General features: G+C 38.7%; 3 protein-coding genes across 4 annotated transcripts; 1 reads left to right on the forward strand and 2 right to left on the reverse strand.

The window, feature by feature from the left end:
• Positions 1-9,256: 9,256 nt before the first annotated feature.
• Positions 9,257-44,338, forward strand: ptchd4 (patched domain containing 4). The gene is made up of 3 exons (XM_072681063.1): positions 9,257-10,089; positions 13,617-14,097; positions 32,383-44,338. The coding sequence occupies exons 1-3, from the start codon at positions 9,454-9,456 to the stop codon at positions 34,038-34,040; spliced, it is 2,775 nt and encodes a 924-aa protein (XP_072537164.1). The 5' UTR covers positions 9,257-9,453; the 3' UTR covers positions 34,041-44,338.
• Positions 44,339-52,245: 7,907 nt separating this feature from the next.
• On the reverse strand, positions 52,246-71,816 carry opn5 (opsin 5). The gene is made up of 6 exons (XM_072695976.1): positions 71,680-71,816; positions 63,727-63,846; positions 61,346-61,516; positions 59,899-60,233; positions 58,785-59,029; positions 52,246-54,863 (listed from the first exon to the last, which is right to left on the reverse strand). Exons 1-6 carry the CDS (start codon positions 71,801-71,803, stop codon positions 54,800-54,802), a joined length of 1,059 nt encoding a protein of 352 aa, XP_072552077.1. The 5' UTR covers positions 71,804-71,816; the 3' UTR covers positions 52,246-54,799.
• Positions 71,817-98,596: 26,780 nt separating this feature from the next.
• Positions 98,597-137,861, reverse strand: cd2ap (CD2-associated protein). Of its 2 annotated transcripts, XR_011979787.1 has the most exons (20): positions 137,537-137,861; positions 128,869-129,029; positions 125,583-125,790; positions 123,842-123,942; positions 122,903-123,023; positions 122,028-122,188; positions 119,348-119,441; positions 118,960-119,054; positions 116,630-116,728; positions 116,265-116,318; positions 113,289-113,325; positions 110,024-110,086; positions 106,816-106,969; positions 106,452-106,561; positions 103,857-103,969; positions 102,791-102,871; positions 101,631-101,803; positions 101,301-101,364; positions 98,854-100,595; positions 98,597-98,758 (listed from the first exon to the last, which is right to left on the reverse strand). XR_011979787.1 is itself a non-coding variant. In XM_072681076.1 (19 exons), exons 1-19 carry the CDS (start codon positions 137,538-137,540, stop codon positions 100,554-100,556), a joined length of 1,935 nt encoding a protein of 644 aa, XP_072537177.1. In that variant the 5' UTR covers positions 137,541-137,861; the 3' UTR covers positions 98,597-100,553. The 2 variants fall into 2 exon arrangements, 1 of the variants encoding a protein (XP_072537177.1); XM_072681076.1 differs by having other exon boundaries at positions 98,597-100,595.
• Between the last annotated feature and the right edge of the window lie 6,318 nt (positions 137,862-144,179).

Below are 144,179 nucleotides of genomic sequence, written 5' to 3' on the forward strand. Positions count from 1 at the left end.
AAGTTTTAGTGCGGTGTTACCGACTAGGGTAACCAAAGCTAACCACTACTGCTTACCTGACTTACCCACTGGCTGATTAATTAATTGTCTAGGGAAAAATAAGGCTAAGGAAGCTAAGGCTAGTCCGCATGTAAATCACTGTCCTTATGTGGAGCAACAGACGTGAGGGTCAATTCTAGACTCTATACTATGTGTGTGTTTGAGTTCAGCTTGGAGCCATTAATATATGTTAGCTTACCTGTGATATGCTGTGCTCCCTCTGCCAGGGCAGCTATTACTCCCAGTAGCCAACTTGGGCCAGCCCCAACATCGATGCTGCTGTTTCAGGCAGTTCAGTTAAGTATAATGTCGTTGGAGAAAAATATGATAAAAATTCACAAAAACACCATGTTGAATGTGGAACTCACAAAAATAGCACAGGCATGGTAATGCAAGTTACTAACCTTTTGGTAGTCATAGGTAAGTGACGTCATCTGAGCTCCCTTGGAAAACCAGTGTCTGTCCCTAACCATGTAATCTAGCTCTCCTAACATTCTAACATACAAACTATTTTACACTTTGCGACCGTGTCGACCTTGTGCAAGAGAGGAGATGCATAAGGACACTAAGAAAAGCAGGTTTTGTTAGCCTCTACATTGGTAGCCACAAGGGGGGCCACAGATTGCTCCACACCAAAAGTCACTTGCCAGTCAATTGTCCCTGCTGCTCTACCTTGCTTGGACTGGATTAGCTTACATCTGTCAGTCGCTGCAAAGTCAACATGGTTAACCGTCATTTGAAGTAAATAAGTTCTCTTTACACATGATTATTTTTATGCATCCTAATATTCAGTAACCAAACTAGCTCATATTGCCTTTTCAATATTACCTAATCAAATCGAATTATATAAGCAGGAAATGTGGCTAGAGAACTAAGCTTGTAACAGGAGCAGTAAGAGGAGGGCTAAGGAAATAAGGCAGTTAGATTGCTAGATTGCTAGATGTGATTAAACATGCAGCACTGAACAATGAGGAGTTCACTGACCTTGGACGTTATATTAGGGCAATTGCCCCTCCCCACTCCCCACTGTGTGTTACTGTCTGTTTTTAAGTGTCTTAGTGCCTGTAGCGATTGACTGTATGTTGCAGATGTGGCAGATAAAGCTAGTATAAAAATCCTTTAAGACCTTTCCCTCAGTAATTACTATGAATTGTTTAGTAACTGCTACAAAACTACTACAAAGGTCAGGTAGTTAACATGTGAGTGTCATCCTGTTTACAGACATCATTTCACCCAGTAAACATCAGGAACAGCACTTGAGTGACTTTGGTGGAAATTGCTCTGATGTGGAGTTAATGGCTCTCAATTTGGGTTGAATTAGCTTACCTAGAAAATGAGAACACACGCTTAGTAGGGGGGACCGAGAACAGGGGGCAGGTAAGGACAAGACACATTAATCACCAGAGTTTTCCATTGTATCCTCGTTAAGGCACGACTGTAGGGGGTGGGGGTGGGTGGTCTGACTGAAGGTTTCTGCTGTGTCACCTTTACATCTGTGCCATTCATAAAATCTATAGAGAGAACCTTCAGCGAGATTAGGTTTACTGTTATGAGGGGCCTATAACGATTTATTTCTACAAGGAATGCCACTCTACATGGGTTCCATCCATTTCATTTGCAGTCTGTCACAAGCTGCTTAATTGATGGGTCTTTTCACCAATCACAGAGCTCCTTCAGCTCTCCGCCTGTTATGGCCACGAGGGAGCCGTTTGGTTGTGTCGTAAAGAACACCACCTCGCCACAGCTCCAGCGGTTGTAAACACACCAGCACCCAGCCCTGCCGTGATGAATAGAGCTGATTAGTCAGTGTAGCTCTGGCTGAGCCATAGGAGCTGCCTTACCGGATTACACGCCATCACTAGGGTGGTATGAGATCAGCCGTGCAGAAAATTACTTTCATGAGGGGATTCTATTAAAATAATACACAAAGCACAAATAAAAAAAGATAAAAAACAGAACAAGAACGTGTCTTGGAGAGAAAAAGAGTCAATATCTTTCAGCTATAAAAGAAAAAACTGCATGCATTAAAAATGGATTTTCTGGAAGGATTTTGTTGAATTCTATACTCTCCCTTTAAATGTTCCCTAGAATGTAAGAACTGTCTTAATCTTGGCATGGTTAAATAATGAGACTTCCCTATTTCAAAGACATATTCTCAGGTTGTTTGTTTCACCTCAACCCTGCTCACACCTTTCTGTTCATTTCAGTATCAGTGTTGTAAAAATGTAAGGGGTGTTTTTCTTTTCATGTAAACACAACTGTATGAACTGTGATATTTTTATTTTTAAATTAAAACAAAATTCATTTCAAACCTAATAAACCACCATCTTCTACAATATTGTAATAAAGGTTTAGTGTTTTTAATTTTCCCCATGACAATTATTCTGGATGAGTAGAACAATAGAATTAAGCTCTAATTTGACATTATTTTACTTTCATTTAAGAACATTTTTGCCTTCTGTTGTAAAGTCACCATTTTGTAGATACATGTTTTTCATTGGACAGCGACATTAAACACACCCCTGAGGGTTTAAAAGATTAGAAGGTTCTTTATGGTAGTTTAATATAAGAAAAGATTCTGTACCAAGAGCCCCTTGAGATTCACATATGGCTGGGCTTGGCCCACCATCCCTCAAGACGTATGTAAGATAATCATCTAGACTTTTCTCTGTCCTGCCACTAAGATGGTGGAACAAACTTCCCTTGGGTGTCCTTAAAGCAGAACCCCTCACTGTCTTAAAACATCTACTGAAGACTTATCTCTTTCAAGAGCACTTAACTCAGCACTAATCTTCAATTATTATAGACTTGTGATTGCACTTGAATGCCGTACATAGTCTTTAACACGCTGGTGTAGTGTACTGCATGCACTGTATCTACTTGTTAAGTACTGTGCATCTTTTGTAGCTATGCATCCATACTGTCTTTCGTATTTGACTATATGTAAGCTTAGAGGTATCTTTGGACTCTAGCCTGTTCACACTAGCTAGGGACATTTTCTGAGTGGACAACTAAGCACTTTTGTAAGTCGCTCTGGATCAGAATGTCTGCTAAATGACCAGTGAACAAAGGTTACTGTTAAATACAATGGTTTCTAGGTTCGTCATCATCATTAACCCTGGTGGCAAATCCTTTATAATTTTCCCAAGAGATGCCAAATTTACTGCTGGTCCATTATAACTTAGTCAACCATTGCTCCCTTGAGAAATAACTAAATTCTAATGAAGGACAATGACACAAAGGTGTTCATGCAGCTAGGATTAGGGTTGAGGGAATTCTTTGATTCCATGTTCCATGCTGAACAAACCCATGACTGGTTTAACGAAATGCTTATGAGAATGCTTCCACCAACGTTGGTTCCCTATGCTGGATGAATGCTGGATTTAGCATTGCATTTGTTTTTCACACAGTTCACATACTGTTTACCAGCAATTGCATGGCAAACATAAGTGCATGCTTCCACGTATATATAGTCGCCATCTCCCAAACTGGCAACACTGTAGGAGATGAAAGTTTTCAATGAAACTTAATGTGAAAAAGTCATTTAGGACCTTTTCTATTGGGCCATTAATCGTAACTTTTGCAAATCTGTAAAGATTAAGATGTTTTTTGCATGACAGCAACAACATGCTGTTTGCAAGCTGCATTTGTGAATGACACAACGCCTGAAAATTGCTGGGATAATTGTGTTAATGTCCCTGGGTTTGAGTGTGAGCTATGGAGTAGCTTGATTTTATGGCTTGACAATTACTCCAAAAGAATGGATTTGTAGGCGGAGCATAGATAGGTCAATTGTTGTGGGAGCCCTCAGTCAAGAGGGCATAAGGCTCATTTTCATTCAAGCCCGGGATCTATCAGGGATTTTAACCTACATCTCTCTCTAGAATACATCTCTGCTACTCTTTCCTTTTATTGGGTGAGTTTGTATATGTTAGAGGCATGTTACTTACTGGCTGTAACTGAATAACAGTGGTCATCCTCCAATTACAATATCTCTGTAAAGTCAGGCCAATAACCGATTTATTCAGTAGTAACGTCACAAAAACTACTAACTTCAGGTCACAGTTGTAAAGTCATGTTGAAACATTTGATGCTAGACACCAAACATACACCAATATCTTCCTACAGAGTGGAATTCAGTTCAGTTTATTTCTGTAGGAGTTAATCTAACCCTGCAGATTTTGCTGTGTAGCAAGAATCAGTTATGCTAATTTACGGACACACTTTCTATGTAGTTTCAAATGAGAATGTAACGCCTCCTTGATTTTGGATACTGCCAGTGTAACTCAAGAGCTCATGATAGCATTTCCAAATTGAAGCACTGCCAAGGTGGTTAATATACTCATTAAAAACCAAATGATCCATTTACTTTTTTCCTCAGCTTATAGCTGTAGAGAAAGCATCTTTGGTGTGAGGGAATTCCCATTCATAAAAGCCTTGTAAGGAATAAAAAATCATCATAGCTGTTTTCTTAACTGTATGTTATAAAACAGACGCCAGTTACTAATTACTAGTAAAATGTCAGCTAAAGCTTTTATTTTTACACAAAGCAAAATATGACTGACCTGAGCCCTGACCTATGCCTGATATTGGGTATAAAAATTGACCCTAACCCACCCTCAAGTCAATATTATTTTCAGAGCCGGTCACACTAACCTAACAAACCTAGATTCCTAATAGATATACAACCCAAATACTGCCATTTCACTGCTTGGTTCTCTGCCCAGTTAATGGTTTATTTCAATTCCATCCATTAAAAAGTGGTTGTATCCAGCATGAAATAGTCAAAGAACCCCCTTTTTTTGCAACTGTATAGCTTTGTGGGCATATACCCTGCCCTGAGCTCACCATATCATGAACACTTCCATTTGTAGGCTAATCAAGTACCTTCTTCAGGACATGCCATTTTCCAGCCACTAGAACTCTCTCTAGCACCTCTTCTCTTTACAAGGCAGGTTCTTCATTGAGTTCTTAATCTAAGTGAAGAAAGGTCAGCTACAAAATTATGTATAAAGAATTTGTAATGTCTGAACCAAGTATTGTACGCTCCATGCAAGTGGAAAGATATACAGTCATAGGAAAAAGAAATGTACACCCTCTGTGATTCTATGGTTTTATGTATCGGGACATAAAATGAAGCCAAAATGGAAAAGCCTTGTCTATAAAAACTAAGTACACCCTTACTGCCTCCATAGGAATTAAGAGGGTAAGTAGCACCTGGGTGTGTATACAAGGTGCTGCTAATCAAATGCCTTTAAAAAACTGATAATCAGCAAGTGTGACCATCTCTAAAAAAGCAGAAGCAGAGAGAGACGCAATTGTTTTTGCCCATCAATCTGGCAAGTGTAATAAGGCCATTTCCAAAATCTGTCCATCATTCTACAGTGAGAAACATTATTCAGAAGATGCCAGCTGCCAATCTTCCCAGGAGTGGATGTCCCAGCAAATTCACCCCATGGTCAGATGGTGCAATGCTCCAAAAAAAAAATCCTTCTGAATTACATTTCAGACTTTACAGGCTTGTTAAATGTTCAAGCTCATGCCAGTACAGTTAGAAAATGACTGAACAAGTACTGTATGACTTGTTTGGAAGGGTTACCAGGAGAAAAAAAAGAACATGGGAGCATGGCTTAAGGTTGCAAAGTTGCAAACCACAAGACTTCTGGAAAATGTCCATTGGACAGAGAAGACCAAAGTAGAGATGACTGTCCATACCGTGCAGCACCAAACACAGCACCAAAAGCATATCAGCCTTATAATGCCTTATACCAACTGTCATATCCAGTGGTGGAGGGCTAATGACTTTTTGCAACCACACAAATCTACGACAGAATGGCTGAAAAAGAAAAAAAAATCAAGGTCTTGCAATGACCCAATCAAAGTCCAGACCTCAACCCTATTAAATTGCGGTGGCTGGACCTTAAGAGAGCTGTGCATAAACAAATGCCCACAAACCTCAATGAACTGGAGCAAGCATTGTAAAGAAGAGTGGGCCAAAGTTCTTCCAGACTGATGTGAAAGACTGATAAAGTCATACAGAAAACAATTGATTTAAGCTAAAGGTGCTTCTAGCTTCAAGCTTGTTATTGGGTGTGGCTTTTACATTTTGGCTTCATTTCTTTAAAGAATAATATCACAGTGGAATCTGTTGTGTGATGTTGTTCATCTGAGGTTGAATTTACCTCATTTTAAGGCCTTCTAAGGACCAGATGTTTTATTATGTTCTGATACATGAAAGAGGGTGTACTTCTTCTTCCCATGTAGTAGTCATACATGTATTCCATTAACTATGAACTATTTTCAGAGATTAACTGAATTCTACAGCCTCTTTAAAAATGATGATTTTTTTTTTTTTATTCTGGATGTGGCCATTTGAATATGTTCACATCCTGAATAGTTCCATAAGACATAGATGATTTAAAGAACCCAGCCAAGCCCAGACTATCATATAAAACATACCACAGTTAAAAGTACAAAGTACTACAAAGCATGATGACCTCAATTGCGCTAATTAACAAAGGCCATTGTTTTCAAATCTTAAAATAGGGGATCACATCTCCTATTGGACAAATCATTGTTACTTCACAGTAATAAAGAACTCTTTTTGGAGCACACCCTTAAAAAGAGTTATTCAGTGGTTCCTAAGAAAGCCACTGGCGCTGTGTATATAGAACCACTGAACTAAAGAACCATTTGAATGAAGAAATCATTTCTCATTAAGTGATCCTTCATAATGTATGAGGAAAACATCTTGTAGATGTATAGAACTATATCTTTTTTTAAAAAAGCTGGTTCTTTATGGGCTTCTTGATCTAACTGTGGATTTTGATAAAAGGTCAATAGTTCACATTTAAGAAAATAAATTCCGTCTTTGGGATCCTGTAAATCAGAACATACTGATTCCAGTCTTAGCCAGTGGTGATGAATGTCACTGTTAAAAGGTCCTTAAGGAACTTTTGGAAGTTCTTTCATTTGAAACAGTGGATGAAGCTCTTAAGGTTATTTGAGGAACCTTTAATAAAAGGTTCATTGAAGGTTCAACAGTTTAAAACTGAAGAACCTTCAAAGGTTTCTAAAGGATCTTGTGCTTTTAACCGTGTAAGAAAACTCAAAGAAGCCAGCTAACGCCTTGTCTAATAAAAGTATTTCATCAAATATAAAAAAATAACAGTCAGCCATAACATAACGGTTAGAGCACTGCGCTATCGATAACAGGGTTGTGGGTTCGATTTCCGGGCTTGGCAAGCTGCCACTGTTGGGCCCTTGAGCAAGGCCCTTTACCTTCTCTGCTCCCCGGGCACTGGAGTTGGCTGCCCACCGCTCTGGGTGTGTGTGTGTGTACTCACTGCCCCTATTCACTAGTGTGCGTGTGTATGTTCACTACCACAGATGGATTAAATGCGGAGGACACTTTTTGCTGTACAGTGTACAGTGACAAATACATGCACCTTTACCTTACCTTCCATTAAAACCACCTTCATCATTTTGTGTAGGTTCCTCCTTGTGCTACCAAAACAGTTCTGACTTTGAGACATGGACTCCACAAGACGTAGCCTGCATTAATTCTTAGCTCTTCTGTGTAATCAGACCAGATGGGATAGCTTTTGATCCTCAAGCACATCAATGAGCCTTGAGTGCCCATGATCCTGTCACCTGTTGTCCTTGTTTTAAGCACTTTTGGTAGTTACTGACCACTGTATACCAGAACCACCCCACAAAACCTGCCATTATGGAGATGTTCCGTTATCTAGTTATCATAACGGGTTACTACAGCACTACAACCCAGCTACACTTACAAAAAATGACTTAACGTACATACTTTTTACAGATGAGCCACCCCGGCTATCTCTCTAATAGGACTACATGATATTAAAAAAAAAACAAAATAAAAACATTGCAGTATTTTGTTGTTCTGCTATATATAATTGCAATTTATTATATATATTGAGTTTAAAAAATCAGTGCATCCAAGATTGGAGTAAAATAAAGGATGAATAAAACAAGTTGTAGCATGACGGGTTTACTTTAACTTGCCTTAGGTGACGTGTCACGTCCTGCGATGTGATTATTGAGCATGCACATACTGCATTGTTCATGCTAAAACGATGTATTGTGCGGCTCTACTCTCCTGGCAACCCCACACTATGCACAAGTTTGTGCTTCACCTTTAAATCAACTCATTATCTACAGCCTCTTTCACGCAGGCCCTTGTATTTACTGGTAATTACACAGCAAGGGGTTAAGTGTGAACAGGACCTGGCTCAGATTACCAGGGAATACAGTAACTTCTGAATCACAGGCGTCAAAACAGAACATGTTGTGTTTTTGTGTAGTTCGTACATGAGAGAAGCAGCAAAGATCTGTGCCTTGTCTGTATACGTAGACACTGTTGCCCAAAGTCACGCAGCAGAGGCAGCCAAGCAAAGCGCTTGCTTTTAAAGTAGGGGTTTATAGATCTTGTGAGAAAGAAGAAAGTTACGAGAGTGTATTTTTTGTACAAGATTCAGAAATGAAGAAGCTGTTGGCCGTTCCCCTGTGTAAAAGTACTGTATAAAAGTAACCTGATAATGTGCTGAATCGGGCGTGCTACATTACATTCTCTTTAAAAGGAGATTCTTCAACATTTGGGTCCTTCAGATAGGTGGAAAACATTTTGTTGGGGGGTTATTTAAAGAATCTTTTAGAAAATGGGTCCTTACAATTCTAATAACCTTTTTTTCTGCACAATACAGAAGGATGGGGCTGGGACTGGGCATCCCTGTGGTAGATGCTGGCCCACATTGCATTAGGTCTGGTGTGCATTCCCTAACACTCACTTCATCCATAAGTAATCAAGAGCCATCTTTAGAAAGCTCCATCTACCAGCTACCCTCTAGCACTTCTACAGTGCTTGTTCTTCAGGTCCCCCCTCACAACCCTAACCCATTCGGAAGACCACCTCCCTCACCCACCACCCCCCACCCCCATTCCTTCGTACTGCCTCTATCAACTCGACAGCCCAGCCTTGCTTGCAGTCCAGCTCCATTAGCTCGTTCGTGGAGTGCAGAACGAGGCACGCATGAACACGAGAAAGCATCGGGAGGTGTTCTGCTGCTCTTGCTCTTGCAGCAGAACGAGTCACACAAATCGCCGGTTTGAAACGTGGAGGGGGGCGCAATAAAGAGGGAAGGAAGGGGAGGGATGGCTCGAGATGAAACAAAACGGGGGCTGATCAATATCTGACCATCTCGTTGCGAAACGCTGCAGAGCTGTAACAGGGTAACAGGTACAGAGCTAAAGGGGGGCTGTTTATTTATTTATTTTTCTTTCTTCTCCCCCCCTCCAACACCCCCCCCCCCCTCACCCCCCGTTAACGGACGGAGCGAATCGAAAGGGGGGGGGAGAGAGAGAGAAAGCGGAGGAGCCACGTGTCACATGTGCTTCGCAGCGAGGCGCGGGGCATCTGCAAGCCGGATCCAGAGGAGGAGGAGGCGGAGGAGGAGGGAGAAGAGGAGGAGGATGCTGCGGCAGGCGATCCACCGCGGGCTCAAGGCGTCCTTCTACTGGCTCGGCCTGTTCGTCAGCCGCCACCCCGTGTTCTTCCTCACCGTCCCCGCCGTGCTCACCGTGGTGTTCGGCTGCGCGGCGCTCAGCCGCTTCCAGCCCGAGACGGAGCTCGAGGCGCTCGTGGCGCCCGCGCACAGCCTGGCCAAGATCGAGCGCAGCCTCGCCAACAGCCTGTTCCCCATCGAGCGCTCCAAGCACAAGCTCTACTCGGACCTGCACACGCCCGGCCGCTACGGCCGCCTCATCCTGCTGGCCAAGGCCGGCGGCGGCAACATCCTCGAGCTGGCCGAGCAGGTGCTGCACGTGCACCGCCAGGTGCTGGAGCTGCGCGTGAGCCACAAGGGCTTCAACTACACGTTCGCGCACCTCTGCGTGCTGCGCCACCGCGACAAGCGCTGCGTGCTCGACGACATCCTCGCCGTGTTCGAGGACATCCGCGCCGCCGTGCTCGCCAACACCACGCTGGCCAAGGTGCCCGTCAGCTACCCCAACACGACGCTAAAGGTAGAGGAAATCCCCTCCCCCTTACCCCCACCCCCCCTCTCCGCCCCAACACACTCACACGCCCCCCTTTTTTGAATGTTTTTCACCCCCTGTTCCTCACGCGCGGGGTTCTGTTGCTGCTGGGAAAGTACAGGTGGACCAAGTTGGTTATGTGGACCCGCAGCACCTCAGCAGCAATGGTCTCTCAGCAGCAGCTCAGAGTTTCTCAGAAGAACAAGCCTCAGCGACTTCCACTTCTACCGTAAAGCAGGCTCCTTGCTGTGGTGTATGCGGTAACGGTAACGGTGAGTGGCGACGCTAGCTACGTCTCGCTTTCCTTAGCTGTTTTTGTTGCTGCAGTTCTGTAACGGTCATCCCGCTCAGGACAGGGGGAAAACACACACACACACACACACACTCAAGTTCCTGGGAGCTGTTGAAACACACTTGGAATAATGCCGCATTGTCGCTGGAGTTCATGAAAGAGGCGGTGCTGTCCTCCGAGGACACGCTGAGGGGAGCCTACACCTGTTCATGCTAGCCTACATTCATAAAACCAGCCCCTCGCTGTCCCGCTGTGTGTAGCCCCGCTGCTAATCTAACAAGCACTAGCAACGGTCAGCTAAAGCGGCTGTGTTTGTGTGTGTGTGTGTGTGTATGTCTGTATGCATGGCAGGAAGTGCCCATCTTCCCCCTGTAGTAAGCCCTGATTATGAATAGACTCCACTGCTGTGTGTGTGTGTTTAGAGAGAGAGAGAGAGAGAGAGAGAGAGAGAGAGAGCTGCTGGTTATGAATCAGCTGCATAGAGCTGCACTGCACTCGGGGAATGCCGTGGAGCTGCTTGCGTTGGGGAGGCACTGCCGCTCTCACACTAGTGCTGCTGGACTGCTGTTGCTATACGCTGTTACTAACGGGCTTGTTCCGTTAGCAGTGAGGCTGGCTACACATGCACTTACACACAGGGGCTCTCCTTCCCTTCACCGCTAGAGCCTCCTCTCTGTGTAGGTGAGGGGTGTACAGATATGGGAATGCAGGTGGCAGGGCATTTCTTAAATACCTTTAAAATATTGGTTTCTTAACAGCTTAAAAAATGAGATTCTTCAAGTATTCCTTAGTAAATACAGCATTTCTCTATAGACAGTGAGCCTCTTCTCTTTAAGGGGAATGCATGGTTCCACTGCTGTTAATTACTGCATAGAGGCCTTTGGTAGTAAGAGTGTGAGGATACAAATGCAGGAAAGTGAACGAAATGCCTAATCTTTAATATGTCCTTATGACCAGATGTTATGTCGTGACCATGAATTAAAGCATCCCGTTATTACGGGAAAATACATCTGAGGTAACACATATTGTAGTTATGGCATAGAACATATTGTAAATATGAGAATGTATCTTGTTATTGAGATACTGTGTCGTAAAAATGACGTGTTGCTTTTATAAGGCTGCTTATGTAGGCTGTCAAATAGTTTGGACTGTCTGATTTGACTCAGTGACGCAGCTGAATTAGTCAAATTTTACTTCGTTCTTGGCCTAAGTCGCTTAGTTGGTATCTTGAAGGATTCCTAAATCTCAGCGTTTATAAGGACGTACAAATTGATTTGACCTCTCAGATCTGTCAGATTTCTATATTTCTTAAGTGACACAGGAAGCCTCTGCATAAATAATAGTCTGTGTCCTTTTCAAAAATATCTTATTTCAGATGTTTATTTAATAATTACAACACAACATCTCGCCATAACAGCATGTATGTATGCCCTCCAGGTCCTATCAGGTCCTCTACGATCTGCGCTCTTTTGCAGCACAATTTGAGGCCGTTCCATGTGTGTTTCAACAGCTCCCTTTTGCCTACGTTTTCTAAAATGGTTGTTATGGACAGAGTACTGCAGCAGTGAAGCCAGTGAAAGTGATACGTAGTTGTTGCTACTTTCCACCAAGGTATTACACAGTAGTGTTTTGTACAGATGCCTGCCTGAGAAACAAAAGTGGCAGCTATTTGTGCGTCCCGTGTCACCCTTCCGTACCACAACATCTCCAGGCTGTTTTGCTGCATTCGAGGTGTTCCTGAAGCTGATAGCAGCTGCCCATGTTCGTTTTAATTCAGTCCAGAGTGTCCCTTAGACACTAAACCTTTTGAGTCCCCTTCAGGTTTAACCACGTAAAGTGAACCACGTAAACACCTCTGACACCGCAGACTTTCTCTGTTTGTTGAAGATGCGACGTTGCTGTGACTGATGATCTGGCCGTGGGATTTTTCAGGCCTTCTACCACCGGGATGAAGCTTGAAGTTTGTCTTCAGGGCCTTGCTTGGCTTAGGTGGCTAAAATCTGCGGGGGCATGGATAAAAACCATGGTGGACACCAGCGTTTGATTAGCTGGCGTGTTTTTTTCGTGAAGATGTGACTGTTTGCTGGAGGCTTTGTCCCACTGATTTTATCAAGATGTATTACCTTTACCAGTAGCGTTACCATTACAATTGTTTAAATATGAAAAATAATAGAACTTGTGGTAATAGCAAATAAGTAAAAACACAAAAACTATCTTTTTTGCTCCTTATATTTGTTTGTGCTTGTTGCAATACAGGCCTCCCAATTCTTGCAATGTGCTATTTCCAGTAGTGCTATAGGGCAAAAGAGGGGGGCCAGTCATTTTGTTTCATTTCCATGATATGCCAAGAAACGGTTGCTTCATTTGTCCGAGGCATCCGTTTTTTACCTAAGGGCTGGCAACACACGTCATACATCTCAGCTTGAAATATCTGTCATCTATCTTTGGCATACCTCAGATGTGTCTTGTGCAAAAATCATTTAACCCTAAGCTAGCATCCGTCTTACATCCCACGTTTTACATACTTTACAAATATTACATTACATAGATTTACCATGTGCAAACATTCAGCAGGTCCGTACATCCACACCCCTCATGTACAATTCGCTTTCAGCTGATTGTGATGTGGACGATATCAAAAAGATATAACATCATGATACTTGGAGACATTTTTATAATAATTGATATGCAGATTTTGCCACATTAAAAAAACTTAAATAAAACTAACAGTATAAAGATTTTGAATGAACCTATCTGTGCTACAGTGACCCTGTGAGACATGAGTAATTATAATCTTTGTAGGTAGAAAATATAATATGACATAATTTATCACCATAATGACCAAATATCATTGGATGGCCCAACCCTAACTGATTGGATTGCTTTTAAACTTCTGGAGTAAGGATTGTTTTATAGTGTTTTTATTTTAGACTTATGTTTCAGTTTGATTAACCGATCTAGTGATCTTGACTACCAGCTCCTTTAACCCCTCCATGACTTTTTTACACCCTAATGATTACTAATCAGTAACTACATGCACAGTTAGAAGAGCAAGGAAAAAAGCCAGAAACCACCAATGGTTATGACAGAATTTCTCAGTTTGTGGGAGTAAGAAATAATAATGTTGGGCTACACCATGCTCTTCTTATCACCGGCATTATGCTATGGTAGTAACTCCCTGTCCATGCCCAGTGTATTTCACAGTGATCTGCTTTATCTCTAGGATGGGCGAGTGGCATTCATCGGCCACCAGCTGGGCAGCGTTGTCCTGGCCCCGCACAGCCGAGACCAGCAGGTCAAGTCGGCCCGCGCCATCCAGATCACCTACTACCTCCGCAACCTGCGGCCCATGGTGCAGGACGCCATCGCAGAGAAGTGGGAGAATGAATTCTGTAAGCTGGCGCATCGTCTGGCCACGGCCAGCCAGGACTTGTACATCCAGTCGCTCACCTCTTTCAGCCTGTGGCGGGACTTCCACAAGACAGGCGTGCTGGCCAAAAGCGAGGTACTGGTCAGTCTGGTGCTCGTGCTGCTGGCCGCCACCATCTCCAGCTCTATGCGCGACTGCCTGCGGGGCAAGCCCTTCTTGGGCCTGCTGGGTGTGCTCACTATCTGCATTGCCAACGTGACGGCTGCTGGCATCTTCTTCATCTCCGACGGCAAGTTCAACTCCACGCTGCTCGGAATCCCCTTCTTCGCCATGGGTAGGTGCACCTTTTGATTGTTGCCTTCGATTGTCGTGCAGGATTAGCTAATTACGACTCCTCAAAGGATGAGGGCGGGAGAGCATAATTGTTCTGCGCCTTTGTCGCCATGGACTTCTGTTTGTGTCTGGGAAGTAAACAAACAAACAAAAAAAAGTTGATGATGATTAGAGGCACATTTTTGCAGCAGGATAAATAAACATGTTTACTTCAAAACTCCATAATGATTATAATGGAGTGTACATATTCCTACACAATGAAACAGAGGAGAAAACTACAGTGTAACTTCATTGTTAGGGAGTAATTTTTTTTTACTGAAAAGTGTTAGGCTTTGGACACTACACAACTTTAAATTATAACAGATGAGTAAACTGGGTTTCTCACTTTCTGTTTTCTTTCTATTCATATAACAGTGGAGAAAATTGAGGATCACATACTAGGGCCCAACTGATGTGAAAATATTGTATCTGATACCTATACAGACTAGGCTAAATAATTCTGAGAACTGATAATATGGGTGCTTGGCCTGAAAGATATGATTAACAGCCGACCTTCTAATCTCAAGCAGCGGGAAAAAAACATGTATTTAATTAAAATATTAATATATAAGCACTGGGGTTAGATTACACATACTTCTCAAATCTCAAATTACCTCTTTTTGTCATTAGTGTGGTGGTATTTTGTGTTCAAATGCTCCAGTTCAGCTTGTATTTCTGTCATACAGTTCCGTAGTAACAACTAAGATTTTACCCTATCTATGAGAGCTGCCAAAAAAGTCAACAAATATAGACACTTTATCCCAGTATCTTTCCCGATGCCAGCAAAATGACAGATCACCAATATCAGCTGATAAAACCAGCCACCTGATATATTTGTCAGGTTCTACACTAACCTGATTATAACTAGTTGCTGAACTTTGGTGAGATTGCACTGAAAACATTATGTTATTAGAAGCAGATATACCAGACCAGCAGGCAGAATACAAGGTTATTGTTGTTGTTGTTTTCTTGCTACAGTTTATGCTGGGAAAAGAAATAAATGGATAGAAAACTGAATAAACATAAAGACTTGGAACGTGATCAGTATGTGGTAGTTTTTGTCATTTATGGAATATAGACACTCGATTGTAATCCTGGCCTGAACTCAACTAACTGAAAACACAACGCTATGTATGTGAATTCATGTTTGTCTATTTCTTCATTTTCTCAGTTGGCATTGTTTTTTTACATTTACATTTAAGGCATTTAACAGACACTCTTATCCAGAGCGACGTACAAAAGTGCTTTGCTATTTACTCAAGAATAACCTCAGCTAGTTTGAATAGACTAAAATTCAAAGATGCATCAAAGCTTAGATACTACTAAACACAAGTCAATAAGGAGCCCATGTTGGTTATTGTTGGGATCTATTCAGATTTAAGTCATTGAACTTCAACATACTCTGAAACTGGGGACGAAACATTAGAGCTTGTGCCCCTTGCACAGTTCTTTGTGTTCTCTTTCTACTTCCTTCAATACCCAAAAATCTGCAGACCAGGGCTGATAAGCAGAGATGAAACTCTGAGCTATAGGCTTAACTTGGTGAAATGTATTTTAATGTATCCCTGGTTTTACCCAGATCTTAGCAGTGTATCTTCTGATACCAATGTTTTTCTGATGTCACTGCGCATCAGCACAATTCATACGGATTTACATTCATGCCGTATAGAAGATACTGTACAGACTCTTATTGGTGTACTGTGGTGTGCTTTCCTGAGCAGGGAATCGAACCCCTGCCTGCCAGAATAACAACATTTTTCAATACACTATGCTCTGTGCACTGTACATGTTACAGAAGCATAGTACCTGAACAGTGGTACCGTGGGCTCTAAAATGTCTGTGAAGCTAACATGCAGAGCTACATAGGAACCAGAATCCTTCACATAATCATGATCAGTCCATTATCATGATTATACTCCAAAAACTGGAGTAACATAACTCTGATTTCACACGGATCTTAGCAGGGTGCAAGTGTGTATTACTGTCCAGTCTCACAGTTTGTTTTTTCACCACATTTACTGTGCTTTAAAGGCAGCTTGTTCTATTACATTTTGTGGTTATTGTAGAGTCACTCCATTGGCAACTATTATTGAAAACTATAGCACTAAGAGCATTAAGAGGGAACCAGTTCCCTAGCATAGCGCTGACGGACTGGTATGAAAACAGAACGTGTTTGACATTCTCTCCGGCCTAGCAGATGTCCACCAACATCCTGTCACGACAAGGTAGCAGGACAGTAAATCAAACATGAATCACAGCCCTCTCCTATCCCCTCTGTAGTGGTGTCTACTTGATTAGAGCCCTGTCAGCGCCTCCTTTAACAAGACTTATGCTACAAATGCAGATGCCACATGCTAGACCTGTGTTGTTTTTTGTGTGTAAATCAGCTACAGGAAAGGCCAAATTGAGAAGGAACTATAAATACTCCCTGTCTAATTAGACCCTGTTTGGTTACATGGGACCCCCCCCCTTCGGCATTACCCGTGTGAACTCTCAAATCCGGCGAGCCAATTAAGATCGAACTGAATGCCATTTTTTGTCCCTTTCCCACTTTGACATTTGTTTTAAAACATTGATTTCACCATCATAATATGTAGAAAGGCAAAAAGGACATTTAATGCACAGTTAATAGGCATTAAAAAGTTTGTGAACCTGAAATGAAACTACTACATAATTAGTTTGCAAGAGACAAGGCCAATGGTTTATGACTCATAAATGATTGATAATAAAATAATGATTTTGTAAAATCCAGGTTAAGGTTATAAACCTGGTCAAGGTTATACAGAATGCTCTGCTCTTTGTAGAATCTCTCACCTCAGTACCCACACCTATTGTGTCCCAAATGATCTGGGCTCCTTGGACGCTCAGTGTTAAAGCGAGGCTAGTCCAGCATGGAAGATTAATTGCAGTCTGACCAGTGGATTTTTTGAGCCCTTTGCCGAATGGCAGAAAGCCCTGATTTACTGGGTTTGGGCCATACAAGGGGGGGGACAATCGGGTGGGATAGATTTTGTCCCGCTGGACAAGATGAATGTTGACACTTTACACTGCTGGCCACAAGCGTCTTGTGACGTGGCAAGGCGTCCCTGGAGACCCAGCATGATTCTGATGGGCTATGGGACTGATGCAGGGACAGAAGTGGTGGAATACTGATGAGTGAAGTGCAGACATTCAAATATGTCTATCCAAATCATGTCTATACAATACTCTTTTAGTTGTTCACAGATTTTAACCCATAACTGCTTGATAATAATCATTCTTTTCACAAGCAATCTTTTTTTGCAAATAGTCTTAAACTATATAGAGTGTTTTATTGACATTGCAAAAATTGTATCTTGGCAATAGAAATCATAAATCTACTGAAAATAGCAATATATTTCACTATGTGAGTTTGTTGTAGAGGTTTTGACTGGTATTTCATGTAGTAAAAAGTTGTGTTCCTTGTCTTTTCCTAGTTTTTATTACATAGTTTGACTCTGACAGTTACATTCAGCAAAATTTCACAATGAATGGGAAAATAATATTTCCACATTGACATTTATTGAAGGTTTTTTCTTCTCCTGTATGAGTCATCATCAATTGGAAGCGATAATACACAGATGCATTCAAAAGTTTACATACACTCATTATGTCTATACAAATGAATGTCTAAGCCAAGCTTTCCAAAGAGCTTCCAGTGTTCCAAAATTATTAGCCATTTCTAAACAACTGCAGATTCCAAGATCATCCAGTCGGCCAACTGTGCTTAAGTACAAGTTAGTTGGAGGTAGGGCTGGGCGATATGGTAAAAATATTATATCACGATATGTAAAGACATTTTCACGATACACACTATTAATCACGATAGACGTGATTACAGAGAAAATGCATCAGTAGTGAGAGATTTTTAAAAACTACTATTCGGATACCATCATTTAGCACTGTTATTTTTATTCATATTGTGCTGCACTTCATCCAGTTAAACCAGTCTAATTACACTGTTTGTAATGAAACATGCAGTTGATCAGTCTTGTTTAAGCACTGGCAATATCCTCAATATTCTTAGAAAAGCCTTTTGTCTATCATGATAACAAAATTGATCACAATATGATAAAATATCATCATATTGCCCAGTTCTAGTTGGAGGTTCAGCCACTTCTTCCAACCAGGTCTGGAAGAAGTCCCGAACTTTCACCTTCCGCTCAGAGTACAACTTGTCAGAAACAACCCAAGAGCCATCAAGGCACAGGCCTGCCATGAACTGGAAGCTTCTTTTGATTACAGAAAACCCCCCAAAACTGATACTTGTGCGCCAAACTCTTGGTTTATAGAAATCACAGAAAGTCCAATATTGCCATGATGTGGTGAGCGTATGTAAATTTCTGACCACAACTGTCTGTAGTTTCATAAATAAATTGATGAACATGTATGATCAGGAATGTTTGTTTTTAGCCCTTTAGTGTTAGCTATGGTTCTAAAGTGCGTACAGTTATGTTGAGCAAACAAGATATGGAAGGTTTCTCTTAAAAGAACACTCTGGTGTTTTTTTTTAATCCCAACTTCTATCTACCACATCTGTAGCATACTGCTGATTATACATATAATAATTAAAACAAATTTAGCTGTGCTTATTAAAAAAAAAAAGAAAACCATCTGCTGCATCTGTAGGTACTGTGGATGGTAGGTAGTACTTAAAGCCTACTTACATGAGAAGCCAAGAAAGACTAGGGTGAATACAGGACATATAATTTAAAATAGCTAATTGCGATTAAAATGTATAATATATTTATATGCACACTTTTAATCAAAAGATGGGTATTCAAAAGTAGTTTTAGGAGTCTTACCCAAAAACTCTTATTGGTCAGGTCTCTTATTCACTCAGTTCCCTGCCTCCTCCCAGTCCCAGGTTTGTTTTGTTCGCCGTCTTGTTTGTCACGTTTTGGTTCTGTTCATGGTTTTGCCCTTGTTGTTGCACTTCATGTTTCTTATCCCTTTGTTTGGTGTTTGGTTTTGTTAATAAACCATCTTGCTTTAATTTCCATCTCTGTGAGTGTTCATCCCCTCAGGTCTGGCCGTACACGCCATGAAATTTGTGTGTTTGACAAAGTGAAACTACTTATTTTCAGTTTTGGCTGATACATTTGATTTATATAAATATATTATAAGAAACTTCTTTTTTTTTATTTGAATGCTGTGTCTTGCACCCACATGCTGAGGTGCATGGTTTATTAATTTGACAATGGTATCGGATCGGTATCGGGTATCGACCGACATGCAAAGTTTATCGGTATCGAAACTGAAAAAGCCAGATCGATGCATCCCTAGCTCTTACTGCAGGTATACTCATTACAACTGGGATTTTTTATTCCCACCTGTTCCCCATCTGCTTTCAGGTCACAACATTACCACTCAGTGAGAACATGCAGCACCCCCACTCTGTGGCTCTCTTAAATGCACATGGATGAGTGAGCTGATTTGGTCAAGTACTAGTAGACACAGAACAGAAATTTGACATACCAGGCATGTTGTAATTTTGAAATATCGTCACCATTATAAGATAGCATCAACATTTTTAAATACCATGGTATACCTCTACAGTTATATCACCCAACTGTACTGATATGCTATCTCGATTTTAAATGAATAGCTCTGAAGTTTCAGTGCAGAACTTTTTGTTGCCATTTTACTGTGTTGGAACAATATAGGAAACCTTTAATATAAATAGCGGTGTTCTTTCAGGGAATCATGTATAATTGGAAAACTTGCTGCTTAATTGTTACTTTGCCAGCTGTATGTCACTGCCAAATTAGTTCCTGCACAATATAGTTAATAAAAGGTTGAGAATTGGTTGCTGCTGTCTCTCAACATGAGGACCAAACAGGTGTTAATTGTGCAAGAAAACCATAATGAGGCCAAAAGTTCAATAAACACATTCACTCTTTGGTACATTATTAAGAAGCAAGTATAGACTAGTGAGCTTAGCAATAGCACACAACCTTACATGCAAAGCCAGTCCAGCTGTGTGAGACACGGTTTTCTGAGACAATGGATGAGGAGAGCTAGAGTAATACTGGAGTTATTTTCATTCAGATGCATGCAGTGTGCCTATTTTTAGATCCATTCGGAGGCTGTCTCCCTTTTTGGCAGCAGAAGCGTGTGTGTACTGCCTTGAATGGACAAATGACATGGTGGCGAATCAGTGACACATTACATATTCACCTCTTGATCCCAGTCTACACCAAATGTTTGGTAATATCCCCACATGTTAATTAGCATGAATCATTATCTGATGCTGTGGAAGGTAAGGGAGTAATCTTTCTTTATGTTGTGTATATGAGAGTTATTTTAATAGCATCAAAATAGCATATTCGGGGGTTTATAGAGCCAACCAAGTACAAGATCCACTATGTTTCATATTTTTGTAGGTTCTATTGTATATGCTGAGAAAGACCATTTTCAAACTAGGTCATCAGGCACTGCTAAAGCAAAACCGCATAGCTAATCATTCTGCCTCATTAGTGTGCAAGCATTGTGGTGTCACAGCAAGTCAATTCCCATCCTAAGCTGCCACCAACCAAGAGTCAATTTCCTCCATCAGGTCTATTGGTTAACAGCTAGTCACACACATTGTCTGTGCGTGTGTCTATTTGCATTTGTGTATTTGCTCATACAGCTTCACAATAATAGCTATAAGAGCTTCTTGAGGACATTTTGTTGCTCCCTGTAAGAAAACGTAATAGGTATTAAACTGATTTTAGGTTAAAAAAAAAAAAAGAGCTTTGGATTTTAACTAGAAAAAAACAACACGAAAACGAAAAACGTCTTCATTACATGGAAGCCTCTGTTGAAGAATTATTGAGTAAGCATTTTGAGTAAATCCGAGCTAAAAGCACAGTCAGCTGTCTTTAGTAAACAGTAAAAGCAGTACTAGCTGAAGTGACAAAATACATAGCTAAATGATCTGTTATCAAGGTAAAAGTCACAGTGAAAAAATAGCACATAAAGTGTTTCCAGGAAAAAATAGCAGAGTGTTCCCTCATCTCATTAAGAAATGTTAGTTAACAGGAATGGATGAGGTCAAGTTGAAGTCTGTGAGACATAGAACTATCAGAGAGAACTGCTGGTAGTATTGCCAGATAGACAACACAACAATTTGACTGCACAATTCTGGACAATAATGCAATCAATTGTAAAGGCTAGCGATATGTAAATAAACCTCAGAATATCCTGTGGACTGATGAATTTGAAGCTTTGTAAAAAAAAAAGGGTGCAGAATTTCATGAAAAGAACACCTCTCCAACAGTGTGGATCTATTATGCTTTTGGCTTGTGTTGCAGTCAGTGGCATGGAGAACATTTCATTGGTGGAGGGCAGAATGGATTCAGTGAAATACCAGTAGGTTCTGAAAGCAAACATCACACAGTCTGTACAAAAGGTGAAGATGGCAAGATGATAGCTTCTACAGATAATGATCCTAAACACACTTCAAAGTCCACAATGGACTATCTCAAAAAGCACAAGCTGAAGGATTCGCCATGTCCCTCACAAACTTGTTATCTATTTTGACCTTTGCATGGCACTGTATTATTGAAAACACTTATTTTGAAACTTGTGAATGGTATTATGTATATCTTTTTGCATACCAGACTTTCTGGTGTATTGTTTCGCAATATTTGAATGGTTTGTTAGGTCCTATTTGATTGTTTTTTGATAAACCTGACAATTAATTAGTTAATTACTCGATTAATAATATTTACCATCTAGCCTACGTCTTTTTTTCTCTTGCAGTTAAATGAATATCCTTTCAAAGTTCGCCAGAGTACACATCCCTAGTCTGTGTTTGTGTGTGCGCGTGTCCCTGCATGCATGTGTGTCCGTCGCAGTGGCTGTCTCTTCAGCCCAGCACGTCATTCTCATTGATCGAGCTCATTAAGGGCCCCAGACTGTGGAACAGCTTGTGCCCTCCACTCACGCACGCCCTGCTTTGCCATTCCCTCCACGTGTCGCACGAATGTGCCTGGTCATGGCTAACATGCTCAAGGTGCTCGGGAAAGCAGCCCGTCTCAGTCAAGGGCCAGCAAAAACAAACTAAGCACCAGCGTCCATGTCTCAGCCTGCAGCTGACCGCAAGGGATTCCACCCTGTACAACAGATGATGCAGAGTTAGCGAGTGGATTGAAAGCTCAGTGCCGAGAACCAATGCTATTATTGATCAGCCGCTGCGCTAGAAGGCCGGGATGGGAGGGCCTTGAGAAGAGATTAGGGTTGAGCTACTTAGCATAAATGTCGTCAAGCTTTAAATACTACATGCTATCAAGCCAGTGGTTATATAAATTGACTTTGTCGGGGTGAGGATCAAGCGGTGTTTAGGCCACAGAGCACAAATGCATTTGCAAGTTCAGTGATTCGAAAACTACTGAAGGAATACAGGCCAAAATAGACTAGTATTCTTTAGTATCTTTATTTGTAGATGCTGCACAGTATAATATGTATTGCAACATTGGTCGTCTCAATAATGCAATTGTAAAGGCTAGCGATATGTAAATAAGCTCCTGAACAGGTCTGGAAATGTCTTTATATGCTCTAAACCAGGGCTGCTCAATCCTGGTCCTGGAGATCTACCACCCTTATGAGTTAAGATCACAGCTGACTCTAATGTTCAGTTGCTCCTAAAGGCCTTTATTGTCTGAATCAAGTGTGCTAGATTCAGGGTGGAGCTAAACACTGCAGGGTGGTAGATCTCCAGGGCCAGGATTGAACAGCCCTGCTCTAAACACACTGACCAGTTCTCATTTGAGTTCATGTGGGTGTTTAATTAAATCAATATATTCATGTCATCTAGAACTAAATGGTTTTGAGCAGATCGGAGCCGACTTCTCTTGAGGTGTATGGACATGGAGAACCTTCAGCATTTAGTATGCTTCCTACTGTACAAACTGAAACCTTAGTGCCTGCTACCACCAAATCTTGCTTCAAATCTTATGCAGTAATTCAATAAGCTTTTGACCACCTGCCTCCCAACGGCATCAGGTGGCACCCAGTGGTAGCTTCCTCTTTCTGCCCCGTGTAGTGTAGTGTAGCCAGTGTTCTAATAAGTTTGAACTTGTAAACTCTGCTTCCAGCTGTCTTTGCTCTTTTTGTATCCTTATTTTTGAAGGACAGTGATCTGTTTACTGAACTTCGTGGACAACTCTCTTGACGTGTTTCTTACATGCAATCAAACGTCACAGTCAACAAACCCCTGATGTGCTTTATCTCAGACAAAGCCTTTGATTTGCCTACCTGATGTAAATGTGTGTCTGAGAGATTTTAGTGGGCCCCCAGTAAAGCAGTGCCCTGATATGCAACAAAGTATATCCACACATATGTTAATTAATTTACGGTTTACAAAGCTCACTGAATTTACTCGTTCCTTTGTTAGATCATTCATTAGTATTTAGCTTGAAACCATGTTTTGCCACACAATATCATGTTTTAGCATTTGACAAGAAGGTACTGTGTGTTTGGACTGTGTGCAAAATGTTCTTGAGTTGGTTAGATTTGTTTTGTTTCAACTGTGTTTAACCCACTTAGTTCTACAGCTGAGAATATAATTAATTTGGCAGCAAGCATTTATTTGCTTAGAATACGCTATCATCAGAATGAATACAAGTAACATTAATATGTATGTGTTCATAGCGTCTTAAAGCAGCTTTATGCTATTTTTCGCTACTGTGCTCCCCTAAAGGTGGAGTGGGAGGTGGAGTATATAATTCACTTATACACAACTGTTGTAAATATGAATCATGCTTTGAGCCCCATATGCCTCATCTGTACAAGTGCATTTGTTGAAGAGGGGAATAAAAACAAACGTGGACTTATGTGTTACTGTAAAATTATGGAATTTCACACAGATTCAAAAATCTGCCTGGCAGCATTGCAAAGATGGCCACAAAGTGAACAGACTTGTTTATAGGGACTTTGGTAACGCTGTGTTATATACCAAAGTCAAAATACCATTTCAAACATATTTTAAATCACTAATAAAATCTGACAAAAACCTCATGAATAGTTTATAGTGTCTTACTCAAAATAAATCAATAACACCTTTGTCCTTTATATTTTTACAGCATGATCATTTATATTCATATTCATATGTTTTTATTGTTCTGATGTTGTGCTGCTGAAATTAATAGTTAACAATTATTATTTTGTGTAAATAGTATTATTTTTCTTTAAAACATGGCTGTGTCTCAGTTCTGACAGCCAGTGTGATCTGATTAAAATCTATGACCTCTGTCTGAACATATATCTTTCTTTAAAAATTATCAAATATCAAATTATTTTTTAAATCCTGTCTGACCGAACTGACGTACAGTGACATCTTTAGTGTGTGAAGGAGAAACTGAGCTGAAAGGAGAGGCCTTGAACTCACTGCTGTGCACTGACAGTGGTGTGATATACACTGACATGAAACTTTATGACAGGCTAAAAGCAGCGCCTTGAATTTATGAGAATGAAAAAAAAAATCTAACAGAAAACATACACAAACTGTCAAGTGTGCTGTGGTTTGTTTGCTTTCAGCTACAATGGATGGCTGCAGTTGTGTTAATGCCTGGTAATGACCATTTGGGATCCTTTCAATTTTCTTAGGAAAAAAAAGGAATATATTGCGTCCCGGCCACTGCATGACACATTTCAATGTTGTGACCTCAACGTCTGATACTCCAGACAAATCTAGCTAAGCATTTCCTCTTTAAATAATATCTGACTTTATAATGCAAAGTGAAAAATATGGTCTTGAATAGATCTGAGTAATTTTAAACAGATGATTTTAGGAACACTTTCTTGTATCTTCATTGTTCTATCCAATGCTGACAAAATAAGTGTTGCATCACTCAGGATCTGCTGTCCTTGAATCATCTTAGCACAAAGATCACTCATGGAGAAGGAAATATCACTGTGAACGCTCACTGTAACAGTTTAGATGATCTTAACACTATGATGCTTTAGGGAAAATTGACCCAGGACAGCAACAAAAGCTGTCAAAACTAGACAATGGTACAAGCTTAAAGCGTTGCTTGGGTTCTCTTTTAGTTTTGCTTCACTTCTTTATTTTTTACCACTTTTGTACTTTCTTTTTTTTTTTTTTTTTTTACTGTTTTTATAGCTTTTTCTTTCACTTATTCTCTCTATTATCTCTCGCTCTCTGTCTATGCCTCTCGCCTTCAGTCTCACTTATTCTCTCAGGGCTTCTTTGAAACAAGTGAACTGCACACTGATGGATGAAGCTCAGAATGAACAAATCATGCTGGTGAAGCTCACTACATTCTCAGACCTAGTTCTTCTTTGCACCCAGTGGATTAGGAGAAAAAAGAAAGAAACTTGCTTTGGTGAAAACTGTTCAAACAATCCAGAGGCTTTTACAAACAGTTTTTAAAGGTCCCTAAATTGATATTGAACTACTGAATTATCAACCAATCTCTGCTTGAAATATAAACATATAAATTAAAAGAAGGCCAGTGTAGTGCATGGTAGAGTACTGGTACTGGTTTCACACAATACTACTTATCATACGTAATGCTATTTAGTGAGAGTCCATGAGATTAAAAGTACTTACGATAATGTGTAAACATGTTCCATGAATAAATGAAGCCCCAGTTTTCCATCCTAAATAATCTGATTTAATTTTAGACAATTATTATAGACAAAAATCTATAAGTAGAATTCACACGACCATGTTTCTAGATCTTGAGTCTGCTTTTTCTATACTGTACAAGATTTTCCTCTGTATAACTATAATGTAGTTTGATAGTTTGAGTTTTATTAGTTTCATGCCGGTTTCATTAGTTTTAATAATGTAAAATTAAATATTGACATATGTAGTGCCAAGATATTAAAACTACAACAGTTACCAGTTCAATACACAAATGTAGCCCTGGTTCAGATACAAATTTTAAATGTTTTTTTAAAGCAATACCTTCAGCAGACTACATTGATACAAGACATTACTTGAGACAATCATAAGTAAATCAACAAGCAGCAAACTAAAAGAGCAATAGTAAAATGGAAACCACAATTCCCCTCAGGACTCCCGTTTGATCCCATGACAAATAGATCATGAAAACTAGTCTTGTGTATGTCTAGCCCATGGTTTCCTCCCACTGGAGGTGCACCAGGTACAACCAACTAGGAGGAGACCCAGGGGACGAATCAGGGCACACTGGAGTTATTATTTCTCTCGGCTGGCCTGGGAGTGTCTGGGGATCACAGATAGGCTAATGATGATGATAGCGATGTTTTGCATATGTAAGCTGGTATAAGGACCCTTGGCAAGGTAGGGATATATCACAATGTGTCACAGATATCATAACTAAATTTCATAACAATACATAGTTCTATATCATGGGATTTTATATCAGCAAAATCATCAGTACATCAGTACAAGAGAGCCAACAACAACTAGTGTTTACTGTTTTTAGAGTCCTTTAAGTTTGGAATTACAGTGACTTCTGTGGTGAGCGTTTTACTGGGCCATCACCTTTTACTTTCCTGCTTAAATGTGTAGTGTGCCCTAGTGAAAAAAAGTACATTCTTAACTTTATTATGCTACACTAATGATCAATGCACACAAAGAGTGTTAAAATAAAAAAACAATGTTTGTACTTATTACACTTTAATTTCACTAAAATAGTATAAAAGCATGACTTTCTGGACCTGTGACCAACTGTATAGTCACACTGTACCCATCAAAGACCTTTCCCCACTCACAATCCACTTGAATTCACTTCTTTTCCTAAGTTAATGTTTATTTATTCTGTATTATTTTGTATATAGTAGTGTTTTTACTACTGTAAGGAACTATGCACAAGTTTCTTACTTACTTTTAAACCTATGTTAATGTGATATGACAGTAAACATAATTAGACTTTAATTGTGTTAACTTCACTTAACTGTGCCAAAATCTAACCATTTTTAAGTATTATAAAACACAAACTGCATTACTATTATACACTGATTGTATGATAATTGTTCCCACTGGAAGATAAGGGAATGATTTATTTGAAGATTTGAAGATTTTATCAGATTTGAGGATCTCCGTCAGACTACCTAACTAACATATTAACAATTACCATCTTCACACATGATTCTGCATTAGTGATCACTATAGCGTTCAGCCAACCTGAAGTCACACTCAGCAGCAGAGAAAGTAGTAACTTTCTCTTACAGTCTTGAACATCAAAGGTCAGGCAGTGACAACACTATATAGATTAGAATTGAACACATAGGAAAAAGTGCCCTGTGGGGAATACACACTGCTAGTAAAGAAAGGGGGAAAGACACACCCAGTATACAAATAGGGGGTGCCAGGAGCCAATGGGAAAGTTGTGGGTTTTACTCAAATATGTTGTATTCCACACTGTATATTATGGAACCTGCACAGCTGACTCAGTTAGTGGACTTAAGAAATGATAAAATCCAACACCACTGCAGTTTCAGCACACACAAAAGTGTGTACTGTTTTCAAATTTGCATTGGCCAATCACTGTCCATTTGCCAGTGGCGGCAGACCAAAAAAAGTTATAATAAAAGTAAAACAATTGAGTAGCATGTAGGATATATCCAGTTTTATGTACAGCAGACTTTTGGCATTACAAGAGACTAATTTAATCATTTTACTTGGTAAATTACTGTAGTACTTATTTTAATGCACTTACATTGCAAATACATTGAGTAACTATGTAACTAAAATTATACTTTTAAAAGTATGTTATTAGAAATATACTATTATAATTTTAAGTGTAAAGTTGAACATTTTTAAAAAGTACATACTTGCTAGTATTTTTACCACATTCTTTTAAAAAATTTCAGGATGTGTTAAATACAATTAATTATGGTAATTTGTACTATGTATAGAATCTAATCGTTAAACTTTTGCTCCAAATACCCAGTTGTGGGCTATTTTACCATGTCTTAATAAAAGTAAAGAACAGCTGCTCATAAAAAACAACGGAAACTGGAGATATCGTGTTTTCTGCGACAGCAATATGTATATATATCATGAAAATGTCTTCAGGCTTTGTAAATATTTTTGTACATATCGCCTAATTAATCCCCATAGTCATAAATCGACATCTATGACTACTGTGTTGTGGTGGGATTTTTAGTCTAGCTCTAGTCTATCTTTTAAGTGCTACATGGCTGTGTACTGTGGCTCTGTGTTTCGTTGTGTTGTGTTGAGGTACATTACAATACATTGTACTGTTGTGCTTTGCTGTTGTGTTGGGCTGCATTATGATGGGTTATACAGGGTTATACAGGGGTTCTTGTGCTGTGCATGTCATATAGTTTTGTGCTGGGTTTTATGCATACCGTTAACCTAATCCACCGCAGTGGGATTAACTGTAAGAGGCTGTGACATGTGCCACGTCGAGATAAGAGAACATTTACTGTAAGTATGACATACGTGCATATGGGTAACGCTGAACACGTTGTTGTTTCAGGGGATTTCTCTGAATCACTTTGTTCATTTGCTTTGTATGAACAAATTTTGTTTGCTCTGTTGTTGAAACGGACTGACACCAGCATGCACCATTTTTCCTCATCACCTGTCAGAAATAGATGCTTTATGAGCTATATATTAAGACCTCATCCAGGCATGTTTTCTCGCAGCTGATGGATGTGTTTGCCTCATGCACTGTGCTGAAGTTTCAAAGCAGTAATTCTGTTTAATGACTCACTGATGCTGGGGGACTGTGTGTATGTGTGTGTCGAAGGGTGTGTACGCTGCCTTTATTGGAGCCCGAATGTCGGAGCGCCCTTTCTCCAACACATCTCTTCTAGAGAGATTCACAGGAGGCCTTATGACAAACTGCCCCTCTAAAGCTCTGCCCCATTCTGTACCTGTCTAGCAGGCACACAGCGACATGAGCTACAGCCTTTCATTTGCCAGTCCTCTCCTGGAGAGACCTGGCACGACAAAGTTGCAGTCCAGGATCATGTCCCCGGGTGTCCTCTGACCAAAAAAATTAATAAATAAAAGAGTAGGAGGAAGAATATCAATGGTAGGCACGCGCAGGGTGTGCTAACCCATTTAGATAATGTCAGGGGGATGACAGCGCAAAGCGGCTTCCCTGGTGCTCTGTGTTTCTGTCTCTCTCTCTCTCTTCCCGCAAGCACAGCTGCATGTGCTAGGTCAGGATACCCACCGTGGCTGGGGGCACACCACTTCCCTGTGGTACCATTACGCAAACCACTAGACTGGGGAAACTAGTCAGTTGATACGGTTGAGTCATGTTACCATAAATTTTACAATTCACAATATTTATTTTCCATACTGTATACATAATTAAGCAGTTGATACATTAGATACATTAGCCTGAGTATACATTTTATAATGCTCATTTTTAAATGAGAACATAGAGCTTCACAATATATCGTTTCTGCATCGCCATCGCAGTGTGCACATGCACAATAGGACTAAAGGAACTGATTTAAAGGCTCTAGAAATTTCTGGACACTTTTCATGGATTTCAGTCATTTAATGTCTTATGGTTTCTATTGGTTTTCCAAAAAAAAAAAAATACAAAATGCAGTTGCTTAATGCTAACATAATACATTGTAAGTATATCACAAGCCTAATCCTACTTCAATCACCTTAAACTGTACTAACCCTAACACTAGCTGCAAGCCTTAAAGGTATCACAACTCTTACCTTAGCTCCAAACTCTAAGGCTAGACCAATCCTAACCCTAGATACAACTCTTAGGTCTATATTAGCCCTATCCCTATCTCCAAACCATAAGGCTCTCCCAATCCTAACAAAGGGAAAATGTAAATATAAAAGTAGACCCAAGTATACTAATCTCAATTGTTCTACAGTGCATTGAAGTGGGGTTGTTGCCAAAATAATGATCTTTGCACTTCAAGAATGCTAAAATAGAAAATCTGGTTTGGGACTAATATACTTTTTTGTATATAATTGTACAGAAATAGTGCAATAGCATCACTTTGTGTTAAGTGTACTTAACTATACTACAATGAAACTATTGTAAGTATAAGTAAGTAGACTTTGAATATACTACCACATGTGTCTGTGAACTAATACTGTACATACTTTAAACTTAAGTGAAATTAAAACAAATTTAAAATGCAGTATAACTGCTTGACAGTAAACACTGGGTGGAATTCCTGTGTTTACTGACAATATGGAAAGACAAGCATTTTATGAAAACCCAGATGTCGCTGTATCAACATTTCAGAAAATGCTTCAATGCAATAATTGTCCAAATTTCTTCCGCCAGGCCTTTATAAAGTTTTAATGTCACTGCTACAGTAATCTTCCTCCTAACCCTGTGGTTTAAAGGCTGCAGGAGGAGACCTCCTCTTGTTTAAGCTTATGGCCTTCCACACTTTAAATCCGGACAGTTTTGTGCTGCATTCCTGAGCGCAGACAGCAGTCGCAGGATCAGCATGCCTTGGTTTAGTGCTGTCATTTCTCCTGCTTTGTGGTATTAATAAAGATACACGCTCCGCCTGCGGTCCCTGATCTCATTTGCATTCTTGAAGGGAAGAAACGCTTTGACAGAGGTGGTTCGACGTGAAATCTCTGTCAGAAGCGCTATTTAAAGAACACACACTCGCTCTGATTTGCATATTGTTATTTTCTTCCCTTAATCTTTATTTCACCTCTAGCCTGCCTATCAGGGTCAATGACAGCTCTTTCTCTGTGTGAAGCTCTGATGTTGCATATTTTGGGTGTATTTAAATTGGATTGTGAAGAGAATAGAGAAGGAAGAAAAATAGTCAGAGATGAACAATTTCACAAAGTGGAATAACAAGCAAGGAAGACATTTTTATAGAACAAGAATAACGTCTTGGTCTGTGTTCATGTCCACTGTGATCCCACGGAGGGTCTTATGAATTAAGTAGACCTTCTGTTGCCTTTGACTAGTACGTGGCCAATGCATTAGCATTTATGAGTGACTCAGTCAGTTGTATAAGTTAGGCAGAACAAGAAGCCTTAAGCTTCGAGTTTGGCACATTAAAGATTCTGTTCGTGTTCTGCATCACAGTGCCACATATCCCCAACACTAGGAAGTCCCTTGTCCTCTCTGACTTAATGAATGCTACACTAAATTTGCATCTGAAGAGATGATGACATATTTCTCAAAGCTCACGACTGCCACAAGCGGAGTTTCAAAGTGAAACTGTCATCTTTGTGTTCCTCTGACACTCAATTATGTAGCCAAATCATTAATTTACCCGCGCTAAATAATGATGAACAAGCCTTTGAATGTAGTCTTGCAGTCTTGGCCGAAAATGGCAATTCAACCCATCGTTGCACAGGATAATGTGCTCCAGTTCTCCATGGACACTTTTCTGAACCTAAATGGAGCTTTATGCATTAGCTGGGCCCCTGAATGCCCTGCTGATATGGTGAACTGAATGAATTGGACATTGTTGGTCATTTACCCTGGAGAAGACTGGTTCTGAATGGTTAGTTGGCATAATGATTGCTGTGAAGTGTTAGCATGAAAGAGATTATACAGGTGTGCTGCTAAATGCACTGCTCATAGCTTCGGCTAATATCTTGCCAGGCAAAGTTTGACAGTTATGGTCTCAGAAGACTGTAATTAATAAAACAATGTGCAACTGAAGTAATAACTTTTTTGTGACTCCTTGCAATTGCATATAGCTTTAATAATCAAATCAAAATCTAGATTTGTGTTATAATGCAAATAATGGTTCCTGTCCCCTTTGTCCTTTGAAATGCACAAACCTATCAACTGACACAGCCGCTTAATAAAACTAAAAGCAAGCAAAGTCAATCTGACTCATTACATTGGCATAATCCTTTATGGTTAATAAGCTGTTTTCCCATCAGAGTCAGGATGGGAGAGCTGTACGATGTTGTACAGAAAGGTAACAGGGTAGACTTCATGACATATTCTCGGAGCAACATGGAGATGTGCTGAGCCCTGAGCACCCAGAGTAATATTTAGTAGAGGCATGGGTGTTAAATTTATTCAAATGTTCAAAGGTAATGATATTCACTGTGTCTCAGAAGCGCTACTGCTGTCCATCACAGATTCATGGAACTGTGTCAGCTTTGGTGCACATAGTAGCATTCATTGGTGGTATTGGGTGGTATTAATGTGAGTGATGAATGTGTCTATATCTATGTTCTCTTTTGCAATTATTTGTTCATTTACTTTAGATAAGTATGTATTTCTCTGTAATATTAATAAAATTCATGACGCCATTCTTTCTTGGCATCTCTTTTCAGGGCATGGAACTAAAGGGGTGTTCGAGCTCCTGGCCGGCTGGAGAAGAACCCGGGAGAACTTGCCATTCAAAGAACGAGTGGCAGATGCCTTTGCTGATGTGATGGTGTGCTACACCATGACCAGCTCACTGTACATCATCACGTTTGGCATGGGCGCCAGTCCTTTCACCAACATTGAGTCCGTGAAGGTGTTCTGCCAGAGCATGTGTGTAGCCATCCTGGTGAATTACTTCTACGTCTTCTCCTTCTACGGCTCCTGTCTGGTGTTTGCTGGTCAGCTGGAGCAGAACCGATATCACAGCGTGTTCTGCTGCAAGATCCCCTCTGTAGAGTATCTTGACCGCCAGCCCACATGGTTCAAGACCATGATGAGCGATGGTCATGATCTCTCCACGCACCACGACAGCGTGCCCTACCAGAACCACTTCATTCAGCACTTTCTGAGGGAGCATTACACAGAGTGGATTACCAACACATATGTCAAACCCTTTGTGGTGATCCTCTACTTGATTTATGCCTCTTTTTCTTTTATGGGATGTTTACAAATCAGTGATGGCTACAATATAGTGAACCTATTAGCCAGCAATTCACCCAGTGTGTCATTTGCCCTGACCCAGCAGAAACTGTTCAGCAACTACAGCCCTGTGATAGGGTTTTACATTTACGAACCCATTGAATACTGGAACTCTACAGTGCAGGAGCACCTCAAGACTCTAGGCCAGGGCTTCAATAAGATATCATGGATTGATAATTACTTCAACTATCTGAAGGTTGCCAACGTCAGTGCATCAACCAAAAGTGATTTTATAAACATTCTCAAGAATTCCTTTTTGAAGAGCCCAGAGTATCAGCACTTCACGGAGGACATCATTTTCTCGAAAAATGGAGACGAGTATGACATCATCGCATCTAGGATGTACTTGGTTGCCAGAACCACAGAGAAGACCAGGGAGGAGGTGGTGGAACTGCTGGAGAGACTCAGACCGCTGTCCCTCATTAACAGCATCAAGTTCATCGTCTTCAACCCTACCTTTGTGTTCATGGATCGCTACAGTTCCTCAGTCGTCTCACCGATCCTCACGTCAGGATTCAGCGTACTGACCATCCTCATCCTGACTTTCTTCCTCGTCATCAACCCCCTGGGGAACTTCTGGTTGATCTTGACCGTCACCTCTGTGGAGCTGGGCGTCTTAGGCCTCATGACGCTCTGGAATGTAGACATGGACAGCATCTCTATCCTGTGCCTTATTTATACTCTCAACTTTGCCATGGATCACTGTGCCCCCCACCTTTACACATTTGTACTGGCCACTGAGCACACGAGGACTCAGTGCATCAAGATCTCGCTCGAGGAGCACGGGGCGGCAATCTTGCAGAACACTTCGTGCTTTGTTATCGGGATAATGCCCCTGCTTTTTGTGCCTTCCAACCTGACCTACACACTGTTCAAGTGCTCGCTCCTAACCACTGGCTGCACAGTGTTGCACTGTTTCGTCATCCTCCCGGTCTTTTTGACTTTCTTCCCTCCCTCCAAAAAGAGGCACAAGAAAAAGAAACGGGCAAAGAGGAAAGAGCGGGAGAGGGAGCGGGAGAGGGAGAGGGAGGAGATTGAGTGCATCGAGGTCAGGGAGAACCCTGACCATGTAACCAGCGTCTGAGACGGGGGGGCGTGTCTGGGCGTGTGGTTCAAACAGGGAGAGCATGTCCTGTCCAGTGGGGGGCGATGTCACGTAGCACTTCACAGGTCCAGGAGGGTCAGAGTGGAGCCGCCCTCTCGAGCGGGATGACCTTCAACAGCTCCAGCAATCAGCAGCCTTGATGTCTAGAGTAGAGCGTATTTTTAACGTGCACCCTTCATCCAGAGCAGTGTATAGCATCTGTAGCTGCCGGCCTCTGTTGCCAATTCACCTGAGAAGCTGCCAAAGCCTTTTGGGTAAAAATACAATTGGAAATATATCAAATGCTCCAGGAAGCCTGTAGTATATTTCAATAATTGTCAACTGTAGCATGAAGCAACTGGTTATTTTGTTTTTTTTACAGGTTTTTTTTTTTCCAGCAGTGTGTTAGATTCCCATGGATGCAATATTTAGGGTGTAACTAATCTTTTACTTCTAGATATTATTAGATATTCTTAACATATATTCCAGACTACTCTTTACGGACAAAGCGAATAGATTTAGATTCCAGCAATCATGATTGTTAAATCGAAAAACAAATGTGCTGAAGCACATGAGCAAGCGTTTTGTAAATGTAGCATGTCTTTTGAGTTTGTCAGCTTGCCGAGCTAAGCAAAGCAGATGTTATACACTGTCCATTCTGGACAAACGAATAGGAAAAGAGATTTAGAGAATTTCCGAGCTGCATTTCAGTGGAACGAGATGTGTTCTTTGTACTGTTATAAAATATGTCTGTTCCCATACCATTAGCTGCATACTGGAGATATAATACCTGAAACATCAAGCATGTGCTAGCATAACTGACGGTTAGCCCAGTGTTAAATCATGGGTAATCTTGAAATAGTTTGCATTCATGCTAAACCCACTGTCATTTGAAATATGGCAGCACATGGCAGATCCATGGATAAATCTCCTTGGGAACATAACTGACAAAGGAACATTGAAAGTGCTCAAGGTTTCAAGGCAGGCTGAATTCAAGTGCGTGAACAGAACAATAGACCAACAGATGACTGACAACAGTGTGTTGCCTTTGTGATTGAGTTATTGCATTTGAATTGAATTCCAATTTTGTCAAATTAATAGTAATTACAGTTAGCAGCATACCTTGATATGCTTTATGCAGCTGTCTAATTTCATTGTCATCATACTTAGGTTGCTACAAAAGAATGGATACAAAAGGATACAAAAAAACTGTCAGTGTGACATCAAAGTAATTATATTAATACATACACTATAACATAAATGCTAGGCTTAATTTGTTGCATTTGCAATAAGACACTGTCCTTTGGTTTTAAAAGTCAATTTCCATTTTTACAGTGGTTAAATGTTAAGAATATGTGAATAATGTTTCACAATGTGCCATGCTAGCTTTTAGTCATTCGCTACTCGTTAGAAAAAGGGGCAGAACTTTTTCTTTTTAACATCAGCCTTGCATTCTTGATTGTATCCACTGTTTACATCTTGTTTCTAATTTGTTTGTGAAAAGGTGCACATTTGATTAGAAGGGACATTGCCAGTGTTGCACTCACTTGGCCTTACTGATCCAGTCAAGGCACTGGATGTATTGTTGAGTCATTCCAAAGGCAGGTGGCCTCTCTACACGTAGGAGAGCCATGTTGGTCAGAGTTTACGAGGCTGGTGGAGTTGCTTGGACCAAAAGGTTGCTACTGAGCTTGAATAAACACAAGTAGAACAACATATTAAGGAAACAGACCACATAGCCAATATTTTAGTGGTGGCTAGTTGATAACAGAGAACAAGCAGGCTTCACAGTGTGTCAAAGCAAATCATATTAAGGTATGTTTGTTTTATGGAGCTGGCTTAATGCCATGCTGTGGGTAGATATTCAGTGATACAAAGGCAGTTGGAACAGGAATGAGGCATTCTGAGCCTTGTGTAAATTTCTGTCACGTTCATCTAACCAATGGTTAGAGACAATATGAGATGCAACGTAATTAAAAACTCAGCAAGCAAACAGAGACCTCATAACTAGTACTCAGACATCCATCACTGGAAAAGGAACTCAGTGGTCTACCACTGATGGCATCACCATATCTTGTGAGCCATACGATATACGTGTAGGATGAGGGCATGAAAACTAAATAGGCTATGTGAAGAAAATAAATGCATACTAAAATCATATACTTCCCAAAAAGACTGTCTACCGCATGTAATGTATGTATGCATGTGTTTAGTTAGTGTGCATTTTTGTTTGGTTTTACATTATGAGAACTGTTGCAAATGTGTGTTCTTTATTTGTTGGTTTGTTTTAAAGCATAATTGATATCATTTTGTCAGTAACTTGAAGAGCTATTTGTGTTTTTTGCGTTGTGCTAACAACCAGAAAAAGAGAAAAAAATATAAACTGTAAAATAATTGTATAGGATTTTATAGTTTTTTAAAGAAATGAAAAGTAAACGATTTTTTAAAATCTGAAATACTTATTATAAAAAGGCAATAAAGCAACAAAAATAAAGAAACGCTAAGCCGAGTAGGCCAGTAATAAATTATGGAATGTCAAACGCATATTCAACAGATCAGTTCTTTCCACACAACGAATGTTAAATGTTAAATAGGTCAGTAGTGTTTGGTATGTAAATCACTTTGCTTAATTTCAGTCATTTAGCTAAAATTGTCATGGCATAGATGGCTAATTCTTCTGACACCGAGTAGCAATTAAATTACACTTCTGAACAACTAAATCCTCTAGGCAATTTACAAGTTAGAAATAGAAAGACATTCTAGTGGTACACAATAGAAGTGCTCAGTGATACGTAGTAAATCTCTCTGTAAAGTGAAATGCCAAATGTTGTCAGTTCAGGAAAAGAAACACTATGAAACACAGATTAGCTAATATTATCAACGATTAGGAGGACATGTAGAGTTACCATAGTAGGCTATGGGTTATATTTTAGGAGAGTAGGTTTCACACAGCATGATCTGCATACACCATTCTATCTGGGACAATGTATTATCTTGGATCAGGTCATTATTCTCTGGTGCAGAATTTGTAATATCTGCTTTAATCAACGTAAACATGTTTCCACAAATCAAACTACTAAGTAAGACACTTCTGAATCCAGATCCACATAATTTAGACAGCAAATCAAAATATGCACTTTACCATCTATTCTTCCTATCACATAGCATCAAATAGACAAAATCAAAATATTTACCTAAAAGCCTATTTATTATATTTATAATATCGAAGAACACTACCCTAACATTTATTTGTTATACTTTGAACAGTTTGTTCACTTAGTCATGTCAATCCTTTCCACAGGCCAGTGTGGTCAACTTTTATTAATTGAAGGTACTTTTCCTCCTCTTTAGCACTGAAACATTAACACGGCATCAGATATGAGCTTGTGATTACTAATATATTAGCACATTTTGGAGCATTAAGGTCAGTTTTCACATACATTAACTTTATGAGACTGTAGGAGTATGGGAGTGCTCTGCCATTCTCCAAAATATGTGTAAATAAGGAAGATTTTTAAAACAACTTCATCTGTAATCTGGAAATATTAATAAAATCACAACATTGTCTCCAGTTCAGTGTAGCTAATATATTGCCAATATTATTGTAATTGTTTCTGTATTAAACAGGTATGTTGCACCATGACTCAGCTTGCCCTGGTAGAGCAGTGTTTTTAATTAAAGTAACTGTGTAGTAACTTGTACATTTGAGTTAAACATGTAGCTGGTAAATCATGCAGATAGTATACTTTAAGGCACTTACCTGGTAACTGGATATTTCATGCATGCAAAAGCAGGTGTAATGTCCAAGAGGTTTTGGAAGTCACTTTATATCTAAAGAAAGTGATAAATCTGTGACGACAACTAGTCCTGAGTAGAACTGTGCATTGGAAAGCACCTGGTGATACGACACATATTACAATACTGGGGTTACGATTCAATATATTGTGAATTATTGTGATACAATAAGCAAGACGAAAAGCAAGGCGATGTATTGCCAATTTTTTTTTTTTATTCAAGGCGATGAATTGCCAATTTTTTAATTCAAATTTCATAGTATAAAAAAAACACTGTCAGATACTTCAATTCTCAGTAAAAGAAAAGTTTATTTGTTCTGCAGTCGGAACAGTGGGATCTGAAGACAATGTACATCACGACTATTTATGGTCAGGGTTTAAACACAAAGTGAACCACTGTCTGACACCAATCTTTACATGTAAACTATTCATTATTAGAATTAATACAATATTGCAAAACATAAGTTTGTGATACTTCTTGTGATGCACCCCTAGTCCTGAGCTGCCATATACTGACTGCACACAATTTTACAACCCCCCTCTTCCCTATCCATCAATAGAGAGGGGCCACTGCAGACCAGATATTACTTAGGTGGTAGTTTATTCTCTGCACAGCAGTGACAGCAACAGTACCAATTGCTGTAAATGTGTGCTGTTGGATGTTAGTGTGTGATGCACATGTCAAATAAAAATGATATATTTGATATAATATAAATGCGATTTATTTAGTCAGGTATTTAAATTAGGTATCAACAATTTGCTAGAATGGGATGAAATACTCTTGAGTAGTATATAATATATGTTGTTTAGGGGTGGGGATATAGCCTATGGGTGGGAATTACTAAAGGTCTGGTATCAGGCGATACACTCTTGGATGAGTTTATGCACTGTAACTGCTAACCAACCCACAGTGGACAGAAACTACTGATTAGGGGATACAAAATGACTTATGTAAATTGTGCTAGGAAAAAGATGAGCTATATCTAGATCTAGCAACAAGGGAAGTGTTCAGAATGTGTAGACAGTTTGTAAAAACCTCTTTCATACCAGCATAACACAGCCATTTCAGATTCTACCATTATGGCTATCACTGCTGTGCTGAGAAAGAATTACTACTCAAATAATATCTGGTCAGTGGTGGTCCTATGAAGGTCCCTTTCCATTGTTGGACACAGTAGAGGGTGACCAACAAATTGTGTAGCTGCACAATGAGCCGCTCAGTAATTGTAAATCTATAAATCTATACAGTGCGCCTCAATGGTAGGTAAATAAAATTACCTACACTAAAATATAAAAACATAATTGAGTGTAGGTGTAGCATTGAAATGTTAAGAATCATTATGCATATTAATATTTTTGGTTATGTTATATTTATTGATAATAACAGAATACAATACTTAATACCCTTTAGTCTAAATCCACTCTAGGTCAGCGCCAGCTACATGCATGACTTTGCATTCAATTATGCAATATCATACACAATATGTAGTATTTCTGAATTTGTTTTTTTTTTTTTAAACATAATATAATTTTTAAGAGCAAAATTATAACATGAGTCTTACACTCCTAAAAGGGGTCCTTCGAGGGTTTACTAGTAAAAGCAAGGATTCCCTTTAGCCTTGACAACTTAAAGAACAGCTGTTTGTTTAAATGGTTGTTTGCCTGTCTAAAGGGTTCTCTATAATGATAAACCTCCTGTAAATGGCTCTTTAAAGGAACCTTATTACCATGGTTCTATACAACACATGGACAAAGAATGTATAGTCAAGGAATCCTGTCTCAGTACTATATTGAACCCTGTTTACCGAGTGTAGACTATATTTTCTTCAGATTCTCATAATGTCCTAATTAACTGTGAAAGTGCTTAAGACTCACTTATTAGTGTCATTTAAAACATGTTTGTGCAACCAAGTGGGATTCATTATATTGAAAATATTGAGCAGATCAAAGTTGATCCAATTTATACCACCTATGGCAGGTGATGCTGCAGAACAGGTGGCGATCCATTGTCTATGAAAGAAAGACCTTGTGTTTGAAAACATGTATGTATTATATGTAATATGTATCACAGGACATATACAGCAGTCATGACTGGTGCTACCTGCTATAGAGAGAATTGGCTATGAGCAAATTACAAACATTTTCTTTCTATTATTATTCACCTAACTTGTGTGTTATGTCAAAATATTTGAAGCACTATAGCCAAGGGTGATTTCAACGCAATATGTTACTGTTTTTGGTTTGTTTGTTTTTTTCAAGAAACTTTATCAATATTAGAAATATTATTTATCAGTGATTCATCCACAAAATGCAAAGATATAAATCTGTACAAACAACACACACACACCAGCACATGTTTCCATAATCAGGTCATCCACACTACTGAGCAATAACGTGACATAGCTACATACTGTGCTTCTTTTCGACATGTGTTTTTTGCAGCTTGAAAAAGCTAAGCAAGGCAGCAACTCACTGCATGTAACAACCGCATGTTTCTCCTTCTTTCAGAATCTGAACGGCATCACAGGTTTTGGTTTAGAGAGTTCCACTCAATTCTGGATAGTCTGTTCAGCTGTTTATTTGTTCAGTTTTACATTAGAAGTGTCCAATTACAAATCATGTATTGAAACAAATGTCATTATTGATCTTGTGTATTTGTTAAGCTGTGACATGTGTGTGTGTGTGTGTGTGTGTGTGTGTGTGTGTTTTGTTCTGCTACTGAACACTGGCACACATATTCACTCTAAAAGCCTTTGATACAGAAATGATTCTGGTAAAACGCTTCTGACTTTTTTGCTGCTCAAGATAAACCTTAACATAGAGTGGGAAAAGTGCTTCTGTTTATACTGATCAGTAGAAAAGCTGTGTTTGTTTTGTGTACACATAAGTGCTCATGAATATCAGTGAATCATTCTAAGTACCTGTGAAGATATGAACTTCAGTGTCTGTTTTTGACAAAATATGTTAGTATCCAAGCAGAATTGTTACATCATTAAATGAACTCAATGACCTGACACCGTATTTCAGATTAGTAAGCTTATCTTGTTGCTCATAGGTAAGCAGTGAATATCTTAGTTCTATTCAGACCACAGTTCTAGCAAGAAAATATACTGGGTTTAAGAAGAACTGTTAAAACGGGCTAAACAGATGATAACACCGTTTTAATATTGTACTGAATATTCAGTACAATCGGTCATGCTGTAGTCTGCTACATGCATGAATTTGCATTCAGTTGTGTCATATTATATACAATATTGGTCTTTGAATTGTGTTTTAAGGTAATATAATCTTGCTTAAATGTTATCATTGTTGAATATTGTATTCCATGCAGTAATTTGCATAATTAGGGTTATCTTAAGGCCCTGGGGTACTGTGTTAAATATTTTTCAATTCTGAAGATGGTTCAATGTTTCTTGTCATGGGTTCGAAAAAATAATTGCTGTCCCCTGTAAGTGTTTCTTCACTTTAAATTGTTTTACAGTCGTCCCATAACAAATCGTGAAGTCGTAATGTGTTTTTCTTGTTACGTTTGACACCAAAGCATGGTGGAGGTCGGTTTAAGAACACTGTGATGATGAATAGGGTTTTTGTTTTTTTGTTTTTTAGATGCGGGAGCATTGATGAGGGATCAAAGCCATTGAACTTAAATCTTGCTTATGTGGGCATAGTGAGACAGCATTTGATGTTCAGTACATCTGGCAGGTCTTCTTACTATACTTCATGACATTGGAGCACTGAAGTAACCCCCGAGCTAGATATGTGAATGACACAGGGTAACAGGATTAAGCCTTTATCAACAATCATCAAAAAAAAAAAACACAACCTGCAGAGACATCAGCTAGAATTAACCTAAGTTTAACCATTTTCAAAGCCATTTTCAACATAGTATTTATGTATACTGAACAATAACTCCAATGAGAGTCTCTAACAGTGCTGACATATGATGTAATGTAAATTGCATTTTTATTTCTCTTAAAAAGATGATAATAATACATCTAATATAGCTTTGATATTGGTTGTATATGTAATGCACACTCTTAACAACATGAAAATTATACTGTATTGTGGAATGAAACCCTTCATGTACACTACCGTTCAAAAGGTTGAAATTCATTCATCATTAATTATTTTCGGTTTCATATGTTTAATTTTGTTCAGTGTATATTGGAAAATTATAAGCATTAACAGAACACTTAAAGGTAGATTAAAATACAGATGGATCAATCAGTGCTTTTGGTGCCAATACTGATCACGATCATCTTTTAGCTCGATCAGCCAATTGCCGTTACTGATCAAGAGCAGGAATGGATGCTGTATGCAGGTAAACTTGCAATGCATCATTGTGCAGGCTTCTGTAATGATCTTGCAGTGTCTTTCAAGATGAAATTGCTTTACTTTTTGGAATCAACCAAAATGCTGTTTAAAATGCTGTTGAACTTCAGCACCAGCTGAGTCTGTGAAACTCCCGTACAGAACTGTGTCTCAAAGTGCTGTTATTCACTGTAATGCAATGAATGATATACACAAGAGTTCGGTATCCACCTCACGCAGAGCTGCGGCAACTGATGAAATATAGATCAAATGATCTGACCACCTCTCAGAATTGGCTAAGTTAGGGAAATATCATCCTATATATATTTACATATTTGGGCTGAAAATCGTCTCGTTGTCAATCGATCCTTCCATCTCTAATTATAAATGACAGAGTGTGAGAAATAAACTGAAAGTCGTTTTTAGATTTTTTCACTCACTATGTCTATGTTGTTTCCAGTATTTGGAGCATAATTCATATATATATATATATATATATATATATATATTACATCATTATCCGTTTAGATCATTACAACTTCATCACCTGTTTTAAAACTTGCTTTCTGGATATTCATTCATGCTTCAGCTTTCTTTTCTGGTGTTTTATTTTTATAACCTTGACTCAACTTTTGATAAAACAGTGTACATACTGTGTGTGTATATACAGTACTGTTCAAAAGTGTTCTGAGAAAATGGTATGTCATACTATATCTGGGCAGTAAGTGTTAAATTGTTAAAACACTAATTTTAGAATAAATACAAATAAACAATACGTTGTGATTCTGTGTTTTTGAGTGTTTTAGGTTAACCATGTCCAAAGTTCTCCCCAAAATGTCCAGTATTTACAGTTATCATCCAGTACCTAGTTTATCTAATCTGTCGTTCATTAAGGTAAATCAGTAAACATTTTCTGTGTTTTACTAATCTACTTATAAGTAACTTTACTGAACAAAAGCACACTGACTTTTCTGACTGCACAGTACTGTATATATCTTATTGGAGTTATTGTTTATTTAGTTCACTTGTAAAAACTGATCATTCACTTAATTGTATAAATTAATTGGTAGATTTCTTATATATTTCTAAGATTACTAATATAATGGAGTGACAACCCAACATGAGTTATGTTTGGTTTTTTTTTTTTTTCTTTATCCAGTCATCACTGGAGGAAGGTGAACTGCAGACTGCATGTAGAGTAACGTCTGTGGGTTTTGCTGTATTTTTGTCAGGGCTATTTTTGGTTCTACCTTGTTCAATAACCCGGCTTCTGTTGTTTTTGCGGCTTGTTTCTGCACAGCCTTTCCTGAGCTCCCCTCCACCCAACTTGTGTTTTTTTCCTGTCACTGACTACTGTGCAGACGCTCAGTCACTGCAGGTTGTTAATTCAATGAACTGCCTCAATTGGGTTACATAACTTATCTGCAGCGAGTCTGTATTTTGTCTTGCTCTCTGTTCCTTCAGTGCTCTTCAAAGACTGCTGTGAGAAAGCAGCAAACAAAAACAGGTCCTACGCTTAGCCGGAGCGTGCCAGATGAGCTGTACAGAAAATCTGTTTATGTGCTTGTCGTGGTCAGCAAACAGGAGAAAGAAAGAACTTAGCAAACAAAGAAAACTAGGAAAAAAGGAAGGAAGAAAGGAAAAAGAGGGGAAAAGAGGATGTACTTTTGAAATATTTTGTTTGTTGTACAGTTCTTGTGTTCATTTTTTGTTTTTGGAGCACATGCTATGAATATTTCCACTGCTGAAGGAATGACTACCCGAGAAAAGCTAATAGCAAAGGCATTGCTCTCATAGCTAGCATGTTACAGGGAACACAGTAAAAGTTCCACAGTACAAATGGCCATAAAATAACCACTAATGAACAGGTCTTCCACTAATGCAGCAGAGATCCCCAGAACACTGTCCGTTTTCGTTAACAGTCACTTATGCAGCTTAACCGAATCCACACATTTCTGGAACACACAGTTTGTAGCGTGCAACATTAACCAAAATAGCCAAAAAAGAAACCATAGAGACCATAGTGAATCGATTATGTAAAGGAATGTTTAAGTCTGAATTTATTAGAGGTATGCATTTGAATGCTATGAATATTTTCATTGTAAACTATTTTCTACTGCCTGCTATGTTGAAGCTATAAATATTATGACGATGTACATTTTCTTTTTATATGAAAACAGGTTCAATTTTCATTAAAAGCCTTTGTCTAAGAATTATTGTGTCTGGAAGTCCATTTTTGAAAGTCTTCTGGAAGTCTATAGTTACTATTAATTCATCAATTCATTAATTAAGTCATGTGCACATGCGCATATTAGCAGTGTAGTGTGTGAATTGCACGGTTGATAGCATCTAATAAATGATTTGAACATTTCTTAACCTCCCAATGTGCAGTCAGACAAATTCTGTTCAGTTATTTTTCCTGTATTTGCATATTTGCATTGGGATGCTTTCTTTTAAACTTTAAATCATCCAATATTTGAAACCTTACTAGGAATAAGAATCTGAAAACAATAATTACAGTATATTATTAAAGGATGCTATTATTATGAGTCTTGTAAACTACTTGCCTCCTACATTAGTGCCACAGTTGTCTCTAGAGCTAGATTTTATGCTGTAAAGACACAATTTACAGATCTTGACGGTGGGAGAAACACTTGAAAACCTACAAACACCTTGGTTTTACACCCATGTCTGACTCAAGCTAAACAGAGGCATGTATATACAACGACAATGTTACACCAGTTAAAGATATACTGAAAACTGTAAGCACATGTGAAGAGCTGTGTGGCTGTGATTTTATTTTCCAAACAATGCTGTAGATCTACCAGGGTTCATTAAGCAGAATGTAAATCAAAAAACACTAAAGGCATGGTCACATTTTAAAGTGGCTACTCATCTGTGGAATTTAGTGATATACAGCTAGGGGCTTCAAACTCTCAGAGGCCAGAAACCTCTTCCTGTGTCAAAAAATAAACTGCATGGACAGCCACAGATTTATTTTTTTATACAATGCAACTGTTTAAACATATTTTAGACAAATATGTACAGTCCTTTTTATTTTTTGGAAGCTTGAGTTTGAAGAACTCTTTTGTGTTGCTGGAGTAATCAGGGTGCTCTGTATAAGCATATGTACATTGTCCAGTTTCATGGCTTCATTTTCAATAATATAAAAACAAATTCTTGAACATACATAAATAAAATGATTCTAGTATGACGCTACAATGTTGAACAGAGCTGTAGAGGACTACATAATAATTGTAATTTCAATAAAACCAACATCCTGTATTTGAAACATAAAAATCTGAAAAAGTGCAAAGTACTAATAGTTATAGTATATTATTAACAAATAACAATATACACTTATGCTACAAAATGAACAATGTGGCTATCACCACATCTGTTCTACACTTGCTATCCTGCCTGCTATAGTGGAGTCACAGTAGTCTCTAGAGAAAGGCTTTTCAGTTTAAAGACTTGGAAACCGCTTCTGATGATGCATCTTCAAGGTAGGAGGAACTACAAACATTTTAGGGGGAAAACCTAAGCGTGAGTTGTTTTTCCCCCTTTGACTAGAAGAAAGGAAAAGCCAGGTATTTAACATGACAGATTTGCTCATGGCATGCCGGGTCGTGTATTACATAATATAATACATGCACGTTTCAGACTGAAGTGCCACTTTACTTCTTGGGGTTCCCCAAAACATTCATTATTTAATAGAAAACATGATTCTTACCTTTTGAAATGTGGGTTGTAGTGATTTGAGATAGAAAATGTTACTGAATAAATCTTTTTAACGACACTATTCGTTTTATGGTTTCAGATCATTCTGGAAGGGAAGGGAGGTGGGTGCAAACCATGAACCAAACACAGCCTGTTGACACTGTTACAGTAATTGTCCTGATGAAATGCACACAACATGCACTAAATGCCTTATCTTCTTTATGGTCTTAGCAAAAATCTTCTTATGTCTAAGCAGGCTATTACTAAACCAAGTGGGAGAAGAGATTATTCACTATTATTTTATTGTATTGCTCAATGCTAGCAAAACAGTAAATTCCATTAGTACTGCATGTATACCACAGGATTTTGTACTTTTGTGAGTTTAGTTATTTAATTTTTACAGTTTTTATATTTTGAGTTTTTACACAATAAATTGTAAAACAGGACTTGTTCTGTGATTTTGTGAGGAAATAAGAAAATACTGTACCCCATAAATATTCACAGAACATAGATGCTCCTAATATCACTGTTGTTGATAATGGTGAAGTGTTTTGTGATACCTTGTGATCAAAATATAAAGGAATGCATGAAAGGCAGGCTTCTGCAGTATGTATTATTCCTCAGGTGAGGTATATCTGTACTCCTGGCGTTAATAGCACACCCTACTGATTTGGGCAAGGAACAGCCTGAAGCACACTATTACAGTTTTGGTTCAGTCTATTTCATTGTTTAATTCAAATGTACTGCTTAAATATAAAAATATAAATATAAAAACTGCTTAAAAATATATAGCAAGTTATACTCAAGTACCACGAACCTGTATGTTTGAAAACAGTCAGATTTGGTCTATAGCAATGTCGAATGGGATGCTGCATAGGCTGAACTGAACACAATAAAGATGCTCCCAAAAGACCAACATCAGCATTTAGCTGCACAGGGTTCTGGATACAAATGAGAAAAGCCTGAGGTCTCCTTCTGCACTGATAGTCTAAAAGCTTTCTGAGATGTAGAAGAGAGCTATTTAAGAAATCACACATATTCAGCTGAGACTGATGTGAGATCAGTCTAATCAAAAAGAGTTAAGCCTTTTGTGAGATAATATTTCATGAGTTTTTTTTTTTTTTTTTTTTTTTCCCAAGAGCTGAATTTCAGAAACAGGAGGAAATTGCTTACGTCTAACTGATTTCAAACTAAACCTAGCCTTCTAGGAGAATTGAATGAGATTAGGTGAAGATCTTAATTAGAATATTTCTTTCCTCTGAGCTGTGCTGGCAGTTTGAAACATATGTTGTAATTTAGATTATTACAAAACAATATGTTTTTTTGTAATAACCTGAGAGTGTAATTATGTCCTTTATCACTCAAAAAATATTGAATAAATGAAATACGTATCATTCCTGTCATTCCGAATAAGGTACCACTACTAAACTCTACTGCCCCTCATTGCCTGGGGGGCTTGCAGTATATCCTGCATTGATGTTGCTGAGTGATGCATTTGCACTTCAGTGCCCTCAGAAAAGGAGCCAGATTAGTCTTAAGTCTTGCACATGTTTCACCTGAGTGTCATCTTAGTCTCAGCTGTGTCTGTGCTTGCTGGTGTGGAAATGAGGAGGCTGATTGTTAGGGAAGAGTGTAGGAATGATGTTAAAACCCTTATGCTGAAGAAGATGAAAGCAGAGTGAAACTCAAAGTTGATCTTCTCCCTGCGCCTCACAAAGACTCCTCTGCAGAGACTAGGCTTCAAGCCTTTCGCCTGTGTACTTACAAGCTTTGCCTAAGGGGGGAATATTTATCCGCCTCATTTTTAAGCATAAGGAGTTCCTGAACATATGGTTTGAAGAAGATATAGGATGGTTATATCATTATATCAGGGCATATATTTCATTGCTCAGAAAATGCAGTGTACTTTATGCTCCGTAATTTTAACAAAGTGTCGTGTCTGTTTGGTATTCATCACTGCTGAGATAATGCAATTCTTTCAAATGGGATTCTTTCAAACGGAAGGTGGAAAGAAGTAATTTGCCCTAATTGGAAGCCTTACCCAGATTGTCACAACGGTCCACTGGATCATGGCATAGATGGCACCATGGCTGGGCAGTTGCCATCTCATCTGCGTGTTTGTTCTGTGTCTGGCAGAATCTCGTAGCTCCCACAAGCTGTACACCAGCGCTCGGAGGGAATCAAATATTCATGGAAGACCTGGATTTTCTGCTGCCTTTTATGTGTTGCTTTCCCTTGAGCTGCTCGTGTTTATTTCAAGAACAGGGGACCTACCATGGGCCACCATCATTTCATGACGAATGAAAAATATATATAACCAAATGGATGGCGGTGGCCCACAATATCTGTAATGGGAATCGTTATGGCCACATTAATATGTGTACACAATAAAGTGCCAGTAAACCCATTCAAGTTGAATGACCTTCACCATTATTACAGTAGTAGAAGTGCTGCATTTCAGAGTGGGCTCGTAGACTATTTACTCTGCAGCTATTATTGAGTGGGGGACAGATTACTGTGTGGGCTATAGATTATGGTTGGCTTTATTGCACCGAAACAAATTTCAGGAGTGTATCACAGGGAAATCTGCTGTGTGTGTAAGCTATGTTTTTTTCTCACTTAAAGGATTACTGGCCGATCAGTTTGACCAGGAAGCGCTAGACTATACCCAAGAACGGATCAGAAGCTATAAAGTCCCAATCTATAACTGCTCCATGTGCGCCCCAGGACATACTTGGACAATGCATAGCAGTTCTAAGGCCATTATATTATAGACTTTTGTTTAATATATTATTAGAATAAAAATTCAGTTAATTGATATACAGTTGTGATATACAGTGTGACCACAACTGTATATCGACAAACTGATTCTTTATCATAAGTATTATATTAAACTTAATTTGTAATTTATTACAAATTAAGTCTATAATATAATGGACATTCAACATGGACACTGGTGTCATGGAAATATTTGAATTTCAACAATTTCTACTGACTGTTCTTTTTCTTATGCATTACGAAAGGCAACATAAATATATATAAAAAAAAAAACAAATGAGAATTTGGTGTATAAGTTTGATTTGCTTGTTTATCTATGGGTTTGGGTGAAAAAATACATACATGGTCATGGTTCGGATGGTCAGGAAAAACCTGTGAACCACAGGGCTGCCATGCACTGGAAGGTGCTGGAACAGCAGTGTCACTGTCTACAGTCAAGTGAATTTGACTGTTCGAGAACTAAAGTTCACGAACCACAAGGAAATTATCTTTCTGTTATATGGTCAGATCACACAAAGATTGAGTTGTTTGCTATATTTTCAGGAGTAATGATGAGACACTCAACTGCAGGAACACTGTACCAAGTATTAAGCATGGTGGTGGTAGCTTCATGTTATAGTTGTTTAACAAGCCCTGCATGAAATGAAGTGCGAGAGTAATGTCAAGGTAATGTATTTTTCATACTCATGCATGATTCTTCTAAAATTAAGGGTATTACTAACCTTTGAGTTTGTTGCAGTCACAGCATTTACTACTCTGGGAGGGCTTTAGACTAGATGTTGGAACATTGAACAATTCAACTCACAAACTCAGTCATTTTGCTACTTTATGATTGTCAAGTGTTGAAAGTGGTGAAATTGGAGATTCACAAGTTTACAAATAATGTGGTGTCTGTCTGGGGAGGCTTGGCTTGAGCAAGACCCAGGTTAACTGTGGTAGCATCATGCAAAGAATTTACAAAAACAATAATAAAACTAAAGACATATTCATTTTATAAAGCTAAATAATGGTGGTTTTGCCTAGTAGCCACTGTGAATATATGTGTAGTAGAGGCTAAAACTGTGGTTACACAGACCACAGTGCATTTAGACCAACACATGATAACATAGGAAAATGGTGATAGGCACTGTGCCTACAGGATAACACTGTGTCTGGCCCTGTTAGCACTGATGAATTGACCAGACTGGTGGGCTTTTTTGTGTGTTTACTTACTGAGCATCTTTTAAAGTACATAAACGTGAACCAAAACTTACCATCTTATTTATTTATTTATTTTTAGCAAGTAACATTCTAATGGGGGTTATGAAAGTCACCCTGATTACTGCTCTGCATTCAAACAAAGAAGTTATTTTATCTTCATCACATAAACATTAAGCAAGAGAATACAATCACAGAGCAAACTGAGTATTACATGAAAATAGTAAATAATATAGTCAGCACCACTAGGTGCACAGTGTTTACTCAGAGAAACCACCTCAAAATTGACCTTTGTCATTTGTCAAATCACACCCAAAATCCTCAATTGTTTGTAATTTTTTATATATCAGTCAATCTGATACTTGATTGAAATTACCTGTGTGTGCCTGAAAGGGTTAGATCATTTTGCTACAGAGGAAAAGGTATTATTGAAGACTAACATGCTGTAAGTTGTTAGAAATGTAAGCAAAATGACTGACAACATGTTCATTAGTTCATGAGTAGTAGATAATACATTTACACAAAAGAAAATACATCATATATTAAAGATTTCAGTCCCAGTAATACCACACCAGTGGAACTGCAATGACTACATTTATTTTTGACCTTAAGAATGCTGGTGGTTATGTCTAATCATTGATTCAATGGCAGTTACATTTACTCTTGGTACATAAGAAAATACAAAAATATGTTTGCTACGAAAGTCATAAACCTTCGTACCAAATTTTTACATTTTTAATTTAACAAAGTGTTTAATTTGGGTCTATTCTGGTTCATCACCTTTATTTGCTTTTGCAAACACTTTCATGTTTTATCTTATTCATTACAATTAAATGGAATCCAAAATTAGAAGAAAAGCACACAGTTGCTGAAAGATGTTGGATGTATAAAAAGTTGCTCTACAATTCTTTAGGAAGTTACTGTGTCTATGTTTTTGACCTGATAGTCAAGTTTTTTCTTAGCCTCTTGTATTTATGCTTGAGTCAATACTTCATGGAAGTAACAATGCTTCTCCTTGCTTGTCCTTGTAATAGGCTACTGTGCTGACTCAACCAGTCATGCACTGACCTCATGCAATACAACTAGTGCACCATACAGCACAGGGCTCTGTCCATTCTGAGCACAGACAATTCTAGTGTGCCCTCTACTGTTAAGAAGAAGGTACCACTGCTTTAAAGCACTGGACTGATTTAAAACCTATTTCTCTAAAGTAATTGTCCAAACATGTCCAGGCACTGCACTATTATACTATATTCAACATTAAGATTTAAACATGCACATATTAATGAGTGATATGCTCATGAGCATCCATACTTGCATCAATGCCAATAGTCAACTTGAAATGGGTTCTCTAGGGTGATGGAACTCCATGAAATACCTTTGGGGTGAGGTGGAGTTGTGTTGACCATTCAACATTATAGCTGACCTCACTAATGCTCTTGTGGATGGATGCAATCAAATCCTCACAGCAATGTTGTGATGTCTAGTAATATCTAAACTTTTTCAAAAGAATATAGGCTGTTACTGCAGCAAAGTTGGACAAACCCCCTATCAACACCCTTGATTTCAGAACCTTGGACCTTGAGTGTATGTATCCTCAGAAACTAGATGAATCTTGAAAACCTTCCATGCACATCTATCAAAGGAACAATACATTCTCAACCATTCTGGACATTATTGATTTTTTATTTCTGTAATATATACATATTTGTGCATACATACAGTGCAGTGGGGTTCTGGGTAATTTATTTATCCATCCGGCTTAACTATAGATGAAATATGGGAACCAACATGAATTTACAAATGTAGCCATCAGACACTCCAGACACGTATAACTATTTTGATGTGTAAAATTAATATGAAATGGTACAGTATGGAAAACACATCAAAGGACAAAGAACATTGGAAAAGCGAAACACATACAAACATTGCAACGGGACTTCTGTAGAGCTTCTGTAGAGCACTGCCATGCAGAGTCCTCTCTAAACCTTTTCTCTGTTAGAGCCTGAGCTAGCTCACTTCTTGGAAGTCAGTGCATCTGCAGAATCTGTAATACCACAAAGCTGGTATATATAACATATTTGATAAGACATCTGCAGCAGCCCAATACATAAAAATATTGCCGGACCGGCCGGGTCTTTTAATATGCTGCTTTACAGACAACAGAAGCTACAACAAGAACTGTTTCAACAGATACCTCTTTTTAAATGTTTGCTTATTTATAATAATAAGCATCATCATCATCATCATATTATTATTATTATTTTCACATCGCTCATGTAAGTAATTGAGACTTTTAATGATATGGACCATTTGTAACAAGATATATATATATATATATATATATATATATATATATATATATATATATATATATATATATATATCAAGCAGTAATTAGCACCTTTGCAAAAAATAGCATCCTCCAAAACATACAAAAGTCTTAGACATCTGATAATTAGAAAATGTTTTTATCTTCTTTTCTTCTTTTCTTTAGATGCGACAGCACGTCATGGACCTGGCTTATAACTTTCACTCACTCATGTTCTGCAGGATGAAGATTCTCCACAAGCTGTTAGTACTCAAATAGCCTGTAATAGCATGCTTATGGTTGCACAATTACACAATTGGTAAAAATGTTATAATTTAACTTATATATAACTTATACCACAGTTGTCTGGTCACAATGCTCAAATAATGAACAAGCAGTCAGTAGTTCCTGCATATTTGCAACAGTTTATGATTATCCACTTTACTTTTGATAATGCTTTGATAATTGATAATTGCAATAAACATGTTGATTGCTCGCTTGTCCTGTACATGAAGTAATACTGTCTTTTCACAGCTTCACTGTTTGGAAGATCATGAAACTTCAACTACAAATTTTAGCCTTTTTACACTTTGGGTGGCTTTTTTCACCAATTTGCCAGTAAAAGACTTGAAATCTGAGCTTCTTGAAACTTTTAAACCTTTAAACTTAATGTTCTGCAAATGTTAATATGTTAATAACTGCAAAGGTTACTCTAAAAGTACTACTCAAGTACTAGACTTAAATCTGTGTCCAGAAAAACTTAATCTTAATCCACATTAAAGACTTGATGCAGTTTCTGAGTATGCTGGTCACTGTTTTGGCAGTTCTACCATTGGTTTGAAGTGAGTATGCACCAAGCACCAAGTTTTTTTTAAGGTGCATGTACACCAGAGTATTTGAGCAGAGCAGAAAGAACATTCTCCTTCACACCATGATGCCACTCCATCCCATGAGATCTGGTTCATACACACACACACACACACACACACACACACACACACACACACTACCACTGTTGCAAAAGCAGTACACTTAACTAAATGAAACAATTAACTAAATTCTCAACAATTATACACAATTAGTCTTTTTAAAGCTATATTTTAACTTCAGTAGGTCTTAATCCCAGTCCTCATTTTACAGACCACGCTCACACTGCCCTGAACACCTCCCTGAACTAGATTTCACCCAAGCAATACACCATGATCAGAATTGCGTAATAGTGGAACTTTTAAAGTAACAATATGTAGAATTTATAACTTAACATAACAGCTTAAGAATCCTGTTGCTGCTCCTCTAAAGTTCAACGGCTCTGTATCTCTGTGTTCTTTTTGAGAGATGGCTTAAAGCATGAATTCCACTTTCCAAATGTAGAAAAACCTAACCTAATTCTTGCCACTCCACTTCACTCACATACTGATGTACATCAGTAAAGTTATGTGTTGACCGTTCAGCTAATCTGATAATGGTTCCACAATCTTGTATTTTAATGGAGCATTAGTCAATGTTCTCTCCCTTTTCATACTAATTAAAAAAATATATATATTATATAATAATTATTTTAGCTATGACATGTGTATTAGATGCCTAAAAACCTGTTGACAACAGTACCCTGGACCAGCTACTTGCCAAAGTTTACACTGATCTCCTGTAAGCCCCTCCTCAACACTTCACTATTCCACACCCATCTCCACATCTGTTTGGAAGTCTCCATGTTTTGCTGTGGGCAAAAAATACCATGACATGAAACACGCTAAAAGTTAACAATGGATGTGCTTTTCCAAATTGGTGCGAATTAATACAGGCAAAGGTAATGACCTTGTTAGCAGAATTAGTCAAATTGGTTCCTCCTGGGGAAAAAAAATGTTCCTGGATTGTGTTCAAGGCCTCTCCAGAGTTAATGCTTCATGAATCTTGACTAATGCTCCTTTAAACTAGGTATCTTCTTTCACTGGGTCCAGTGCACGCTCACAGCTCCAAGATAAAACTTTGTAGCCAAAATAACAGTGCAGCATACTGACAAAACCAGACAACATGAAATATTTAGCATGAAATATTTAGCACAACATACTATTGATGAAGTATCCCTTTAAAATGACAATTGCACATTACCCATAGCAAGTTAGATGTGCCAGAAATAGTCGAATACAAGCTAACTACGTTTTATTTAGTGCAATGTTTTGCCGTTTTCAGAACAAATATTTATCCTAATAACCTTTTTTACCATGATATTATACAGCATGTTTAGACATACCAGTGCATGTGCCCCACCCAAGTAATGTCAACAAGCAGATTCCACATTCTAACTACACTTCAGAGTGATATTGGTCATTGCTTAAAATAACTGATACAAAGTACTGCTTTTTCCATTTTAAACATACCAATGATATTTATACAGTGTATTGTGTCATGGATCACCACACTGTGGTGATATGTTGTATCTGTACAAAATATAAAAATACACACACTTTTATCACAAGATCTTTTTGCACATACATGTATATAACACTAAGTATTGAGCAGGGTGAACGTCAGCAGAAATAGTGCAGGCTAATTCTGGTATGGGTCAGTCAGTGGTATCTGAAGGTGAGTACACTAATATTGGAGGGAAACGTCCAGTGTTTAATCTTAGTCATATGAGGTGGATGTCATCACATCTCAGTTTGAGTTTCATTTGCTGGTCTCTCTTTAACGGCTGCAGAGATGGAATAAAACCTGTGAAAAAAATGAACACAGCCTCCTTTAAATACAGCAATGTGAAAAGCACCTGAATATATATTTGCATATATGCTTATGTACTCAATTTTGATTAGATTAGGGTGAATTCTTCCTAGGTATTGGCTTCCTTAGACATCCCCTAGAGCAGCTTTCATATGCAAAGTCCCTTAACCATCAAATTTGCAGAGAAATAAGCTCCTGAAATTAGCTATGACTTACTGTCTTTACTGATTCATGAGATGGTCGACTGTCAAAACAAGCAGCGATTTGAATGCAACTGATGTATCATTCAGAAAGTCAACAAAGGTTCAGTTCACATTTAATGAACTGCAGGTATCTGTAGTGTCAGCTAGTGCCAAGACAGCGCTAACCAAGACGGTGCTAACCAAAAAACAAACATCAATACCATAATGTGTTATGGACAGAAAAGTACGAAATGTAGCTATAACTATTGAGTTGTCCATAATGTTGAACAACTCAATTCTTCTTATATCTGGCTAACAGGCAATCCTTAATTTCACAGTAGAAACACCAGGCCAGCATGTCATGCCATGGTGGTGGTCATGGGATAGTTTATTGAGGATATTTAGCTGCCTCAGGACCTGGAAAACCTGGAATTATTGAAGAATTATTGAACAATTAATTGTTCATGTGTTCATATTTTGATGTTTTTATATTATCATTTCCTGTCATTTTGTATCAAATGGATTATGGTAGTATTGCATTCTGAAGTTGGCTACTGCTCTGGACACTGATTTTAAAGTAGCTTTCTATGCTAACCCAACATTCCAACTGAGAATAGCTAACTAGCTTTTGAACATGAGGGAAGATCAGAGTGCAGTGGGGCACCATATCCAAGACAGAAGAGGACCGGCGTCTGTGTTTGAAGGCATTAAATTTAAACCATCCACCCAAACATCTGAGCATTTGCTCTCACCATTTTGTGGAGGGGAAACTTGGATATGAAGCTCTGGTGAAACGGATGCATCAGCTGTTTGTGAATCTAAGAATTTTTATTCTGCCCCTTTTGCCTTGATTGGACCCAGATCTCTGTAAAGCGGATTCACTATTATTAAACCATTATCGTTACAAACTTAGGTACAATTCTATTTTCTAACTACAGGTACTGGAAACATACATTTCAAGACATTACCCCACCCAAAGATATTCAGCCAAGAGCAGCTCCAGGGCCAGAAGCTTATAACTGATCAAGGGCTAAATCAGGGGTAGTCAGTTCTGGTCCTGGAGTTTGGTGAGCTCCTTGCTAAACCATAATTCATTCAACTGAGAAACTAATTACCAGGTATAGTAGAAACATCTGGGCCAGAATGGATGACCCCTGGACTAGAGGATGACTGCCAAACAGATGGGCATACATAATTATCAAACGATGTGTTTGCTTAATAAAATGGCTGGTGAGTGAGTGAATCTATCAGGTAAGATGTTGTCCTAACAGTTAACCTAGCAAGGATGTAGTCTATACTAATGAACCAACTGTTGCACTGGAAGTTTTAACACAAATTAAAGAAAGATGACCACCCCATCCTTCATTGTTAAATGGAAAATAACATGGATAATGTACATCATTTGTAAAGATACTGACAAAAGACAAGCATTGAGTAGACGTAGGAGCCACTAGTTGTCCTCCACTTAAAAATCAGCTCAGTCAGAGAATACTGTTTCAAGCCTGGTATTGAGCTCTTCTAGAAATGCTAAATCTGTCAAATGTCAAGCACCATTGTAAAATCTATTCTGGGCTGGGCTGTTCCTGAAATTTGGCCTGTAATTGGCCTTGGTTCATTAGAAGCTGCCATTATTTTTTCACACCCCGCTTAATTGCTTTCCACACCAAACATGACAGATGGACAACATCTGAATGCCTCCCCTCCTTCAAACTTTACTCACTTAATAACTGGGGCAGATGAGAGAGAGAGAGATGTTTGTGAGGTCTGTGATTTCTTTTTAATCCTGATATGTACTGTTTCATGGTTCTCATCACAAATAAACACTCACAAATCTTTTTCCTAGAAACACTGACCTTGTATGTCTACTCACCACCATTTTATGAGATCTGCCACCATATTAGAGTGCAATTACAGACTGTAGCCCATCTGTAGTCAAGCAGTTTATCAGAGACCATCTGCCCCTTTCATCATTGGCCAGTTTCTGACCGCATGATATTATTTGGGGGATTTAGCATTCTTAACACAGTATTGAAAAAACTGTACTGTACAATCATAATATTGTCCAAAGGAAGAAACAGTATATGTGTACCCTCTAAGGTACAAAACAAGCTCCATATGCGTGCTTTAAATGGAAATTTAGTTTTCCTGGGGTAAGGTAAAGATATATTCACATTTTTTTTGTTTTGTGACTTCACACACACACAGCTTGTACCTCCATGAAAAACACTGTAATTAGAATGGGATGCTCTAGACTACTAAAAGGTCTCCATTCCCAATACCAAGCGTCACTGGGCTGTGGACTGGGTGAAGTCTGAGATGAGTTGGAATTTAGAATGTGATCCAGAACTAATTATTAAACAAACTGAATGCAATTAAATTCTCACTGCAATCTTCCAACATCTAGCATAAAGCCCTGCTACAATAGTAGAGAGATAAGTAGATGTTCATAGGTGTTAAAGTTTTGGTCATACAGTACATCCTTTCATCACCTTTAAATGGAAAATAAGAAAGACAGGATTTAAGAAAGATTAAAAAAGCTATAATGGAATATGGTACAATTAGACCTGCCACTATAATTACATTATCGACTTATTGTACAACATATGGACATGACCTCGCCACTTTTTGATGACCTCATTAATGTGAACTTTGTTTAAAATACTGTTTTTTAGGGTTTATTCATTTGGAATATTTTAACATTTTATATATCACAATTCCAGTCTGACTGTCCTTCATAATTATGTTTACTGTTCTCTAAAAGGGTGCAATTGCATTATTATACTATTATATTGTCATATTAGTGCCAAAAAGTATTCTAAAATGACAATAATATTGCTTTCCATTAAAGGCTACTGTTTTCCTGCCGTTGTTCTACACTACTCTGATTATGTTTTTGATCATTATTGCTGTTGGTCTTTTTAAATGGCTTTCTTCACTAGACTACTTATATTCCTAAACTCTGTTTTCCTTTTCTCCTTTCTTCTCTTCTCCCCAATGTCTTCTCGATGCTGGTGTGAGTCAGTGAGTTTCTTTGTTTTTCTTTCTTTTTATGCTGTGCAATGTGACTGTCTAACCTGCATGGACTTTCACATTAACACTAAGCATGTATCCTACACTCACTCACATTCTAATAGCTCATGGCTAACTGTCGCATTAACCATAGCTCTTCTATTTATCTGACTCTTTCTGTGCAGTTAGTCTTGTTGTTCTGTTGTACTATCCGGTGTCAACCAGAGGAGGATGGGTTCCCCTTTTGAGTCTTGGTTTATCTCTAGTGTTTTTTCCTTTCAGTCTGAAGGAATTTTTACTCTGCCCCTTTGGCCTTGATTGGACCCAGATCTCTGTAAAGCGGATTCACTATTATTAAACCATTATCGTTACAAACTTAGGTACAATTCTATTTTCTAACTGCAGGTATTGGAAACATACATTTCAAGGCATTACCCCACCTAAAGATATTCAGCCAAGAGCAGATCAGGGGTAGTCAGTTCTGGTCCTGGAGTTTGGTAAGCTCCTTGCTAAACCATAATTAATTCAACTGAGAAACTAATTACCAGGTATAGTAGAAACATCTGGGCCAGAATGGATGACCCCTGGGCTAGAGGATGACTGACAAACAGATGGGCATACATAATTATGTGTTTGCTCAATAAAATGGCTGGTGAGTGTGTACCAATGTTAAAAGCTATTGATAAAGATACAACAGAAAATACTGTCAATGTCCAGATCTTACCTTGGAGTTTTATACTGTTTCTTTTTGCTTAAGACTTTAAAGCAGCCTGATTTTGAGCAGCTGTTCTTGCAGTCAATGACCTGGTATATGATGGGATTGTACATGGCAGAGGATTTGGCCAGTAAAGTTGGTATGACAGAGGCTGGAATAGGCACTGAATCATGCTCCCCAAATGCTGAGATTACTGACACCACTGCATATGGAATCCATGCTATCAAAAATCCAGCACAGATCAACATCGCCACCTGCAGGACACAAGCAGAATCACACCCATTGCACATTTCATTTCAGTTGTAATTCTCAAACTCAGCCCTGGTTGTGGAACCAGGCTGCAAAAGGAAAGTGTGCAGCAAAAGGAAGAGAAACTCAGGGCATTAGAAACCTGTACTATATATATTTTTTCAGATTTAAAATAATCAGCTCAGGATTCAATTTAATGCTCTATATTTTGTGTTAATGACCAGGGGCCACAGACGAGTCCAAAATCCCACTCCTAACTCCTATACTTTAAAGGAGAATATTACTAATCTTGCAGTATTAATTCTAGTTTACACAAACTTAAGAGTTTTTTTGTTTACAGTGGTGGTGAATGAAACCAGAGATTATAAAAATATTGACAAATCTAAGGTATTTGGGCACTATTTTACACCACAAAACCATGCATGTACCCCTCCATACATTTAACAAGAACTGTAAAAAGACAAGACAACCATATTCACCACTTGTGGCTTCCACCTTTAACCTTAAATCTGTCCAGTGAACACACACACACACACACACTAGTGAAACTAGTGCTCAAGGGCCCATCAGTGGCAGCTTGCCGAGCCTGGTTATCAAACCCACAACCCTGTCATCAATAGCCTGGAGCTGTAACCACTGAGCCACCACTGCCATGCAGCACTGCATGCATGAAAGGCATTAAATAATCTGGATGTCTTGTTCCAATCACCACTGTTGTAAACAGAATGGGGAATCTGTTATCAAATCACACTAAATGATTCTTTATATTTTATTACAATTTTGAAAAAAAGTATAAAAAAAAAACAAAACAAAAACAGAATAATGTTAAAACATCTTTAAATATCTTCATTCTATCACAATCAGTGCTCTGTACCTTAGTTAACTTCATCTCCAGGCTGTGGTTGTTCTTGTTCCGTGCGTCGTAGTAGGACACTTCCTTAGCGGACGACTTCACCTTAATGATGATCCTGACATAGGAGAAGACGATGATGACCGTGGGCAGGATAAGGCAGAAGAAAAGGATGGACATGACAAAACTTTGTCCAGCCACAGAGGCCTGGGCCAGCCACCAGTTGAGCGTACAGGAGGTGCCGAATGGTTCCGGAGCGTAGCTGCCCCATCCCACCAGCGGCATGGTGGCCCAGAAGGCTGCATACAGCCAGATGAAGAGCAGGCTCATCAGGGCATGATACCTCTTGATCCATGTACCTGTATGCCACAGGGAGGCACTATAAACACATTTTCTGCATTATGCCACATGCATATGTACTGCTTTGTGTATATACAGTGCTTCTAATAAGTCAAAGGACACCTAAGAAAATTATATGTAAATGTTTTTGTCTGGCCGTTCAAGAGCGTACAAAGCACATACATTACAAAGTTAAAGGTCCAGCCTAAAAATTGTTTAAAACTTCTTTATTATCTATATTATCATTATTCATTTATATTAGGTGTGTTTACAATATTAATTAAACTATTTATAATTTATATTAGGTGTGGTGTTAATAATAATTCTATTAATACACTCCAATATAGCATAATACATAAACTTAATCTTAGTCTAAATCAAGTGTACTAATGGTACAGATGTGGTGGTTAGGTGCATGGATGAAAAAAGGAACCAAACCTGTGTAACCAAAACTAAAACACACATTTGCTGCCCGGATACAAAGTTGAAAGCTATTATCCTCTCTGGCTTAGTTTTGAAACAGTACTGTATTCTGCTATGGGGAGGCTGTGTATGTTTCTGAATGGCAAACAACACATGCCTCATTCAAATTGGTTTTGAGAAAACTGTGATTAGATGGACTATATCAGAAATGTAGTCAGGATCCTTTAGTAGGTAGCAGATGCACAGCAAAAGGAGAACAGGAATAAGTTTAGTACAACAGAGAATGGCAATCTTGAGCACTGTAGCACTGTTGACTGAAAGCCTCAGAAAGTTGAGAGCAGTGAGTTTCATTTTTAAATGTTTTTTTGAAACAAAAACTCGCATGTGATTCTGAATCTGTTTTAATAAATCTTACATGCAGTAATGACTACTCTGTTTATCAACATGTTTGCACCCAAACATCATGACAAGACAATATGCATGTTAATTGAACACCACTGTGCAGGAATGCAATATTAAAGAATATTTTCTGGTTGTAGAAATGATTGTAACATGTTATATAATATATAGTATATGCAGAATATGTAAATCTACATTGTAAGCTACTGTTGTATATAAAGATATTAATATGACAAGTAAATATTTTTGAACAGTAGTATGCTTCTGAATAACAGCATTGAACAGAATATCTATCCTATGTTATACACACCATATCTTAAGTGGCAGATTTTCAGGTATCGGTCAAAGCTGACCACAGTCATGGTGATGAGGCTGCCGCAGCCGAAGAAGAAGCCAGCCCAGCCGTAGAAGCGGCAGCCTGCCCAGCCGAAGAGCCAGCGATGGGAAAAACTCGAAACCACAAAAAACGGCTTCCCAGTGACTGAGGGGGTTAGAGAAAGGCACACAAAACATGAATGCATTAATGTCCAATGTCAGTGTTTATTTCCGTTCCTTTCCAGTGCTGGAAAAGCACTAAAAAGGCCAGCAGTAACTGGCCAGTAAGCCAGATACATTTTCTAGCCCAGGAAACCCGCTTATATTAGAATATACACTATTAACATTTAAGTACTTTAAGTGAGTCGAGTGTCTGCAGGAGACATCTCGTTTGAACTGCAAAAGCCTACTCACATGTGTGTTTATTATTTATAAATAAACAATATTTGCCTGGTCAGATGACATTGTTCTTTTAAGATTCTGTGTCCTTAAGCTACAACAAATGAACATGTGTACCATAAGGGGGAACTCAAAGTATGATTTGTATTTACGAGTGTAAAAGTAAATTATACTCCGCAACTGTATGGGGAAGCTCCTTAGCAAAAAATACCAATTCTTGCATAATGCTGCTTTAAAAATATTGTATATTGTAATAAATGGCAATTTATTACAATTCATGATGGGATATACTGCTGTTTATGTTTATATATCATCTACCCTGATATGTTCACACAGTTTATCTCACTTTACTGCAAAACAGAACTGTAAAACATTTGCATATCAAGCAGATGCTTTTATTATCATTGTCCAACATTATTTTCACACATGTAACTAATGCTATCCAGAGCAGTTTACACTGGCTGGTGAATGTAATGTAATAATGTAATCTCATCCACTGATTTTTATTAGTAGTTTAAATTTCAATTTGCTTCAAAACATTTATCGAACCCTGTTCTCTTGTTTGAGCGAAGGGTGAACTACACTATGCTGCCGTGTATCCATGTGATAACAACTCTATTCCAACTGTTAGTCGATTTTAACAAGGTCAATTTAAATGATCGTTCTTATTTAAAAAATAAATTGTTCAATTGTTCTGTAACTTCAAGCATAAGCATATAATGCATCTTCTCCTGCTGTAGTGCAGCCTCCACTCAAACTCACTTTCCACACGGTGGAGCTACAGCTCATTTATGAATGGAAGCCTGACCCACTGAACCGCAAAATGATTACTGGCAGAAAGGTACAGAACACTCCACAATGTTCTGCTTTACTCTTTGTTTGTTCCTTGCAAAAATATCTTTATCAATAAATCCCTTATATGAGTCATAACACTCAGAGCTAATTCACTCCGAGGGTTCTTTAATGGCAGCTTATTACATTAGTCATCTTATTTACAGTCTGAAGGCTGGTTTATAATCTATTCATGTGCAAAGAAATACACTCCTCCGAACTAAATCCTGCAAATTTACAGTAGTCTTTAAAGGAAGACATAAGCATGTTGGGAGATATACAGGAAGCCAAAGGAACTTATTGCCACATTTACTATGTTTACATTCACATCAGCTTACTGATATCAGTCTAAGACTCCTATTTGGAACTGATTCTAATCAATGATTAGGTCAATTTTCATGGTGTGATTAAGGTCCTATTTGACCTTTGAGTTTAGTGCGATTAAATTTTGAGACTAGCGATTGAGACTGATCTTTGCCAGACTAAGTGAGATGGGTTCAAACATGGAAATCCACCTTACAAACATTTTTTGACTGCTTTATGAGTGACAAAGAGTGAACCACTAAGCACAGTATTAGTCAGCATGGACATATGTTAGTGGATGTAACAGAACTAGCCTTTAATGTTCTCCTCCAAGCAGATTAGCTGTAAACTTATGTTGTTTTAGTTATGATTATCCAAAGTTTTAAAAAGATGCATTGGCTGGTTTCACATGACCCGAAGGGAAATAAATGCTAACCATCACCCTCCCAGCACTGGTACCATAGTGTGATGGGCGAGACCCAGCTAGAGGGTGTGAACCGGAACTGATTAGAGGCATTAGGGAGATATATAAGTATGTGTAAACTTGCATACTTCATAAAATGAAAAAATCATATTAAAAGTATAATTTAGCATTTTTGCATTATTTAATTTTTTTTAGTTACCATTGACACTTTTATTTTGACAAACTGTTGACAATATTATTTGACAAAATTGACATCAGGTTGCACCCAAGTCTCCACCAAACCTTGACCCATTAGATTCAAGATACTATATTCTAGTATACCATTTCATATCAATGTAAAGGTGTGACTAAAAACAAATAAAAATTAAAATATAAAATATTCAAAATATAATAACAGTGTTGTACCATTAAGTCCTCACCTGAGATGCCAAAGTCGAATATGGCTAAATTCAGAGTCATTATTTCAGGTGGTTTTAACTTTGTCTTCCTTTTGATGGTCATGTAGATGACATAGCCATTGCCTACAGCTGATAGGATCCCTATGAAAGTGAAGAGAAAATGAAGACCAATTAAACAAACCGCTCAGGTCTTTAAGTAATGGCCATATGACAGATAGACTTAAATCATTGTTCACACACCTATTATGTGATTAGCATTTTATAGACATACAGTGGCAAGAACAAGTATGTGAACCCTCTAGAATTGTATGGTTTTCTGCATTAATTTGTCCTAAAATATGATTTAGCACATTTATGTCTTCATTAAAAACAACCAAAAAAATCATAGTGCTAGTGGATAAAGTATGTGAACCCCTAAATTAATGATCCCAAAAAAGCTAAATGGAGTCAGGTGTTAGCTTACCTGGAGTCTTCTTAAGAAAATGAGTTTGGAGGTGTGGACTAGAGCTACTTTGACTGATAAAAACACCTTTAAACTTTTTGAGTTTGCTCAGAACAAGAAGGATATGCGTATGTGAGCCATGCCTCTCCAAAAAAAGCTTTCAGAGGATCTACATTTAAAAATAGTTGATTTACATAAAGCTGGAAATGGTTACAAAGTGATTTCAAAAACTTTAGAAATTCACCAGCTTGCAGTGAGGCGAACAATCTACAAATGGAGACAATTTGGGACTGCGGCTACTCTGCCAAGAAATGGGCACCCAGTCAAAATGACCCCAAGAGCACAATGGAGACTCGAGTAACAGACAACGAGTTGAAGGCAAAATTGGTACAGGCTAACACCTGTGTTCATGAGTCTACAGCCCGTAGAACCTTAAACAAGCAGGTTGTCTATGGCAGGACACTACGAAGGAAGCTGCTGCTTACTAAAAAGAACATTGCTGCAGTCCTGAAGTTTGCAAAATAGCATACTGACACTCCCACTCCACAACGGTACTGGCGAGATGTTTTGTAGACAGATAAAACTAAGATTGAACTACTTGGAAAGAACACACAGCGCTACATCTGGTGTAAAAAAAGGCACTGCACATCATCATGAAAATACCATCCCAACCGTAAGGTATGAAGGAGGGAACATCATGATTTGGGCCTGCTTTGCTGCATCAGGGCCTGGCCAGGTCACAGGCATTAAGGGGAAGATGAATTTCCAAGGATAATGTGAGAGTGTCTGTACGTCAGCTGTAACTCTGTAGGTGTTGGGTGATGCAACAGGACAATGACCCAAAACACCAGAGCAAGTCCACAACAGAATGGCTTTTGGAGTCAGAGCCTAGATCTCAACCCTATAGAAATTATATGAACTGACTTGAACAGAGATGTACACATAAGGTTTTCAAGGAACATGATAGAGCTAAAGCAGTTCTGCCAGTAAGGCCGGGCTAAAATTCCTTTTGAACGATGTGCAGTTAAGTATAACTTACTAGCTAAGTATATAAATCTGCTAGATCTATTAAACTAAATAGCTACTTATTCCTAACAAATTCGACTTTTTTTATTTTAAAGAGAGCTACAGCTTGCAGGAGCTACAGCATGTGTCTTGTGTTATCTCAGGTATAACTTTAAAGTCCAGTAAGGTTGGTTTTAGAAGAAGTCTGGGAAGAATCTGAAATGGTCTTCTGAGTTGAAGAAAGCGGCTGCAGCATGCAAACACTAGTATATCAGTGAACTTGAGACCACTGCCCATGAGGAATGGGCTACGATTCCTCTGGAACACTGCAAGAAGCTGGTGTTTGGCTTTGCATCACGTTTGCAGCAGTGATTTTAATAATTTTGCAACTGTAAGGAGCAATTTAGCATGCATTTGCATAAGTCATGCATTTTTGGGTGAAGGAAGGAAACCAGTGTACATGCAGGGACCCATTAAACTCCTCACAAAAACCAAACCTAGAATCAAACTTACAATCACAGGTCATGAAGCTGTGTGGTGCACACTATCTGCAGTGCCACCATGCCAACCTATAATTCAGATAAACAACTTCAAGAATTTAAATGCTGACAAATGTAATATGATGTTTTATTGAAGTGTTGTTATTGGTGGCACTGTACTGGATTGGCTACAGCTGTCTTGCATGTATTGTGAAGTGGCTGCTCTGAGGCAGCAGTGAACTGCTTTTATAAAGCTGATGAACTGCTGAAACAAGCTGCTCCAGGTAAACCAGATGAAGACAGAAACTCGTCTGACTGTAGAGTAACATATCTTATCTCATATCAAATGCATAGTTTTAATATTTGTTAGTATTTTATTATAGACTTATCTTTAAATATCATACCCACACTTTAAGTGCAGTAATGTTTATGCTAGACTCATGCTTGTCTATTTTAAAGGTGCTGTATATAATAATTGATATTTGAACTCAACAGTAAATAAGCACACCCCTCCCCTGTTTCCCACAACCAGACTAGAGTGGTAGCTGTAAATAAAGTGTATTGAATTGTATTAAAACTGTGTACAGCGTCTTTAAATTGAGAAGTGACTGTCAAGATTTGAATTCATACCAGACATAACACTTGACTGACTGACTTACTCAACTTCATCACATAATGGCTTCAGACAGTACAAACAGCTCTTTCTTCTTTTCTTTTTGGATTAACAGGTTAACATTAGGCTTAAACCTTTATATTACAAACAGATCTGTTTTTTTTGGACAAAACCATGAACATAAAAAAGTAGCATATGATTGAATGTGTATGGTAGGAGCTAAAACGCTTTAACTGTTCTGTTCTGTTCTTAAAGATTTATTTTATTATATTAAACTGTAAATGTTTTGTTGACAAGTTTATACGTCCTTCAAATCAAAATAGTTGCTTGATAAATGTTCTAAAAAGAAAACAGGCTTATCAAACCACATTCTAAAATCTCATTATGCAAAGGTTCATTCCTGTTTAGCAAAAATTCTCAGAATTTGCTTGTTCTGAATGTCTGCATGATGGGCAAATATTTGTGTTCATAGACGAACATTCCTTTAAAAAGGGCCATATCCTGTGCGTTTCTTGGATTTTGACTAATTCTAATGGTGGTACATCCTTTAATTATAACAGCATTTCCATAGGACACCACTTTTGACCCCTAAGGGTACTCTTTTAAACCCATAAACTGTTTTATTTATCTAAATGTATTATGATTGTCTAGAAGTGGTTAGCCAAAATTGCACAGCAATAATCAAATGGACATGGCCTAGCCGGTAATAAACAGATGTAAAAGCAGTACATTTGATAATATGCACAAATGCAACTGAAGAGATTCACAGCTCCTGTAACAAACAAGTGGCTTTTAGTAATTACAGGTGTCATGGCAGAGAAGTGTTCTCATTACGCTTGCTTCATTCATCAAATATACTCCGGTCAAACACAACCTAGCTGTTCCTGAGGGTAATTACACCCTTCCTGATACAGCGGGTGAAATAAGTATTGAATATGTCACCAATTTTAAAAGTAAATATATTTCAAAAGGTGCTATTGACACGAAAGTCTCACCAGATGTCAGTAACAACCCATCCAACCCACACATCTATCCATGAATCTAACCATAGAGGTCCACAAATGAAATTATGTGTAATAATGAGAAATGACACAGGGAAAAATACTGAACACATGAGGTAAGAGACATGCAAAAAGCCATGGAAAGCCATGACACCAACTGAAATCTATCAGTAATTAGAAAGCAATCCTGTCATTTAGTGCACATTAATATCAGCTGCTTCAACTGATGGCCTATAAAGGGTGTTTTATTACCAAGATGCCACACAAGAAACATCTCATGATGGGTAAAACCAGTGAGCTCTTTCAAGACCTTCACAACCTCATAGTTGCAAAACAAGAAAAAGCATGCTGAAGTGCATTTAAAGTTCAGCTCAACAACATTTAGACAAGCCTGTGAAATACTGGTTTAGACTGATCAGGTGAGACCAAAACTGAACTCTTTGTTTGGAGGTCAAAAGGAACTGCATACCACCCCAAAAACACCATATCAACAGTGTAGTTTGGAGGTGGGAACACCATGGTGTGGGGCTGTTTTTCAGCATACGACACTGGCATGCTTCATATAATTGAAGAAAGGATGAACGAAGAGATTCCTAATAAAAATCTGCTGCCACCTACCAGGATGATAAAGATGAAATGAGGGAGAGCAGTTCAGCAAGATAATAATCCCCAACAAACACACAAGTAAACTTTCGACTGGTTTCAGAGAAAGAAAATAAAGCTGCTAGAATGGCCCAGCCAATCACATGACCTGAATTCAACTGAAAATCTATGGAATTCATAGCAGGAGCCCACAGAACCTTTCAGGATTTGTAGAGTGTTTGTGTGGAAGAATGGGCCTAGTTCCTCTAGTTTCTCCATACAGTCTCAAAGTGGTCATCACCAACAAAGTATTTTGTATGAAGAATTAAATAGATTTCAGTAAGCGTGTTCAATACTTTTTCCCTGTCTTTTACAATTTCCCGGTGTCTTTTACAATTTCTCATTATTACACATAACTTAATTTATGGACATCTGTGGTTTGATTTCTTTGCATGTGTGGATTGAATGGGTTGTTACTACAACTTCATGTCAATAGCACTATTAGAAATATATTTACTTAGAAAATTGGTGACGTGTTCAATGCTTATTTCGCCCGCTGTATTTCAGCCTAGACCTCCAATTTGCCATCGATTCAGACACTACTAGTCTGTCAGCCTGCACTTCAGCCTGCACAATCCACCTCATAAAGGGCTGCAAAAAGACATAATGACCCTGATTCAACGTGTTCCATCAATATTTGACAAGTAACATCCACTCTCAAAGCTCAAATGGTTATCAAACTACTTTGTCTCATCAACGGAAGCTTCTGTTAATGGAAACAAGTATCAGTGCTTAGCTTTCTCTGTAACATATTGTTTGTAAGGGGCAGGGTACAATTTACCCTCATGTTCATATAACTTACATGACACCCAAACACAACCATGGATGTACACAGATGTTGCAATCGTGAGCCCATCACAGGAAATCGCTCAGCAGGTTCATGGGCAATGGTTATTCTCATAGAAAAAGTTTACAGATATGTAAAAGAGCGTATTTATTTTTCGAAAACACTGCTTATCCTACATTGCAACCATAGAAGAGGCCATTTTTTCGGAAACAAGTTATTGGTTAACAATTTGCAGCTGGATTGTAGCAATGGAAGTAAATTCAGCTTTGAGAATTACAACAGAAAAGCAGTGTTGGAACAAAGTGTGTTACTGCCAGTGGACTACTGAGAAAATTGGGTGTTCTAACATTTTTGACCAGTAGTGTACTTTAGTGTGCATGTGCATGCATGGCCCTCAAGTTAAGTTCAGCAGCGTATTTAACTGATCTCAATGACTAGCGAGCTAGTGAAGTCTGCATGTTAACAAAAGCTAACTGAATCAAGTTAATGTTATCATAATGAGTTTAATTGTACAGATACACCCAACATAAAATTGATGAAAAACAAAACTGTTGAGGAAATTTGTGCATGCTCGTATTGATCAAATCTGACTGATGAAAAAAGGCCTTTAATAAATAAGGGCCACGGTCATGCTGTTGCCAAACAACACCCACCGGAGCTGACCCACCGGAGGGTCTAGAGTAGATGAAGGGTGAAAGAGGCCTAAGGAGTTAAGAGCAAAGTGTTAGTCTAAGTGTCCTGACCTGAAATCCTGGGATAAAAGTTAATGGTTTAAAGCAATGTTTAACCTCTGTCTGCCATATCTATCACAACAAACTGTCGACTGCCACAAACATTTTAACACATTTCTAAGTACAGAATCTAGCTGAGGCTTATGCACTGTGTTTTAAAAAAGGTACTGTAGCAAGCATGCACATAACTTATTAAGACAGCTTGCCAATAGCTAAACATCTATTTTCACCTACCTCTAACTTCTTACCAAGGCTACTATCAAGCTGACTCAGCGTTTATTATTGTATGATTTATTTCCTTAAGAGTAACAGTAAAAGACAACTAAAGTATTAAATATATCATTATGAACATTTTAATTTTGTGAAAAGCAGAATAAATGTGATGACAGAAGTGCAATCTGACATTATTATATGATGAGAGTAGATTAAAATGCAGAAATATCTGCTTTTATAACCTTGGCATTAAAATGGAATCTTGATCAATCGGATCATGTAAGGCAGGCCTTTAGGCCTCTGCTACATGTTTACCCAAGACCTTTAGCATCATTCTGACCTGTATCAGCTGACCGACTCAAATATCACTCAAACAACTCAATTCATTTGCTATGAGTAATAAGTTACCAAAAAGAGAACTGAATAAACTCTTTCACTTGAACTTGGTCATATGATGCCCATGGATCAGACACACTGAAAGAATTAACTACAGCACTGTGTTGGAACTGTTTAGCATTTTTATCTGTTGCAGGACCATTGCACATGCTAAATGCTTTGCTGAATCTGACCCATAGTGCACCAAATGCATATTTTATGATATGCAATATTACAACTTACGCTGAGCATCACATATAGAAGGTAAGTCTCAAAGATGACACAAAAAAACAGTAGGCACATTGTGAGTTTTTACATTTCTGACTAAAATACCAGTGGGTATGGACTAAGATTCCTCAGGAATGCTGCCAGAGACTGGTGTCTGGCTCTGCGTCATGTTTGCAGCAGGTCATAACAGTAAAAGGGTTCTCTACTAAGTACTAAATAGCCTTGTAATGAAGGGGTCGAATAATTGTGAGACTGCAGTCGTCATTAAAAATAGCATTTAGAGTTGAATTTGGAGAAGTCACTCATTCTATTAGTTGAGTTGAGCTATTTAAATTACTCTTGCTTGATTGATTTGACTCATGCTTGTCTATTTTAGCACAGTACATAAAGGCGGAGGAGAGAAATGGGCAAATGGTAAACTCTTGTAGCATTTGAGTTTGTACTTTGAACACCCAGTCAACCATACCAACCATACCATGTCTCTTAGAACAAAATGCAAAATGTAAACAAAATCTAAACACACAAAACTACTGCTTGTCAAGCCCTCGTTATCACGCCCTCCCCCGGGGCGATACCGGGTCACTGCCCACAGGTCCATATAAGGACTTCCGCCTTGTTTGTGTTCATTTGGTGTTCATATGCTGCACCTGGGACTGGGAGCATTTAAGGAGCCTCGCTCCAGCCTGTAGTTGCCATAAATTGAACCTCTATGTGCTTGTGGCGTGGTCAGGTAAGTTGGCATCTTGTCTTTGTCCAGCTATCTTCAAGTCCATTTCTCGAGGCAGTCCTGTTACGTCCCGTCAAGTTCATGCTCCCCAGCGGCTCTAGCTCAGGAGTCTGCTCCATGGCGCACTTAGGTTAGGCTTGCCCATTATCTCTTTTAGGTAGCCAGTTTTCCAGTTAACCCTGGATTCACATAGAGCGTTGCTCTAGTACTCAGTTCTAGTTTCCCCTTAGTATGGCCCAAGCTCGGCTTGTGGCTGTTTTGAGTTCTCCCTTTTGTTAGGCTTGTGGTTTATGTTTCCCTTTGTGTTTGAATTAATCTTGCTTAGATCCATCGCTGCAAGTGTTCACCTTGTCTCTGTCTCACCGTACACGCCATGACACTGCTAATCCTTTGTTTCTAACTACATACAAATCCCAAAGCACTGCAAAGCATCATGGGAGCACTCCTATGTCACAGCAATATATCAGCAAGTAATTTTCACATATGGTTCATATACAGTATTTGTGTGGTTTATATACCAAAAACAGTCAGAATGTAGTTTTACATGATAATTTACCTAAACTTCTCTTAATAAGAATTACACATTTGTTACAGTGCACTTATCTTCAGTTTGATTGGGTTGGGCTTAGTGTAGGCTGAATAGTGAGATTCATGTAAATAGAACTGCGATATCGCACAATCTGTGAATTCAAAACAGGCTTAGGATACGTACTACCAAGCTGGACACTTACCAATGATGAGGATGTACAAGGCTGCCACTATGTCACCCTCTTTGGATAACTTGGAGGCGAAAGGGTCCTCTCGGAGGAGATAGGGGGGGATGTAGCCTGTGTGCACTGAAGTCTCGTTCTCCATAGAGGCTCTGGAGTGTAATGAGCTTCCTGTGGAGTATACAGTGAAAACTCTTAAAATGTTTCACATTCAGATTAAAGATTAGTGCTAAACTGATGTTAAAAGGCATCACATTTCACTGCAATATTGGTTGATTTTGGGGATTACTAGCAGTGTTTTACTATATGTTCTACTATGTGCTTATTCTCTTTTTTGATACAGATGTTGCAAGACAATACTCGCGGTCAGTCAATTACAGTCGAAGACTTGACATATATTGGAATAATTTCCACTGGGACAAACACATAGGTACGAATACATTCTACTGCCTTGCCCTTAAACCATTTACACCTTTTAGGAAATTACTTGTCTTGCTCAAGCAATTTGACTCTGACCAAATAAATAAATAAAACAAGATGTAAAAAAGGAGAAAGACACTTTATTTTTCATTTCTGTATTAATAATTGTATTGGATTGGATTTAAACGTTGTCATCTTGTGATCAATAAAGTAAACATCTCAGCAGAGAGAGTTCGTTCCACCACTTTGGTGCCAAGGCAAGAAAAAAGCCTGGGCGCTTGTCTTTCGTGGATTTTGATGGACGGCGGGTCAAGCCAAGCCATACTTGAAGCTCGAAGGGCTCTTGGTGCAGATCGGCTTTTGACCATTGCCATCGGAGTACGGAGGGGCTGGTCCGTTCTTGTCTTTGTAGGCCACCGTTAGGGTTTTGAATCTGATGAGGGCAGCAGCTACAGGAAGCCAGTGGAGAGAACGCAGCAGTGGAGTAACATGGCTGAACTTAGGAACGTTAAAGATGACCGCTGATGACAGATGTGCCGCTGCATTCTGGATGAGTTGCAGGGGCCTGATGGTGCGCAGAGGGAGATCAGCCAGAACAGAGTTGCAGTAGTCAAGTCTTGAAGTGATGAGAGACTGAACAAGCACCTGGGTGGCCTCTCTAGAGAGGAAGGGTCGAATTCTCTGGATGTTGTACAGGAGAAATCTGCATGACCGAGTTATGTTTGCAACATGGCTTGAGAGCAATAACTCATCATCCATGACTACACCAAGACTTTCAAGTTTCTGTAGATGGAGTGACCAGTGAGTTCTCAAAAGAGATGGCAAGATCGTTTTGAAGTCCAGCAGTTCCTGGGATGTACAGCAGCTCTGTCTTGCTGGGGTTAAGTTTGAGGTGGTGAGCCGCCATCCAAGAAGAGACATCAGCGAGGCATATTTTAAACATAAATGTGGCAACTGCAAAATATAACACTTTTAAAACTTGACTCGTTAGGTCTTACTTGACTCATTTGGACTGATTAGGCATGTTCAATGGAGTTGTGAAAGTCAAGCTGAGATGGAAGCTTGCATGGAAGAGTCATCTAAGTAAAACCAATAGTCAAAGCCTAAAGTTCACAAAATGACACATAAGAAAGCCAGAGACATTTTGAAAACCAGTGCTGCAGACTAAAGCTAAAATGGAACTCTTTGGTCAAAATCACAACAAGCTTTTGTCTGCGGCCAGGGGCACAGGAAACACTGTGAGGACAGATGAAAGAAAGAATTCCTATAAATCTTAGGAAGCAAGTGTGAGGCAGAGAAGAAGTTACATGCTTATCTGTAATGCTTATCTGCTTAGTGCAGAAAGGCTTATTTTACATTAAGGTGTATTAGTCAGTAACTACAGGGACTTCTGTACAATCTGGTGTAGGCTGTTTTAGGGGTTAACAAAAATCCAGAAAAGACACTGAGCAACACAAAGTAATTTAGTCTTTCATCGGATGTTTCTTACAGATGCTTCTGCATCACAATTTCAATTTCTAGTTGTAAAAACTTGTTTGTAAACATTTCCTAATGCCTATCAAAAAGAAGTTCAGTAGACAAAGATGATGAAGTTGGAATTTACTCACACTAAAGTCTGGAACATTGCCCTTAATGAATGCAAATCTCTGATAGATTGTAAAATCCATGATAGAAGTAAAAAAAAAGATGTATAAAAGGTCAGCCAGCTGCGCTGATCAGCTGTGTTTTATATGACACTATGGGTTCAACAACTCAATGCTGTGGTTGAAAATGTGGCTACATTCACATTTTCCATTCATTCGAGCCCTAGCATTATAAAATAAATGCCCCATCTAATGTTCTGGCAACAAGCTGATCCCTAGAGGCGATTCTTGACCCTTTTCAGTTCTTGTTTGTCATCCTAGGGCCCCTTAAAAGGTCATTCTTCCACCCCCAATGTTCTTTTTTTTAATTATTTAAATTCCTTAAACCTTTTTTTATTGTTTCTCATAACTTTTATTGCAGCACCGCAACAAACAACGAAAAAAACTAATATCCTTTGAGTTCTGCTCTTTGTTTTGTGAGTTTCTGGTTTGAACTGTATCAAAGGTTCTGGTGTGTAGATTTCTATAACCCTAATGCTCAGTTTAAATGACAGGTGAGGTGCAACAGTGAGTTAGATATCTCGGAAGGTAGATGGCTCACTGAATTCTAGACAGATATTCTCTTAAATGTTTATCTTTGCTTATGCAATATCATTGTAGCAGATGATTTCACAAACCCAGACAAAAAATGTTAGGCGTATTATTACATACTATTATCTGCTGGCAATAGTAATAGCCTAGTCTATTGTTTTGGATAAACAGTTGAACCTGGTAAAACTCTGGACAACTGCTGTGCTCAAAACGCATTACTTTGATCAAGAGCAGGAGAATGCAAACTACACACCAACGTACTGCATGCAAACATTCTAAACCACACTAGGTTAAGGTTCTCAGCAATCCACTCACTCTGATGCTACTGTACATACGGACATTAACATGACTACAACACCACATGACATTGATATTAGATGACAAGCAATTAGTCTGCTATAACAAAAAAAACACGTCATGTAGTTTATGCAAATTATCAGCTACATCGCCTCAGTAACTCTTATTAGTCAAGAGTAGGACAGCGGTGAGCAACATTCCCATACTTATTAACCCTTAGTGGCCCTCATAATCAGCATAAATTAAGTGCTGTACAAAATAAAATCTGACTCTGACAGCCAGAGGGATTAAAATTCATCTCACGGCTGTGCTCGCTGATTCTATCCTGTTCTGCTCAAATCAGGAGCACAAGTGGTCCTTAGCAATAACTAATCAGTTAATAAAACAGTGGAAATATTTCAGACATCCCACATTCTGTTCAGGGGCAGAGCTCACCTAATGGTAAAATTCTAGAATCGCCCCTGGTTCGCCCCAATCTAATAAACAAAGCTAACATGATAGTTACAATGCAACAATGTAATGCAATGTGTTATACTGTTACACTTGTGGGGACCCACTGTCCTGCACTGTCACATCTTTCCTTACCTCATCACACCTCAAGAAAATGCCTGTTAATTGAAGAGTTGGATCTTAAAGATGTGTCTTAGCTATAGAATAGCTGAACCTGTGCAGGGTGTGACACTCTTATAAATAAAGTTTCCAAATGGTTCTTGGCTTAGTCATACAGTTTAAACCTTAGTCTGTGGATTTAATTTCAAACTGATCAGATAGTATTTGTCACAAACATACCAGACTGCAGCATTAGTGTTCAGAAGAGGGGCATCTCGGTCTTGATGGATATGCTAATTTCCTCCACAGACATAGCTTGATCAAGATATTTAGACTCATTGACCTGGTAAACTGAATTGCACAATGGTTTCTCATCCATCAGTTCCAATACCTGCTTGCTTGTCCTTATTTTGTCTGATCTGGTAGCCATGTACTTTTTTTTTAGCCAGCTCTCCCAATATTATTGAGATCATGAGCTACAGAGATTATGCTTGAGATGCTTTGAAGCTGCTTCTATGTGCTAGAACACAACTGATCCATCAATCTGGTTATTACCAATCTGACAAACCAACATTAGAAACAAGGATGATTTGTATTTTAGTTTAACTAATATACAAAAATGTATTGAGAATTTGTTTGCACGTTACACACATGTTTTTTTTATTCATAGGCATCTAAAACTGGGCCTGAGTGGTCCAGAGGAACAAAGGGCTGTCACTGTGACCAAAGGATCGCTGGTTCAAATCCCGGTCATGCTGATAGCCATTGGCAGCCAGGGCCCCGAGAGAGCACAACTGGCCTTGCTCTCCCCTGGGTGGGTAGATGGCCCTTTTCCCCCACATCGCTTCAGTGCAATGCTGGCTGACACATCAGAGCTGTGTACATGGCTCTTTCTTCCAAGTGCTTTGGTTGTCCGGAAAAAGAGGTGCTGGCTTGATGAGCACGTATCGGAGGAGGCTTGTGTCGGTCTTCACTCTCCCAGTATTGGGAGCATTGCATGTGATAGAGGGAGAATATGTATGGGCAGGTAATTGGTGATCCAAATTAGGGGAAAAAATCTGAAATTTAAACTTGAATAAAAAAATTAATAAATGAATAAGTCTCTCAGATCTCTCTCTATAACTCGCACTTGCAATGTAGTAGAGGATGTATGTGGCATCAGAACAGTTTGGGCAGATATGGCACTTTGTTATCAGCAAACATCAGATTGAACTTCTTGTCTGCCTTCAAGTGCTTTTCTTATGATGGCATCAATCTCTGCAGTGGAGTGGTAATCTTACCCTGGTCGTCTCGTTTTTACATGAAGCTATTGCATGTTGCTTGGGGCATATGCTCAGACACCAATGTTTTCCATTATGCTGGCCAATGCACGCAATCGAAAGCCGCTCTTAAGTCAATGGAAATGACTACAGTTTATTTTTTTCTATGTTCTTTGTGCCAAAGTTTTGGTTTGAACAGAATCCCACCTGTTTTGTTCCGGCTTGTTTGTTTACAGTGTTTCTACAGGTATGACGGATAGACTTTTATGAAGACTGGTGCCTCTGTGTTTTTACAGTCCTGACAGCCACCTTCTTTCAGAATGTACATGATGAACACTTGCTTCACAGTTTTTTGTCCCATGTGACATAACAGTATTAGCAATAGATGTAGCCACAGTCTTGAAAGCAGAACATGAGAGTGTTTTGTGGTTCCTGAATGAGTTAAATTAAAGGAATGGTGCAAATAATCATCTGAAAATATATTATAAAACATAGGTGTGCCTGTTATAGGTGTATTTAAATTAAACTGAAATAGATGTCTAAATAAAATGCCTAAATAAATAGCTTGATGTTCTTAAAAGCCTTAGGACTGCAGTGATGTGGTTCCTGAATGTGTCATATAAAAGAAATAGCTGGACCAAAGATGCTAACTGAATGGTATACAGTAGCCATCAATTGTTTTTATATTATGTTGAAAATGCTAATTATTAGCTGCTGGTTATTAGCATATTTGACTGAAATGATTGTTTTTAAATGTGAATATGTAAAAAATGTACAAAGGAGATAGTTCTATCCATTTCAAATTGTATCATTTTAAGCATTGAACCATTTATAGAATAGCCGATCTGTCAAGGGGTGGGTATATCATGCAGAAAGTAAACATTTGTGACTTTGACAAGAACCAATTGTGATGGTAGATGACTGTGTCAAAGCATCACTTGTGGGGTGTAGTAGTCAGTAATTAGTAGTAGTAGTTTAGTAGTCAGCACCTAACAAAAGTGGTCCAAAGAAGGACAACTGGCAAACCAACCACAAACTCCAAAAGCTCAACCCACATCTCACAACTTACATGCCTTATCTGCTGTTGACATCTTGGTGCCAGATTCCACAGGACGCTTTAGGTCTTATTATTATTGCTACCATAAACATTTGTATACCACCTAAATATAGGAATATACTATATGACAATGTTAAGGAAATGTGTGCACTCAGTTTGTGAGGACGGCCTACTCCTTCCATTTCTTAATGATGGATTTAACTAAACTCCAGGGGATGTTCAGAGACTTAATTTATTTTGGATCCATCCTCTGACTCTTCATCAGCCTTTTCGCAGAGTGGTGTGCAGTGTTCTTTTGGGTTCATTTGTAAACAGAAATACTGATGAACCAGTGACTGGACCTTCCAGACAGGTGTCCTCATACTACAAGCACTTGAGACACATTCACTGCACTCAGGTGATCTCCATTTCACTGACTGTGAGACTAGCACTAGCTGCCTGGACCTATGTTGAATAAGGTTGGTCACTTTAAAGGGGGGGAATATTAACGCTGTCACTTATTTTACATTAGATATTTTTATTTAACTGAAATGACTTTATAGAAATCTGTTTTTATTTTATTTTTATTTTGACATTAAAGAATAAGGTAAAAAAGCTAAATCATATTGACCATGAAAAGTGAGAACGTTTAAGGGCCTATTATATTTCTGTCTATACAAGTCTCTTTTTTCTCTATTTACAGTTCCTATGCATCACAAGAAAATCTGCCCTGCACTGTGAAAAGTCAAAATCAGGCAGGATTTTTTTTTAAATCATGAAAAAGCAGTGGGAGATTTGAAGAAAGCTTTTTTTTCTCCCCCACTGGGGGAAAGGTTTCATTCCTTTTCTCCCCTACTGGGGGAAGATAAAAATGAGATGAGAGTCTTGCTATTTATGTCCTACTGTGATGAGACGAATCTATTTCCTCCCAAGTCAGGGCTTTTCCTACCTGCTTCTGTTGACCAGGACACACTACCATATACTTTGTAGCTGTTGCTTTGCCCCAGTGGTAGGGATGAACAATATTGAAAAATATATCACAAATGCATTTGAAGATATCCAGGGCCCAGTCTTTTTACTCTAGTTTACTTTAGCACTCAAGTCTTTTTTTTTTTACTTATGTTTATGCTCAGGCCATCCCTGCAGCCAGTTGAACAAGACAGTGCATGCATTTCGAGTAAAACGACTAGATTCTGGATATCTTCATAAGTATTTTTTCTAATGTTGACTTCCACTAACGCACCATGTCACAAAGCAAGAATAGTTTAATGAATGGTTCCGATAGAGTTCCCGATAGATTCCAACAGAACACATTTGGAATATGGTAGAAGAGGAGATTAGCAACATGAAAGTGCTCCTGAAAAATCTGCAGGAGTTCTGTGATGCAATCTTATCAACATGGAGCAGAATCTCAGTGGGGCGTTTCCAACATCTTGTGGAATTTATGCCATGAAGAATTGGCATAGTATTAGTCTGGTGTTCCTAATAAAATGCTTGCTGAGTGTATCTATCAATGAAAGGTTTGTTGTCTTCTTTAACAGCCTCTTGTGGGTTCATGGACTCACAATTAACTAACATTAATAATCCTATCTACTGTGTTCTTTGATGATGCTCAGCCTTTCTAATAATTACCCTTGGGGGCTGAGGTCAGGAGATGGATCACTCTGTTTGTTCTGTGTAATAAACACACTGATGACAAAAGTGAATATGACATTTATACAAAAATATATGAAACCAAACTGTACACTACTGGCTCATGCTTATCACTCAATGTCAGCTACATTTGCTAAACAAATTAATATCCATGTAAGAACACACTGAACTTAGGAGGGGTCAGTTATTATGTTTTGTTATGTTGTTACAAAATGATTAAGTTATATTTACTGGCCAGACAAAGAACATTCAGATATTATTACCTGATAAAATGTCCTTTCATTCAGAATGGAGAATATGATGAGTACATATAGGATATTAAGTTCATGTTAGGGGTAGGCAATATGGCAATAAATGAAAGAATAGAAAATTTAGAAACACTTCAGACTGTACAAGCGTCCACCAGTACACACTTAAAAATACAAATGATTCTTTGAGCAATGCCACTTTTGGTTCCATAAAGAACGATGTTTGCAATTGAGATGTCAATGTGAAAATGTTTGAATTGGTAAAGAATCATTACATAAAGTGAAAATAATGGTTAAGGTTTTTTTACAGTCACTTTCAAGAACCATCACCTCCAATATACCCTTGATGCTCTTTGTAATGAGAGCTGTAGTCAAGTACTGACAATATTGATGACAGGCACAGAAAAACATAGTGTCAATTATGATGACAAAGTTATCCTCATATTGCTCACCTTAGTAAAGGGGTTTAGTGTGCAATACTCTGTTCCAGAAAAACTTAGTAGTGAGTGGTGAGCAAAAGCTAGACATCCAAAGAGCCTCTAAAAGCTCCCTCACATAAGAATGCTGCTTAATGCCTGAGATCATCATTTACAGTAGTTCTAAAATACATACATATTTGGCCTGGAATAAAAAATAAAAAAAAGATGCACCACATGGACAAAAGTGTTGGGACACATGCTCATACATTGTTTCTTCCGAAATCAAGGATATTAAATAAAAAAAATAAATAATCTATAGGTCTCTCAGCAGGGGATGACATTGTTTACAACTATACACCAAAATTTAAGCAAATGTCTTCACTCACTGCTGTAGCTATTATGTCCATTTGTTTTGACTCTTGCTCTATGGCATCATATTCATAAAAAAGCAGCAATTATTATGCAAATGCACAGTGGAGAAGCAACGTTCAGTTATCAAATGGTGTTTAATCCACGTAGCAAACATAAGCATGTTTCACACATGTGATGTCCTTTCTGTCATATAAATCAACAGTATCTTATAGCATAGTTACAGTATAGTTACTTTATCACTTGAATCCTTTCCCTATCTACAAAATGCATAAGCAGCGGAAAGCTACCCTAATCTCAGCTAATAAAAGAAAAAGAGCATAACCAATTCAGAACTGAGCAATTTGCACCAATCATAATGATCTGAATACAGTGGATAATTCCGCTCAGTTCTGGACAACTGTCATTGCATTCTGCTGTACTTGTATTATTAGCGTATAATTAATCTCCTACCAGTAAAACTGTGTTTGCTTTCTATTAAATTCTCTCCAAATCAGTGCAATCTCTGATAAGCCCAAAACTGACCCCTGCTGAAATAAGTCCTTGGCACATTTGAGAGGTGTGTGCCGGCGGCCAGTAGGTACGTATTTCTGAAACATTTATGAACAACCTCTAACAGCAGTATGTGATATGTATAAATGATTGATGTTGTGATGAGCAGAGGGGTCATTCAAAGTGACAGTGTCTTCATGTAAGCAGTTAACAGGTAGGTAACTCTGTCATCATTCTGCATCTCTGATGAGCCTGCGCAAGCTTTACTGTTCGTCCAATCAGTCTTTTCAAATCTGTATGGGTTAACTCGTTTAATCCCAATGTTTTTTTACTCATCAGTTTATAAATTAGAATCAAATACATACTGAAAGATACTGTTTAAAGTAATAGTATTGGTTCCTAATGAATAGTAACTTAAAGGGGACATATTATAAAAAAAAACTCATCTGTGCACATTTGGGTATCTGGAGTGCTTGTAAATAAGACAACCTGGTCAGTTTTTCTGTCCAGGTCAGAAATCTTGCAATGTCACACATCATTCAGATTTTGCTCCCTTTCCTATGTCAGATGGAGACACATAAGAATTATACCACCTCATCTCCACCCACAGCTAGAGAAGACGGTGTGCCACGTTCTTTCTTGCTAAGAAATAAGCATGGCAACTGCTTATTAATTCATGTGCATGTGCAAATCAATATATATCTCTCACTGCTTTGCCTGGGTCTGTAAAACACATAACTGCAGACAAGGAAAATGTAAGCAGTTTAAAAAACACTATGCTTTTGTTGGCAGGTAAAGCAGACTCCAGCATTAGGAGGGAGAGAGGTGTGCAGCAAGGAAGCAGACTACACAGGAAGACAAATGGAGAGAGGTGAACTCAAGGTGAAGTAAATGGTAGTCGGTTAGTGCAAACAGGGAGAAATGACAATACGCTTGGGAGTCTAAACATTAGTGTAGCCAGGAGTAGTTATAGGGAGTTGGGGATGGTGGAGAACAGGGTGAACACTGGCTGATTATCATTTGAATGAAGAGGTACTCAAGTCAGACCTTCTGGATAGGTCTGTTTTAGAAAGGTTAAAAGGGTCAGGGCCCTTGAGGTATTTGACCAAAGCATGACACAGACATCTCATCGAGACCCCAGAAAACTGTGTTAACTTGTGGAAAAGGGGTATGCCATTTTTTTGTCAGTACTTTATAGAGCCTTTATTATAGTGTTATTACACACTAATAATATAAGGTATAACCTGCATACTAATCCCATTAATGTGGGTTTGTCAGTTCACAAAATATTAATATGCTAACCCATTTTAGACTAACAGGAAGTGCTTAAGCACTGCTAGGCCAACATATGTTGATCTCCTGCTGCCGTCGTCACACTTGCGCCATTGTCCGCCATGTTTTAATGTTTTTTTTATTACCAGACATAAGTGGCACCTTTTAAAAACTAGCTAGTTTTCTAGGAACTACTCAATTAGGACGCACCCGCCTTCTTCCTCAGATACATGCAGATACAAGCTCTAGTCATGTGACCATTCTTACTATCCACATAAAAGTGAGCAAGCTATCCTCAGCAAACTACCCACTCTACTACCCCACATAGCTGCATAGCACTACATTGTGTGAGCATCTTTGCTATACTTGACATCAGCTAGATTTGATGCCGGCCTGGATTTAATCTTTATTTCATATTTTATTTTATATCTAATAATTCAGATATCTGCTGCGTGTCAGACCCATCAAAACTGATATGTCAGCTCTATTAGAAATGCATGGCTGAGTGATGCTGTACAGCCAGTTCACACAGTTCAGGTCAGCAGCAGTAAATGACAGGTACTCTGCCTGTTTTATGAAAAGCATATCAGTAAGTATATCTGCATTTCAAGTATTCTACCTTCCAATATTAAGTAAGCTGAATGATACACGTCCATTCTAACACACTAGTGTCCAAAAGTTTGTAGACACCTGCTCAACGTTCTTTCTGCAATCAAGACTGTTAATAATAAGGACTTTATTCACCTTAGCTGCAGTAACAGTAACAGCTGCTGCTTTTCTGGCCACACTTTCCACTAGACGTTGGAACATTGCTGTGAGGATGTGTATTGCATTATTGCTCTTCATAAACAGTTACGTGGCTAAGAAGGTCAACGCAGTCTAGCAGATCTGCAGCTTGCCCGCATCATTAAAAGCCGGTCAAACTCACTTGCCTAAGAGTGTCGGAGCATCCCGCTGCTTCTGGGCGAACTTCACAGAACTCCCTCACAGTCGAGCTGCCGGTCGAGCTGTCAACTTCTCCATAATCCAAACTCCAGCATGCAGCTTAGCGCTCCTCTACTCCTACTCCTGCTCAAAGCTCCGTGTGACTCCGGATAGCTCTGGGTTGCGGTCAGTGTCGCTGCCCCCTCTTGTCTGTCTGTCTACAAGACTACGGAGGCTCCACCGAGCAGCTGCTTATTCCAGCAGCGCTTGAACGCACTTCATTATAAAACCCTCCCACAGCCCAGCTCAGCGCAGCGATTGGACAGGGGGGGAGCAAGGGGAGGTGGGCGCAGAAATGTCCTCGCGTCTGAGGGAGCAGCTCCCGGTTCAGCATCATCCTCAGATCGTCCCAGCGACTTAGTTCACCTGTTAGAGCAGGTGACTGCTCATATCGTGTCCTCAGCATCCCCCAGGTGCCTGAGCTCAAACTGCGAGCATGTGCGGTACCTCTGCACTGATAAGCGCGTGGGCTCATGCCTGTCGGAGCTGCGAAACTTTACATTTAAATATGAAATAAAATAATTTATTCAAATTCAATGTAAAGTACTTTGCATCTAAAGACAGACGCTTTTATTTATATAAATAGATATTTCTGTATAATCTCCTTTCATTTCAACTCAAGCGGCTTATAAAAGTCAAATAAATAATAAAAAAAAAGCAAAATAAAATATGCCATACCAATAAAATACAATACATCAAATACAAGTCCCCAAAAATATCCACAGTTTCACTGGACTCTTTTACTCCTGTTGCGTCTAACAACTAATAACTGTGTGTATGATTGATCTGATTATTGATTTGAGATTACTGATTGATCTGAGTGCTTTTAGACCTGCTAAAATATTTGGTCCACTTGTTCCCTCTGAGGCAAGACCACAGTATTTACTCCTATAACTGATTTGAGTTACATTACATTTGCATTTAGCCATTCTTTAGGCTGCAGGCAATCACCATGTGCTGCTCCTAAAAAGTTAAAAAGTTTCAAGTTGCATGTAGCTGCAGGTACATCTACACTGTTACAAGTATAAGATTCCAGAAGAACTTTTGGAGATTCTTCAGTTTGAAACTTTAGAGGAACCTCTTAAGGTGTTTTGTTTTTCTGATAAGAAAAAGGTTTGCTGAAGGTTCCTCAAAGATGTATATCCACAAGTTTCAAACTGAAGAACCTCCAACGTTCCTCAAGGATCTTATACTTTTAACAGTGTAGACCAATCTGTGTATCATCTGTACACAGTTTGTGTGGCGACTGCAGATGCAAACACAGATGTGAAACTAATGTGAAATCCTGGACATTTTACACAATTTAGAAATCCCGAAGCACCATCCCTAAAAAAAGGACATGCCTGGGGAAAAAGTGGACATATGGTCATATGGTCACCCAAGGTCAGGTCAGGTTAAGTTCACATTCAGTACTGCCCATCTCCTGTAGATTAACTTCTCTCATCTCCTTTCATTGTGCAAAAAACATCCTTGTAATGAATGTGAAAATAACGCGGTTACATGTAGCCAGAAGCTAACACTAGACCGTATTTGACAGGGGTCACTGATCTAATCCATTAAGGGCCTGTGTGGCAGATTTTTATCCCACTTAACTGGAGCTCACCTGATTGCACGTATTTAATTACTTGGTCTCATTCTTCAAACAGGTGATTAGTTGAGATGAGCTTCTGCTTGGTTGGAATGAAAACCTTCACCCACACCAGCCTTTTTCCCTGAACAATAATGATAGGGAGGTCAGGTCAGCTTGCATGACCTTGTTCAAGCAGTTCACTGTTGTGCTCAAATGTCTGTTTACAATGTCTATACACTCATTTTTGAATGTCAATGCATGTTTATAGTGTTAATCTTCTTATCTAGTAGAGAGAGTGTTTACAATTATGATTATGATTCTTGCTTTCCCATTTAACAATGACCCTTGTGCTAAAAGGCCTTTGTGCTAAAACCTAGTTCTGCATGTCCATAAAATATTTGCCAGGGGACCTCAGGCCCAAAAGGACTGAAACACTGGGAACAGTTAATTGCAGATGCAAAAACAGTAAACACAGATAAACAGTAAACACCAAGCCCCTCAGTCCTATAATTAAACTTTACATTAATACAGGACTTTTTGAAGCATACAAAAAAAAATGCTGTTTATTAAATGTTTTTTTATGAATTGTTCTCAGAGTGTGGGATTTGCCTCACAAAATCACGTTTCATACCTGGATGGTGGTCAGACAGTCAGATTACCACTGCTTTTTAGTGAAGTGATCAAAACCAAGAGTGTAATAAGTAGAAACTCTACTTGAGTAAAAATATGGGCATTGTATAGTCATATTCAAGAAGAGTCAAAAACCTACTTGAGTAAAAGTAAAAGGAATATCTTGAGCATATAATAAAGGCAAAAAATAGTATAGGGGGAAAGCCCTACTCCAGTGATTGCCTCAGCAGTGCAGGCCACAGTGTGGTGGCCTGAGTTTAAAGTGAAATTGATTTGATTGGATGTTAAAACAACATGTGGGATCTGCACTGATTGGCACAATACTTTGAATACTTTTAAGGTATTCAATATGGAAATGTTGGCCCAACACTGTAAACCTGATTAGTTAAGTGAATTCAAATGGAATGACCCCCTAAACTGAGTAAAAATGCATTGGTTAAGTGTTATATGTAGTTAATTTAGGGAATTGTAGTAACTCAGTTTAAGTCGACACTACTCAAATTCTCAATTTCTCAGTAGTTACTTCTATTTAAGATTTTCCAGTCCTGAATTTTGTTCTCGCTGGAAGTTAATTGTAATTGATTGGTAAATGTAATTGATCAGGCACATAGTATCACACCTACCAAGGATTACAAAGTCCAGGAGCGAAACTGGATTTAATATCCAGATTTGAAGATAAATGCTGATGGCAGATTACAAGTGAACAAATAGAGGAAGGTAGCCCGGGAGAATGACTACATACGGATAGTGAGTGAGTGCATATGCAAATAGCTGGTGCCAAGAGCCAATGGGAAAGATGTGTTTTACTCAATGTTGCACTGCCCAAACATAATGCACATCAAAAAGGTCACCATATTTAATTAAAACAACTCAATTTACTCAGTCAGTATAACTGAATACACTCACCCTAACTCTACCAAAATGTTGATTCTACATAAACTTGAGTGAAGTACAAACCTTCCAAATTAATACTTAAGCACTGTAACAAAATACAACTATTTAACCACTGTTATATTATACCTTGGTTAGATGTGATTGAGGTCAAGTGGCCAATTGTGTACTAGTGATTTTGATGTAAGTCACAAGATCAGATTTAGCAATGATATTAAAGGTAGCCATATGGACAAATTTACACTTATTGTGATAGTCTGTTAAGCATATGTTGACTATGATTGCCAGTTAACACCAAAACTCTAAAATAGTGATTACAGCCTCCATATTTGTGCACATCCCATGGGCTGTAGCTCACAGATGCTCTTGTACTGCTTTGCTTCCTATTTTGTTGGAAAGATACTGAAATTCTCATGACCTTTTTCACCTTTTCTTCCTCAGACACTAAGGCACCAAGCTGTGTGTCAGCAAAGACAGATTTTAACTGCAGGTTTGCAGTTAAATGTAAGGACCATGTGATCATAAGCAAAGACAATTAGAAAAAAAAACCTTAATGTTGCACTATGCACAAAGTTCCAGATTTTCTTTCTTCTTTAGTGTCTCTTCTATGCCTGTTGCACTTTATTATCCTGATAATATTGTGTTGTGTAATGATTTTGTAGAGATGAAAAAGTATTTATTATATACAAAAGCTGATATATTAAATTGTCCAGTGTGTATGACATGCACTGTTAACATTTATGTTACAATGCCAACAGAAAGCTGTCCTGTCTTCTAGTTTTGTATTTGCTCAACTGATTTCTTTTTTTTTTTACTATTCATTTGAGTTGTCATTGACATTTGACCTTGATCTTGTATTGTTAATTGGCCTGTATTGTGACTGTGGTAAGGTGGGCCAGATGATTTTGATGTTAGATGACTGACCCTGCAAAAACAGAGCTATTACTTTAGCACACAATCTCTTTCTTTGTGCTGAGTAACTGCATCTCTCTACCCCTCCACAGTATTGTTCTTCTGGTATGTCTCTGGTCATGTCTATCATTCATATTATAAATCTCTACTAGTGATCAATGTATTAGCCTCTTTGACCTTCCTATAAGTCAAGAGTCTGAAAAGGCCTTGCTTTGATAATGTCTTTTTGTTTGTGTTTAGACACTAGAGGGCACTTCTAAGTAGGTCCAGGGCAAATGAGTTCAGATGAAGTTTTTGTGCAAAACCCTTGTTTAGAACTTTTCTCAACACAGAGCAACTCAACACTGCCATTTGACAGTATTTAAATACCCTATATAGGATTTTCTTATGTTTAACCTTTTGTACATTCATTAATGATAAACATCAGTGAGCGGCAACTACCAGTGAGCAGATCAGCTAACCAATTAGCAGTCAATATCTTTCTGTTGCAAACCTGATTCATGTAGAAAATTGTGTAAAAGACTAGAATAATGATTTAGTCATATTTTACACACTTTGCTCCATTCAGCCTCAAGAACCTCAGGGACTCTCTTGAATATTTATTCAAGTCATTGTTTGGATGGTTGGAGTATGGTTGGAGAAGTAGGAAGATGACAGGCTCAATAACTAGCTCTGGTTTTGACCTTTAAGATGTGTTCCTTGAAGACGTCCATTAAAACCTACATGTGACAACCAGCCAATAGTCATTACTCGTTTGGTTTTTAGTAAGAAAGCCACACCTGACCTAGAGTGACATAGAGTTTTATCCCCACAGCCAATCATTTTTTGGGAGTTTATGGTCAGACGAGACAAAGATTGAGTTGTTTGGCCACAATGACTAGATGTATGTTTGGAGGAGTAAAGGTAAAGCACGTAACCTCAAGAACACTGTACCCACTGTTAAGCATGGTGGTGATAACATCATGTTCTGTGACTTTTTTACTACTACTAAAACTGATACATTGAACAAAGGGGATGGATTAATGAAGAAGGAAAAGCATCCTAGCATGTAGCATCATCTAAATTGGTGATTGCTACCAAAAGTGTCCAGTGGTGCAATTTGTTGAGGGACATTTAACCAGGTGTGCTGTATGTATAATTTTGACCGTGTGTTGATTTCAGATAACCTTCCAAAATACAAAGCTTGTGCACCACATTCTAACCCCTAGTTTTCTCCTAGTGTGTACCGCACATAGACTACAGCTCTGTACAGACTACACCTTTCTCCTTTAATCTTCAGTTCAGTACAATCATAACCCGCACTAACAATAAACATCTTCCTCAGATTAGTACTGCATACATAACAGCTGATCAAAGCTTAGTTGCATAAACAAACACACAAATCTTGTTAGGGTTACACCACTATTATAAAAGCATGCCTCCAGATTATAAATTCATTACTTAGAGTGGTTTTCACTAAGCTTTTTTCATCTCTTTTATTTGTCCTTTTATCCATAGGGTGCCAGTGGGGATGCCAGTGTTATTGAGAGATAAAATAAGACAGCTATAGAACAAGTGGATAGAAATACACATATACAAAATCCTCTTTTGTTGTGCTATGAATATTTGGGTTTATTTAGAGAAGGGCATTCTGAGATTTGAGTCCATGATGTTTTCATTACTGGCTATATTTTTCTTTTCTCTGTTGAAAGTGCATTTGCGGCCAATTGATATTTCATGAATTCTGCAAGCAATATCTAGCCTATCCACCCTTTACATAAATAGCTGGTGTCATTTGTATGGTGTGATATACGGCCAGGCCCATACGTATTTGGACAGTGACTGAAGCAGTTTGTGTTTTGTAGTTTTGCCTCTGTACATCACCTTAGTGGAGTAGAAATGAAGCAATCAAACTAAAGTATAAATGTTCAGGTTTAATACAAAAGTATTAAAATGTTACATTAACCATTGTTTACACAGCATTTCCATTTCTAAGTAATTGGCCAAATTGAAATAATTATGAATAAAAGTCAGTTAGTTGCAGTTCATTGTGGTCAACGATTGCCTGAACTCGCAACAAAGGTTAAGTTTGAGATGGTTTGATAGGCCTTTATTGCAGCCACTTTCAGGTGTTACTTGTTTGTGGGTATCTGCCTTCAGTTTGGCTTTTAGTAAGTGCAAAGCAGTCAATAGGGTTGAGGTCAGGTGATTTTAGAGCATTACATTTCTTGTCTGGGTTGCTTTTACAGTTTGTTTTGGGTCATTTTTTATCTCTTGATCTGGTGATGCAATACCAGTGCCTCCATCATGTTTAACAGATGATGTGGTTGGCTTTAGATCATGAGTCCTTCCTTTCCTCTATGCTTATTGGTTTCTCTTCCCTTCTTGGTTTAATTAGATCTTGTGAAGGGATTTTTCTTCACCAAGGAAAGAACTCCAATCATCTACTTGTACAGCCTTTGACTGTACTCTAGGCCATTTGGTGTCGTTGAGCTCACCAGTGCATCCACCAGCAGATTTGGCCACTGCTAATGTTTCTGCTGTCCTAGTTGAGATTGTTGATGGTTTCATTCAGTTGCATTGTCACATCCTTGGACCGCATATCGAGAATTCTCCAGACATTTGATCTCCTTAATTTGTCATGAAATAAACACTGCATTTTCTTCAGACAAGCATGTGGTATTAGCAGTGATAATATGTTACTGGCATATGTTGTGGTGGTTTGTCTGATAAAGCGGTTTTAGTGTCACTGCTGGGTTGAGAGAAGTCCATCAAACAAACATATATAGCCAGAGATAAAGACAGGAAGTGTACACAATGTTCACGGTGTAAAAACCCGGAGACACAGCTGTGTTGGATGCACTCATACTAGTGTGAACACTAAAAAGACACTACCATCAGTTACCATTGATGGACATGGCAAAGGAGGGCTCATAAACTGTGCAGGTACTGTGACTGTACAAGGTTTTAATGGCGGCACAGTGTATAGAGGGACAAAAGCTGGGCCACTAGTTTCTCCAACAAACAGTTTTTATGTGTCCAAGCTGACAAGACACCAAATGTACTGGTGTTCCATCAAGGAGTGTTTTCTTTTCAGGTAGTCAACTGTGACTTGAACATGCAGTGATTTGGAGGCTCAGTGAATCAGTGACCTGCTGTGAGTACTATTGCTTTTTAAACTGCATCTCCCATTCTGGACATCCATTTGCACCTTCCTGCCACTATGTGGAACTTCACTCTGTAGCACTTAAGCACATCTATCTGTAATGTCCAGATTCTGGCCTGATGATGAACTCACACACTAGGGTTTTAGATGTTTGGAAGTCAAAGTGGTGTTGACAGCTGAATGCTTCTCACAGAAAGCTCTTACATGCAATGAATGCAAATGTTGTTTTTGAGAAGGTTTCGGCCTAAAACATGTGATGAAGAGGAACATACAGGGTGTTTTAAATGGGTAGATTTGGTGGTAGGTTTACTGTTCCTGTATAAATAAAATGACTATACTTGTGCAGTAGACATTGTGCCCCCATTTTCATATAGATGCATGGGGGGCACGTGAATATCAGATGACAACACGGAGTATAATTAGCATCTGCCAAATCAGGGAAAAATACATTCAGTGTATAAGCATTTCCATGTACATAGCAGTTGGGTCATGCATCATCAGATGGATTTGACTCAAAGGTACAAAGCAAACTAGAGAAGCAGAGCATGAAATCGCAATGGACATGGTCATAAATGCAATATGGGGAAGCACTGTGCCACTGTGCAGCTCTGATGTTTTAATCGGTTCTCAGTATAACCTGCTCCCATTCTTTTTTACACGTCTTGGCTGCTGAAGAGGATTATGCAATCGTTTTATTTTACATTGAAGTTATGATTGAAATAACTCAGGTTAAGAACCCAATCGCGTGGCTAATTAGGAAGATGGATTTTGAATGTTGACTATTTGCCCTGAAAAAAAATTTAATTGTAGTGCAAGTAAAAGCCACACAACTTTCTATTTACAGTTAATACCATGCCTAGTGTACTATACAAGTACATGTACCCTCCTGAGACTCTGGTATCAGTCAAACAGCATGTGCTGTAGTGATTAAAAAATATTTGGTTAATTTCATATTCTTACCTGCTTTTTCTGGTAAGGGTTGCACAGGGTCCACAGCCTACCCATAACAACTGGGCACAAAGCAGGAATACCCCCTGGACCCCCTGATAATATATATATATTTTTTATTTTTTTATCTCAGAGACGGTTTAATCCATCCTATATGGGCATGAACCTCCACCTACTACCCCACCTCAATACTGCTGTAGTTTCAAACCAACTCTAATTCATAGTTACCTCTTTCTGAATGCATTCGAGTGCTAAATCTGTTTCACCTCTGAGATCAGTGTTGTAGCCTCACCCTACCTTATTGTGTACCATTCAACATGCTAACTGACTGCTCTCTGGCTTAATTTGCATAAGTCTACCAAATCTTACATTCGGTAACTGTATGGTGTTCTATTAACTCACTGACATATTCATAGGTTATGGGAGCTGTGTAACACTGTAGGCTACTGGCCAACCTATTATGTTTCCATGCTGATCAAGGGCCACCTACTGGCCAGGGCTTCTGGGTACATGCCTAATACACATCAAGCAAAAAGGATTCTACACAGCACTGAAAAGGGGTTCTTTGACTTGTAATGATATAGTTCCATATAGTTTCATACGCAAAGACTTTTCCACCAACCCGAAGAACCCTTTAACCAAGGTTATCATGGTTCAATGTAGAATCATTGTATTTACTAAAGAAGCGTGTACTGACTACAAAACAAAACCTATTAAAAGCAAAAGTGTACAGAATATTTACAACCACATATGAATTTGGTTCAATTGATACCACTGATGCCACGCAAAAATGATCAGTTTACTTTTATTCATTTTAGAAATATTTAGAGACAATGTAAACAAACTTAGATAAACACCTTAAACTCAAAGGAAACTGTATATTCTCCTGGAGCAGCCATATTAAAGAACACCTTCTGGACTATGGGAGACTGAGACTAAGGTGTTTTCTTTATATGTATTCTAACACTGAATACATTTCATACAGTGTGCTTAGTATTGAGTCATCAATACTTTATGAACAAGTATTCTGCACAGCTTTTTGTCTGCGCTATAGTAAACTAGCTTTACTCAGTATACACAGAATACAAGAATAACTTATTCATGACATTCTATTTCATCAAGAACCAAGCGTCTGCTCAAAATCCTTAGGCAGGATGTTCTTCTGTCACCCCTTGTTATTTCTCAGGTTTTTATTTCTTTTTTTTTTCTTTCATTCGATCTAACAAAAAAGACCCCATGAAAACATTGCTTTCCAACAAGACACATTCAGTGCAGGATGATTCAAGAATAAGTTTTTTGATTAAGTCTGATCATTTACATTTATGTAAATAGCACTTATAGCATTTATCAGACATTCTTATCCAGAGTGACTTACAGAAGTGCTTCACTGTCCATATAGAACATTCCCCCCAGCTAATGATAATAGGGTTGAGTCCAAATATACTGCTAAGCTTAGTTATAGCTAAATACAAAAGTCAGTGTGGATACCTAGAAACAAAAAAAGCTTCTGTGTCCAGCTGTGAAACATGACTTGACTTGTTTAAATGCTAATGATTACGGTAAGACTAAAGACCATAGCTAGAATTTTAAAAAAAAATCTTAATTTATTTGTACTATATAATATTTAGTAATTGTGAGTTTAAATGGGTGCTACATTTGAACATACTTAGCATGAATATCCCAGTATGAACTATGTTAACAGTGGGTTAATGTGTACGAAGACACTGTGTGAAATTCAGGAGTAGCTTTGGTACATGTAAAAAAAAACTGCATCAAAGCCCCAGTATCTCCCAGTACTGGACGATGCCCTTCCAGTATGGAAATGTGCAGTGTATTAATTGTATTGGGTGGAAATCCTTTTCCCCTCTATTCACAGACTAAGGCCAGAAACATACTTAACGCAAGTACACCAACACAGACAGTGAAAATCTGGTATATTTAACGTATATTTGAAAATTATTAATCATAATTAAGTGCATGTTTATGTTCCATTTAAATTTTTATCATTTTTACTTTTCAACCATATTGATCATCTAGAAAGAGTTTTCAAGATTTTCTTCAGATTAGTAAACTACTGTTGTTTATTAATATTTTGGGTGTTTCACAATACTAAACCTCCTGTTCATCAAAGAGTGTTCCTCAGTATGAAGAATAGTTTTTCCATAATGGTAATGATGATTTGTATTTTACAAATTATTGTTTGCTAAGCACACACAGAAACCCTCTTGCCCCAAATCTGGTTTACACAGCTGAGCAATGGCCATGCTACTTTAATGAGAAATCAAATCAAATCGCTGTTCATGAGGTCTCATAGAGCATGCACCTTTTTACTGTCATCCTCCAGGGTCGGTAGTGTGGCTGCAGCAGTTAACGTGTACTAGAAATGGAATCTTCATTAATGCATCTGGACTGCTTTTCATCTTCTTGCTTAATTCATTGAGAGCTGATCATCTTTTAGGCTGTTTACATTAGAAGTTGTATCTATGACTTCCAGAGAGCCCAGGGTCATGTTTTTCATCTGTAAATTGGTCCCACCAACTGTACATCAAAATGCCACTGATTCCACTGTCACTTCCTGATTATGCTGGTGATTTATCTTCATGCATTAGACCAGACATGTCTGGTGGTTTGACAGTAATGTAGCTAAAACAACAAGCATTATTCAATTTAATAAAAAGTTAGCTCTACCTGTGTTTGATAGCATGTATTTACACTGGTGGGCTACTTGACAACAGGTGAGAAACTATGTTAACAGTAAGTTAGTGTGTAGTAGACACTGTGTGAAATTCAGGAGTAGCTTTTGTACATATGAAAAACTGGATCCAAGCCCCAGTATCTCCCAGTACTGGACAATGCCCTCCCAGTATGGAAATGTGCAGTGTATTAATTGTATTGGGTGGAAATCCCTTTCCCCTCTATTCACAGACTAAGGCCAGAAACATACTTAACACAAGTACACAGACACAAATGATGAATTCTCAGCCCGCACATTGCAAATCAATGCTCCTAATATGCACTGTGCATTCTTGCATTTGTGTGACAGTTAAAACACCTAGTACTTAAGAGGCTGACAGAGGGAAAAAATTGTAAACCTGTAAAAGTCTGTAAACATATGGACAGTAGACAACTGAGTATGAGTCCCAGTTCAATAGGGCTAATTAATTATTCACTAAATTGAATGTTTTCAAATTTGATTGGACGCCATTGAAAGAAGTGCTTTTCTCTTTTACAGCAGCACTTAATTAGAAATGGGCTGCTCCGAGCACACACATCAACAAGAAAATAGGGGTTGTTGATGTTAGTAAGGTGGAAACATTTTTGGAACAATTTATTTTGTCCAACTTCAATTTGGTATCATTTTGATAGCAAAACTAAAAAAGAAATACTAACACAGACCTTTAGTAAAAGAAATACGTTTACAGAAAGAAGTAGCCTTGAACAAAAAGACAGAAACAGAATTAGTGTTGAGAATGAATATTAGAGTTTCATACATTCCCACATTGATCAACACACATCAAAAAAATTAGGCTCCCACCTCCAAACTCCCATTTGATCCCCTTAAACAGCCTATGGTTCGCCAATTGGCTAAAAATAAACAAGAGTATGAAAAGCCAGTCTCTTAACAGACATGAAACAAAGCAAGCAGCAAAACAAAGAGCAAGATTGCACACAGGTCATTCCCGTTGAGTTATTGATTAGGATGGCTGCATGTGGGATGTTTCAGCGCCAGAAAACTGCATTCACTCTAAAGACAGATATGGGTTACTTTCAAACACAAGTATCTACTATGAAGGCATAAAAACTAGACCCGAGCAAAAAGATAGATTGGATCTGTTTTGCCCACTTACTCATTCCAAAAAGAAAAGAAAAGAAATAATAATAAATCTACGGCCTTTTAATAAAGGATTTATATGATGTTATGGTTGGGTATAGAAATCTTGAGGAAAATGAACTATACATACAATGAAACATACACTATGCTGGTCAACCAGCTAGCTTACCAGCATAGGGCATGTTTATCTTATATTATATTTCAAAGCATCAGATGTGCAGCTTATGTATTGAATATTTGTATTTGGCTGAACAATTGTGGTTTCTACCAACACTTTCAAGTGGATTAGGCATTTCGCAGTTTAGAAATAAGCAGCACTTAAGAGTATATGCTTCATGTACCACCGTACACTGTAGCCAACGTGAAATTTGCCATGGACGAACTCAACAAGGGTCCCACAGCGCTGTATCAATTCACACAAGTATCAGTGAGTCTCACATGAGCCGGTTTTCTTGGAAAACATTCTAGGACAGAAAACAAAACAAGCCTATGAGAGTGCCAGAAAGACTAGTTCCATTGCGAAGGATCCAGAAACACACAAGAGGGTTATTGCTTGTCAGCTGACTGCTTTTCCTGCAATTTCAAGGAATACTAGGAACTCTTCCAATGTGACAGCAGGCCATCATACAGTAGTTTAATTTATCTTGCTCATCTTCTCCAAAGCTAATGCGTAAAGCTGAGGACACATCAACCCAGGCTGTAATATAAGAAACTGAATTTACTTGTTAAGCGATACAGGCGCTGACAATTAACCCAGTTATTTTTTTTTGGAATGATTACGCACATCAGAAAGTCCCCAGTTCAATTATAACCTTACAAACAAGGCTCGGACAGTATTGGCATAAAGAGGACACCTATCTGCCTTTTCTTATGGCACTATGGCGTTTCATTAGCATTGCAGGAACGTGGTTGAATCAAGCTCCATACAATTCGGAGAGCAACTGCATTGAAGCCCGCTATGCACTCTACTTCCATGCACAGTTCCATACAGCCCACACCTATCTTAGCTCCATTAGATACACCAATCCGTCATAACATTAAACCCACTGACAGGTAACATGAATAACATTGATCATCTTGATCGCTACAGCGACAAGGCCCAAGGCTCATGATGCATGCGAGGAGTGAAGTCAGACCGGTCCAATCCCACAGAGGAGCTGCTGTAACACAAACTGATAGAAGAGTAAACGCTGGCTCAGGGAGTACATGCTTGGATGGTTTGGAGCTGGTTTGGCGGCACGAGGGGGGCCTAGGTGTTTTAATGATATGGCTGATCGGTGTAGGTGTACGTGTACAACTGGAGTCTATTTGTTGTTGCACAGTTTGTCAGCTACCCTCTATTCCACTTATTCCTCAGTGGACAGTTTCTGACCATGACTATTTTTTGTGCAGGTCCTGCTGAACAATCCAGCTCAATATCAAGACCTTTTGCTGGTAGCTGTTTTCACACCAATGTCACACCGAAGCCTCAATGAAATAAACAATGAAAAAAAGGTTGATAGATGTTAGTACATACTATGCTACATAAACAAGGTGGGCTGCTTAATTTAACAGAAAAGGGACACAAAACCCCTAAATGTACAACAGTTGCGTTCAGTTGGGATTTACAGGTAAAAGCGCACTTCGCCTGCTCCAGTGTAGCTGTTTCATAAAGAAATAAATAATAAACACTCTTAAATAATGTGTGTGGTGGGGGTGGAGGGGGCTTGCGCTGCAGATTTAATGAACAGGTGTTATGCACAGGTGACAATGCCCTTCCTGACTGCAGTTAATCATACAAATCTGGGTAGGCTTAAGCCTGATCAGCAATTACTGTAATGACAACCTTTTGTAAGTCATGTGCATTACACAATCCTTTATAAAACGCATCTTATCAAACACTCAAGTGTGATGAAACTGTAAAATCCATTCTTTCCCCACCTTCATTTGGCTTTTTAATCAGGTCCGTCAAGCAGTTATTCAATTGTTATAGTATTAGGAAGGCTAGAGCTCGCTTTCTGCAGTGGTCTGGTGGTATACATGCAAATCACCTAAGCCAGATGAGAATAGCCATATAAGACAACATAGCTCTGCAATGACACACAATCTACAGTATTACCCGAGAACCCTTCTGGACTGGAGCAACTGACTCATACCCAGTCATACCCAACACCTTAACCACTGAGACCTGAACCTTTTTGGAGAGGTGGGGTATTATGTCTTTCTCATGGAAAACTACAACAATGGAAGAAGTAGTGAGAAATAACGCAAGAGTTTCGCATCACAATCTCACAGATGGACGTGTGGAGTGGAAAAACATTTAAAATGTTTAAGAAACACAGGAACATGAAATGTGTTAGTGAGGACTAGCTTTTGTTCATTAAAGCAAGCTTAATGCTGGGCACAAGCCAAGCTGATCATGTTCTACATAGCAGAAAGGTTTGGGGGTATTACTGTAGATTGCATACCAGCGCTGAGTTCTGTTGTCTAATAATAGGACAGCAATGTGTCTGACTTCTATGTCTCAGGCACTTAATGAGCGATTAATATCATATAGGTGTGAGTAGTGTGTTCAAGTTATTGTTAGGTAATTAAAAACTTAAGAAAAACATACTTTGAATTTCAACATTTTTAACCACTGCTGAAAAACAAAACAAAACAAAAAAAAACAGCAAGACCAAGTCTGACCAAATTGAAATGAAAAATTCTGGTCAGCATAGGGTGTTTTAGTCTGGATCACCATGACCTTCGATAACCTTATTTCCAGCTGCAGAGCAACAGCTCAGACTGGCTACTCTGGTTAAGCTAGTTGTCCAGGCTGGCTCTTGACCAGTGTAGGCTGTTTTCGTCTATTGTTTATTGTATGAACAAGCTGGTCAAACAGCATGCTGGTCATTCTGATGCTGACGCTTTTGGCCCCTAAACTCTGCCGTAATCCTGAATATCATGCAAATAAAGATCAGATCTGATATTTAAGTTTCCATTAGACAGCCACTTATGATTAGCTGGAGCTGACTATTAAAGTAACATGCCTCTCAAAAAACATCAGTCACAACATTAAAACCACTGATGGGTCAAGTGAGGAACTTTGATGATCTGGTTACAATGGCACCTGTCAAGGGGTGGGGACGGGATAATATAAGTACTATGCAGCAAGTGAACAGTCAGTTGTTAAAGTTGATGGACAAGCGTAAAGATCTCAACAACTCTGACAATGACCAAACGGTGATGGCGAGAAGATTTGACTAGGTCAGAGCATCTTCAAAACATAAGGCAGGTTTTTTGGGGGGCGTTCCCGGTATGCAGTGGTCAGTACCAAGCAAAAGTAGTTCAAGAAAGTACAACTGGTGTAACGTTGTCAAGGTTCACGGTTTCATTTCATGGTGATAGGAGTATGATTGGATGTGACATATTCAAAATAAAAGTTATGGAACTGATGAGTAAAGTACACATTGTCCAAAATAATACTTGCGTACACGAACATAGCTCAGTTGTTCAAATAATATACCCCAGCATATTTTCAATCTGACAGACGCTGGAGACTGAGGCATGAATTACGCGGTTACATAAATCTCTCAGAGCCAGTTTTCAATCAGTGATGGACTGGAGGTGAAAAGTCTTTCATAACCCGAGCAGGACCAAAGACTTTTCACTGTGAAGCCAGAGTGTGATCCAAGAGTGACAAGAATGAAGATTGGCTCCGACAGGGTGGTGGCAGAGGTGTGTGTATGTGGAGGTGGGAGATAAGCTCCTTCGACATGGCTGTCCTCATCTGTCCATGAGGGAGGAGGGAGGGTCATAAGGTCACCTCCAAACATCTCAAATAAGCAGACAAATTTCAACAAGCTCAAATAAAAGATTTATGTAAATAAAAGATGATATTTATTCAGTTTGGAAAAAAAACCTAAACAAAACAAACAAAAAAACAAACAAAAAAAAAAAACTCAGTTCATGCATGTCTGTTCAAAATCATGTAAACAAGATCACTTGGAGAGATGTTGAATGTGTCCACAACGGTTTTCTATGGTTGACAAAGCAAACAAACAAGCCAAAAATTAGTCCATACAGATGTTTTCATGTGGAAAATATTGTGAAGAAGCAGGATATTGATTTAACCTGGATTGGAGACCGATTAGAGATGCACTGAATTAGTTTATTGCGGTAGGGATTAGGATGCCATCTTGCTCTGGTGAAAATAAGCACACGCGCACACATGCACACATACACACACACACAGTCCCACGGTCCCTGATGTGGAATGCTTTTACAGAAATAAAGAAGCCTGAGGAGAGGATACACTTTTAGTGTACTTGAATGGAGGACAAGGTTTGATTGTTAGTCAGACAAAGATAGCTACATAAATCTATCCAATATGTATTGATGCGGTCTAACGTGGCATCGGTTTAGTACACTGAGAATCTGTTGACAAGGCCATCCGACAGTGTTTGGCATTTAGAGTAGGTATTTCAAATCTGATTTTAGGAAGGTTTAGTCATCATTTAGATTGAGGGGTTGTGCAAGCAAGCAAAAGCACTTAAAAAAATAATAGTTGGAGATTGGGATTGGGTTGGTCGGGTGTGGTTTCGTCACCATTTGTCTAGACACATAGGTGGAACTGGGGTGAAGTGGAACTTCAGAATGTACAAATGTCATCTGTCGCATTATAGGATGAATGTTCTGGCTGAATTTGCGAATATTGCTAAAATGCTGCTCTTTTGCAGACAGGCGGGCTACAACAAGCATTAGATGCTCTTAAAACCACTATGTTAGAAACATCATATGTTCACATCGGTTTTAGCTGTACATTCGAACTAAACAGGATCGTCACTGGGCAGCATTGGCGTGCCTGCTACGTTACACACAGAAGAACTGGATAACCTGCTCAGGTAAAGGTACTGGAGTGAATTGGGTATTTCGTGAAAAAGCAGGAGTCCGTCATTAAGCCAGCAGTTCTTTTTTATGTTAGATCATCTACTGCTTACAGAACTACGCCATCTGAGAATAGGTCTTTTTTTTAAACTCAACCATGATACATAATACATATACAGTTTTTAACCATTTTCTGCAATCACTAGACCATAAAAATATTTATATATATATATATATATATTCCTTGCTGTAATTTTAAGGATATAAATGAAAGCTCCCAGTATTAACACTTGTAAAACAGGCACAATAGTGTCACCCTGGATGGGAATGTTAGAAAAAAAACAAACAAACCAAAAAATAGAAAAACAAAAAACAAAACACAGGCCTATCTCCCTTTTGACACAGCAAAAACATTAGAACTATAGCAACAGGAGTACATCATATATCCCATAGTCATCTAAAGAGGCTAACATTGAAAGATTATTGCTGCAATCATAATAGCTTAAAAAAATGGGGAAAAAAATCTACCCAATGTCATAAAAATAAGGAAAAGAATCCCCTCCTTTACTTTATACAGCTTCAGTAGTATTAAATTTGCAAAGTCTGCCTCACTCTCAAAAGAATGCAGAGGTTGCATATCCAGCACAGTAGTATATAATAAGGCCTCAATTGTTGTTGGCAAACAAAAACGTGTAAGAGAGATAGAGAGAGAGAGAGAGAGAGAGAGAGAGAGAGAGAGAGAAAGAGAGAGAGAGACATATACATCTGTCATAATTACACCGTTTTATACCTTAAAAACCTCATTATGTGCAAATGTAAATCTTACAATTTGTGGAGTAAGTCAGTGACTATAAGGATTATGCGAATGATATTTGTCCCTTGTGGGGGGCTTTCCACCGGTGACTGGTTAACAGGAGGGCTATCCGACTGCAGGTCCGTCTCTGCCCTCACGTTGATTGTACTTGCTTTTTTAACTTCTCTATTTCCAGCTGGAAATAAAGAAAAGAAATACATGTTTAATACATGTATTACATATATTTATAAATATGCAGTACATATTTGGGCAAATTACAATTACACAAATATACACAAATGCATTTTCCTGCTTGTCTCTTTTCAATAAACTACAGTAAATCAATAAAAGTGATTAAAAAAAAAAACAATGACTTACACCATGTGCATCTCTTCTGATAACTGTTTTATATGTCTATTTTGCACAGACTTCATACTACTAAACTAGAGCTCACCAGCATCTGGATACACTAGCTCCACTGAAAAAGTGTAAATTAACCATGTCTTAATTATGTGAATATCAGATCATGAATGTTGGCATCAAATGTAAACACAGCCAAGCTACACAGTTCTTATAGCCCACCAGATAACTAAAACATTCACAGATTGTTAACTGTAGTAACGGTGCTACTGCACAGAACATAGATACACAGAGACAACAGAGTAAACAACTGGCAGTCATTGTGATGGGGTACAAGACCAGAAACATTTATCCCAGAAGCTGAAAGGATGGCTCTAGGTTTTAACTGGTGGATGTTGGTAGCTAGGCTCAGCAGGAGTCTGGGTGGCTTAGGCTCTCTGCATGTAGCAGATATGGAAGCAGTTTCTTCTGCTCAGAATGACACCAATCTCTCAGGCAAAGTCCCACAGTAACAAAGCATGGGATCTGAAGACTAATTTACCTGCAGGGCCACCCGTTTCAACCGCTCCTCGTCCAGCTCATTCCTCAGTTCAGAAAGCTCCCTCCTGCAGTAATAATTTATTTTACTACACTTACAAAAAGCAATTAAAAATAATTCTCTAATTATATTTTAAATACATTTTATACAGGTTTGCATCTTTGTCAATTTTGTCTCACAAGACAAATGAGAAACACACACATACACATTTATATATTGAAATACAGATGTTTAAACAAAAGGTTAAAAGAAAAGAAACATATGAGTGTACAAAATTATTTGGCACCATAATTGATCTAGTGGGGTAAGGATTAGACAGAATGATTAGCTTACGTTTGCTGTGTCTTCAGTAACTCTATGGAGAGAACCAGCTCCTTCATCTGAGTCCTGAGCTCCTCCATCTCGCCTTTTTTACCCTCTTCCACCTCAGCTTTTGGTTTGGGCTCAGGAGTGGACGTACTGACCACTTTAGTATGCACAACAGATGCTGGAGTTGAGTGGGATGGCTGTGGAAAGACACTGTGTGAGGCTTGTACAAACCAGTGCAACAGGGTGGAGGCATATGCTATATAAAGAACACCCTGCCTACAGTGTCTCGGTCTGTGATGCTGTGAGGATGATTTCCTTCCTTTGGCACTGGAAACCTCCAGTGTGTGCATGGCAAGATGGATTTAATCAAGCATCAGAAGATCCTAGGAGAAATTATGTCTTCTGTGGGGAAGCTGAAGCTTGGATGTCTGAAGCTGCTTCTGGCTGTGAATCACATTCACAGCAGGCCATAACTGCAAAAGGGTTCTCTACTAAGTACAAAAGACGCTTGTCATGATGGGGTTGAATAATTGTGAGACTGCAGTAGTCATTAAAAGTGTAATTTTGTGTTAAATGTGGAGAAACCGCTTACTCTCTTAGTTGCGTTGGGATATTTAAATTGCTCTTGGTCTTGATTGGTTTATTGTAAACAGCTTAAAGTTTGGAAGCTGCTAAAAAACCTTATCTGCAACGTGGACTGAATAATTTGAATTGCAACTGTATCTGATAAAATGGGCCAATGGGTATAGGTACATGGCAAGAGTACTTTATAACCTGGCAGCTAAGTGCAATGATAATAATAAGGGGTCACCTTATCATTATGAAACCAATGAAATGCCAGCCTTGCCATTTCAACACATGAGATGTTATTACCAAATGCCAGACAGTGCGGTTATCTGCATTCCCTAATTATTGCAAAAAACAAAAAAAGTATACTAAATTAAAAAATTATGCCTGAGCAGGGTGACACTTCTTTAGCATAGAAAGCTAAACTGTAAAAGTATTAAAAGTAAAAACAAAAAGAATTAAGTTTCTGGGCCAAAGCTAAACAACCAGGTTGCCAGGTCAAATGATACCTAGGATTAATATTCATGTAAAATGCACTTTTTACACTTTTCACCTGAGAAGAGCAGGAAGCACGAGACGTTAAATATAAGAAATAAGTGCAATGAGAGTCATCCTACCTTCCAGATTTCTGATGACTTTGGTCTTGGCGCCTCCTCTTCCTCGGTTTTCGAAGCTTTCTCACTGGCTTCCTTGCTTGGCTGTAAAGCACCACAAAGCACATTTCTCAAACATGGGGTATGGAAGCCCTGCCATTTCTGACAGCTTGTCCACCTGCTTCTAAGCCAGCCCTCACTGCTCCACTAATTCCTTGTTTATCTGCCTGGACGCTCTCTCAGTGCCGTAATGTCATAACAAAAGCAAGGGGGAAAAAACAGCTAAGCAGTTTGGTAAATACATGGTGCTGAGTGATAATAGCAAAAATGAAATAAACAAATTAAATCATTTGAGATTTACATTACAAAATTAGTACCAGTACTATACTCGATGTATCTACTAAAATGAAAAAGATCTGATACTCAAAAAGTGCAGAAACTCTGAAACTGAAACTCAGAATAAAACATATAACATATATAATTTGTAAGTTTGTTTGGCTAATTGTACAACAAATCACCACCAGGAAGAAATTCACAAAAGTTAAAGATTTAATACTAAAACAATAGTTCCATAGTGTTACTACTAAGGATGTGTGTTCAGAAGGAGGATTTTTGTGTTGAAACGAAACTACTACAAAAAAAACTATACAAATACAATTACATACAAATTTTATAATAATTATAATAAGAAGTATTTGGTGTCCTGATCCTGATTATTGCCACCCAATTTGTTTAGAGTACTTAAAAGCTGAGTATTATTAATACCATTTCAATTAGATATTTGAGTTACATAACATCCATAACCATACAGTTGTGGTCAGATGTTTTCACACGTCCATCATGGACAGAAATGTCATGACACCTCTGTGCTTTTAAAGAACTGTTATATTTCTGGGGCACAATAAGAATACAGCACACTGTATATTTTTAATAGAACAAAACAAGAATTTGGTGCAAAGGTTTTAGTTTTTTGTCTTCTGAAATCAACACGTCTAAAATGATAATTGATAAATGATAATTTAACTTCAGATGCAATTTCCTCTCACAATCTAAAGCCTGTTGTGTTTAGAAACATTCTGATTTTACTTACAGAGTGACCACCAAATTGGGCTGGGAGCCGCCTGCCAGGCATCTTTGGTCTGGTTGTTGTTGGGTGAGACAGTTTTTCCGAGGTAGAGGAGACATCATCGAAACTCATGAGATCTAGTGGGGCAAAAAGTATTTTTTTTTCAGCATTAGAGTGTTTTTTTTACAGTAGAATCTCAAACACTGAAATCATTTTGATTGGTTATTAAGTTTGAACTATTATAATCCAGGAGCTTCACTAGAGCTGAATACTACATGAAGTGCTCATCCTTATGTCCTTATGATCCAAATTATACATGCTAGCTTTTTTTAATTGTTTATTGTATCCAAGTCACTTTTCCCAGTAAAGTCTCCTAAACCTAAATGACATTTTATGCTCCACTGCAACCAAACAACAACAACAACCACCAAGATCTCCTTACATTCACCGACCACAAATTAGGACAACACCATCTATGTAACAGGCTGCTGTTAGCAGAAAGGATGTTGCCGTAGAACTGGGCTAGAAAAGACGTCTCTAAAAAGAGTGGGGGAAGGGGTGCTTCACCTGCTGTTGGTTTATCTGGTCATCAGATGCATTTGCCTCAGAGCAACTACCAAAAAAGCAAGTTCTACAGTCAGGACGTATAAGCTCACATTTAAGAGATTTATTTTAGCGAGAAAACCAAAAGCAATACAGACTGAATACATACTGCTCGATCCTAAGCAGCCCTCTACAGCACAGAGGAAGTTCTCTGAAGTTTCACAGTGCAGTAACGTGATGTGACAAGTTGGTGACCTTTTAGCATGACATGCTTTTAGCAGTTTTTATGCTGCTTTTATCAAGCTCTCTGGCAGCCCAGTGAAGTTTTAAGCCTGCAGCCATTCTGAGAAATCTCCTCACTCCACTCATTTGGTCATTACAACAACACATTCCTGTTTCTTTCTTGTTTCTTTTTTTATTTGAATGCCCATCTTTGAAGTGGTGCAGTGATTATATTTTACTGATGAACCAGCTGACCAACTTGGAAACCAACATGCTGTATAAAAAATGCTGAGGATGAAACAACTAAACTAAGCATCATCAAATGCAACTTTTACTCATCATGGTTACTACAGATCAATAAGTTTAAAATAACAGTGTTAGAAAATAATATATACCTTAACCTTAACTTTAACCTTAATTAAGCTTGTCAATTATTGCAATTGCAGTAGCAAACAGATCAAGCAGCACTACTAATGAAAATATATTAAAAAGGGCAACCTATCCTTAACCCTAATGGACTGTGTTAATGCATAGTTTAAGTATGCCTTTATTTTAAAGATTAATTCTTAAATTAGTCAGCTTATTTATGCCTTTATACTGCTCACGAAGAATGACCGTAAATGTGAACCAATAGAAAGTTTCTTCATGTAATTAAAAAGACATTCATACTTAATTGTCAAGGTCATCAATTTAGGAATCAGGCATTGAAAATGTCTTTATAGGAACCAGGCCAACTTTACAAGCTGATTTTGGAGTAGCAGTGAGACTGGCAGTCTTAAATGCTAGTGTAACAAAATATAGCCTGGGTTTTAACGGTTGCTCTGGCAACCATTTCAGTTCTACTTGTAGGTCAGGGGTATGGAGGATGCCTCCATACATCCATTCATTGCTAATTCTCCTATGAAACACATTACTGGCAGCCATACACGCCTATGCTACTACGTTTCACAAGTGGTGGTATTAGCAGCTTCTTCTCCTCCACAGTTTCTTTATTCTAAAATTCCTGGCTCATATTTTTGTTAATCCATGGTATTTTTGCTTACCTGAACAACAATGTATTGCATTTTAATGACTGCCCATGCCCCATGTTTCATTTATGTACATGTTGTAGCCTCACAATACCTTTCTTTACTTAAGCCTGATTGGAGGAGGAATGTGTAAAGACACCAGAGAAGGTAAACATCTGGAATAAACTGTAACTTTATTTTTTTCAACTTTTGCACTAAAAATACTGAGTTTTAATGTCATGCACTTTAACCTCAATCATTTCAAATCTGTAGTATGGAATTAAAACTCAAGTACTTACTATTGCACATGCTCATCATACACCCAGCAAAGCAGCACTAAACTGCTAAACCGGATGCCTTTTGGCCATATTACTGCTCCACTATGGGTCTGTTTACAGATCACTTAATATTTGCTAGTTCCTGACAGATAAGGCTATATGCTGCATGGCAGACATGCTCTGCAAACTGCTGCTATTGTGCAACAGGACAGATGGAGCGGATAAGGCTTGGCGAATGGTATGGGCAAAGACACACATCAAAACAGGCAAGCAGACAAGCATTCTGGTCGCTCCCCTAAAGCTACACAGAACGTCGCTTACGACAACCCTGTGCCCAAGATGCAGCACCACTAATCCAAATGCTTATACACTTGGTTGCATATACAAGACACCTACAGAACCTAGCAACTAACTGCTACGATGAATCAGGTGCAAATCGCTAAACTCCGCTAGAGTACAGCCCCACCAAGATGAGAACCAGACACTCAGTAGTAAACGTCTACGTGAGGCACAAAGACGACCGCAAACTTAATTATCTGGTTAACCTCTTCATTCACATCTCAACAAACCTGATTCAGCGACCTTCTCTGCCCAGTCTCCAGACAGGGTTTTTGGTTTGCTGGGTAATGTTGGTTCTATCTCAGACTTTGGTCGAAGGTGAGGCACCTCTCCATTGTGCCTGAGGGGAGGAAAAAAAAAAAAAAAAGATGTTTTAAAAGAATTGTGTTAATCAACCATCATCAATTAATACTTAAAAATTGGATCACATGGTAGTCTCTGAAATAACAGCAATCAATGTGAATCAATGAATAAAGACTATTTCTATAAAATGAGCATTTATCTATCAAATGATCACCTCCTGAATCACATGAAGCTGAAATGTTTGCAAGATAGAAACAAAAGATATTGGTCATAATACTGAGAATTGCTTACTTAGCTACTGGAGATGGAGCCAGAGGTTTGTCGGGACGTTTTGGGGTCAAAGATCCTGGACGCGGCAGTCCTTTGCCTGGAGGGGGCACAGGCTTTTTTGGGGGAACAATGGGGGCAGCAGGCTTGGCAGGTTTGTCTGGCACAGCCCTATCAACTTTATGGGAAAAAACACAAAAGAAATCAGTGGAGGTTTCAACAGTGATGGAAAAATGTACAAGAGAAGTAATAAAAATTTTTTTGAATCAATGCTTCAAATCAAACAACACCACCACCACCAATAATAATAATAAAAAAGGTTGGTCCAAAAGTGTCAAGGCGCCCACATACTTTTCTTGACCTGTCCTCGGCCAAGGAGCACCCCAGGGCTTAAAGCTGTCTTAGGGCGAAAGATGTTCTCTCACTAATTTTTCAGATGACACCTGCATGGCAAAATGTATGCCATTTTCACAGAAGGGCAAAATCACGAGGCGAGAGGGTCAAACAGGCAATCTGTAAGTAGACCTGCAAAGCAAACCCGATGTGTGGCTTGCAAACCTTCTGTGAATTATTTAACATGTCAGCTAACCAGAGAATGACTCTACATTGTGCATCACTTCAACAAGGCAGGGCAAGCTGTAACTTCACATAACTGACTGGGTGCATATTTAAGTACGTCTAATCCAAACTTACTTTAAAATCCATTCAAATACAATAATTCCCTCTTTGAGGGAAAAAAAAGTGTCATCTTAAGGCTTTTATTCTTGTGCCCCTCTAGTGGTATTTATTTTTAGAAATATTCTACCAAGAGAATAATTTCCCTAAGGGCCTTTTTCAGTTTCTGTATTTAGGTGCTCCAACTGCTCTCAGATAACTCTCAATGAAAACAAAAACAAATAAATAAAACAATTACACTTATACAATTGCATAATTACACAATTGGTACTACATGTAGGGCTAATATCCCAATATTGAAATACTTTTTCCATGATACACGACATTTATCAAGACACATGTAACTACAGACTAAACACATCAGTAGCGATGTGTTTAGATTCCTAAAAACTACTATTCAGATACTCTTGTACTTCAGAGTGATTTTATTCAACATCTGCTGCTCTTCATCTAATTAAAAAAGTCTAATTACACTGTAAGTAATGAAACCTGCAGCTGATTCATGTTTTTAAGCACTAACAGTCTCCTTGCTTAGAAAAGCATATCACGATAAAAAAAAAATCACAATACAATAAACCATCATCATATTGCCCAGCTCTAACTACATGCAAGCTCACATGCCACAAACTAGAGCACCTGAAACTCTAACAGGATGCATGCACCCTCCACCTCCTTTATGTGACTCATTATTTGTAGGAAACAGTCAACGCTTATGTCCCTTAAAGACCCAGGACCATTTTGAATTAGTCTGTGTAGCATCAGCCCAAGCACAAACTTTTAATCTTAGTCTTAATCTTAAGCCTCAGAATGCATGGTCTACCTAAAACAGGTAGAGGAAGATCCTCACCCACCTGTACAGCACATGTATGTAGCTTTGGAAACCAACGAGGAAACACCAATGCAATTACTCAGTGCCGTTTTCTCAAATGAGCTTCCATGCTAGCCAAGTCCCAGAGTAAAACACAGATCTTTTGCAGCCTGTTTGGGTTGTAACGAACATACATCTCTGATACGTGGAAAAGCATTAACTGTATACTGTACTAAGTCAATAGTAACCAACCCAGACTTATTACGACAATCCAAACTGCCAAAACACCACAGTTAGAAAAACACAACATAGAACACCAGATCAGATTCTATTTCAGGGTTTCAAGCATTTTTAGGAAATTATTACCAAAGACATTTTCCATGAGCATTCTATGCCTCCACCCAGCATTGGTTAATCGAGTTTCCACGACAATGGCCTCCAGTAACACAATTAATTTTGTTCACTAACGTTATCTGGCTGGCTATCTAGAAAGGAAGCTGCAAGTTAGACAAACAACAACGATATGTATGGGTAATATATAAATATATATTTTGAGACCTGGAGAAACAAAATAATTCTAGAGCTGACTTTAGCATGAGAATAACAAAAGACATTAATGAATAGAAATGAAGTAAAATAAGAAAAACACTAATGAACAAACTGCTAAAAAAATTGGGAGGAGTTACATTTTTGCACCATAGTATTTATATATACTTTACATCTTTGGCTGTTGACAATTGAGAACTGATATATTTGGCAATTCACAGTTGACAACTGAAGAGTATATCCATCAATAAATCATTGTTCAATTTAAAGTCAAGTCCAAGTCAAAGTCAAAGTCTCCTCCAAAAAAAAAAAATATCACAGTGTCTCACCATTCAACAGCCAATGTTATTAATTATCTGAATTGTAGCTGCTTAAAATTAGTAATGTGGTACTGATTGTAAAGGTTTCACATTGGCCAGGCCTCAATCTCTCTAGGAGTCTGAGTAAGTACTCTTAAAAAAATAATTGCACCATGCGGCATATTGGTGCCAATCAGTATCCTGGCTGTGCACTTGCTGCACCTGCTTTGCATTCCTTAAACCAACTGTTGGAGCTATTTGGTTGATTTTGTAAAATTACATAGATCTCCAGTAAAGGAATATTAAAACGTGGATACTTCTTCCTTGAAAAACCTCAGTAAACAGAACTTTACTGTCTTTTTTTTACCAGGTACATTGAGGTGACATTATTTCAATATATCAATTCTGTTGAACAATAAGAACAGTTCCCAGTCTGTGCTCATGTGTTTTGCCATTTTTTTTTCTAAACCTCAACCTTGCACCTTCACCTGAAAACATTAGGTCTGTTCATTTTCAAAAGAACCTGACCAAGTATAATCAACCATGGTCTAAACATGAGAACACTCTCCTATTATATGCCTTCAGTACCAATTCCACACCACTGTAAAGTACATATATTAAAATATACTAAACAGTACTTTCCAGATTTAAAGACATATTTACATGCTAAAACATCTGCAGTGTTGGGAAAGCATATTTACTGACATATGAGCAGATATAGATAATATTTAGAGCCATGGACTTTTTGATTATCAATAATGACAACAAATTTGCATTGGTTAAAATGTTCTAACCAAACAAAAACGATGCCGCATACATCAATGCAACTCTCCACTGCTTTGGAGACACAACTTTACCAACTTGGAGAACTGGTACGGCCAAGTTAACAGATGACCTCTCTTACCTTTGTCCTCAGGTCGTGGCTGTGGAGGCTTCTTGTCAGCGCTGGGGACCTCGGCCTTCAGGACTGAAAAACGAAACATGGTGTGTTAGCTGGCCTTCCGTCACTCTCTCAATGCCACAGACAGTGCACATGCACAACAAACAACAGAACAAAGCACACTCAAGAAACAGACTAGGAAAGGTGCAGGCGGTGACTGTTTCCTGTGTGGGCAGCGGAGACGGGCCAGAAATCAAGTCGATTCTCTTTGAGCTTACAGTAGAGCAGGGGTGATGACGTGAAAATGCTCCAATGCACCAAATGCAAAATGCACCCAACAACTGCACCTCAAGGGCTCACGTTGGGCACTGCTGAAGCCACAACATCTGGTTTGAAAAGAATGTCTAAGACAAATCAGTCGAAAATGAAAAGACGACAAGCCGAGAATCACAGGAAATGAAAGCCAGCTGAAATGTGAGTCAATATGACTATATGTAGGGCAGAGTGTCTCTGCTGAGGACAAAGGGCAGAATACTTCAAAAAAACAAATTAAAAATCTGCCTAAAATCTAAAAACCCTCACTGAAACACTTTAATAAATATGCTAACACAGCCAAAAAGATTAGTAGGATTGTAAGATGATGTAATCTGATGCCCAAATCAATCAAAAAAGCTAAATCCTGCTAGCAATAATTAAAAATGTGTGGTCAATATGAATAAGCAACCATTTTTTAAAACTTCTGTAGGAACCTAATCAAATATTACCATTTCACCATATAGCACTTGATTATGGATGGGACATGAACTTTGTGGGACATGAGTCCTTGCACCTTACCTTTCATTGTCAGGTGAGCGTATTTTTGGGTTGCTGGGCTACTCTGAATTATTTTAATATATGTACTTTATTTTTTTCTTTACACATGTAATTTAGGATATGTCTACAAATCTAATACAAGCTGTTTAACTGTTGGGTATTTTAGTGTTTTCATAGATAATGCAGTGTAGAGAGTGATAGCTGCCTGTACTAACCTGCAACCTATTGGCTAACCATGACAGTGGTGTTGCAAATTTGATCCTACCAATCAGTTTGAGGATCATGTGGGCAAAACTGCCTTGTGCAAACCTCAAATGCAGAGGACAACTTCGGGAAGATATGTGATATTATAGACCAAAATGTGTGCTTGCTTTTTTCCTCGGGTTTCATCTTTAGCTTGTAAGGTAGGCTGGTTTTTAAATTTACTAATTTACTGATTTTGCTAATACTCTTGTCTTAGGGTTAACATAGAAGCTTGGTGCTCGAGCTTATAATTTCAAATCAAACCAATCAGATGTGATTAAAGTTCACATTCCAGCCTTTAAGGGTATCTGCATACATTTTAGTTTCGCCACTTAGAAATTATCATTTTTATACAAAAAGAGGGGGTCATTTCAGGGCATGTTTGGGACATTTGGCTTGACAGGTGTTTATGATTACTCAGGTTTGTTCCATTGCTTCTTTAGTACAGGAATAAGACACCTAGGCTTGCTAAGCTTTCAAACACCTTTGGAGTGTGTAGTTGCCATTGTAGTGACCTTATTAATCACAAAGGGACTGGTAGGCCAAGGAAGACCTCCACTGCTGTTAGCAGAAGGATCCTCACTAATCTTCAGAAAAATCCTTAACTTTCTGTCCAACAGATCAGAAACAGCCTTTAGGAGGCCAGTTTACAAAAGGTGCTTTGAAGAGCTTGCATTTCTGGAAAAGGGTCAGATGACACCAAAATTTACTTGTATTAGGGTGATGGCAAGAGCAATGTATGGGCTGCCGACGATCCAAAGCATACTACCTCATCGGTTAAACACGTCATGGCTTGGGCATGTATGACGTACTGGCACACTTCTCTTAATTGATGATGGAGCTCCTGAAGGCAGTAGCAGAATACATTTTGAGGTGTATAGAAACAGTTTATCTGCTCAAGTTCCAGGAAATGCCTCCAAACTCAATGGATGGTGCTTTATTCTGAAAATGATCCCAAACATACTGCTGTTTTTCAAAATGAAAAAATTAAGTTCTAACCAGTCACCTGAGCATGTTCTTCATATGCAGAAGAGAAACAATGCCCCAAAACAAGCAAGAGCTAAAGATGGCTGCATTAGAGGCCTGGCAGAGCACCACTAGAGACAAGAGAGCACTAGATGACGTCTATGAATCGCAGACGTCAAGCAGTCATTGATGGGTACATTAAAGCAGTCAAGTTTAGTGCTGTAGTGCAGATCTCTTGCATGCTTTGTTATGTCCCAAACATTTTGGTGCCATAATATGAGGGAGACTGTGTATTTAAAAAAAAAATACAAAATTCAACATGTAATTTCAACATGGTGAAACTAAAAGGTATGCCCCTTTGAGGCACAGATTCCACAAAAGGTCTGCAGGTGTCCTGTGGTACCTGGCACTAAGACGTTGGCAGCAGATCCTTTAAGTCTTAAGTTGTGATGGCAACTTGGGTGAGTCCTGGGTGCTTATGACCCTGTAGTCGGTTCACAGGTACAAACGTTGTTCTAATATTTAAATACCCTTAAAGTATGAAATGTGTACTTTAATCACATCTGTTTGGTTAGATCTGAAATGTTTAATTGTGGAGCAGAGGGGCATTCTTAGAAAAAATGTGCTTTTGTCCCAAATGTTATGGAGGGCACTGTATTTAAAAAGTTGTTGAGCTGATTCTCATGACATCAGAAAAACATTGATCTCAGGCAGTGTTTGCACCTTAGGTCCAATGTGTCCATTTGTGGTATGCAATCTTCAAGCTCCACTGCAATGCCAATCATGTCACACCAGCAGACTGCAGCTGATAATTTACCATCAGTAAGGCCTTCCAGCACTACTATAATGGTGACCCGAAGGAAACGGTCTCCAATCAATGTCTATTGAGTCTTTTAAGAGCTAAAGCACTTGACTCAGTTACTTGTAGTGGACAAAACTAGAGAGACAGATAAAGTATGCGAGTGGCTAAGTGTGGATTACAGCACAAAAGAGAAGATAAACAGATAAAAGAGGTGTATGGTAAGCACCATCACGCAAAAACCTTGTATCTGCCAAATGGACTTTATTAAGAACAAATTTTGAGCATTTCTATTCATGTGTCATTCATCGTGAACAACAGTCAGATTCAAATTGTGTCAAAAAGTAAAAAATGCAAAAACAAATGAAGGTACAAGGTTCTTGCAAGACAGCAACAACAAAGAATACCAAACTGTAAATACTTTATAGGGGGCTCAGACATGTGGACCCAACTGTAGCTACATCATACCTGTGGATTTGGATGGAGGTGGTGGCTTCTTTGGCTTCTGTGGAAAAAAATAAAATACAATGTAAACTCTAATTATCAAAATTGCAGATCATTTTCTACAAGTCTTAAAGGTCAGTGGACAAATAACAGCACTCCGAATCCACCAAATCAATAGGTGAGGACATAACACAAAAAATTCATGGCTCGAAAATATCTGTATTAGAACGCATGGTCCATGAAATGCATCAGTGAATGAGGCGTGTGGGAAACTCAACTGGCCATTTACGTGCACTATAAGCAACATGAGGGCAAGATCAACAGCCGGCACAGCCTGACCTAAAACACTTATCATGCTGTTTTCCTCATCATCCATAATCTTGGCCAATACAGCAATACTTTAAGACTGGTGGGTTGGTGGGATGGCAGGGAAGCATGCACCTCTTTCATGTCCATATCTGGAATTAGATACAGCTTATCAACATGCTTTAAGATTACTTGCACCACTGTGAGCTTTGCGCTAGCTACAATTAATCTCATGCTAAACTATAACACATATACGCAAATGAGCTTGCATCATCTAGTCCTTTTCTCAATGCTCTTTAGAAATAATCACAAGTACATTCCAAACTCTCACATCAGCACCAATAAATATCACGCACATGTTCATAAAGTGCTTTTATGAACATGGTTAAATAATCTCAAAAGGAGTATGCTGCAAATTCACAGAATTTTCAGCAGTCGACACATAAAAGGTTATGCAATATCAATAATGCGGTCAATAAGGGTTGCCCTCCAACACTGATAGTAACTAATTCCTTTCATTAGTTGATATGGAGTAAGGCATATTTCCAAAAAGCTCTACCTTAGGCCAAATGTGGACAAAAACAGTGTTCCTACTGCAGTTCTAGTAACTTTGCATTTATTTCTAGTAAACAGAGATTTAAATATATGAGAGGAGAAGCAAACCAGTGTACAACTTCTGAGTATGAGAAGCACTGTTGTTTTTCTTTTTACGTTACATCAGAATTGCATTGACAGGGCTGACAGGGTCTTAAAGCACCCAAGACTCACTGATGCCATCACATGGAGGCCTCACCTCACAATTTATACTTACTGGACTACTGAGATCTGCTGCTAACAACTTTGTGTCAGATACCATAAGACATCTTCTGAGGTCTTGTGGAGTCTAGGCCTCGACAGAGCTGTTTTGGTGGCATGAGGGGAACCTACACCATATTAGGCAATTTAATGTTTATATTATGGCTGATGGCACTGTTTGCTTACGAGTGAGAGGAAGGTGCACTTCAGGACAACATTTAAAATCAAATGAATTTTAAAGGTTCACTTATGGGATTTGTAAGTTAGTAACATTCACTTTTTTCCTTTTTTTCCCCTTTTTGTTCGATCACTTGCACTTTAACAGTGGTGTTGGTTTATCACTGATTAGTGCAGCTCCAACGTGTTTAATCTGCAGTCTAAATCACCCTCTTTCCTATCATACATCCCTGATACAGCTATCTCAGTGGGTCACGATAATACTGTTTATGCACCACGGTTGACTTATTCCACTAAAGACAATACTTCCTTTTACGAGCTCCCTCATCACATGCCTTAATTTAGAGCAAGCAGAGGTACGTCTGTCTGCTTTCCGCATCCTCTTCTGCAGCGCTGAGCGCTTCTCAAGGCTCTGTGAACTGTGAGCCCTGCCGTCATTCGCCATCACATGAGCTTCAGCTCGTCACATTCCTGCTCGCTGCAGCCAAAGCCACACAAAGGCGCACATTCAGGCTGATTAGGGCGAAAGTCGCCACCCTTTACGCCCGCAGGCGTATCACCCTGTGACCCCTCTGAGTGCTGGGTGGAGCTTCTGCTGCCTCGCTGCTAAAAGGACAAGGAGTGCAACCTCTGTCTGCACAATCACTCCAGTTGTTCTCCAAATACAGTTCTCCGAGTTCCAAAACTTAACAATAATATGCACTGAGGACATATTTTGGGTCCCTCCAAAGTTTTCGCATTGAGTGGCTGGTCAGCACCCTCTGAAGAGCTGGTTTTTGAGCGTCTGTCGGACCACATGACACAGAGACCTCTATCAAAGTGTTCACAATAAACAAGGAAAGGCAAAAAGCAGAGAAAAGAAGGCGTGCAAGAAAGAAGTTGCAGATACATTTCATTAATCAGTCTGCTGTTGGAATTACTGATGAACTACTAATTTAGCATCCTATTTTCAGGATGAACCGATTCCTTCCTTTTGGTTTCATCTCACTCAGACAGAGCAGCGGAGCAAAACAGACGTCCACATACAGGAGACTGGAGGTTCAAATCCCTATCCAGACAGAAACACAGAAACTGCTTTTACAGGACCTGCAGACTCCCAATGTTCACAAGGCACTGTAATTAGCTCTAGTCCTCTAAATCAGGGGTTCCCAAACATTTCCATACAGAGACCCATCTGTAGAAAACGTCTGTCTCACAAGCCACTGAATATTTTAAATTTCTGAATAAGTACTTATGAAATACTACAATTACCCATAATTATTTTTTATTATATTTCTAAAATAAAATAATGATCCTCATTTGTTTTGCATGTAGATGTGATCTTAATAGTACAAATCTGATGAGAAACTGGGCCAGTGTCAGCAAGCTGCTGTGTACCTGATCGCCCTTACTGGGAATTAACCAGTCACTGCAGACAGCGGGGATTATTTTGACAGTATTCTAGAGGCAGAGGGCTTGCGGCCTGCATTAAAAGTGGACTTTTACACGGGCATACACGCATGGTCAAACAAGCAATATTTCACAAGCAGAGCAACTGAGCGAAAATTGAGGCACCATCTTGTCCAAATAACAATAATAAAAAACATATGCTGGAACGAACAGGCCTGGATTTGCCAACGTAAAAATACAAGAAGCTTAGGTGATGAAGCTGATGAGCTGACAATAAGAATATTGATCAATACACAGGAAACAGGAGTTAATAGAAAACGCAAGTTCTCTTACCTCTTCTGGTTCTTGTCTGGGAGATTGCTTAACAGAGCCTTTGGATACCATTGTCTAAACAACACGAAATATAAATTACTTTTAAATTAGAAGAAAAACATAACGGACAGATTTTCATGTCAGAAGAAAACGTGTTGAATAACATTAGGCAAAAGATGCAAGTATAATATAACAACTGTAAACTTCAATATACATTCAACCAGCCTGGTTAAAACAAACAATACACCCATTCCATGTTGAATACCACACTAGCTAAGCACTCTATGGGTTAAAGGATTATAAATACACAAATAAGGCCAGCATAGATGGCCTAATTAGCTGTCAAGGGAGAACATATGTTGTGGCACTTATTATTAACACTTTACCTCTTTGTCTGAATCTAAAATCAGCACCACAAAGTTGTCAGGAAACACTCCCTCTCTGCCATTCACTTCTCCTCTCCACCATCCTGGCTCTCCTGTGTCCTATAACAGTCAGGCATAGCATGTTATGGAATATCTCAGGCTATTATAGCTTTATTACAGGGTCATTATAATTTTTATTAATGATATCAACTAAATAGTTGATAACCGCAATCCATTTGTGACGATCAAATTCAATCTTGGTGCAATACAAACTGGTATTCAGAGTTGACGCTCCAACACTGACCTCTAGGTGGAGGCAAAGTGTAAATAATTAAACTGAAACAAACTTCAACAATTTTGAAACCATTGTTTGGTTTACTGACAAGTAATTTACCAAGACCTTGTTGTTCCAAAAACCAATACAACAGGTTTTGGAGTGAAAGTCTCTCACACTGACTGGTCGTTGGTGGTCTTGTATTGATAGGAACAGGTTTCCACAATCGTAATAATATTAAAATGCGTGAATCAGTAAGTGGATCCTAAAATCATGGACCACACATTAAACACTGTATCATCACTTAAGACCTGAGAGCCAAAAGCCTGAGAAAGTTTACACAGACCGGAAACCTGGCACTTCATCCACCCCCCACACACACCTCAGATCCTTCTACTACTGTTTATTGTTCTCTACTGTTTATTGAGAGACCTGCTTGCCTCCTGTCCCCTTCTCACCATGCTTATATAAGGATGTCTGACCGATATTGTCTGCTTGCAGTGATCAGAACGTAGCTACACAAGGCAGCAGCATGTAGTGACACTGAGTGGTAACATCTATTGGCTGTTTAACAGGGAACAGAAAGCCAAAGTAACTTAAGTGAGGAATGATTTAAATATATAGCATTTATATTTCGAAGTATAGCACTTTTCTTCACAGCTCATTAAAAAAGGAAATGTCCACAAACATCCAGACAATTTTACTTACTAACTTACCAGAGATTATTACAGCAACGAGTGATGTGGGCCATCACATCCAACATACAGTTACCGGGGTAAAACAGGCATCACTAATCTTATCCACAGGGTTGGTGTGGGTGCAGGCTTTCATACCAAACATGTCTGAGCACACATCATGTAACCAAGTGTTTGAAGAACAGAGACCAAATGATTAAACCAGTGGAATTAGGTGCGCTCTGGCTTGACTGGAATGAAAACCCGCAGCCACAACAGACCTTGTGTGTGTTTAAGGCTACATTTACAGTTCTTCTTCGGTTTTAGCTTCAATGAAAACACTGTTCATTTCCAGTTTTAAATTTCATTCCTCAAACCAGTTTGTAGTCATGCTTATTAAGGCAAAAACAATTAACATACTTATGTAGTATGATACATAAAGCACTTTAATAAAATGCTAATATAAAAAAAATTATATTACTCTATTTACCAATAGCAACTACAGAAGAACTACAAAAAGATAGAGAATAAAGTTAGTCTGTGGGGACAGGAAACCTCTGTAACACCTTAGTAAGCACTTTAGTAACAGAAGGAAATATTCTGACAAATTACATTTGCCGCCTAGAACAAATGTGATTCTCAGCAATGAATAAGGCATTTTAAGAACTCATCTTAAAAGGTATTTCATCATTTTTGTCAATCTCTGTTTAATGCTCTACAACGACAAACCAAAAACAGAGTTTGGTAAGAACAATCACACTAACCAAACAACAACAACAACAACAACAACAACAATAATAATAATAATAATAATAATAAAAGAACCTTTTTTTAGACCTTTTCACTTAGTACTGGGTTAAAGAACCTTTGGCAGCAATGATGGCCACACATTTTCTTGGAGATGATCCTACAATCCTGGTACACTTTTATGGCAGAATCGTTTAAGCTCAACCATTTTGGATAGCCATTTTCAGATCTTTCCAGAGATCCATCTTTTCCCTTATCCTGACTAGTCTCCCAGTCTTTATCACATAAACAATCCCTGAAGCATAACACTGCTACTGCCATGTTTGACTGTTAAAATTGTATTAATGAAGTGATGTTCAGTGTCTGGTTTTCTTCATACACGCTGTTGTAACTTCTGGACAAATAGTTAAATCATCAATTTTCACAAACCTAACAAAGATGTTTGCTTTCCTAATTATGCCCAGTGAAAGTAGGCACTTAGAAAATTAGGCACAACTGGACTGCAATCAATCTGTAGAAGCATTTAATAGTACATTTCAGACATTACTATTTTTACTATTATTACTATTTTTTTTTTTTTTTTTATGAATAGAGTTTGTGTAGATTGTCAAGAAAAAAGAATGCACTGGATGATCCTGAATACATGTGTTACTTACCTTGCTTATTAAATGAATGACATCACCCTCCTTAATATCCAGCTCATCCTGATTCGTAGCCTCATAAGCAAAGGTGGCCTTGCAGTATTCCTTTACTGTAAACAGTTAGCAGTAAAACATAAGCACCTTAGTGTGTCAATACAGTCAAGAAATTATTATAACCCAGAGTCTGGGCAGTATGCTCATAAAAATTACACAACACACATTCATGGAGTTTTTACATAAAAACTGCATTTCATAACTGACCGTTTGTACAAACAGATTCGTCATTCAAAGAAAATGTTGTCAGTCTTATTCAAAACACTACTCAAAAGCAATTCTTTGGTTCTGAGTACCGAAAATGCAAATGTGTCAATGTAATATGATGCCATGCAGGTCAGAAACTGACCTTTTCCTTTGCTTTCCCCATCTTTCTCCACTTTCTGAGCGTCTGCTGTGCTCAAATGGGCGGACCTAGCAGCGGATGGTAATGATGGGATTGGCTGAAATGAAGCAGAAGCACAGATGTGTTTATTGCCATGACAGCCACACAGACTCACGTATGCATGCAGTCACATACACTGAATGTATCAAACCCTGGAATGGCACGATCAGAGCAGACAGGTATGGGTAAATGCAGGTGTTAGGCAACACCTTTACCATATCATACCTATACCAAATGTTTATGCTTTTCAGGGGAATGTAAAAAAGGAAAGAGAATGACAAAAAGAAAAGAGAAACATAAGAAAAAACGTAAAACTGTCTAATGATTTACTGTTTTACCGATTAGCCTTTGACTGATAAAACTGCTGACAACTTGCATTGGCAGGATAAGCTCTCCTAAATGAAAAAGCTCACGTTCGTCTTGCCAATAACTTTACAGTTCAATTAGCAGACAATACCACAAACCCTGCAGAGCTGCTCTGAGCAGAGAAAACACATCCATTATTAATTCTAGTCAGAGATTTTTTCCCCTCCATTTCTGATACCGATACCTCATGCTCAAGTATACAGGTGCCTATAAATCCTGATATTTATACTTCTTCTCTTTTTAAATAATGTAATTTGACATAAGGCAGTTTATAATAATAAGTAAGAAAGCAAACAGTACCAAGCTTGAATTAACAACTTCATGTCAGATCAATTAAAAAGAGAAAATGAAACTGCCACAGTTTAAAGCATAAGTAGCACTTTAAAGGTAAATGATTTGATAAAAATAGTTTTAGCTTACAAATTCACAGTAGGCATTGTTGTAGGCATTGTTGCTACTGCTTGTCCCAATAAAACAATCCCCAACACAGACATGTTGCTTTTGTTAAAAGCTGTTTTATGGTATCAGTGTTCTATAAAGTCAACACTGACAGCATATTTTAAACATGTACGTACGCCCTCCCCCCCAATCCCAATTTAACTTATTTATTAGATAATGAGAGAAAAAAAATAGAAATTAAGGAAAGAAATGTGTGACAGGCAAAAACTGACCCTGTTCAAGGCTCGCTTAATTAAACCGTACTAATAAAAGTGATGCAAGGCATGACTGAAACAACCCAAACATCATTTTATGTAATACTGTTACAACAAAACACACTTTTGGGACATGTAGGTTTATATATGATAGATGCATTTGGTGAACGCTGATCTAAAATATGAGATGAGCTACAAACAATATGCATTTAAGTACAATGACAGGGAGGACAGAAAATGACAGGCAGTAAAAAAAAAAGAATAAAATCACTACTGATTATTAGTATAAACACTACTACTACTACTACTACTACTAATAATAATAATAATAATAATAATAATTATTATTATTATACATGGTATTTTCCTTATTTTATTGATGCAGGCATGCTGTCAGTCCCTGATGACTCATTCTGATGAGGTATGTCAGCAAAACGTTGTTACTGGCACCCCCCCTCCCCTTTCACTGGATGTGTTTACTTGACGCTGCTAGACAACTCAAATGCAATGTTCGCTCCGGTGCACACGCAACAAATAAAAAAGGTCTCTGCTCTAAGAAGGTATTCTACTCTAGTGCAACCACATGTGCAGACCAGAAATAAAAGGAAGAGAAAAGTGGGTCAGGCTTTGGGTATTATCATTCAGCTCTTGAAATAAGGCACTATTGCTGAACAAGGTTCTTACAATTAAACCTACGACACGATAGCCCTGTACTACTCCCAGGATGTGAGTAAACATTGAAAAGGCTTCCAGTTTGGTCACCCCTGCCACCCTTGAGAAGTAGTAAATACAGCATATATAATTAATGAAACAAAAATCCTGACACACAGACTGTGGCATAGGCAAATCAGAATGGCAAATCTTTTTATGAAAAGAACACCCTAAGGGAACTGGGTTGTGTTGCTGCCAGTGGCATTGGCAATGTTGAACAGATGGAGGGAGGAAAGGATTGAAATGTCAAATCATTTGTTAAAAAAGGCTGAAGGTAAAAAGACGATGGCTTCTACAACAGGATACTGATCCAAAACATACCTCAAAACCACTGTTTTTAGGACATTTGAAAGCTGTGCCAAAAGGAATGTTAGGAAAGTCCTGACTCATTTTTGATTTTTTCTTTATTTGTATTGTTGTAAAAAAAACAAAAAAAAAAAAAAACAAATAGGTATTAGGATTAGCAACATTTCTGTTACCTTTGATTGGCTACAGCAGCTCAGAGGCTGTGTAACACAACCATCTCTTTGGATAGGAGCAATTTTATTCAAACAGTACACACCAAATTAAAGTTGCTTGCAGGAATACTCCAGGGTTTGTTACCTAACCTCTGTCTGAAGCTTCTGCAGCATACAACTGATTTCCACCTGCTGGTTACAGGAACTTGACTCACTTCTATATTACAACCTCAGTAAGCTGATGCTAAAGATGAGGCCATGGTACAAGTCCAATGAATGGCAGGCCAATTTTTGTAGTACACCAAGAGGCCTCTAAGCAAAAGTTCAGAACTTTGTAGCAACTAAAATGGCATTTTAGAGGTTTACCTGCTCTACCCGCACTGTGGTCCTCAGAATTGTTTGTATTGCTTTGATTGGTGGAACTACTGTGTACATTGAAGGTACGGAGGAGCTTACTTTTTCTTTCTTCTCATCAGACTCTGACGGCAATCGCACTTTGAGCTTCACAGAGCCTTCGCGGAATATGTCTCCGAAGCCGACCCCTTTGATCTTTTTAGGCTGTGCGATGACCCCGTTTCCAGGGTAAGGGGAAGCTGGACTCATGGCCTCGTCTTTGTCTGTGGTTGGACAAATGTACATACAGAAACAAAAAAAAGGTAGGAGTAACTAAAGAGAATTAATTTATCTAAGGATATGTGGCAACTTTTGTCATGAAAGGTTGGAACATCATCAAAACATGAAAGATTAGAAGAAGAAAAAAACTTAATTAACTAAATATTTTATAGCTATAATTTATTTATAATTTATATATTTTTCTTCTGCCTACTGTTATTGAAGTAAGTTACTTTTCAGAAGGTTACAGCAGCATATACTTACCAACAGATCTATGAAGACATTCTACTATTCATCAGTACAATAATTAATATTTACTAACACAACACTGACCTTCAGCAAAAGGGCAGTCCTACTTTTCAAATCCCATTTCTTTAAAATTAGCTTCTGCTGAAATAAACACCCCCCTCACGATAAGTTATTTAGCACTCAGCGCTGTATAAACACTACAAGCATCACATCAACATATGAAATAAACACTTAGCAGACAGCAAAGCCTCCTGGGTTTATTCATATAAATGGCTCCAATTAAAACAGCAAGTTGCACATAAGACCAATCTGTGAGCATGTGTGTGCGCCAAACCTCTAACTCCAACACAAACACACACCTGCACACACATACAGAAAAACCACCAACAAAGGCCTCCTTTAAGCATGTTCTTGTTATGACATGCCCTAATGGAGAAGTTAAAAGCAGCACACAGGTTTGTAAGTAGTACCTGGCGCATCAGGTGCGTCGTTGATTTCTTCTTCTTCACTCATCTCGATTTCTTTGACAAAGTTGGAGGGAAAAAGGCCAGACTTCCCATTCATAGTTCCGCTCCACCAGCCTTCCTCAACCTACCAAATACACACACAGACACAGACACAGCACTATCTATTACTGTTCCCCCACAACAGACACAACAACCATTAAAGACATATTTGCCACAGAGAGGCTAGTCAGTGATAGCAGATGGTAGGGCTTCAGATTATGCAAATTGCAAAAAATTAGCTGTCCCTAACTGCCTACTGCCTGTTCACTATATTATTTTCCTTTAACCTCTTAAATAGCTATGGCCATTTCTAAATCTCTAAATTCTAAATTCTAAAAAGTTGGTATATTAAGATTATAATTCAATATTTACAGAAACTAATTCCTAAAAATACAAATGAAAGTCTGGAACCTCCATTAGTTTTGTGCAGGATAAGAGACAATGTCATTTTGTGAACCAGTTGCTATTCACATATTTTCTGACAAATCGGAAAGAGTCTACAACGTTTAAAAAAGAAAACAGCCTTGAACTCCCAGTAGCAGTCATTCCTGAAGTGCTGGTAGCAGTAGATTTAGTGGGCTGCTAATTAAACGAGGTTGAAAACACTTCCTAATACTTGAAAAATTTCTGACAGAAAACTCAGAAGGACAAAAAGCTCTTCACATCTCATCTCACGCCAGCAATGGAGATCACTAAGTTTTAATTGGCATTTAAATCACAGTAACTACAAGACTGTTTACACAAGCATACATGCTCATAAATGCTCTGGAGGAACAATCCATACAAACAATCCACATGAACACATACACGGTGTAGAAAAACACTCAGCGCACAGCAGAGCATGATGGCGACTGGTCAAGTTGTAACTTGTACGCTTTGCAGCAGAGCTTAGCAGCTCCATACCTCTTCGGTGATCTCGATGATGTCTCCCACCTTCAGTTCCAGCTCATCCTCATTCTGGGGTACGTACTCAAAAATGGCTTTGCACTGACGCTTCTTCAACTCTGCAACATAGATATGGAGGGTCCAGTTTTAACACCTTAACCAGCTGCAAGTTGTGGGGCAATGCTGTGGTTTATGCCTCATGACTACCTGTAGGGGGCTAAAGGAATTGGAATTCAACGTTGCAGGAAATGGAGCTCTCACACGCGCACACCTACACCACACCTTGTCAGGGCACATTTTTTCAGATGATTCATACTTGAGAAAACACAGTAGCACACATTCTTATTTCCAGACCAGTCTACATTTGACAAAACACCCAGTAACAATACAGTTCTGACAACTACTTTGTTTAATAAAACCACGATTCCTATCATAAACACTATTACAGTTTTAGGAGGGTTACAAATTCTAAAAACAACAAGATCATTCAGCGCATTAAATTTGGTAAAAAAAAATAGCTTACATTAAATAGTGTTTCACTAAGCAATATAAGAGAGTCCAATCTATCAAAGCCATAAACAAGAAATATTGTAGCACAATGACACTCCGCAACTCAATACTGGGGGGCTTCATACCCCTCTAGCCTACACCTGGCATTAGGCATGGTGACAATAGGTTCATGTTTATCTGCTCCAAAGAGTCCTATTCTATTGGCAGTACTTCTCTAGAGGGACTAGACAAGCCATGTGTGTATTTGCACATCTGTGTCAGCCATTGGTGAAACTTTAAGTAGTTAAATGCATTCATTAGAAGGGGTGTCCACAAACACTTGGACATATAGTACAGATCTGATCAGTTCAATAATGATTCAAGTATTACAACAAAATACAAATCACCACCATCAACTCATACTACACTGAATTAGCAGTGATGCCTGTCCAAGGCAGACTGCTCCCAAATATAGAGCCAGTTAAGGGGAAATGAAAGCACTGACTTTTATTAGCTGCAGACAAAGTCAGTATTGCACGTTGCTAACTCTCCTCCCCATACCAAGGAAATGGGGGTGGCCTAAGGGTAACGTGAGAGGTAGAAGTCGTCTTACAAAGAGCTAGAGGCTATTTTCTTCTAGCTTCCGGGACTTGAGTTAACACAACAAGCCAGACCAGAGCAATGACGCCATTAAGTGTTTACATCAGATGCCAACTGAGTCAGCAAGGTAAGGTAAAGAGTCTCAACAAAGAAATATAATCTCTTCTGAAGGGTTGACAACACTGCTCATGTCAGACTTTAGCCAAGGCCTGATTTCTGAGATCTGTGCCAACTACTTCTGCAATATAGAGCACTCAAGGTTGTTGTTAATGAATTTAATTGCACCGACTCAATAAAATGTATCACTTGGCCAGGCAAATTACATCCCAGCCTAACACAATGTCTGGTAAAAATATAAACATATCACATTTACACACCCATAAATAACAATTCACCTGAAAATGGTGAAAGGGGCTAGCTGTAACAGTGCCTGAAGAAATCATAATGCAATACATAAACTTTATTAGTGAAAAAGCAGTGTTGCAGTGGCAATTTTACTTGTAGAACAGCAATTAATGTCCGTGAATTAATGTACTCATAGGTTTCATTTGGTAGCTTAATTGTACAGGTCATTAGTGCTAAACACCACTACCACCTCCCCCTTACACCTCACAAAATTTCCTCATTTGCAGTGCAGTTCAACAAATAAAATCTGATGACAGAGACTCACTCTTTTTTGAGGCACGGGGCTGGAGGCCTAAGCCTCCTGTTGGGATGCCATAAGTGCTGATCCTCTGCACCAAACTGGCCACGTTCCCAGCCGATCTTCGCTGGGGTTGCGAATCCTCCTTCACCTCCTTCATGTCCTTCACCTCCTTTACCTCTTTAACCTCCTTCGCTTCCTTCACCTCCTCTTTCACTGGTTCTTTCCTTATTTCCTAAATTCAAAGAAAAATCACCAGATTAAAAGATGTCCCGAGGTGATTTAAAGAGTACTACAGAATTACCTTAATCTCAAAATGCAGCAAAATAATCGACCCACTTTAAAATATGAAACAAAAGGCCCATTGCTGACAGTAGACTCCAGACGAAAGCAAAACAGAAACCATTATAGCGTTTCCCTTCTTCAGGATTATACATCAAACGCCCTTCACCCTTTCAAGTCCTTCTGTGTCATCAAAATAAACATGGCACAGTGGATGCGGAAACAGTCAATTACAAGCTACCTCACAGTAACTGGGTTTCAGGTTGTTTCAGCTCAACTCTGGGCGCTTCTCATCAAACGTGGTTATGCTTTTATGATCTCTGCCAAAACGGCTTGATCAGGAACATCTCCAAAATCAACCAGTGGACAATGTTGCATTAACTCACACACAAGAGCAAGGCAGGCATGCATCCCATGGGCCACAAAGAATACACTCATCCAAATGATACAATTTGTTCACTACCAAGGTGTGTGCTACAGAAACGGTCTATTATTCATTATTTAAAGGTTTAGTTAATTATTTAAAATGCAGGAAACCTGTGCTATCAAATGGCTGTCTGAAGCTACAACTAGGAAGGTCTAGAAATTTGACAGTTTATTCTCTGTCTGAAGAGATCTGAAGAGATTGAAATTGATGAACAGATTTCTTGCTAAATTACCAGTTGATCAATGCCTTTGAAAGCAAAAAAAAAAATTTTACCAACAAACAATTTTATATTTCTCATCTCTTCTTCTAAACAGTGAAAAGCTCCAGTGAACAAGTACTTTGGAAACTAAAAGAAGATAAGTACAAGAACAACAGGTAATTGGACAGTCAAAATGCATCAGCATTTACTTTGGGGGGTGGGGGTGGTGTTTTGAAATGACCACAGGGTGAAATTAATATATGTATCAATCAAGGCATCTTAACTTAGTTAGTGATCATGATTTCACAGCATGAATTTTGCAGCATAACCTTAAATCACCAGCAAAATGCTTGAAACTTGAACACAACTGGGTGTTTCAACAGGTCACAGACCCCAAACACACATCAAAGGTGGTTGCGGAATGGATAAAGCAAGCTAACAAAGCTTTTGAAATAGTCTTCCCGAAGCCCTGACTGTGCTTTAAAGTTGGGTCTGTGACAGGAAACCAACACATTTAATGGAAATTTAATTGAGCATGTGGTCATAGTGCTACTTCCTTTGTTGAACCTGTGTTAATTTTGAAAAAACTAAAATTATTCTCTAGAATTTCCCCACATTTTATTAATTCTATTTAACTAATAATAAAAGCCTGAGACTGACATTCCTGTTCATGATAAGTGCTTGTAAACTTTTGACCACAAATGTATGTGGAAGCCTCTCCATGCCAGAAACAATCAGAGTGGTCCAGTAAAATTCATTTAAAACCACCAAGAATACCAATAAAAATCTGCTGCATGGTAAGAATTTGTCTATATGAGAAAGTATCTTAGAAATGCAATGAGTCAGGGGGGAAAAAAAGAGAAAGGCATTAAGCATTAAGGCTTCCTGGAGCCCCAGCAGAAAATAGGGAATGCCACAGGCTCCATCCGTTGGAAACTTCCTGTCAGTACTGCTGACGGAGCACTTCCGTCAAACAAGAACCAATTTAAGGTTGGCTTTCCTGACCTCTGAGGTGTCCTCACAGAACAAAAAAGTTCTATGTCCAATAACCAGACATAGCACAAGATTTTAAAAGTAAAAGACAAAAAGTAAAATGCATTTTTATAGATTTCTAATTTACTTAAATATTGAATTCCTTTACTAATACTACTACTACTACTACTATTACTACTACTAATAATAATAATAATTCAAATTGGAGAAACTACAACGAGTTTATTGGACGCTTGTTGTTGTTTTTTTTGTCTTGACTACTCCACCTGAGCTCTGGTGAACGCAATGGAACACTCAAATCTGAAGTGAAGTGGGAAAGAAAACAACAATGTGAACAAAAGAGCTGGTCCACGCCCTCAACCAAAACATTCTAAATATGCATTTGGGCTGGACACAACCTGACAGCATTGACAAGTCTCAGAATATAAAAGCTAAAGTTAAGTTCCTTACCTCTTCATTATCCATGACTTTCTGTAAGAAACTCTATCGCAGCCTAAAGCTGATAATCAAAACGGCAAACTTCATCCGGGAGCAAAGTTCAGTTGGAGTGTTAAAATCTACCCATGTTGCAATACGGCACTGGTAATGAGCAGTAAGAGGGCAATGACTCAGTAGTGCCGACAGGGAGACTCTTGGCTTACAATTTAATTCTTTTAAACCTGCCCCATGTTCTAGACTGTACTGATGCAAGCCAGCTGGTCTCTTCCTTTAGGAAGATAAAATGCAAATGTCCTCACTTCTCATTCAATCAGAGACGCATAGCTATCGTAGGCCATATGCTTCCATAGTAAGGCACAAACATAAGGCATAGCTGTGAGCTTTCCAGATCAGTGCATGTTATGGCCTTAATTCGCACCTTTCTAGACAGAAAGCCAAGAAAACAAGTACTCTCTACATGCATTGTGATAACAGGTCAACCCTAAGGGCAAAGAGCAATAACCTTCACTGCAAGTATCAAGTATTTATACACTACAAAATGACCACTGTAAGGGGCCAGTAATTGAGAAATAATGGACAACACAATGTTGAGTCAAGGGCTGTTATAAGTACTGTTGTCACAATACTGTAATTCCCTTTGACAAATATCAACATTCAACACGGTTTCTGACACCACAACAACAAACAAACAACACACCAAGCAAAAGAGGCCAGAATAAAGATCAGGTTGGCTTAACCTAAACAGGAGACCATAAGCCAAATACACAACCGCATCTACCTGAAAAAACAAGCAAGTGGAACACTTGCAATCTTGCATTAATTATTTTTAAATAATTTATTTAATTAGGTGTACATGCCTGTGTGATAATGGGTTTAACAAAGTTACATACATAATGTGACATCAACTACCCATGAATTAAACAATTACTTAAAGAGCACAGAATTAAGATGTCTGCCTCCCGTGATGGTTTCACCTTGACAAAGTTGTCTGGGAAAAGGCCTCTTCGTCCATGTAGGTCACCTTCCATCCATCCCTCTTCCTCAATTCGCCGAACATTTTTGATGACATCTCCTAGCCTGAGAGTCAACTCATCATCGTGGGCAGCTTCATACTCATACTCCACCACCACTTCAACTACAAAGAAGAATAAGAGAGAAATAGAGGTTTAATTCAGAAAAAGAAAAAAAAAAGAAAAAACAAATAATAAATCACAAATTTCATTATTTATAGGAACCAGTTCTGTGAACATTACTTTTGCACAAAAAGGAGAACTGAAATTGATATATTTTCCCCTGGCACTTTAACATATACCCTGATGACCATACAAGCTGTTTATAAACCAGGTTTGTTCTGCTAAGGAAAGCTTCCAAAAACTATGTGCTATGTCACCTGCTAATAAGAGTACAGCTGAACCATTTTTAGTTCTTTAGGAAACTGCTTTGCGAATACATTCATTTTAACTGTTGTAATTATCACTTGTTTAAAAAAAAAAAAAAAAAAAAAGAAAAATTCAATTTGATCTGTAGTAAATTCACTATACTGGGTTCACGATTCAATATTCTCACCATGTCCATTGTATTCAAATGCAACACAGAAAGCACTGTGAAATTAGTATGGATGCTTAGTATGGATACTGATCCAGTGGATTGAGTATCAGCTACTGGGGATCGACACATCCCTAAAAATTCTTGCTGTTATTCTCACAGTAGACAAACAGGCATACTCTTTCTCTCTCCAATCAGGCTGTAGTCATACACAATAGCAGAATGCTGGAAAACAATCTGCTTTCCAGTCATATTCAGTCACAGTGCAGCAGTGCACACACAAACAAGCCATCATTCTGGGTCAGATGGGGTCCTCAGCAACAGAGGCATGAACTGCAGCGCCTGAGGAGTGAGCTAAATCTGGCAACAACAGACGTGAGCTAAAGAAAAATCTGATTGGTAGCACTTGCCTGAGCAACTGCTATTGACAGAGGATTTTTAAAGAGTGATGCCCATGATAATACATCTCTTCAATCCTTGGGAAAAGCTAATAGCATAATGAGAAAAATAACAGTTATGGATATGCCTTCTGTTATGTTTAGGGTTGTAAATTCCAAAGGCAACAATATATATATAAACTGAATAAATATGAATATACTGTAATTTACATTCTCAATGAATAGGCTTGCAGTTCGATGAAAGCATTGTGTTCACTGATATCAGGCGATCTTAAATACACTACTACTACTACTTCACTATTCCCATAATACCATGCAAACCCAAAGTTTTTTTTCAAGTGCTTGGATGCTTAGACCATTGCTAACTGATGAGTCAGCCAAGACTTTTTTTTTCCTGATTTCTTTTCTCTCCCAATATCGACACCTGATCTTCAACTGTTCATCGGATGACTAGAAATGCTGACCTTTAAATTCTCACTTTCTACATGTTGTATTCTGGTAAAGAGTGAACTCTAGGTCACAAATAAATAAGAATAATGTATGGTTAAAAAGCTTACATATTTGACCATATTTTACAGATTTGCATTGAAGCCATAATTAAAAAGAAAACAGCTACAGTGTAGAAAACAGTACAATTAAAATGCATAATAGTGACAAGAGTTTTTAAAACTTAAATTATTTAGTAACTACTAGAAATTATTCAGTACCTACTATACAGTTCACTACTATGAACCTCAAATGTAACTACCGCCTAGGAATTGATGTATAAACTCATATGTAGTCAGGTTTCACTGCAAGGTTAACAACTTCACTGAAGAGCAATTAAACAGAAAAATGAAAAAGATATTAAAAATGTGAATTATTCCAGCAAGGGTGCAAGATATAGTGTTTCTGGGCTGATAATAACTAAAAGTTAATCTTCAGAGGCTTCACCTCACAACTTCCAGGATTTAAAGGACCTTCATGAAGTATTGTTTTGAAATAGCCTGCACTGAATATGCCAATGTCAAAACACTGTTACCCCCCACCACACACAACTATCTGGCAATATTATTATTACTCCATGCATCCCTACTGCAAATGGAAAGTTAAATTATTGATTGTAATTATCAGCTGTATTTCCATTATCAATGCGTTACGAATCCAATTTCCCCAATGATCAACATGGGAAAATTCATATAAATAAAATAAAAGTCCACTTCCTCAAGCATTATTGGGAAGAGCAAAACAAATCTCAGCCAAGGCCATGAGAAAGCTCTCACAGCTCTCTGCAAGGTTTCATTCAATCAATATGTGTCAGTGGGCAATAATGTCCCATTCATTCAGCAGCTCTCAACCCACTGTGTAGTTACACGACCCTGTTCTGTAAGCTCTGCCCATAAGAAGGAAGTGTGTGCACTGCTGCTCTTTGACTTCAACACGAATAACCTCCTCACGTCACATTTTGCACACAAGGGCCACTAAACTTTATATGAACAAAGAACAATAACATTCAAAAAACGCCTGCAGTGACAGAAATACTGCTATTAAAACACACATATTGGGTTTACTGTGGTATCATGAAACATCATCATTGCATCTTAGATACAAAGGGGCTTTGGTTTCCTACTAAGGGTCTCATATGTTCCAAAAACACAATAAACATATCAGTATACATATCTATTCATATTTAAAATTTTTAAATAAGAAGTAGTTCATTCTGAGGTCCAGTGGATAACACCACCATACCAATATCAACACTAAATTGCTGTAATATTACATTTAATCACTTATTTTTCCAGGAAAATAAATACAACCCCACTTAAATAAAATGTCACCCTTTACTAGAGACATGACAAGCAAAAAAAAAAGTGCTAAGGGCATGTAATGATCACCTTGTGGCAGCAATACCAGAGTGATCCCTAAATGGTTCCCTTTTCCTTACAAAGGTCAAAGCAGTAGTCCTTTATTGTGATCCTATGGATAACGACACCATACCAATTTCAACACTAAATTATAGTCACTTCTTTTCCCCAAAAAACTGCTACAGAAACTGTTTTGGTTCGGTATCAGTTTCGGTTACACTATGAGACCAAGGCTGTGGCAACGTTTGGGAATTCCACTAAGCCCAGAAGAGACATAAACTAAAGTGATTTTGCTGACGTAATATGTTCCTTTTGAGCATCACCATACTGCTCAGCGCCACAGTCTTGCAGCACTGGCCCAGTCTAGCGCTCAGACATAATGATAGGCTTGGCCAAGCATCGCGGCTTCCCGGCCAGAGGCGGCCTGCAGTTGGGCGCCAGTCCAGAGCCTTAGACTGCTCTCAGCCTTCATATTCCCACATCGGCCATTCAGGGAGGGAAACAGATAAGGTGATTGCTTCTACTTGCGCTGATAGTTTGGAATAAGCACCCTCTTCCAAACATTGTTTGTGCAGAGCATATTTTCCGTATAACTACAGGAAGAGTCTGTGTCAACACAGTCATACAAAGAGCTGAGCAAAGACAGACGCATACGGCCTGCCTCTCACACATCGTGAGGGCAAAACTGATTACAACCGGCTGTCACATCTAGCACTTTTAAAAGACACCCAAACAAAATCAGCTGTTAGGTTTCGCATGGCCTTATTCGACTTCCACGCTGGTTCCACCTCCTGAGACGTCAGCTGAACACTAAGAGAAAGAGCCGAAGAAAGCCCTCCCTTGTTTTGACTTTTCAGAGGAAATAGTTTTGAGCAGTAAGAGCTCACAGGTGGCTAAAAGAGTGGAGAGGCATGCGGCGGTTATTTCCGCACACTGGAAATCGTATACTTACATGCAGTGAGGAAGTGGGATTTGACTTCTAGATAAAACTTCCAGTGCTGAAATGGCAAGTACCTAAGATAACCTTGACCTTCAGTGCACTAGAATATTACTGCCCACTACCACAGCACAGCATGAGCAGGTTTTATTACAAAAGGCTGACAATACTGGAAATCACCCAACAATGTTCCAGTCAGCAAGAAGCTTAGCAACTCAAACAGCTGGGTAAAATGTGAAGTAGGATACAACATTGAGAGGTCTTGTGATGAGTAACGGAAAACCACCTTTTCCTTTTTGTTTTGCTCTTTAAGCTCAATGCATTCCACAGAAAGGGTGTCCACAAACATTTGGACAAACAGTGTATTTTGAAAACAGAAAATGTCAAGTTGGAACGTACAAAAAAGGGCACTGCACTTAATGCTATTAAGTAGGACTAATTATGGCCTCTTTGTAATGAAACATGCACTTGGTCAGTATTCTGAAAGTAGTGTCCATGTCCATGAAAAACATGTTGTGACATGCAGTGATATAATTTATACATTTATTGTATTGCCCAGTCTTTGTGTGTAGGTAGTATTTTAATGTATTGTATAGCTATGGTTGTATAAAACCATCTTCTGTGTATTTAGCCTGCATATGCAAGTCTATTCGACGCATATCCTTGCTACAGGACACAAGTTATGCTCCTGGAGCAGAGAGAGCCCATCAATTAAAAAGCGGTCAGTGATTTGGCAAAATAACACCGGCAATATGAAATCCTTCCCTCAAACACAGGCGTGTACAGGCAAACAAATGTGGACGTGGTTGTATGTGTGTAAAAATCTGCGTCCGAGGGAATTACAAAACAGTGAATGCTTACTAAAAATGCCCACACTGTGTCTTCAAGGCGTTCATACAGACTGACCTCCAACACAGTTCTGCTGTGGGTGGAACTACTCAGACGGGATCTAACAAACAGACACACCCATGGACTGGTTAATGAAAAATGATGTCCTACAGACAACAGGTAGCATGGAAAATACTGCACCTCAGCACCTGCTTACAGGCATTTCAGCATCAGCATACTCAAAATAACCTGACGAGCTGTATCATTTATTTGTTGTCCTATATTTTACCTTTGAGCATTTCATTCACACTGACTTTCAGCAATGACTGCACATGCGAGGAGCACATGGAGAAGTTAGTTAGATAGTTGACATGGTAAATCTGGCACGTGTGGCACTGCAAAGTGAACTCCATGCTGCTGGTCAGAACCCTGGTGACTAGTTATTACCCAGTAACACACCAATGAAATGAATACTGACAGTAAGGGTGATCTGACTGGTTCAGTTTCTCTACAGCTTCGTAGTACTGAGATATTTAATATGAGCAGAGATATAAATGAAGTATAAATGAACTGTCTCAGTGTGTTCATACTGAAGATTAGAGCTGAATACAGAACTAATATGAGTCATGATTTTATAATCATTATTTATTATTTTACTAAAATAATAAATGACTATACTGACTACTAAAATACTGTATAACGTATATAGACTGTGATAACACAGAAATCTAAACGCCATTTCCTACAAAACCTTTCGACAGCAGGTTCTGAAAGAATGCCAGGTGAGATGTAGGGAGAGACTGTTTGAGAGTCTTTGCATATTTTCTGTGAGCAAGATGTTCAAAAGCTTTTGAATGCCATTCGACATCACGAGGAGTGTGAAATAGGGAGGAACCTGGAACTGATCTCCTCATTCTAAGGCTGGCCCAGGTCACCCAACTGCTTCTGTATATCCAAACATCAGTATGATGATAATCACACTCATCATGAACCAAATGTTCTGTAATATTATGTTTACACATTAGCGACTAGCACAACTTTAAATCAGCAAATACGAGTGCATAAGGTCTGCATTTTTGTCCAAACACACTGCGAGAGAAGAGACGAAACGTTGGGGCTAACAGAGGGATGTGTTCCATGCCCACAGTGTTCATTTATTTGATTTGTGAGCTTGCAAGCTCATACACTGTTTGCAGTTTCATTTTGGCTGCAGGTGACATTTAGGTGTAATTCCATGACTATTAGAGGGGAATTACACTCTGTACAGTACCACTTCTTTAGCACCAACCACTCGCATGCCTTGTCCTGTGGTGTCATGTGCGCAGCATGGCGAATGAAGTCTCCTGTGACCTCTGTGATTGATTGTTTTCTCTGCAATTACATAATTTTACTCGCCAAAGCCAGGCAAACACCATCTCCATAAAAGGTATGCCGAGGGCTTTAGTTGACGGCAAGGAAAAGAAAGTCTTTGGAAGCAGCTTTGGTATGCGGTGCTTAGCATATTGTCGCTGTTGCGCAAAAACCCTGTAGTTTTGTTTTTGTCAGTTTTTCTCTTTTAGGATAATAATGCAGTTGTTCATGTTGTTTCAATACATCATGATGAATGGACCAACAGAAATGCTCCAAAATTTGTTAACATTAACAACTACTGATATTTAAGGAAGTTGCCACTTTGAAGTTACCGGGTTTTTGCATGACAGTGAAGAGATGTTTTTCGAAAGTGACTAAACTATCAGCTTGCGTGTATACATATTAAGTTGTGGTAATCCTTTTTTTTCACTAAATATTCTAATTTCTCAAGTTTTATTTTTAAAGCCCATGCTTTGTAATTTGCCAATATACATATAAAATAATCGGCTGATTTCACTGCAGATAGGTCAGATTTGATCAAAACTTATATAATATAAGTTAAATATAATATTAAACACATCATAAATCACCTCAGTCCAAAATATGACATTAGACACATTCTAACAAATAAGTAAATTTGCTTAACTGGCAGAATGGCATTTCATATTCATTTTCAAACTAATGTTTAATCATTTTATCAACATTTATCACTTAACATGAAGTTCACATTTTCACTTCAGGTTCTGAGAAATTGTTGGGCCTTCTCTCTTGGCAATTTAGTTCAGCAGTATTTGCACAGCACTTTTGACAACAAACTATCACAGAAGAAGAATCCCTCGTTTTTTTTTTAGTTGCCTGTTTGTAAGATTAAGCAATGTGGTTATGCACAGTGTTTCAGTGTCTAGCACCAACATCACTAGACCATACAATATGCCGATATTAAAAGTAAGCAGGCAAACACTTTCTGTCCTGTGATGAGTAAGCACTTTCCCATCCCAGCATAAACTGGGACAAAACATAGTGCAAGCAAGGCAGAGCTATAGTGATGCAGTGACTGCAGAGTTTACATGCTGAGCAGATTGTACTCTACTGCAGGTGTTGTCCTGATGTCATTCACAGTACTGTGCTAGTTACATGTAGCCCTGTACCCTAACGGCAAAGCAAATGTGGCGTAAAGACAGCCAAGATTTCCTATTCGGGCATTTTAGTCTAGTTCAGAACAGAGAGCAGCACCAGGTACAGTTCACCTGGTGTTATAAGAAATCCTCAAACAAACTGTGACCCAAGACAAAATGACAAAAAGGCTTGAGACAAGGGTGTGGTCAGCTGACCTGAGACCTCAGAGCAAAGCTCATACCTGACCTGACCACAAACATCTGTCCAATTCAAACACACTGTGGACGAGACGAGGCAAGAAGACTGGATCTAATGGTCGGTTGTGCTCCAAGTCCACTGCGTTCATAATCCAACACCCAACGTGTCAGGTCTTTGCTTCTACAACCTGGACCACCTGGAGTAGAGTTCACCTGACTTGTGTCTGAACATTAGACGTTCCCAGTGCAACAGGTTTCTTTACCCTGGGTAGGAGGACATTCTTTCCTGAAACAAGCCCCCTTACTGCCCTGCTCACTCCCACACTTCCTGACAGGATCCTTTTCAATGGAAACGCTTGCATAACTGCAGTGACACCTTGATGTATTACTGCTAAGCGCTCAAGGCCACGCAAGCGACCCGCCTGCCAGCCGCCTTTTCCAGTAGAGCAGCTTTGGCCAGCATTCTTCTTCACGGGGCTGCCCAGGCCTCAACCTTTCAGCTCTGGCAACCTGTTAGATGCCTTCCTTCTAAATGCAGTGGGCTTTTTGCTGGAGCATTTAGGTAGCAATTACATGCTCAGCTATGTAGGGCGAACTCCATGCCCGTAAAGACGTAAAGACTGAGTGGCGTTAAAGCACGGACATGCTCAGACGTAGCTCTAACTAACTAACTGAGCAAACACCAAAAACCCTGCCAGAGCCCTCCAGAACTAGCCTTACTCACTAACGTGATTAACTACATGGTAGGTAGCTAGCTAGATTCTGCGGGATTAGAGGAACATCTCACATGCTGTAAACAACCACGAATACAAGGCAGCAGAAAGCGGAGCTAAACCAAACAACCGCAGAAGCCAAGAAAGTTTTTAAAAAACTAAACTGGGAGCAAGGGACAGAGAAGCCCACCCACACCTGCTGTATTTTAGGACGATATAAGGAGTGGCAACACATCACCTAACCGTACTTCAGCGGTACTAGCCAGTGCCAGGCTAGCTGCTATATTTGCTGACTTAATTCCCCTCAGTTAGCTGGCTAACCTAACTAACTTCAGCAATAGGAGACGTCTCTCTCGGCGCCGCAGCCGACATTAAACCGGATTCACTGCCACCACCGACACGGCCATTGTGTCCACTCCTGTAAACAATAGCTCCGTTGATAACTTTCCTCAGTATGTAGTTAGCACTAGCTAAATAACGCCGAGGTAAATCATCAGCAGGAATGTGCTGGTCATGACAACGAGCCTGGCCGGTTTGCCATGGGGACGCTCCGTGCTCCGTGCTCCGAGTCCCTTCCCATCGAGTAGCGTCTCCCGGTCCACTCAGAGCTCTCTTCTCAGAGCGCTACTTTGAACGTTTCTCGCTGTGCCACGACGCACTCGACAAAAGCAGCATGAGCTTCGAGAGGGTCACCTTAAGACACACTGAACTCACCCATACTGCCCTTCCTTCGATGCAGGACCGTCTCCCCCTCCTATAGCTGACGTTAGCTAGCCACCTGGATGCTAGCAATGTATGTTGCTATATATATATTTGTCCCGCTCGCGCGTAACCGTGCCAATGAGTTGCTCGCCACCAAGTTTATTATTCACGAATTAAATCCATTCGCCTCCGCCTGAGCGACGACCCGTCGACTGTTCCAGAGCTGGGTGACTTATTATTGTTGTTTTCTTATGTGCACCGTGCAGGAAGTTATCCACAAGTCTCCACCTTTCTTGGATTTTCCTGAAACTAAACTACTGCCACACATCTAAGCTACAGAAACGGCAAGAAAACTCCGCGAGATTTCGACGCGGGAATCGCGCGAGAGTAAACGATCCACATTGGAATTGGCGATGGGAATTCCGAGTCAGCTCAACCGAACCGACTCCTCCGAGCTTTGCGTTTCAATACACTGAACATCCGACTGATTGAACAACTCGCTGGTTTACAGGGTCAGCTTTACTCTCATACACGGTATTTTACAGTAACGTTCAACGAGTAAGTCTGAGTCAGGTTGTTGTTGTAAATCCAGTATATCTGGGAAGGGCTGGGATTCACTTCAGGAAAAACAAAACAGAAGTTTAAGTTAACTTAACTAATTAACCAAAACACATTGTGTTTTAGTTAATGAAATGCAATTGGATAAAAGTAGTGATACAAATATAAAGAGTAAAATGACAAAATATAAGTCTAAAAATAATACTTTTTGACATTTTATCAAGGGTCATTTAGGCTAAAACTCTTCCAAAAAAAAAAAGTTTGACTCTGTTGTACTTGTGAATCGATTCGACATCTTTATCGAATTAAAGATTCGGTTCAAAATAATGATTCGTTCAGATGAATATCGCTCGTTAGAGAGCTAGTGTCCGTCAGGGCTACAACGTAACAGCAGAAGTCTGAGTGAAACTGACAATGTAATCAAATAAAACACACAGGTTTAGTTGTGTTTCCTGTGGTTTCCAGTAGGTTAATCACTACTTACCAGACTTTAAGCAGAGCAAATGACGTTATTGTCCCCCTAGGGTCATACAGGCCTGCCATGATTTGCATGAAATTTGGGTTTCAAGCTGTTGACAGTATTCTCAAAATTGCTCCAATCAAAATGAACTGCCAGGCTAGAGCTCTTCCTTAAACCATATACTGATGTGTGAAACTGGCAGGTTTGCAAAATGAGTGAGGAATAAAAAAATACCCCAAATCAGTAATGAGTTTTATCATTCCTTGCTTGATTTTTAAATTTATTTTTCTTTATGGGTAAAAATTGGTTTAGTCTAAGGCAAGTATCTCCAGAATTAGTCATAATGTTCCCAACAATCCAAACCATATCAATGAAATGCTAGTAGACATACAAACACAGCCCACTGAGGTTTCTCTTTTGCTTAGTTTCTTACAGAGGGAGTTCAGAATTGATTGTCCTTTGTACTATAGCCTTCAGTCCCCTGCATAATCATAAGCTCTCTGCACAGCTGTAACACAAAAAGATAGAAATAGACATTGCAACAGTAGTACTGAGGCTTCACAGCCAGAGTGTACAGCTCTCCATGGGTTCAAGGCTTGCCAATGTACAGCAGTGTTGGCCAGCACACCGTCATGCCATATTGTTAAATCGGTTGGAAAATGGTGAAAAGCTGTTAACGTGTCAAAGCCAGCACCACGCTGGCCATAACACAAATACTATTTGCCATTAATGACAAGATGACAAAAATCTACACAGAAATGCCAATGCTGTTATGTGGTAATTGCTCAGATGTTTCAGGGATGGTGATGGTGAACTAATTATTTGTTTGATTTTTTTATGATAAGATTCTCTTTATGTACCCAGGGAGTATTTTACAAGCAGGATTTCTTAGTTAGCTAGATGACTTACGCCTGAAGGCGAAGACTATCCAATAGGAATGTCCCTCAGCTTTTTTCCCCCTATTGGGCAGGCTAGACTCAGGCTTGTTATTTGGGCAAACTGAGAAGACCTGCTTTGTGAAATACGCCCCAGTGGTCCAGACGGATATTCTGCAAACAATCTCATTAGAGGCGACAGTCGCATCCATTAGAACCACAGCTCTTTTACAGATCTACTAGTACACATTGCATCTTCTAGTTCACCAACCATGGAGAGATTGGGAGGGAACTGACTGTGACTCAATTATTCTGCTCTGATTCCCTTCTGCCAAATATTGATCTGTGATCCATTTGTTGGGAAAATGAGCTTGTTGTCATTGCTGTTTGGTTTATAATGTTGGCAGTAGTATTTTTTTAAAAGTTGCTCTTAAAGGAGAAACTTTACAGTGGACTAAACACTGGGTCATTTAATGACTGTGCTTTATGATGGTTTCTCAAAGCCTGTCATTGATTGACTGAGATCATGTCAAGTGCTAGAAGCACAATAAAACAGAAAGATGAAACAGAAAAAAGAAACTGCCTTTTAAAAAGGAATTGCAAAATACCTTCAACTTAATGATGCCTTATGTAGTCTATATATTGCTGTGTAGTTGAAGGCCCTGTCCCATTAAGACAAGAGAAGACTACCATATTCACCATTACTGTTGGACACAGATGGAATTTAGCGGTCGCCTTTAACTCATCCGTGCAGTGAACACACACAGTGACAGTGGGCACACAAGGGCCCAACAGTGGCAGCTTGCCAAGCCTGGGTATTGAACCCACACACCTGTCATCAATAGCGTTAGGTGTGCAAGGCTGTAGGGTGTCCTGGTTCTTAAAATGTCCCCAGTAAGGGCGCCCCCTATGAGCACCTGATGCATCAGGTCACACTTTCGTAAAAGGCAGTTACCCATGTTCCACTGCAATCCTGCGATGTTCCTCACATAAACCAATCGATAAAAGGGGAAATAGTAACTCTATAAGTGTAAATTGGACTCTATTATCTTTTTCTTTATTGAGATTGAAATGGTTTTGAGGGTCATGTATCACAAAAAGCACAGTTTAACTTGCAGTAGTGATATTAATGTTTCATTATCTGTTGATTAATTCTCTGCCACTGAGCAGCACAGCGAAAACCGTCGCAACCGGTAAACCCATTTGTGACATTTAAGCAGCGGAGTCGTATACAGGTGAAGGGACATGAGGTAAGGTGTGTCCAAGATGCCTTGAGCGCTTACACCTCTTTTACCCGCCCATCGAGTGCACTTCCAGGACGGGGTTAGGGCTTAGGTGAGAATTGGGACAGGCCATAGTGTCACACCAACTTTATTGGAACCACAACCTTGTGCTAGGCTGATTGGCCACTTTCTGAGCTCCACCCACTTTATACACTCTGAAAAATAAAGACGCCTCAAATAGTTCTTGAAGCAGTGCATTAGAAGAATCTTCCCCTGATGTAAATTTCCTTTACCAGTATAAAGGGTTTTTACACTCTAATGCATTACTTAAGGAACCATCTAGGGCACCCTTATTTTTAACAGTGTAAGCTTTTTTACTCTTTTGCCGGTTTGTTTTATCAAGCATCCTCTATCCTGGCCATCATTGACCCATTTTTGATCACAGGTCCTATGCTAACAGGGTATTATTTGGGTGGTTGAACATTCTTTGGGATTTCTGCAGCCTCATTCACCAGAAAGAAAATTCATAAGAAATTTTTCAACTTTAGTTAGTAAGTTCAGAATTATGATGAGCTTTTAAAGCTCAGAATTGTTCACAGCCCTTCTCGTATAATAATGGATCCCACTGTCCTCGAAAACTGAACAAATCCCAAAGACAAAAGCACTTGTGAAGGTCACCTGTGTATCAGCAAGGATCAGCATCAGGCCTTACATAAGCTACATGGTGATGCCTCTAGCTTGTGCTTTTTCTTTTTTAGGTTTAGGTGGATTGGTAGAGGGTTTCATAATTCAATGTTGATACTGTTACAGCCAATTAGTGGTTCAGTCAATAGCTTTGACATATGGTCATCTTGACATGATAAAATCTTAGTAAGTGAAATTGCTGCTGAAACACGCCCGTGAGGAGTGGTGGGATGCATTTCCTAATTTACCTGGGTTGAGCACTAGGCTAGTGCACACAGGCGCTGATTTGAACTTGACATTATCTTGACTCACTTTTTGGTTGTAGTTTCACTGTGTAGCTGCTTTACTCAATGGACCAGTTTATAACCAATAGACAATGAAAAATGAGGCCTTCTTGATTTTTGTGGGATTAACCGAACCGATGAAGCTATGTGTGATGTGTGGTGATGACTGACCTGTGGGGAAGAATTCTGTTGCAAAATAAAGGTAATATTCCAACTGTAATTTAAAACTGGTTATTTGACCCATAAAGTTGGTTAGATATTTTTGTGGTCCAGTCCTGGTTTGATATAATGTGGTAAGAGCTGTGCTCACCAGACAGTTCTAAAGGTTCTCGGGGGTGTTGGATGCTGAATGTGATGCTGAATGGTGTGCGGTAACGTAATTCCACATTTTGCTAATACTGGGGAGGGATTTCAGCTGGTTTTATGGATGACAATTTTAACTAGTCATAGAGCACATGGCTACCTGTAGCCCCAGGGCCCACAAGCAGGTTATAGAGCATCTATGCATACAGTCCAGCTGAAGTCTCAGCCACTGAACTCTGTGGCTTCTTTAAAGTGATTGTCGGTCACATTGTGGCTTTCATCATATGTGCCCTTCTTTTTAGGCAGAGCATGGGTGGTTTGATGTAGCTTTTATTTACACTTATATATTAATTAATAATAATTTGTAACCATCTTGTGTGATAAATATAACTTCATCTATATATTTGCATAGAATGTTTTTTGGTCTTCATTTCACAGTTTTTCTGCAGATTCACAATGGAACCCTTCACAGGGTTCATATATTTATGCAAACATCATTTGATCATTTTTGTCACAGAATAGTTTGTTACACAAAAAAACTAATTTAATAACAAATTCATTCATTTTGAGTGTTTGAGTTTTTTTTTTTTTTTTTTAAATATGACAGTACAAAATAGCAAAGTATCATTTGCCATCCAGACAAATATGATGACTTTAAGGAATACATTTATGAGGCACTGTACATAGAAAAAACAGCACAGGTCAAACTGTACACTGCTAGAGAGAGAAAACCATGTCCGCTTTCTGTGGTATCACACTTTGGTCTGTTGGTGGTGAGAGGTTCAACATCACCACAGCTCTTTCATACTGTCTGTTCACTTGCCCTGTTGTATGATGCACCTGTAAGCAGTTGACAGCAACAAGAGGTGAAAGAAGAGAAAGCACACACACACACACACACACACACACACACAACCCAAATAATCCACAACATGTTACGAGACAAGTAACGCTGTTTTGAGAAGTACAATTTCTGCATGTGTTATATTTAAACCTTTGAAAAGCTGCTTTGAAACCTGACATTTTTCATCTGTGGTTCTGTTCAGACTCCTGTTTGTGCACTCCTGGTACGTTGGATAAAACCTGCCTTTTTAATGACATATAATTAGTAGAAGTGTTAGCATTGCAAGGTATAAGCTTTCTAAATGGGCACATATCCTGACAATGACTGTGATGTAGCAGCATTTAATAAATAAAAGGAGCTTGTATGAAAAACAGACAGTGTTTACATACCCTTTTATTTTGGGCTTTGTTGCACACACAAGTAAATTTAGATCACTGTGAGGGTCAAGATAGTGCTGGACTTTGTCCTTATTTCCCCCCCTTTATGTAAGTTAAGGTTTTCTTTCTCAAAACATTGGCAAATCAAAAGAACATAGTTCAGCTCTGCAAAACAGAGAAACTTTAAAAAGGAACAAATGTAAAACACTGTAAAATAGTATCTTCATTTACAAATATTAGTAAACTAGCTACAAAAAAATGAAGGAATCCAAATGTTATACTAACAGATAACACAATACTTTGTAGGTTGTTAAAGTTTAGTTTACTCAAAATTGTATTGCAGCAGGTCTACTAACATTTAGAAGTTAAGATGCCATTTCTTTGACAAAGCACCAAACAGCATTATTCAGAAAACAATAAGAACATTTCTGGTTTTGTGGAGACTGATCCAATCTGGACAACCAAGACAAATTCAGGGACAATTGCCAGGAAATGATAAGATGAGTGTTGTTGCAGTTGAACAATAAAGGCCTCCATAAAACGTTTTCAGAGAAAAAGTCACTTTTGCAACTACAGCTCAAAAAAGCTCAACTTGAACCTAGCCAAACATCTACAGCAGGGCTGCCAAAGTTGGCCTGTGAGGATATGTCATTTGGCCTACCAAAAGGTTGCCCAAACTCCACCCTCATTTCTACAGCATTTTAGCTGTGAAATATTGTGTACGTCAATGTCTGTGAATGTCAATGGGGTAAATTAAATGTACCATCTCAAAAACAGTGGCGTGAAAAAGATGTTACACCCCTGAAAATGTCTGTTTCTGTGAATAGCTAAGTGTGTAAAAGATCACGTGAAGTTACACATCTCTTTCAGTGAGATTCTAAGGCGGTCTTGCATGCACTGTTATCCACAGATTTTTCATGATGTCCACTGTGGAATTTGAGGCGTTTTTACGATCATTATGCTGCTGCAGAATCCATCCTCTTTTTATATGCAACTTTCTTCCAGTTGGAGTGATGTTTGTTGCTGGTATTTATTCAAATTCATATC

Source organism: Salminus brasiliensis, chromosome 1 (assembly GCF_030463535.1).
Source record: "Salminus brasiliensis chromosome 1, fSalBra1.hap2, whole genome shotgun sequence".
In the NCBI taxonomy this organism is placed as follows: Eukaryota; Metazoa; Chordata; class Actinopteri; order Characiformes; family Bryconidae; genus Salminus; species Salminus brasiliensis.

What these genes read in the sequence shown, in the direction of transcription:
- cd2ap (XM_072681076.1), bottom strand. An exon ending in TCCCAGACAACTTTGTCAAG is followed by an intron (nt 125,791 to 128,868) that starts GTGAAACCATCA and finishes CTTTGAATTTAG; the next exon opens with GAAATAAGGAAAGAACCAGT. An exon ending in AGTCATCAGAAATCTGGAAG is followed by an intron (nt 101,804 to 102,790) that starts GTAGGATGACTC and finishes GTCTTTCCACAG; the next exon opens with CCATCCCACTCAACTCCAGC.
- opn5 (XM_072695976.1), bottom strand. Translation starts at nt 71,803, where the DNA reads ATGGAGAACGAGACTTCAGTGCACACAGGCTACATCCCCCCCTATCTC. An exon ending in CTTGTACATCCTCATCATTG is followed by an intron (nt 63,847 to 71,679) that starts GTAAGTGTCCAG and finishes TCACTTTCATAG; the next exon opens with GGATCCTATCAGCTGTAGGC. An exon ending in AAACAGTATAAAACTCCAAG is followed by an intron (nt 54,864 to 58,784) that starts GTAAGATCTGGA and finishes TTTTTTTCACAG; the next exon opens with GTTTTATTCCATCTCTGCAG.
- ptchd4 (XM_072681063.1), top strand. Translation starts at nt 9,454, where the DNA reads ATGTGCTTCGCAGCGAGGCGCGGGGCATCTGCAAGCCGGATCCAGAGG. An exon ending in ACCCCAACACGACGCTAAAG is followed by an intron (nt 10,090 to 13,616) that starts GTAGAGGAAATC and finishes CTTTATCTCTAG; the next exon opens with GATGGGCGAGTGGCATTCAT. An exon ending in AATCCCCTTCTTCGCCATGG is followed by an intron (nt 14,098 to 32,382) that starts GTAGGTGCACCT and finishes ATCTCTTTTCAG; the next exon opens with GGCATGGAACTAAAGGGGTG.